Here is a 144179-nt window from a genome sequence, read left to right on the forward strand (position 1 = left end):
AAGAAAGACAGGGGTCCATTGATGGGGATTAATAATTTTCAGTTGTGATCGGTGCTGCCCAATTTTCAGTTTTCAATATTATTTTATTTTCAATAAATAAGAATTGTGGAAATCCCTGTGTATCCTTTATACAGAATCTGGAGACAAATATGTGAAATCTCTGGTTGTCATATTAGTGGTATGGTCTGCAATCTAAACTAGCCTATACTTCAGACCACAGGTGAACTCAGCTCTGGAAAGGATGAGATCACAGCAACATCCTGGTTTACTATGTTTGGTTTACTATTCATAGATGTTTTTGAGTAAGTGCACTTTCTATATACTACTTTTCCCCAAAATTTAGAATGTCATACATTATTTGCAGAAAATGACAAGAGGACAAACAGGTTCATACGGCCAGCTTGTGCAGTTTTTATGGGCTTGTTTTAATAAACTGTATAGCAACTTTCAACACAAAACGAATTGCAGCCCAAAGTGCTTCATAACAGTGAAGATGAAATGAGCATAAAATCAGGACAAACAAAATCAGGCCTGCTTTGTTTTAATGCAAATAAAAACAAAAATACAAACAAAGAATACACTATTTGCCTACAAATAATCGTGCTGAAGCAGCAGCGGTGGAAAAATGACAATTATTTTATTGACAATAGTCCTAATAATAATAATAATGAAATAGGGTAACGGTGAAATGAATAGGTAAGAGTTCTTAAAATGATATATAAATATAATTGAATGCCTTGGCCATATTGTAATTGGGTTATTTCCACTTAGGACCTAGGTAGGCTATCTGATATAGGCAACCCTCATAAGCTGTAACAAGGAAGATACGAACGATGCCTCTGCCGCTGCAAAGTGCTGTTGACGCGAAACCATGGTAACCGTTGTGGTTTGTGTTTCCTGTTTCTGCTGGAGTGAGGGGAGTGCGTCCCTAAGGTTTTTATACCCTACACCCTAATCAAGGGAACTACATTCAGCTGTGAGGGGACTACAAAACAGAGTGCACTCGGTGACTGAGTGCGAGTGGGGAGGGACTGGACATTCTGGTATAGCACCCATCCAGAGACTTCTGCAGGGTGGGCTTCAGGGTCAAAGTTTCACAGCCCTATAGGACAGACTCCACGGTCGTATGGAAGAAGCTCAGTTTGATGTGTCAAGGGAGATTGGAGTTCCACACACTATTCATGCCATTCAGGGCCTTCCATGCCAGCGCTTTTCTCACCTTAAGGTCCTGTTCTGATGAGTTGACCCAGGAACCCAGGTATTTGAAGTCGCTAACTTCTGCTAGAGCATTGCCCCCTACCGTCTGGAGAGGTGGGTGGTCCAGGGGGGTGTTGTAAGTGATTGCCTCGGTCTTCTTTGTATTCAACCTGAGGCCACATTCTGCCTCTACTCTGTTCAAGAGCTCCTGTGCCAGCTCCACACGGTTGGACATCAGACGGATGTCATCTGCATAGTCCAGGTCTGCCAGGACTACACCGGGGTTTCTTCTAGACTTCCTAGGTGTTATTATGAAGCCAATCTCCTGCTCCTGCCCACTGATGGCTTTCCTAAGCGCGTAGTCCAGGGCTACAATGAAGAGGAAGGGGGCAAGAGTGTCCCCCTGTAGCACTCCTGCTAGGATGTCGAACTCCTCACTGTTCAAAAGAAAGTAAGAGTGCACACTGTAGCTCCCATTCAGATCATTTTATGGACAAAAAAAATAAATGTGACGTTTCGAGCGACAACTGAATAAACATAGCCACACCAACTTTTAAATATGGTATCTGAGGGTCACATGACCCTAACGGGATAGACAATTAACCATTTATTTTATTTTTTTTCAAACAGGTGAAACCCATTGTGCTAAGTATCAGGGTCACCTGACTCCTGGTACAATTCACTCAGTGCATTAAAAAACCTATGGTGCATATATCTTTTTTAGTCCAGCACCTGCCTTATAAATTGTTTTGGTATGTGCTTCACTTCTGATTTGGGAACTCCTCACTGTTGCCATCCGGGGTTACCACTCTGGCTCTTGTGCCCCTGTACATGGCCTCTATGGCCCGGAGTAGGTTAGGAGGGACCCCGTAGGCCTTAAGGATTTTCACCATCACGCCTCTGTGTATTGAGTCGAATGCTTTTTTGAAATCAATAAAATACAGGACTGCTGTTAGGTTGTTCTTTTTCACCTCCTCGATGATCCTCCTTAAGGCCAGGATGTGGGCTACGGTGGTCCTTCCTTTTCTGAAGCCATTTTGGTTGTCCCTCAGGTGAGGGTCAATGGCATCTCGAATCTGGTTTATCATGCGTTGTACATTTTCGCTATGAAACATTTCAGGCTAATGCCATGATAGTTGTCTGGCTTAGACAGATCTCCAGATTTCAGCACCGGGATGATGTTGGAGAGGGACCATATATCAGGCTTGATGTTTTCTATCAGAGCTTGGTTGCATCATCTCCAATATGATGTTGTCGAGATCACAGTTCTTAGGGACCTCTGGGGGGATGCCATCCGGCCCAGCGCTTTTCCCTTGCTTCAGAGCGGATTTTTCTGTCGCAAACTCCGTAGCTGTAAAGGGGCCATCGTCAATCACAAGATTTGTGAGGACTGCAGGTATTTCTTCCTCAGCTCCTTCCACTGTCGGGTGTGTGCCTAGGAGATCCCGGAAGTGGGTGAACCAGGAGGCCACTCTCTCCTCTGGGCTGCAGCCTGCTAGTTGTCCCTCCCTCGACCTCTTGCGCCCACTCATCTTGTTTATGACCCTCTATGCCTCCTTGTACTGTTGTTCACCATGCACCGCCTCCACCTTCCTCACCTTCTCCATCAGCTCCTCCCCTTTGATCCTGTCGTAGGTGTTGAACAGCTGCTGTTTCAACACCTCCCGACTCTCTGTGGTCCCCTCTTCCTCAAAGCTTCTACGCGCCTCTTCCATCCGTGCCCACGCCCTCATGACCTCCGGGTGCTTAGATCTGCGGGAGGCTCTGAGTCTCCCCTTTGTCGGCACGCACCTCCTTGTTGCCTCATCGTTAGCAGCGAGAAACTGCCCATATGTTGTCCGAGGTTTTTCCTCTTCGACCGTCGACCTGCGGTTGTAAGCGTCTTCTCACCTCCGGCGTGTAGCTGGCCTGGAGGTCGGGGCTTCTTGCGAAGGCCTCCCAGTCGGGCCGGGGCCTCGGGATGTTCTTGGGGACCTTCAGGCTCAGACGCAGCCTCCCAGAGACCACACGGTGGTCGGAGCCTACAGAGTCGAACGTACTGTACGACTCTGCGTTGAGGATTTCCTTCTTACCAGTATGTAGTCCAGCTGACATAGCATACCTGTAGCTCAGTCCTGGAATGTCCATCTCTTGCCCATTCTCTTACGGAACAAGGTGTTGGCGGCCAGGAGCTCATGTTCCGTGAGCAGAGCAGTTAGATGTTCTCCGTTGCGATTGGTGGTGTTGTGGTATGTGAAGGGTGCATCTTCTGGTCCGAGCCTCGCATTGAAGTCCCCCAGGATTACCAGGAAGTTGTGAGCCGGCACATGGTGGATCGCTGTGCTTAGGTCCTCGTAGAACTTCTCCACTTCCTCAACTCGTGCTGCGTTGGTGGGAGAGTATACACTCATGACAGTTGTTACCGGGTTCCCCTCGAAGTCAGCGATAAGGATCCTGTCGGTGTGTTGCTGCACCCTACGAAGAGCTTTTTGTGCTTGAGGGCTCACCATTAGCCCCACGCCACCAGTGACGGCCTGGGCATCATTCCACCATGCAGATGAGGTGATGAACGAACATTCCCCCACTCTGCGGTATACAATTGGCTGGTCAGTGTGCACTCTCCTGTGCTCCTGGACTCCCAGGATCTCCAATCCCCTCTCACCAACACAGTGCGCTAGTTTCTTTAGCCGTGTCTCCTCCCTTACTGTGTTTGCGTTGAAGGTTCCCATAATAAATGGTCTCCTACAGCGCAATAGTGCATTGGACAGTGGGCTGTGTTCAGACTGAACCCTTCTTCTCCAATGGAGAGGGTTTGGGGTCTAGTCCATAGTGTCCCCCCGAGGGAGGACCAGCACCACTGTCCGCTGCTTGGTTCCTACGGACTCCCGCCGCTGGAAGTATAGGATTATTCATGATCGGTGTCTCCATTGTCAGGCTTTACAATGATAGTTAAGGACTGTGGGGCCCAACTCCTCCTACTCTGGCCGTTTTGGGCTTAAAGCCTTCATCCGCCCTTGCTCCACACCTCCAGATGGTATATGGTGCAGAGCCAGGCGCAAGCAGCACCTGTGTTTTTTGTTCGGAGTGACCTTCTCCTAGATGGGTTGCCTACTATGGCTATGAGCCCCACCTGCCCATGCTATTTGCCCATAGCTGGGACAGTGGTTGGCAGGAGCCAGGGCATGTCCACACACGGGTGGGCCTGCGCGCCTTGCCTCTGGGGCCCACTGTTGCTCCGAGATCCCCTACAGTTTAGCCTGGGACCGCGATGTAACCAGTTACCATGTGTGGCCGTGGGAGGCACTGTAGGAGTCTTGGCGGTGGAGTGGCATTGTACCGGCAGAAGGAGGCTTACGCACTCAGCTCCTCTTTTCACCCTAATGAGGGCTAGCCAGCGGCGGTAGCTGAAAGCAGAGTAGCAAGCAGAAGCGGCATGCAGCATGCACTATACACTATATACTATACACTTAAGAAATTATTCTTAGTAAGATGCTATCAGGGCAACATAATGTACCGTATATCAAATTCCAATAACAGGCACACAATCAGAATAGGCTATAGCACGTTATCATCAGCTGACACCCAAGAGAATAATATCTGACTCTAAAAAGTAGAATGTTTGAAGTATCCACAGTAGTAATATCTACGTTTAAGGTATATTCGGCGGTATTCAGCGTTCTTTTCGGGCAGGGCGGTCGTTTTTTGGCACAATACCTGTTGTCTTCTAACCAATCAAATGAGACACGTTTTTAATGACATTTTCAATATATAAATAAGAAAGGCAACAATAAGTGGACAACAGCCTAGGCTATATCAACATCTGACAGATGTTAAGGCCGTGCCCATTCATTTCCTGCTCCTGAACTTGTAGGTTATCTTTCAAATGTTTGTTACCGTCAGAGCTCAGAAAAGAGGTGGGAAAAGACAAGTGCACGAAGAAGACTCAGCCCGCTTCCTCACAGCTATACATTATAGAGTGTTATAAAGTATTACGCAAAATTGATGCATTTGATTTGAGTATTTTGCAAGGGGGGGGGGCGACAGGGTGGCCTGCAGGAGACAGTGGCTGTCCATAGGACCTGTTTAGAGTAGAAGAGGGAGAGACACTAGGGAGAAGGACAGGGTTACTGGCTGTACTGGACATCCACAGCAGACACAGGGTGTAGTCTATCTATCGGACTCAGGGTGGTCTGTGGGTGACAGTGGGGTATCCACTGCACCTGGTTAGAAGGTAGGAGGGAGAGAGAGAGGCACTAGGGAGAGGGGAGGCAGAAAAGGGTTCGTAACACGCAGAGCCATAAAAGCAACACAGATATTAAAACAGAACGTGCCAGTTGAAGGGCAACCAGCATCTGTATACACATCTAAATATACACACAGTAACAGGATTGTGCAGATGACCCACAAAACAATTCTGGTTATGCCCCACATTTGAATGGTAAAATAACCTATTTGCAAATGTACGGATGAGCCACAAAACAATTCTGGTTATGCCCTACATTTACTAGTAAGAACTCAGAAAAGAGGTGGGAACAGGCATTTAAAGTGCACGAAGAAGACTCGGACAGCTTTGTCAGCCCTATAGGCTACATTGGGCTATTGTTATTGGGTTTCAGGGCATTTTTGGTTTTGATATGTTTTTATCAAAATAATTGGCTTATTATCAATAATGATGATAATGATCAATAATAATAATAATTAGCTGAACATCAAAAACAGAGGGAGAGTTTTGACATAGCCTATTTGCACTTGTGTAGCAAATTGATGACTGAATTGATTTGATAGAAGCCATTTTTAATTAGAAAATAGTCCATTCTGTCCTCCATAAATAAATAAATCGAACGTCATCATATCTCAAAGGTGGAGGAAGAAATTTAAACCAATCCAACTGGGTCAGCTGAGGTACTGTAGCCATGGGGATATGAGTGGTACTGTAGGTTACAGTATAGCTTGTGGGCTCTGTGACCTACCATTTCCTTGTGCGTGGCTGATTTGTTTCTGTTCAGGACTGGTAGAACGGAAGCTAGTCATGACTCATGCCACTGAAATAGCTGTAAATTGAAATGACATGAAATAATGTCTGATAAATTAAGATAGGTCTTGTCGTCTGGACACATCAGTTCCAATACTTCCAATGCTAATCCAGCACAATAAGAGCGGTATAGCCAGTTAGCTCATGAGCTCACAACAACTAGCAGCAGCTTCCATAACATTAATGGTAGCAGTCAGTGGCTAAAGCAGTTACACTGATGATTCCTGTAACGTTAGCTATTTTCCTGCAATTGGTTCAACTTCTGTTTCTGGACAAAGGTAAGGGATAAAAAGATTGGCGTGAAAGGATGATCGTGTGGAGGTTTGGGGTATAGTCCCATAAGGTCATCCCTGCCGGGTCTTGAACTTGGTTTTCCCAGGTGGGAGTCCAATGCTCTCACCACTACTCTACTTCTGCAGTGGAGAGCAACAGGCTGGTTTTGGTGTCCTTCTTCCAGTCCCTAGTGTGGGTTGGGGTTAGAATAAGGGTTGGGGTTGGGACTGAATCTGACCTATAAGGCAAGGGGTAAAGGTTGGAGTGAAAGGATGAACATGTGGAGGTTTGGGGTATAGTCCCATAAAATCATCCCCCCCAGGACCTTGAACCCCGATCTCCCGCATGGGAGTCCATTGCTTTCACCGCTACTCTACTTGTGCAGTGGGGATCGGAAAATTTGATTTTGGTATCCTTCTTTATTTTGGTGTGCTGGGACTACTGTCTCTTGTGGTGCCAACAGAGAAATGCAGGTCAACATTCAACGGAGGGAGGGAGTGATAACCGGACAAACGCTATCCTAGGTGCGCTGGCTTACAGCCATACACAAAAGGATTTAGGCAACGATCAGGCGCATGCGAGGTGAAGGTAGAGGACGAGTGAGTCAGGACATGAGTGCCACACTGCCTAATAACGTTACAAGCTCAGGTTGGTGAAGATCTCTGTAGCTAGCCAGTCTAGCTCAGTGGTTCTCAAACATTTTTGTCACAAGGCACACCATTTATGACAAGTATCCAATTGGAGCCTCTTTACATAATAGCTGTCGTAACCAGACTGTTTACCGCCTCAAGTGAATTAGCTAACATAACAGATCCATATTTAGAGGTGAGTTAGTTGGCTAGCTAATGTTAACGATAGTTGTCTGTGTCTCACATCTTCGTAATCATTTTACTCTGAAATAATTAACTTGGCCTATTTAGGGCCCGAGCACTGGCGGTGCAAGGCCCTATTGTATTTCGAAGGATTATTATTCTACCTCCTTCTTCTTCTTCTTCTTCTCCACAAACAAATGCCTTTTTGGCGGCCTAAACATCGATGAAAACGGATGAAACTTTGCAGATACGTCAGTCCCGGTGAAAAATTTGATAATTCATGGGTGATGGAAATGGGCGTGGCAAAACGGCTCAAGAGCGCCCCCTGGAAAATTTTAAATGGCGAGCCCCACCTCTCAGTTTGATGTAGGCGAACGAAATTCGGTGGGCATATGTAGTTCATCGAGACACACTAAAATGTGTCTTGGAGCTATACCCAACATGCAACAGGAAGTCCGCCATTTTGCTCTTAATGTGCCATTTTCCCCTCGTTTTTAACATTTCCATGCCTCGTACTTTAACAAACTCCTACAGATTTCTTCCGATCAACTTCAAATTCGGTCAGCTTCATCTTAAGACCTTTGTGATCAAAAGTTATCAAAAAAAAATAGTTTTCACCAAACACCCTTGCCGTGGCGCCCCGCCAAAGTTTGACATTTCGCCATAAAACACGAAGTCCTCATAACTCCTCCATACATTATCCAATTTGTCCGATAAATCTCACGCTTCATGACGGTTCTGTCCTGAACACATCTAGGTGTCAGTATTGCGTCATACTTATAGCGCCACCTATTGGTGAAACAGGAAGTCCTCATAACTCCTGCATACATCATTCGATTTGCACCAAATTGCTTACGCTTCATGAAGGTCACCTTCTGAACACAGCTATGCGTCGGTATTGAGTCACTTACAGCGCCACCTACTGGTGAAACAGGAAGTACTCATAACTCCTACATATGTTATCCGATTTACTCCAAATTGCTCAGGGTTGATGAAGGTCACATCCTGAACACATCTGTAGGTCAGTATTGAGTCATACTTATAGCGCCGCCTACAGGTCAAGCAGGAAGTCATCATAACTCCTACATACATTGTCCTATTTACTCAACATTTCTCAGGCTTCATCAAGGTACCGTCCTGAACACATCTATGCATCGGTATTGAGTCACGCTTAGAGCACCACCTACTGGTGACAGGAAGTTTCTCTCAGTACTGGACACCGAAATAGCACAGCCTTTAACGGCGCCGCACCCCCGACGCGCGTGGGGTGCGAGGGCCCGCTCACTGCTGCTCGCAGCCCTAGTTTTGTTATTTATAATTTATATTAATTTTTATTAATTTTTTTAAATAAAGTTTATAAGCAAAATTTGGGGGCACTCTTTTCACCCCCTTCCAGGCTAAGTCCCTGATGAACCCTAGAAACGCCCTGGTTGATGTAAAATAATGTTGCCTGGATAGGGACCGTTCAATATTTATGGGAGGGAGGTCACTGGAGGAAGCAAAAGTGGTTGTCTGGCATTTGAAAGCAAGTCACTAGCTAGCTACTATATCAGCCCTGTCAAGGACTACATCCGTTTCCAACTGCCCAGCACACTAGACCCTCTAGTTTGCCTACAGAGGATGCCATTGCCCACGTCCTCTACACTGGACTACTAACAGACACAGTGGTGAAGAAAAAATCAAGACAGAGGCTGCTAGTCCGCTTTTTGGTTTGCACCAGGTGCAAGAATGATGTATTGTTTCATTTTTCAGCTGGTTCAGTTGCTTTCACACCTATTTGTTTGCTTTGGTCTTAATCAGTTGAGTTGGTGAAGCGAAACAAAATGCAGCACCACAAGCCACTTGAGAACATTCCCTTCCGTAGGACTGGCCTGTGTAATGCTTGTAGGAAATGGTATCAATGGGTATCAATAAAATCTTAGAAATTGTCATCCCTACTGGTGATCAGTCCTGGGTGTCCTAGTGATCAGATCAGGCGGGGGTTGAGAGACAGAATAAGGAGGATAAGGTGATCTCTCACCCCTCAGCATCAGCCAACGAGGGAGTTGGTGGTGGAGTGTTTGGTGCCACCATATAAGGGGATGAGGTAGGTGTTGAGGCATTGAGGCAGATGTTGAGGCAGATATTGAGAGACCAGTAGTCTCTGTGAAATGGACAGTCCCCAGCCGGGCTGATGTAAAAAAACAAAAACAACAACTACAGTAATCACTAATGACTAAAAACGAATCACTTTCATACAAAAAACATTGGTTTATCTTTATTTGACTCTTCTACTGAGAGAGCCATGCACACAATATAATTCACATCTGGTTCAGAAAATGTGTAAAAAATCTTGATTTTGATCAAATCAATAATCTTCACATCCACCACATTCTCAGTATTTCTCTGAGGGTGCAGTGGGTCCCTCAGCTGAGGGGTTGGTATGCCTCTCTGTAGCAGTGTCCGTGGGCTCTTTGGGAGGATCCTCTGCAGGCTTCTCTATGGGTTCTTCAGTGGGCTCCATGGTGAAGTAGCTGACCTGCTGAAGCTTCAGCACCTCGTTGCCCCAGCTGGTCCAGCCTGGCTGAAGGCTCCGGGCAAACAGCTCCAGGCAACTGGCGTCAGCTCCAACGTACGGCTTCAGCACCTCTGTTGAAGCAGAGGGACACAGAGAGAGGAGACTGGGGAGTTCAATGAAAGGACGCTTTCATATGGATTCTTAGCTCAGTCCTCAGAGGGCATATGAAAAAAGGAGAAGTTTGAGGGGGGGGAAAAAAAAAGCTCATTAACGAAGCAAGTAATAGAACGCCTGACCTTGGCTGTTGATGTAATAGTGAGGAGACGAAGACAAAATGTCCATCTCCTACAATAACGCTGTATTGTATTGTATTGTATTGTATTGTGCTGCACTAGAGAAGTTGGCGCCAACTTTGAGTCTATAGGAACAATGACGTTCTGGAAACTGCACACCTGACAGTCCCTTTCATTTCTCCTCTTTTCGGCCCTGCACCACTCGGCCTGCTCTCTCTCTCTCTCTCACACACGCACGCACCCCCTGAGGCCCCCTGCCCCCCAAAACCCCTCTAACCTACACATGCAAGTCTCCATCCCGCCTGCTGGGAATGGGGAGTTCCACACATCACAGAGACTGCAGTCAGGCAGAGATAAGGCCATCAGAGAAACACAGCCCTAGCCTCTTCAGGTGACTCAGGCCTTGCTGTTGGAGACGTAATAAATGTCTAATTATGCTTTTAACTCCCCAGAAGAACAGACTGAACAGACAGAACAGACTCCCCAGAAGAACAGACTGAACAGACAGAACAGACTGAACAGACTCCCCAGAATAACAGACAGAACAGACTCCCCAGAAGAACAGACAGAACAGACTCCCCAGAAGAACAGACTGAACAGACTCCCCAGAAGAACAGACTGAACAGACAGAACAGACTCCCCAGAAGAACAGACTGTACAGACAGAACAGACTGAACAGACAGAACAGACTCCCCAGAAGAACAGACTGAACAGACTCCCCAGAAGAACACAGAACAGACTCCCCAGAAGAACAGACAGAACAGACTCCCCAGAAGAACAGACTGAACAGACTCCCCAGAAGAACAGACTGAACAGACTCCCCAGAAGAACAGACAGAACAGACTCCCCAGAAGAACAGACAGAACAGACTCCCCAGAAGGACAGACAGAACAGACTCCCCAGAAGGACAGAACCGACTCCCCAGAAGAACAGACTGAACAGACAGAACAGACTCCCCAGAAGAAGACAGAACAGACTCCCCAGAAGAACAGACAGAACAGACTCCCCAGAAGAACAGACAGAACAGACTCCCCAGAAGAACAGACTGAACAGACAGAACACACTCCCCAGAAGAACAGACAGAACAGACTCCCCAGAACAGACAGAACAGACTCCCCAGAAGAACAGACTGAACAGACTCCCCAGAAGAACAGACTGAACAGACAGAACTGACTCCCCAGAAGAACAGACTGAACAGACAGAACTGACTCCCCAGAAGAAGGTGCTCAACTTGAGCACAATTACAGGGAATGTTTAAGTTTCATATTCCTCTCGTAAGTATTCATGGATCAAACAGTTCCTCTGTGCTCTGTCAGAGTGTTTGTGGTGATGTCAGCCATGTGAAAGACTGAGAAGGCGCACATCGCTGTTCAGGTAGTTATAGTTCTGATGACGACACCCCTGCAAAAATGGCCTGCTTCCTGATCTATTCTCAATCCACTGAATCTATTTTGAATGAAGCCTCTGAAAATGTCATGAACATGAAGGTTAAAGGAGTAGTAAAGGGAAAATGCATGTTTAGCCCTGTTTTAAGGTTACTTATGATCATATACAATGGTTCAGATCAAAACGTTGACAAAACTAGCACTTTTGAGAAAGTCTGATAATTGCTCTACCACCGTTTTGGTCATACAATGGATGTGGGTGGGCATCTTGAAAAATCTTTGAAATCGAGAGTTTAACATGTTTTTGAAAGATTTTTCAATATGCCCATCCACATCCATTGTACAGTAGGACCCCACTTATACGAACCCAACGGGACCGAAGGTCGTTCGTATCTCTGAAATGTCCGGATGACTGAAACTTATGTTAAAATGCACCAAATTCAATAAGTGGTACTTGTTTCATATAGACTCATAATAGACTAATAAATACCCTTAATTACTTGTGAAAATGCATCAAAATTACAATCAAATAGCCAACTAAACTCATATAGCCTAGCCCAGGGGTGGCCAACCCGCGGCTCGCGAGCCGCATGCGGCTCTTTGCCCGTCAATGTGCGGCTCTTCCATCCATTCCCAAAAAAAGTTGGCTTACGGCTCTTCCATCCTTTCATTAAAAAATAAATTCATTCATTCCATAAGAACGTTTCTCTCTCTCTAGTTTCGCTGTGCATTTCTTCCCGCCCATTTTAGTTTATTGCAGATTTGTCATAAAATCATGATTCGTTTCGCTAGTGAGGAAGTCGCGTGAGAACCACTTCAAACCAATCATATAGGTAGCAAATCACCTTGGTAACAAAATTATTAGGTGCGTTTAGATGGACAGTTTGAATCGGTTTCAAATAGGTTTGGAAGACCAAACCGATTGAAAATATGTCATATAAACACCTCAATCCGACTGAAATGCCCCAACCCGATTGAAATCCCAATCGCTTTCAAGGAGGTAGTTTAAACCTTTTCGAAACCGTTTGGTCCGTCATGTATACTACCTTGAAACGGATTGATGCTGCGTTCTGCGTTCATTCTGCGCATGTTCAAGACTTGACTAATCAAGGCACGCTCGACAGTTCCGTAGTCAGCTGTTTGTAACCATCGTAACGCAATCACTCACGGCTGCGTGCGCGTTCGAAACATTTGTTTCGTTGTCGCATGTAAACATCCAACCAGTTTACTTTGTATCCCATGTATATGCTCAAGCTGAAATCAGCTTGAAATCAACCAGATTGAAAAATATTTGTCATGTAAACGCACCTATTGTAAACAAAATAATTTGCTTTGCGTGGGTCATTCTCTTTTACGACAAAAGCTAACGTAGCCTAGGCTACTGTACACAACCAAAGAATGGCTGGAAAGAAATGCGCAGCTAAAAGAAAATATGAAGACGAACACAGGACATTTTTTACCCGAGTGGGGAGAGTAATTTTTTCTTCATAGAACGTAATGGTAAGCCATTCTGTCTGATATGCCAGACATCATTGGGACATTTCGAAGCCTCATCTCGAGCCCAGTCCAGCCCAACCCAGCCCAGTCCAGCCTAACCCAGCCCAGTCCAGCCCAGCCTAACCCAGCCCAGTTCAGCCTAACCCAGCCCAGTCCAGCCTAACCCAGCCCAGTCCAGCCTAACCCAGCCCAGTCCAAAATATATTATGTCAGAAAATATCTTGTATGTATTAATTTTAAATAAATTAACTTTAAATGTATATTTAATGGACAATAATGTTTTTCTTCTTATTTTAGACTGGGGTGCCTTGGGATTTTAAGTACTTATGAAGGGTGCGGTGACTGAAAAAAAGGTTGAGAAACGCTGGTATATATGGTGTGGCTCTGGGTGGTACCACAGTAATTTTTGTGGCTCTTAGTCTCTGACTGGTTGGCCACCCCTGGCCTAGCCTATAATAGACCTACAGTAGCCTATAATAAAATAACCGAATTTCCACTTGAGTGCGTGCTTTGATCAAATACAGTACTTTATTCTCAAATGAGGCCTACGCTGCATCGATAGGCTACTGTATTCGCAGAACAAAATGGTATAGCCTAAAAACAACCCAACATTAGAACAATTAGAGCAAATGATAATAAATAAATAAATAAATGAAATGACAGACAAGTTGTAGTGTCTTAGGCTATTAGCCTTAAAGAAAGTCTCTAAAACAACCGATGTAGGCTATAACGTGGCCTAGGCTGTAGGCTATTATTTAACAAATACAGTAGGTCTAGTAGGCTAATCTACATGCCCACAACACGTCTGTGTTCCTAAAGTCCATTAACTGGGAACGAAAAATCACTCGATGCTCCTCTGATTCAGGTTGCTGATGCGCTTTCTGGCTACCAAGGAATGCAGCTCTCGCGAAGCACTCATTTGCGTTTTGCGCTCGACATTAGAGTAACAAAGAAATGAAACGTGACAGTAGGCTACAGCCTACAGGAAACATGTAGGTCTACATACAGTTCTGTTTTTATTCACAGTAGGATACAGTACTGTAATGAAAATCCCACCAGTAACCAGATAGCAGGCTAAAAAAAAAGAAAAGGTTTTTTAAGCCTGTCCAGTAGACCGGGAGGTTCGGATCTCTGAAGTTCGGATGAGTGGGGTCCTACTGTATGACCAAAACGGTGGTAGAGCAATTATCAGACTTTCCCAAAAGTGCTAGTTTTGTCAACGTTTTGATCTGAACAATTGTATATGATCATAAGTAACCTTAAAACAGGGCTAAACATGCATTTTCCCTTTACTACTCCTTTAACAACACAACACACAAACTAATGAGAGCACGTACATGTCTGACTCCATATAGTGGGCTATATTTAGGGATGAGACGGTATACCGTAAAAACGTGAACCGCGGTATAAAATGTCCATGGTATTACGCACACTAATGTTCCGCACACTAATGTTCAATAAAGCTGTTTTCCTTCAAAGTAAAATACTTGTTTTTTTATGTGTTGGGGAGGTGAAATGCCGTATACCGTGAAATACTGTAAACCGTACTGTGTAACTAGATACCGTACCGTACTGTAATGCAAAAATCCATACGTCTCAACCCTAGCTATATTACCCATAAATCCATACGTCTCATCCCTAGCTATATTAACCACATAATAATGTCTGCCTCAATCAGTCAGCACACACCAATCACATACAACTGGCAGGGTGCCAGTGTATTGGGCAGGCATTAGGGGGGCCCCCTTGCACCCCACAGGGAGGCTTTAACCATAATGACTAACTTCACAATATCCTGCCATTTTCACCGAGTGGCATCTTTTATATTTAACTGAAAGGGCACTGACAAACCTCTTCCATCATTAGTGTGCCCTCTAGTAGTAAAATGTTTCCAACACTGTATGTACTTACTACTTCTACCATCTCTTCACGTGTTATTTACTTGCGCTATGCCCCTCCTGTAAAGAACCAGAACATGGTGGGTGTATTTACCAGAGAGTGAGGGCTTCTGGGAATGCAGGAGTGACGGGACACTGACGATCACACGCTGATCCACCACAGTGATTTCTGACTCTCCCAAAGAGCTGAGACAAAAGTCAGATGTTTCATCAGTTCATCAGTACTAATAAGAAACATAAACACATTGAATGAACAGCGTGGAAGTGGGGGGAAAAACGTGTTGAATCGTTGTCTCACCTGGGGGAATCAGCGGTGCTCCTACGATATTGTCCGAGCACTAGCAGCTCATAAGGCTTCTTATGCTGAGAGTCCAGGGGAAACACAAACTCGCCTGACCTGGTAACCTAAGGCACAACAAGTACAACATGTGACGTTATCATTCACACAGACACGTGTTAATGTAATACCCATGTTTTCTACTGTCCACCGAATGTTTTTTTTACCTTGACCCACAGCCACTCTGCCAGTACCTCCACTCCCCAGTGTGGGTAGAGCTCGTCCCTGACAAAGCGCAGGTGGCTGGGCCTGTTGGTGACCCAGGTGACCACCATGCACCCTGGGGAGGCCAGCAGAGGCACTGGGAGCCGTTTGAGCTGGGTGGAGGACAGAAAGTTATACCTATAGCAGAACAAGACAGATGGTCAAATCAGAATGACAGGGTTGCAGCAGTCGTGATGTCATACATTTAACAGCATCGACTCTAAAGAAGTGTGTGATTTATGATCCACAAACATTTCCCCTTCCTCTTTGAATACGGGTCACCCTCTAACCTGCCACTCCTTTTCACAGACTTGTTTTCCCACGGTGGATCCAGGACAATCAGCTCATATTTTCTTCCACCTGCATAGAAGTCAATGAAAAACATTAAACATTTCTTTGTTATGTTCTTCATACAAGGGAGTAAAATGCTTGGGTTGTGGCTCCTCAGCCTTGCAGCAACAACAGAATAATAATTTACAAGATGGTAATAATGAAAAAAGAACAGTGCAAGTATGGTGTGTGTGTTAAGTGTAAGGGTGTGAAAAGTGGAACTGTGCATTGTTTTCAGTTGTGTGTGAGACAAACAAAAGTCATATGGGTAAGGGGCCAGACGCTAATCCCCCACTCTGTATCAGACCTGTCTGTGCTGCTGTACCATCTCAGTCATGTGGCCTGTACAGTCTGCACTCACAGTCAACTAAGGGCTGCATTCTGGTGAAATCAGAGAGCAGGAAGGAACACTGTGGCGGTATTATGTATTTTTCCCCCATCAGTGTCAGCTCCACGGCACAGTTCATACAGTTCTTTGTGATCCGTGTGAACAGGTCCAGGTGTTCTGTACAGCCACCCACAGCATCAATAAGCTGAACTGGGTTTTCCTCAGTGGCAGCCAGCAGAGGGAGCTGTTTGGCCATGTCACAAAGGGCTGCCAGGTTGCACTCCTGAGAGGGAGGGGTCTCCTGTGGCTGGTCCTCTTCAATCAGGTGTCCACAGGACAGCCCCGCATCCACCAGGGATTTGCTGCCCTCCACGATGGCAGATCTGACCTGTAACAGTCACACAAATTATGTTAGGAAGAGGTCCACAACTGAAAACATGAGAAAGGTCCATGGCATACTTAATCGACATCATACCTTATCATGGTAGGCCATAGATTCAATTTCTCCTCTGTTCAGATTGCATTTTCGTTTTCTTTTCTATGGAATTTGTAAAATCACAACAATTACAACTAATTAGTGGTATACAGGTAATTGGGACACCTTCTGCGACAAACATGTTGTAGGCTACATCAGTAAAATAGCTGTAGTCAGAGCAGCCACCAGAGTTAGCTGTTTGTCTGTCTTTTGCCGAAAAAAAAACATTCGTTGCTTGGCTAGTCTCAACGCCAGACCCAATAGAGTTCTTTCGAAAAGCAAACAGCGAACATACATAACACACACAGCTGAAAGCGTTTAGAAAATGCATGCCTTGCTCAAGGACCCAGCTGTAGAGTGTTTACCTTCGACGGTACGCAACTCGTGCACTTGACGGTGTCTGAGATTGCACTGGCTTTAGTCCCAGCATCACTGGGTTTCACACTAAAATGAGACTTTAAAATACGAAAATATTGCTGTTTGAAACAACATGTGAAATACCACGTCCGCGCTGCTTTTCCCTCTAAAATGCATCTTGCATATCCCTGGTCTACAAGTGAACAGGCGTCCAAAAGCCATCCTTTATCATTTTTAAAAACGATCGACATTGTAAAAAAGGGACAGCAGAATTTTATCCTTAAGGAAAGGTCTCATCAGCCACAGCCACCGGCGCGAGTTTACATTAAGTGCTAGTTAGGTAGTTGTCGATTACTTCCTCTAGTCCTGCTTCCATACTGGTGTGCACCGTGTTTGCTGGAGCTACTCAGCGTCTCAACGGTTCTGGGTCTACTCGTCGATGGTACACAGGACGCACCCAAACACCACAAAGCTTCAAACCATGCAGTTAAGGTAATTGTTTAACACCAATGGCCACATTGTTTGTAGATCGGTGAAAATCGCTGCAGCACTTTTCAGTGCGCGTGACGAGTAAACTTTGGCCCTTATGGCTTACCATACCAGCTCCAGCAGAGGCAGGACCAGATCGTTTTTAAAAGGAAGCGCAAATAATTCTTCTGTTTGGTGTAATAACAAAATGCTCAGCGTGGAGGCGTTTGTAAACACCGGAGAAAGAATTCCAAACAATGCTGCTGGCATTCGATAGCTAAATTCGGCTTCATACATCGTTTTACGTTTTTTACAAACTGTGCATGAATGACGCAATTGGAAATGTCGGAGGCAAAGAGGAACTTGAAGACAATAAAAAAGCCAGATGCTGCGCGTAGAAACGTCCTTATATTAGACTGTCGTATTGAAAGTGAAAAAGCCACGGAGAGAGTTCTGGGCATAAATGGCTTGGACTTAAGTGGCTTTTTACAACTTGTCTCTAAGGTAAGATGGCGTTTAGCTAACTGAGCACTGGTCCATAGGCTAGTTCAACATTATTGACACCCTGGTCCACCTATACTTGTACCTAACCATCTTGATAATGATCATTATCATCGCCTTAAATGATGCGCCCAGCTGCAGAGTGGGCCACCGTCTGGTAGCTACAACCACCACGTTTTACACAGAAACGGGTGACCCACAGAATTGTGTGACCGTAGAGCGGTCAGTAAAACTGACCATGGCGAAGGAGTTTTTTCTTCTTTCAGATTATAATCAAATCAAACTTTAATTGTATAGCGCATTTCATACACAGAGGCAACACAAAGCGCTTTACATGGAGCAATGGGGTGGGAGTGGGGTGGGGGGGGGGTGGCATAGGTCTCACCCCTACACATTCCAGAGGGAAGTAAAAAAAAAAAAAAGAAGCTAAAATATATAAATAAAACTGTTTCACCCGGGGTCCAGACACGTGCATTTACAATTAACGTAGTGCTACGATGCCTCTGGGAAGCTCAGCCCAGTACTTCTGTTTTGTCTTGGTTTAGCTGGAAGCAATTATGTGACATACCAGTGTTGCCTTTGTTCTGCATTTTTCTGCTGATATTGTTGCTTTTCTTCCGTAAGAAACTGAGCAGTGGCTCCTGGATACTTTAAATCACGATAACGTGAGCACGGCAGCAAGATGCCCCCTTTCACTGCAGATGACTTCCAATAACTTCAGCAGAAGATTACAGTGCTGGAAACAAAAATGAACCGGTTAGAGATGAGTGTGGAAGTCAATGGACTAACTGGGAATGACACCACCTTACCATGGATTCAAAACAGTGGACAAGAGCATGCTAACACACTGCTAATTAGCACTAAGGAGACTACCAAGAAACAGGAGAGACGTGTACTGGGTACTAAACCTACAAGTCCTCCCTGGAACTCTCTTGGTGCAAAGCCTAAGAGAAAATCACTTCCCAGGGAAATGGGAGAACAAGGCAGAGCCCCGTGCCCGGAGAACTATGCGACTGACTGGCCTGCATTATCATCCAGGCAGAGTGCCTCTTCAACCCCTGTCCCTAGAAGGACACCGCCGTGGACAACCGCAAAAGGGAGAACCAGAAACGGATCTCCCCGACAATCAACCATACAACTGGAGAACAAATTTGCCCCACTGCTGCAGGATCCTGCATCTCCGTCTGATGACTTGGATGTCTGATGACTTGGATCACATCTCCTCACACAGCAGGGTAAGGACCGAGAGTAAATCAGAAAGTAAAAGGCTACAGGGAAAGCTACCGACTGGGCCTCAAACTCTGATTGTGGGTGACTTTACTGTAAAAGATGTGAGAAGCATGTGCAGTGAAAGCACCAAAATACTCTGCTTTCCCAAGGATATGGTTGCTGACATGACAGAAAAAATCTTGCATATCGGGGCTACACATCCAACTGTGGAAAACATTGTGCACGTGGGGACAAATGACGTTGCGCAACAGCAGTCGGAAGTTCTTAAACGAGACTTTATTGATCTGCTGAACACAGTCAGTTCTCTGAAAGCAGAGGTGTTTATCAGCGGCCCTCTACCACCAGTCAGAAGAGGGGTTGAGAGATTCAGCAGACTGTTGACACTGAACACATGGCTCTCAACTACCTGTACCACTCACTCAGTGCGCTACATTGACAATTTTCAAAATTTTTGGCGATGATACCATCTTTTTCAGAGAAATGGACTCTGCCTTAACAGGTCAGGAGTAAAACTATTTATCTCCAATCTGTTATATTCTCTGCGTCATCCATCTGCTCCCTCGACCATGTTCAAGGACAAGAGACAAAAAAACAAAAAACAGAAGGAAGACATATCACAACATGGCAGAAACCTTGAAGAGCTGCCGCTTCAACAAAGCTCTGATTATGGGAGACAACTGCGACAGGAAGAAGAATCTTCACACCTCACCGACAACAACCCAACGATGCCCCTCCCCTACCTCCACCACGCTCACCAATCAAGGGCCTCATCAAAGCTGCCACACTGAAGCTCAGCCAAATTGATGAGCTACTGCAAGAGAGGAAGTCTCTCACTCCCCCCCTCCCACTAGCACTCACCAGCAAGGATCCACCCCCCCAAGAGGGGGAGTCTCTCACTCCCCCCCTCCCACTAGCACTCACCAGCGAGGATCCACCCCCCCAAGAGGGGGAGGCTCTCACTCGCTTCCTCTCACTGGAACCACCAGCAAGCACCTTCACGCGCTGTATTACGCGCTCCCAACCACCCTTACCCCCTGCACTACTTCTTTTCTCTTCCCCCAACTCCCATGAGAAACGCTGGGCCCAGCCTGATAAAGGCACAGCACATTCAGTTACTTGTTTACAAAATCCAGCAAGCTCTAACTGATATGTACTGGGTCCAGGCTACAAGGCTAATGACACTCATGACCCCTTCCAGGACAAGCCAGGACACAAAGGTGATGGTATCCCCCTCAATTCCTGTCTTGATAGGTAATAGAAAAACAATGGTGAATCTGCTAAGTAACAGGAAACACTCAACCGGCTCTACAAATTTATCAAATTTAGTATCTAGTCCAGGGGTGGCCAACCAGTCAGAGACTAAGAGCCACAAAAATTACTGTGGTACAACCAGCATTTCCGCTGGTAAGGTTTTGCCGCGGCGCACCACCACGGCAAGATCCTTGCCGCCACACCAAACATTTGATACAAAAAACAATCATACAAATTAGGCTATATATATAAAAGTCTTAAATTAAAAATCTTAAACTTTTTAAATATTTCTGCCTAAATGCGCTTTCAAAAACACTGTCGCGCCCACATTAGGACTATTTATTTTCATAAGAGCCTATAGGCCGCGCGCTCTGTGCCGCTCCATGCTGCTCCTAGGTGATCAGAAGACTCGGCTCGTGAAGGGATTTTTTCTTCAGTGAGCGGCATGAGGTTACAACGAAAGATAGGTAGGCTATTGACGCTCACATATTACCATAGTGTTAACCAGTGTTTGAATTGGCCCAAACACTGGTGCTGGCACCTAAACCTTTGGTTTTATAATTCCCTGATGACAACTAGCGGATCCTATAACCTAATATATCAATACAATTTTCCAGATGGGCATACGACAATTTTTTGAAGAGGAAGAGAGAGGAGAATGATGAGACCAGTCAGGTAGGCTAGGTTATTGCCGGCTAGCCATGATTCACATCAGGGGGATTCAGGGACAAGACAAGCTACCTGTAGGGTAACAGTTTTGCCCGCTTCCCAGGGACCAGTAAACTCTGTTTGGTCAAGAGGAATGCCTCATGCAGGTGTCTGATCGGACAAGTAAAAAAATGAATATGATAAATTGGCCTTGTGTTGCTAAAGTAACGTAACATTATCTGAAAATACAGTTTGAGCCGAAGCGGAGCCTGCTCCATTTGAGCTACGCGCTGCTGTCGGTCAGCCCTTAAAGCGAGCGTTGTCAAGGAGACATAAACCACAAGCGCGAGTAGGTTCTGCAACTTTCGTGCGAGTCAGGCGCAGCGCTGCCTGATGGATTGTCTTTTTGGCTGGCTGAACTAACACTAGCTTGCGTTAATGTTCCTCCAGCCACCTAAAATGTGCCAATCAAAATAACAGAAAAAGCAATAAATTATTTAGGCATGTTTAAAGACTATCTTACCTTTTTATTTATTTATCTACAACTGCTGTTATAATGGTAACCTACAATACATTTGATTAAAATATGTCTATAAACCATATGATTTATTAAGTGCTTGTTTGTTTACTGTTTTATCCCGTCCAGTTACATGTAATTAATTACATTTTAAGCTCTAGGACTTTACCAGCCTTACGAGATAAGTTAGGCCATCTTTATAGACCTACTCTTCAGTTAATTGTTTTTTAGGCAGAGGCAGGGATTGTGGTAGGAGAGGACAGGACTGTGGCACAGGCACAGAGTGGAGGCACTGGTGAGAGAGAAGAGGAGAGAGAGGTTGTTGAGAGGAGCGCTCTCAACAACCGTCGGAGTCGGAGTCGGAGGACTCTTTTTTTCACACACCACCACACCAAGAGATCAGTTCCACAGGAAACACTGGGTACCACCCAGAGCCACACCATATATACCAGCGTTTCTCAACCTTTTTTTCAGTCACCGCACCCTTCATAAGTACTTAAAATCCCAAGGCACCGCAGTCTAAAATAAGAAGAAAAACGTTATTGTCCATTAAATATACATTTAAAGTTTATTTATTTAAAAGTAATACATACAACAAGATATTTTCTGACATAATATATTTTGGACTGGGTTGGGTTAGGCTAGGCTGGACTGGGCTGGGCTGGGTTAGGCTGAACTGGGCTGGGCTGGGTTAGTCTGGACTGGCCTGGGTTAGGCTGGGCTGGACTGGGCTGAGTTAGGCTGGACTGGGCTGGGCTGGGTTAAGCTGGACTGGACTAGGCTGGGTTAGGATGGGCTGGGCTGGGTTAGGCTGGACTGGGCTGGGTTAGGCTGGACTGGCTTGGGTTAGGCTGGGCTGGGTTGGGCTGGACTGGAGATTTGAGTCTTTGAAATGTCCCAATGATGTCTGGCATATCAGACAGAATGGCTTACCATTACGTTTTATGAAGAAAAAATGACTCCCACTCGGGTAAAAAATGTCCTGTGTTCATCTTCATTTTTTTTTTTCGCTGCGCATTTCTTTCCAGCCATTCTTTGGTTGTGTACAGTAGCCTAGGCTACATTAGCTTTTGTCGTAAAAGAGAATGACCCACGGAAAGCAAATTATTTTGTTTACAATTATTTTGTTACCAAGGTGATTTGCTACCTATATGATTGGTTTGAAGTGGTTCTCACGTGACTTCCTCACGACCTAGCAAAACAAATCATATGATTTTATGACAAATCTGCAATAAACTAAAATGTGCGGGAAGAAATGCACAGCGAAACTAGAGAGAGAGAGAGAGAGAGAGAGAAACGTTCTTATGGAATGAATTAATAAATTTTTTTAATGAAAGGATGGAAGAGCCGCAAGCCAACTTTTTTTAAATGAATGGATGGAGGAGCCGCACATTGACGGGCAAAGAGCCGCATGCGGCTCGGCCACCCCTGATCTATTCCTTGTCAGCCACAAACTATCGCAGAGAAATGTGCAGATAATACCCTCAGCACACTAAACTTAGCTTTATTAAATGTCAGATCTTTAGCAGGAAAGACATTTTTAATCAATGATTTTATTACCAAAAACAATCTTGATTTTATGTTTTTTAACTGAAACTTGGCTAGACCAAGGTAACAGTGCAGCTGTTCTTATTGAGTCAACTCCTCCCAACTTCAGCTTTATGAGTGAGGCTAGAGTACATAAGAAAGGAGGTGTAGTAGCCATCTTGTTTAATGACTCCCTCCAATGTAAGCAGATGCGTTATGGAAATTTTGGTGCCTCTGAATATGTGGCTCTTCAGTTGAATTCCTCTTCTCGAGCCATATTTCTAAACATCTACAGGCCACTCAAATACTGTCCAAACTTCTTTTGTTGACTTTGCTGAACTGTTGTCTACTGTCTGCATTGACTTTGAGATATGCAAGGCAGACCTTCTTTTCTGATATCATCACCAAAAACCATAACAATGCGCATGCCTTGTTTGCCACTGTTGATAGGCTGACAAACTCTCCTGTGTCAGTAGCCTCTGAACTTCTTTCCACCAGGGCCTGTAACGAGTTTGCCTCATTCTTCACTGACAAAATTCAGAAAATTAGACAAGCAGTTAGTGCCTCCATTCCAGGTACAGGACATGTGTCATCACAGTGTCCACTTACACAATTTAATCCGATCAACCCTAAAACCCTGGGGGACACTATACAATATCTGAAATCCTCCACCTGTTGCCTTGATGTTCTACCTACAGACTTCTTCAAAACTGTATCCAACTGCATGGCCTCTGATTTATTACAAATTGTAAACAAATCTCTTCTTTCAGGTGTGTTCCGCAAACCCTGAAAACTGCAGTCATCAAGCCACTTTTAAAAAATAATAATCTAGACACCTCACAATCTAGACACCTCACAAATGAACAATTATAGGCCCATATCAAACCTCCCATTTCTAAGCAAAATAATTGAAAAGGTTGTTTTCCAACAACTGAATAACTTCCTGGCACTAAGTAATGGCTTTGATGTCTTCCAGTCAGGATTTTGACCACACCACAGCACTGAGACTGCTCTGATTAAGGTATTTAATGACATTCATTTAAACACAGATAATGGCAAAAATCTCAGTCTTTGTACTACTGGATCTCAGCGCTGCGTTCGACACGGTAGACCACAACATACTACTAGGCCGACTGGAAAATTGGCTGGGAATTTCTGGTACAGTGTTAGATTGGTTTGAATCCTACTTAAAGGACGGACTATTTTGTGTCTATAGGCAATTACAAATCTGAGCTGACAAAAATGACCTGTGGAGTTCCCCAAGGCTCCGTCCTGGGGCCTATTCTGTTAAACATTTACATGCTCCCATTAACACAAATTATGGAAAACAACTAAATATGTTACCATAGCTATGCAGACGACACACAGATTTATATCACCATATCACCAGGAGACTATAATCCTATACAAGTGCTGAGTAAGTGCATTCAACAAATCAATGTTTGGATGTGCCAGAACTTTCTCCAACTAAACAAAAATAAAACTGAAGTAATTGTTTTTGGAGCCAAAGAAGAACGATTTAAAAGTCAGTGCTCAACTTCATTCAGTAATGCTAAAAACCACAAACGAAGCCAGAAATCTTGGTGTAGTCATGGACTCTGACCTGAATTTCAACAGCCACATTAAGTCAATTACAAAGTCAGCCTACTATCACCTGAAGAATATATCAAGGATCAAAGGATTTATGTCTCAGCAGGATCTGGAAAAACTTGTCCATGCATTTATCTTCAGTGGACTTGACAACTAACAGCATGTTTACAGGTCTCTCTAAAAAATCGATTAGACAGCTGCAGCTGATTCAGAACGCTGCTGCTCGAGTCCTCACTAAGACTAAGAAAGTGGATCACATCACACCAGTTCTAAGGTCTTTACAATGGCTTCCTGTCTGTCAAAGAATTTACTTTAAAATACTGCTGTTGGTTTACAAAGCGCTGAATGGTCTAGGGCCAAAATATATTTCTGATCTGCTCATACGCTATGAACCATCCAGACCCCTCAGGTCGTCTGGCACAGGTCTGCTTTCTTTCCCCAGAGTTAAAACAAAACATGGAGAAGCCGCGTTCAGTTTTTATGCCCCACATATGGAACAAACTTCCAGAAAACTGCAGGTCTGCTGCAACTCTTGGTTCTTTTAAAACAAGCCTGAAGACTTATTTTTGCTTTCTAAGAGGAGTTATGTTTATCTGTATACTGCACTGTAACTTTTATTCCTGTATTCTATTTGTCCTGCTTTTTGTTTTAAATGTCTATAATGTATTGCATTTTGTTTTAATGCTTTTAATGTCTCATGTAAAGCACCTTGAATTGCCCTGTGGCTGAAATGTGCTATACAAATAAACTTGCCTTGCCTTGCCTTACATAAGCCTAAGGCCAATGGGCCTAGGATATAGACAATAAACTACCGATGGAATGGTGGTGGAGCAATAGCGGGAGCATTTCGTATTACTAGCGGACCGCTGTCCCTGATGCCAATAATCCGCCAGAGGTCCGCTTGCCATTCGATGTGCAAATGGCCAGGAACCCACCAGCGGATTCGGCCGTAGGTCCGCCAGCTCGTCCATCGGGGACCCGCTGTAGGTCCGCTAGCCTTGGGCTATCTGGGTTTATCCCTTACCTTTGTCCAGAAACAGAAGTTGAACCAATTGCAGCAAAATAGCATAATAACGTTACAGTGTAACTGCTTTAGCCACTGACCGCTACCATTAATGTTATGGAAGCTGCTGCTAGTTGTTGTGAGCTCATGAGCTAACTGGCTATCCTGCTCTTATTGTGCTGGATTAGCATTGGAAGCATTGGAACTGATGTGTCCAGGCGACCAGACCTATTTTAATTTATCAGACATTATTTCATGTCATTTCAATTCACAGTTTTTTCAGTGGCATGAGCTTCCGTCCTACCAGTCCTGAACAGAAACAAGCCAGCCACGCACATAAGCCAGGCTGGACCAGGCCTGGTTTATATCTGCCTCGTGAGCACAGAGATCGGCCTAACTTTGTTTTATCAAGCTTTCTTTGTAGAAAGGCCCTACCCTAAGTTCCTATCTATCAGTAATACAGTGGCATTTCTGAAGGTTTTAATGAAAAAATACCATGAAATCAAAATAACCCTTTGCCCATGATTTTGGGGCCCACTTGCAATACCCGCCCACAGGCTGGGAATCGCTGGCATAGAGCAAGGATATAGGGGACAACAGGGGAGAGTTTAGAGCTCCGGAGGTTAAATACTATGCACATAAAATGAATAACACTTAAAACATCCATAATATTACATTTTCACTCATTCCTTACCACAAAGGAACATGCATCATGGGTGGGGGTCAGCATGTTTACATCTGTCTGTTTTCTTCGCAGGAGTTCTCCATCCCCTCCAATGAAACATTTGTCTTGACAACAGCTGATAGGACACTGATAGATTCTGGCCGATATGGTAAGTAATATTAACATTGTGCTATAGCAAATAGCAATGTCCAGCATACGACTGAATACTGCCAGTGACTTAGCCACTATGGCCTACATGACTTATGAGTATGACATTCCTTTCATTGCAAAACTTATATAGCCTTATTTATCTATTGCTTTGCAGTCACTCAGGATGTCCTGATGGCACATTCAGAAAGATGGTGTCCCAGGGAAAGAAATTAGGGTTGATTTTTATCTTTTTCAGATGAGCTTCAAGATGGAAACATTCTCCACCTGTGGCAAACACAACCAGTGGCACAGGAACGTATTGACTTCCAGCCTCATTACAATACCATTGTCGAGGGTGGCTTATATGAATACTACGCCAGTGCGGGCCAGAACTCGCTTCGTGAGTCATGACCCAACCCAACAAAAATGCTGCATGTATACAATCCAGTGCTTATATTGAATGAAAAGGTGGACCGCGTACACACTGAAATCTCATGAATGTCATGTTTGTTTATTTCCACAGCATATGCTTTCGCAGAACTAATCGACAATTCATTAAGCGCAACATCTTGTGTCAAAGGAGTGAGGACAATAGACATCCGATTGGTCAGTCATGACTCGACACATCTAAAACATTGCTTTGTTTACTAGTGAATCATATATTCAAGTCATAGTTTCATCAGTAGTGACATTGTGTCCTGTCTCCATAGTTTTTTGAAGGTTAATATTATTGATGCGCCTTTATTGTGTTTAACATTAGGACAATGTTATTGTGTTTTAAAGGACAATGTTATTGTGTTTTAAAGGACAATGCTATTGTGTTTTAAGGGACAATGTTATTGTGTTTTGTCTTTAATGTTATGCTCACCAATAGTATTAGGTTGTTCGAGCCAAATAACAATAGCCAAAACCTACTCTACTTTCAAACCCACTTTTCCCAGGTGTTCGATGAGTCCCTGGGGAAACCAGGAGTGGTTGTCCTCGACAACGGCTGTGGAATGACCTCCAAGCAGCTCAATAACTGGGCAGTGTACAGGCTGTCTAAATTCACCAGGGACAACAGCACCTTCTCAAGGTCGGTTTACCTCAGGAGATATGGCCTAAATAACATGACACACTCAAGATGGACCGGAAGTTTGTATTGCAAGTTTTAATTTTCCTTTTTTTACTCTATTTAGTGATGAGTCCGGGTATGTACGTCCAGACCCAGTCCCTCACAGTCTCAACAGCGATATATCCTTCTTTGGAGTGGGAGGAAAACAAGCCGCATTCTACATCGGACAGTCAACCAGGGTAGGTGTTACCAGAACATCGAGGCTAATGTGGTAACAATCACTGCATGGCTTTGGTTACCTTACGGGCTGTGAATTGTGTGATGAAGATGATGTATCTGTCTCTTTTACAGATGATCACTAAACCAGTGGGCTCCCCCGATGTTCATGAGCTGGTCATTTCCAAAGAGGACTTTGAGAAGAAGGCACAAAACAAGGAAGAGATTTACAGTGGATTCATCCGAAACAGGAAGGTAAGGGGTTGGCTTCAAACATGATCGTCCAGACCGCCCCCCAAACTGTTGCTTGCTTCCTCCTAGAGAATTCAAGGTTATATATTTTATTGATCCCCAGGAGTAAATTGCTGAATTGTTCTGTGTGTAATGTTGCCTGTCTCGCCTCTGTCCTACAGGTGGGAGACTCTACACATATCCAGGACGAGGAGGAGCGCTTCCTCCATGGGCTGATCGCTGAGGAGGTGGGGAAGGAGAGCTTTACAGCCGTGGTGGTGACCGGACTCCAGCCTGAGCACATCACCCTCCTCAAGCAGGATTTCCAGCTGTGGACCAGAGAGCTGGCGTGAGTTCACTGCCCTGTCTCATCCCCCACACACACACCACCTTCCAATCTGATTAGCTCTGAAATGTCTGGTGTCAGTCAAGTTTCTTTGTCTTGTTTAATAAAGCTGTGATTACTTTTTCAGCCACCTGTATCACTATTACATTCACGGCATCGATGGTAACAACATAATATCTTCCAATCGAAACAAAGACAATGTCTCCAACATTGACATTCAGGTAAGAGGGTTTACCAGTGTCAAATTCCATTACACGTCTTCATTGATGTAGTGTGCTTCTAACACTGTAAAAATAAATGCTGCTGAAAATCTGAATACCAAAACATACAGGGCTCCATCTTTCAATACACTGTTTTGTGCAGTAGGTTTTATATATCATGTGGTTGGTTGTTAGTGATTATTGATCCTCCTCATATCTTTGGTCTTTGCATCAGATCTTCCTGCTGGAGAGGTCCCCCAAGATCCCTCGGGTGATGAACCTCCGAGAGATCCATAACGACATGCAGAGCCTCTACATCAACTCAGTGGCCGACACGTTCGAGTTCAAGGCTCACGCAGACCATGACGGGATGGTGGAGGGCATTTTGAGATACCACCCCTTCCTCTACGATAGGGAGACGTACCCTGAGGACCCCTACGCCACAGGTAACATGACCACAGCAGGAGGTCCCATCAATTCCTCCATAGATCTTATGTTCCATTAAGTAGATGGTGCAGATCTCACTCTTTAATGAAGAATCAGGCGGACGAGGGGAATGCTGTTACGAGACTTAGTGTTTTATTGACAAACCATCAAACGAAACTTCGTTCTGGGTTGGTTTTAATTAAAGATGCACTGATCCACTTTTTTTCAATTCCGATCGAATTCCCGAATTTGGATATCTGCCGATACCGATCCGATACCAGCGGTATTTTTTCTTGAATATTTATTTATTATTAACTTAATTAATTATTATCAGTAACATCAATCAATCATTATCAGTAACATCAATCAATCAATCAGTCAAAGCTTTATTTGTATAGCACATTTCATACCAGATGCAACACAATGCACTTTACAGAGAACAAGTGAAGTGGGCATACGTCCCACCCCTACATATTCCAGAGTGAAGAAAAAAAACAGTATCACCTAGGGGCCAGAAAAGTGAGCTGTAATTTTTTTTTTTGCTTTATAAAGTAACATACATTTTATATACTTTGCACACACCGTATTCTTACTGTATTGCTACTGTACTGAATCAGAATTTGTTTATTGCCATTGTTCTTTTACATACATAGGAATTTTTTTGACACTGTGGTGCTTACAACAAAACAACAATGGACAAGTGCAAGGACAGGACAGTGCATGACAGGACTCATAAAGTGCAGTGATACAAATATGTACAGTAGGACCCCACTTATCCGAACCCAACCGGACCAAAGGTCGTTCGTATCTCTGAAATGTCCGGATGACTGAAACTTATGTTAAAATGCACCAAATTCAATAAGTGGTATACTTGTTTCATATAGACTCATAATAGACCGATAAATACCCTTAATTACTTGTGAAAATGCATCAACATTGCAATCAAATAGCCAACTAAACTCATATAGCCTAGCCTATAATAGACCTACAGTAGCCTATAATAAAATAACCGAATTTCCACATGAGTGTGTGCTTTGATCAAATACAGTACTTTATTCTCAAATGAGGCGTACGCTGCATCGATAGGCTACTGTATTCGCAGAACAACATGGTATAGCCTAAAAACAACCCAACATTAGAACAATTAGAGCAAATGATAATCAATAAATAAATAAATGAAATGACAGACAAGTTGTCGTGTCTTAGGCTATTGTAGCCTGTAGTATTGTGGCCTAGGCTGTAGGCTATTATTTAACAAATACAGTAGGTCTAGTAGGCTAATCGACATGCTCACAACACGTCTGTGTTCCTGAAGTCCATTAACTGGGAACGGAAAATGACTCGATGCTCCTCTGCTTCAGGTTGCTGACGCGCTTTCTGGCTACCAAAGAATGCAGCTCTCGCGCAGCAGACTCGTTTGCGCTCGACATTAGAGTAACAAAGAAATGAAACGTGACAGTAGGCTACAGCCTACAGGCAACATGTAGGTCTACATACAGTTCTGTTTTTATTCACAGTAGGGTACAGTACTGTAATGAAAATCCCACCAGTAACCAGATAGCAGGCAAAAAAAAGTTTTTTAAGCCTGTCCGGTAGACCGGGAGGTTCGGATCTCTGAAGTTCGGATGAGTGGGGTCCTACTGTAGTGCAAAAAGTAGCAGTGCAATTGGACTACAAAAAGTCAGTGCAGAGTCAGTTTAGTGCAAAAGTTACAGGGGGCAGGGGAGAGAGTCAGAGGGGAGCCATGTTTATAAGACTGATGGCCGTGGGGGAAACAACTGTTTCTATGTCAAACAGTTTTAATCTTTAACGACTCCAGCCTCCTGCCAGAGGGGAGCAGTGTGAAGAGGCCGTAGCCTGGGTGGGAGGGGTTGGCTATGATCTTTCTGGCCCGCTTCAGCACCCTGTAGTCGTGCAGGGCCTGGAGGGAGGGCAGGGCGCAGCCGATCACCCTCTGCGCCGAGCGCATCATTCCTTGACTGAAGTGGCAGGAGACCAGGTGGCGATGGAGAAGGTGTGGATGGACTCGATGATGGAGGTGTAGAATTGTACCATCATGGTCCGTGGCAGGTTGAATTTCTTTAGCTACCGCAGAAAGTACATCCTCTGCTGAGCCTTCACCAGGGAGCTGACGTTTAGTTCCCACTTGAGGTCCCGGGACATGACAGTACCCAGGAAGCGGAAGGAGAGGGTTGCTGCTGAGAGGGGTGATGGGGGAGATCCATTGCTTCTCAAAACGACGATAGAATTCGTTCCGGTCACTGGCAAGGCGTGAGTCGTCAGTCGACTGGGGGGAATTTAGTTTATCTGTCTGAGGCCTTTCCAGACAGCGGACATATTCCCCTCTGAGAACTGGTGTTGGAGTTTCTCAGAGTAGCGTTGTTTGGCTTCCCGGACCGCCTTTCTGAATCTGTACTTGGCCTCTTTAAACCGGTCCTTGTTTGAACCGGTGTCCTCTCCTTGTTGTTGTGCTGGGTGACTTCAACTTGGGGACTTCAACAGAGCTAATCACAATCACATTGATGTTACTGCTCTGTCCAATGAACTTAGTAATCTCTCCTGTATTGACAATATATCAACTTGTAATGAACTGGTCTCAATGTACAATGATGGACTCCATAGCCTCTTAGGACGTATTCACATATGTTGGTGCGCATCATTGATGAACACCAAAAGCAAAAGTGATACATTGTTTCATTTCTCAGCTACTGCGGTTCGCTTTCACACAGCACTTTCTTTACTCTGGTCCAAATGCAGCACCACAAGTCACATGAAAAGGCTCAGTGCTGTCATTGGTCAATATCTTTCTGGGGGCGGGTGCAAGAGCGTCATGAAAAACTTCCAGGAAGAACTAATTTATAATGGTTTATAAGGTAGTTGCATCGGTCCGAGGTTGTGCGCTTTCACACCATAACTGGTGCGCACAAGAATTCAGTTGAAGCCGCTCCGAGACCACCCCTTCTGGAGGGTGTCGGTGCGGCTGTTTTGGTGCGCACCTGAGTGCGATTGCTGTGTTCAGACTAGCCTAAATGAAGCACTCTCGGGCCCAAAGCTCATTTGATGCGCACTAACTAGTGTCTGTGTGAATACACCCTTAGACACCTTTGCTCCACTTAAAACATGGTCTGTTTCCTTTACTCGTTCTGCACCATGGTTTACACCTGAGCTGCGCCTACTCAAAGCTAAAGGTCGCCGCCTAGAGCGCCCTCATGCCAAGACTGGTCTTACTGTTGTTGACTCGGCCCATCATTGACTGGTGTTCTATTTCCTCCTTCCTAAGCTGCTCTCCCTCTCTCGCTTGGTCTTACTGTAGTTTTGACTCTGGTGCAGCTTTAGGCTGTAGGGGAGGGGCTGAGTCGGGGAGTGAGAGAGAGAACGGCCACAGCACTCTCAAAAAATCTCTCCAACATGGGATTTGAGCGACAATTAAAAGCTGTTTATTACAGGAGGTTTATAGCATCCAAAGACGATGGTATCTAGTCTAATGTCAGCTTGCCTGCCTGTGGCTGTCTGGCTCCAATTCAAAGCATCTGAGCTCGAGCAAAGTTCTTATGGTTTGGGGGCGTTCCACCCCCCCCCCTCCCCCACCTTTCCCCAATCAGACTGGTCTGGACTGGTCTGGTCTCTCCTGCGGCTTATGGTCTTGAAGACGAGATAACCGGCCAATGGTTCGGCGCCCAGGTCTCTATCTCTAACCACAACAATTACTGTTGTCCACAGAATGTACCAACCATGGAATGTCACCCTTCTCTCCGATGGGATGTGTGTATTGTATGCAAAGGGAGACACTTTTCTTACAGAAAACTCCGGCCGACAGCTACATTCAGGGGTCAACATCATAATTAGAAACAGCTAACAGCATCAGGTTAAACCACGACATTTCTCTAAAAAGGCCATTTCATCACTGTTCATAAAGAAATTATTTATTTATATACTTCATTATAAGGATGCTCTTTCCACAGTGAAAAGTACTTACTATGCAAATGTAATTAGCTCAGGCGAAGGAAACAAAAGAGCCCTGTTTTCCACTGTAAAGACAATCTTACAGTCATACCCTCACTCCACAAATGTACTCTTTCTCAATGTAATACTTTCATGGACTTTTTTAATGCTAAAATTGAAAATATACATCAGCAACTGGTTTCCTCAACTAATGTTGAAGAATGTCACAGTTCACCATGTCCATTTCCTGTTACTCCCTTTCTTTCTCCCAGGTTTTCTACTCCCAACTGTGAGTGATATATCAGACCTCATGCGTAAATCTAAACCTTCTACATGTACATGTCAGTTAGACCCTCTCCCCACCCACTTAGTTAAAGCCTGCCTACCCTCCTTGTCCTCCTTCATAACTGCCATTATACATTCCTCCCTTACCTCTGGTCTTGTCCCATCTTCCCTCAAAACTGCCGCTATAACCCCTATTCTTAAAAAACCTGGTGCAGACTCCAGTAATCTGAACAATTTCTGGCCTATTTCTAATCTTCCATTTCTTGCCAAGATACTGGAAAAAAAAAACAGTGGCAACCCAGGTTCACACTCACCTCTTCAACAATAATTTGAGCAATATCAATCTGGTTTACGATCTCTCCACAGCACCGAAACAGTCCTAGTCAAAATCACTAATGATTTACTGGTGGTTACCGATTCTGGTCTTCTTACCATTCCCGTACTTCTGGATCTCTCTGCAGCATTTGATACCATCTCAGACTAGCCTCCATTGGTATCACTGGCACCCCTCTTCACTGGGTCCACTCATACCTCTCAGGCCGCACTCATTATGTACAACTCAAAGATGTCAGATCACACTCCCCTCCTGTCACCACCGGTGTCCCCCAGGGCTCTGTTCTGGGCCCTCTCCTTTTCCTAATCTGTCTTCTACCCCTTGGCAATATTTTCAGGAAATTTGGTTTGCAGTTTCATTGCTACGCAGTTGACACCCAGCTTTATCTCTCCACCAAACCAAATTCTGCCCCCCCCCCCTCCCTTCCCTTACGGAATGTTTACTTGAAATCAAATCCTGGTTCACAGCCAACTTCTTAAAACTAAGTAGTGATAAAACAGAGGTACTCCTCATTGGTTCCAAATCCACCCTAGCCAAACCAGACAGTTTCTCCCTTACCATTGACAACTCCACAGTCTCCCCTTCCCCTCAGGTTAAGAGTCTGGGTGTCATCCTCAATAGCACACTGTCATTCAAATCTCACATCAATAATATCACACAGTCTACATACTTCCACCTACGTAACATCAATCGTCTCCGCCCCTCACTCACACCTACCAGCACCGCTACTCTTGTTCACGCCCTGGTCACATCCCGCTGTTGACTTTTGTTGTCTTTTATTCTTATGTCCTTATTCAGCTCTGCATTGTGTTTTGGTTTCAATAAAAGACAGCACCCAATCTCTCACTATACCACACAGTCCAGTGTCCCTTTTCCAGGTATATTTCAAATGAATCTCTCCAACACGGGATTTGAGTGACAATCAAAAGCTGTTTATTACAGGAGGTTTATAGCATACAAAAGACGATGGCATCTAGTCTAATGTCAGCTTGCCTGCCTGTGGCTGTCTGGCTCCAAATCAAAGCATTGGTCTCGTTGCAACGTTCTTATGTGGTTCGAGTGTCCCCCCCCCCCCCCCCATCTCTTCTCCGATAAGACTTTAGACTCTTTCTGGTCTCTTCTGTGGCTTATGGCCTTGTGTGATCAAGATAACCTATGCCGCCTCGGCGCCCAGGTCTCTTATCTCTACCCACAACAATTAGTGTTTGTCCACAGAATGTACCAACCATGGAATGTCACCCTTCTCTCCAATGGGATGTTTGTCTATCGAAGGGAGAAACTTCTCTTCCCAGAACCCCCAGCCGACAGCCACACTCAGGAGTCAACATCATAATTAGAAACAGCAAACAGGATCAGGTTAAACCGAGACATTTCTCTGAAAACAACCATTTTCCTCACCGCTTAGATTACTGCAACTCCCTCCTCATTGGTCTTTCACATAAGTATCTCCATAAACTTCAACTGGTTCAGAACTCAGCTGCTCGCATCATTACTAGAACCCCCTCCATCAACCACATCACTCCTGTTCTCTGCCAACTTCACTGGCGGCCTGTTAAGTCACGCATTGACTACAAGGTACTACTACTCACCTTCAAGGCCGTTCATAACCGAGCCAATTCATATTTCACTGAACTTCTCCAGTCTTACGCTCCCTCTCGGTCACTCAGATCCTCCTCTTCCTCCCAACTTGTCACTCCCCCTGTTCGCCTGACTACCATGGGATCCAGAGCCTTCAGCCGCTGTGCCCCCCACCTCTGGAATGCCCTACTACAAGACATCCGCACACTAGACCATCTCCCCACCATCTCAAAACACACCTCTTCATACAGGCATACTCTCTATAATTTTTTTTTTTTAGACTGATATTTATAATTGTTTTGTTATTGTTTTACCTTTGTAATTGTTTTACCTTTGTAAATGTTGTATCTGTTTACTTGTTTTAACCATGTACGGGTGACCTTGGGTGTTTTGAAAGGCGCTTTGAAATAAAATGCATTCATCTGAGCCAAATTCTTCCGAAATACCGGCAGCCCACTCGAGAGGAGCTCACCCTCGACCATTGCTGTCTCCCACACGCCACTGGGTCATTCGGACCACAACATTGTCCACTTGATTCCTACCTATAGGCAGAAACTGAAACTGCATTGAACTGTTTTGATTATTAGTATCTTGTATCTTGTTGTTGCTGCAAGGTTGAGGAGCCAAAACATAATAATTTTACTAATCAATTTTACCCAACATATGGCTACTTGTATGTAGAATGTAGGCCTAACAATGAAAGAATCTTTGAATCCTACTATATATTCATTTTCACGTATCAGTGCCCACTTTCATCAAATAAGAACGAATTTGAAGAAGGCCAGGTCCAGACTGGCTAATGTGCGTGGCTGGCTTGTTTCTGTTCAGGACTGGTAGGACGGAAGCTAGTCATGCCACTGAAATAGCTGTGAATTGAAATGACATGAAATAATGTCTGATAAACTAAGATAGGTCTTGTCGCCTGGACACATCAGTTCCAGTGCTTCCAATGCTAATTCCAGCACAATAAGAGCGGGATAGCCAGTTAGCTCATGAGCTCACAACAGCTAGCAGCAGCTTCCATAACATTAATGGTAGCGGTCAATGGCTAAAGCAGTTACACTGATGATTCCTGTAACGTTAGCTATTTTGCTGCAATTGGTTCAACTTCTGTTGCTGGACAAAGTTAAGCGATAAACCCAGAAAACACAAGGCTAGCGGACCTACAGTGGGTCCTCAATGGACGAGATGGCGGACCTCCGGCCGAATCTGCTGGCGGGTTCCTGGCCATGCGCAGCAGACTCGTTTGCGTTTTGCGCTCGACATTAGATTAGCAAAGAAATTAAACGTGACAGTAGGCTACAGCCTACAGGCAACATGTAGGTCTACATACAGTTCTGTTTTTATTCACAGTAGGGTACAGGTTATTGAACAGGTTTATGTCAGTAATGACGCAGAAGTTTGTACTTAACAATAAAGATTAGGGTGTGCAAATGTTTTTTTGAGACTACGCCGACGTCTGCCCATGTCTCGCATGTTGTCACTCAACCTTCAACAGATGAATAGGCCTACTATTTTAAACCTCGCCGCAGATATGGGCAATATAAGCATATTAATTCATTACAAACGTTCGTTTAAAACTCACTGAGGGACACCCTCAATTTATCCGTAGCCTAAATCGACGCAAGCCCTTAGCCCTATTTAACATAGCCTTCTGAGACCAGTAGATGATGTAGCCTATGCTATGGAAAGAAAAGGCCTACTGTAGCCTTATGTCACTCTGCTGCTGTAACACCCCAAATCACCAGTGGCGATTGGTAGTTATGTTATCTTAATATAGCAAAGACAAATACATAAGTAAAACTTATGATCAGGCTAGCCAACGTTAACCCACACCCTAACACTGGCATTCATTGACGTCACCATGACCTAGTTGCATTTGATTAGCACATTATGGTCGATTAGGCTACATTAGGCTACATAAGCAAATACGTCGATGTTGCATTTACAGGACAATACAGGCTAATCGATTGGGCCTATACAATTTTCACAATGAATGGAGGCCAAGCAATTTGTTTTCCATGGAATGGAAGCTAAAGACAATGCAAGAGCCATGAGCCGTTTTATGAAGTATAAATTGGGCTTTATAGCGCCCATATTATGACGAGACTTGAATATAACGAGACAGGCTATTGAACAGGTTTATGTCAGTAATGACGCAGAAGTTTGTACTTAACAATAAAGATTAGGGTGTGCAAATGTTTTTTTGAGACTACGCCGACGTCTGCCCATGTCTCGCATGTTGTCACTCAACCTTCAACAGATGAATAGGCCTACTATTTTAAACCTCGCCGCAGATATGGGCAATATAAGCATATTAATTCATTACAAACGTTCGTTTAAAACTCACTGAGGGACACCCTCAATTTATCCGTAGCCTAAATCGACGCAAGCCCTTAGCCCTATTTAACATAGCCTTCTGAGACCAGTAGATGATGTAGCCTATGCTATGGAAAGAAAAGGCCTACTGTAGCCTTATGTCACTCTGCTGCTGTAACACCCCAAATCACCAGTGGCGATTGGTAGTTATGTTATCTTAATATAGCAAAGACAAATACATAAGTAAAACTTATGATCGTTCGTCGTTAGAGCCAGTCGGCTCGTCACTCCATGTAATTTGTCAGTGGGGACCTAGCTTTTGTCCATATACCGATTCGGACAGTTGAAGGGATCTAGGCTCTGCAGTAGCCTACAGTGACATCAGGGGCAGTGTAAGAATTACTTTAACACGCCCAGTCCCCAGTCGTGATCAAGGTAATTTGCTCTTAGAATTTCTGTGGCCACCTCGTCTCAACAAAATAACGCCCCCTAAGGGTAAAAAACGAAAATTCCGGGTAAAAGTCAGGGTAAAACAGAGATGGGGGAAAAAATGCATCACTCAAATAAAATAACACTAAAATGAAACCTCTTCATTTACAATTAACAAAATATCAATTATCTAAAACTTCCCTCTTCTGCATTTGAGGACAGAGTATTGGGCACGCTTAGGACGAAATGGTCTCTTCCCTATGTCAAACTTATCTGTCGCTCACGGTGAGTCGGTGACATGGCGTTGGCCTTGCATTCCACGAACCACAGGTGTCGCCCATCTGTACGGAAACAGGCCGGTAACCTCCATCTCCACCTCCGGTCCCGTGCCCGTCTCCTGGTTCGGCATTCATCCATCACTCCCGGAATGACAGTTGTCTGTAAAAACACTCAGAAAACACTCAGACCCGATGATTGTGCCTCCAGCAACTATAAACATGAGATATTTAACATAAACATTAAAAAATATGTATAATTGGGTTGTTAGGCAGTGCTGTATGCAGATTAAGACACTGGCAAACATTATCTATCCTCCCACCATCATGTACAAACCTTACGTCCTCAGCTACATCTGTCTTGTCCTGTTTATTTACCTTAAAAAAATGGGTCTATATTGGCTAGTTAAAATCTACCTTGTTGGTTGTTCAAGGGAACCCCAGCAGGTGGCGCTGGACCCCAAATCTGAGGCTCCTCCCTTTCATTCAGCTTGCGGTAACTGTGGCACTGTGCCATCCAGTGACCATATTGTCCACAATGGAAACATGCTTCATCCTTCCCACTCTGTCTGTACCGATGAATATGCTTAGACCTACTACTACGTTGTCTATTCTCCCTTTGTCGTCCTCCCCGTTTTTGTTTCACCCCGGCAGAGTTGGGAGGCGGGGCGGCAGCTACAACAGCAGGTGAAGCAGTCATAGTTTGGGAAGGATGTGTGAGCTCTGAGTGCCGAGTCGGCGTGATAGAGTTCAAAACGGAATGACTAGGAGGGGGAAGGGACTTTGAATATTCATCTCTCTGATTAACTTCCTTAGCTACGCTTCTTTCTGACTTGAAAAAACACTTGTGCGTTTTTTACCACTTCCTGAATGCATTCCAATCTATCGCATTTCCAGGCTCCCTTCCTAATCTAGTCATCTCAGACGCCTGTAACTGAGCTCTAACAGTCGCTAACTCAAGAATCGAGAGTGTACCGGACAGGGGAAAATCAGAATATCTCGCCCATAGCGAAAACTGTACACAAGCATCATCCCAAAACCTTGCGCAACAATCTTAGCTGGGCCAGACAGCGAACTAGTATTGGTATTCATAATTAACACAATAGCCTACAGCCTATAATTCAAAGCCAACGATGAAAGGAAACGTATAGTTAAAACGCACGGCGGGAAATAAACAAAATAATAAAATTTCGAAAGAAACAAAGACACATTAAACCGCTACGTAACTCAACCAGCAACTGGTCCTTTGTTGTCCCTCTGCATCGGGCCGGAAAACCAGAGCTGGGAGGCAGGGCGGCAGCCAGCAACTGGTCCTTTGTTCTCCCTCTGGCTCGATCACCGGGAGAGCGGAGTAGGCTAGTTGTTGTTGCTTCCCTTTTCTCCCAGACGACCAGCTACCGGAAACCTAGCAGTTACGATTTATGGCAGTCGAAATAGTGTCGAAAATGTAAACAATACTTACCTGGATAATACTGCCCTACAAAGCCAGAAGACCGTAACTTAATTTTTGTCGAAAATGAGTTTTTGTCATTTTTGGGACATTAAGCATATACTTTATCATGTGGACAAGTATCTTGAGTCAATTGTGTTGTTTTTTCGAGAAAATAGTGGGTTGACTTTACCTTAACTTCCAAAAGCGCTACAGAAGCCAAGGCAGAAGAACGTAACTTCAGTTACGGTTCTTTGCCATGGCTTCTCGGCACTCTTCAACGTTCGATTTGAGATATGGTAGGCTCTGCCTTTGTTTTGCTGTGCATCAACGTGGAGTTAGCCTACTGTTTACTGCGCTCAAGTTACGGTTCTATATTTGTATAATAGTCAACGTTCGATTTGAGATACGGTAGGCTCTGCCTTTGTTTTGCTGTGCATCAACGTGGAGTTAGCCTACTGTTTACTGCGCTCAAGTTACGGTTCTATATTTGTATAATAGTCTATCTGTCACCGAAGCATTTCTGACACACACCTTAGTTATAACTTGAGAATCAACACTGCTCCCATATGCAATCAGAACAATGCAAACAACGCATTGGAAAGAAGCAATGCTTGCCAGCTATAAGTTATCGTAAATCATAAGCAATTCATTATTATTTTTTCCTGTCAGCCTTTGACAGCTCGACAGCGAAACAAACTTGGCGGACTGTGATAGCCCAACAGTGTGAGACACTTTCTAGGACAGGCGCGAGTGCGAGTGAGACACAACTCCTAGCCTAATCATATACACGCACGCACGCAATATGTTCAGCACTAATGATTCACAATTAGGCCTATAAAGATAAACATTGCCTACCTTTTCTTTAACCTGATCAAATCTATTGCAAACGCCGACAAATTATATCCACAGCTGTTTTGAGTACGCTGCATTCAAAACGTTAAATCCATTATTCTTTCTTGACATGCTGACAGGTTATCCTACTGACATAATCCAATTCAATACAAAACGCGAGTCTGAGTCCACTATCCTTGCGTTGGTTGTAACCCTTGCATTCAACATTGTCTAACATTGTTTGCAAAAAGTTATCCTCCACATGCAAGAACGTGTGTTTGTTGACTGAACGGATGTTGACGTTTGTGATGTAAAAAAACAACAACATCCAATCACGTTCGCTATGAATTGATATCTGTTTTTTTTCTTTCGATCTTCATAATGCTGTGGTCACAGCCATTATCTGGAATGGTTTACACAAGGTATTTAACCACCTATAGGTTAAATAATTATATATATAATTATAATTCATCCAGTGAGTAGATCTCCACGACAGTGTGGGCACCCCTGTCATAATCATAATGTAATAAATAGGGCCTAATGATGTGCGAGTTTGTAATGCCTTCAAATACACATTAATTCATACTTATTTACATTATATTATATATTACATCAAGCCTAATTGTGCCATGATCAGTAGATTGTATGCAGATGGTATCATTATTATCATATACTGATTTTGTATAGTGACCATAAACCAATTGATTGATCAAATGGAAGTCACTGCCTTTTGCCTTGGCATGACTCTGTATTATTTACAGGCAATGCAAAGGCAGAGTACAGTAACTTCCAAATAAGGGTCAAAGGTCAAGTTTGAACTAAATATTTTTATGTAGATAAATTACTTCATAGAAAAACAAATAATTGCCAAATTTTCAATATCCTACCTACAATAGATTTGGCTGGACAACAAAAAAACTTAAGTAATTTTTCTCAGTTCTGCACTCTGGCGAGTTAAGGTCTTTTGCCTTTGTAGGGCAGAATAGGCGCGCTCAACCAAACATACAAGACAAGAGTCGAAGCTCAAACAGTAAACAACAAAACTTTGTGATCCGTGCAGGGACACGGATCACAAAGGACAAACAAAGGCCTACGTTAAAGACAAACAAAAAAGCATATGCCTGCCCCGCTGAACACCAGCCCCTTGGTTGGAAGCTAACTCCTAGTTACTACACCAACCACCCGGGATAAATTGGGTAAGGACGCTTCTCCAAGAAAGACGGATTGGACAACACCAAATCACTCCCAGTAGCTACCTTCGTTGAGAAACACCCAACGGAGTGCGGTTTGAATTACACCCGCGACCGGCCAAAGGGGAAGCCCGTTTTCTGTGCTAACTTTGGCGCATTGACTCAACACCAACTCAACCGTTCTAAACTGCAGCCGATAAACAATCTAAACTGTACATCAACTGCAAGGGAACAAATGAGTCACAAGACCAAAATCACACTTCTACTGAAAAGCAAAACCCCTAGTAACGAAACAAGGACGAAGTCAAAGAACAATACAATATCATCATCATATATTGTTATTGTTGAGTTACAACTCCTTAGATCGATACCACCTACTCCCCCCCCCCCCCCCCCCCCCCCCCCGGGGAGCTTGCTTTCAACAATACGCCAGACCAACAACACAATCCGAAACGAAAACAAAGCAAATACAACTCAAAACCATAAGAGGGTTCGTTCAAAACGTACCTGTGAGTTCAGGAAGCCAGTGAAAGAACTGGGGAAATAATCTCAGCGTGCGCTCTGGCACAAGAGAGAAAATTGATTTTCCAAAAACCCACTATGGAACGACACGTCTGCCGACCAGTTCATTCACTGGAATCCCGAATCAACACAGGCAGTCCTCCCTTTTCGTCATCCCCGTCGCCAATTGTAATGGATTTTAACTGATCTAGTCAAAAAGGATTTACCAAGATTCCCTCAAACAGGTTAAGTCTGGTTTATTGAGAAAACATACGAGCGCAAGGACTTCCGGACAACGCACATGAGTGGTATCCCAAAGAAGTGGCCGCAGTCTGATCTTGTGCAGCCTTATATTCAAGCAAACACAGGTATGGCGCTTTGAGGATGTCATTGGCTAACCCATTGTATGTCATATGAAATGGCAGGCGTGGTCGAGAATACAGACACGTGATGTGAGAAAAGGCGGTAATTTCTTGGAGACAAAGGGACATGGGGACAAAGGATGGTTATTCTGGAGTAGACAGATATCTAGGTGTGTGGACATCCTGGAGGTCATCCTGTCATGAATTAGGTTAGCACAAGTCAAGTCAAAGTGCGGGGAAGGGGGCACACACCTCACCACAACCAATGGTGAGGATGATGCTAACTAGCGTGTTAGGCAGTAAAGTTGACTAGTGTGCACTTAAGCTCACAGCATGGTGAAGGAGAGGGTAGTGAGGGAGGCAAGTGCAGAGTATGTCCCCGACTCCCCGGACCTTGAGTTAGCTAGCTAACACTAGCTAGCGTGCTACCTAGCACTAGCTAACATTAGTTAGCTATCATTAGCTTAGCATGCAGGTACTGGGTTACTTCTCTGTTTACTTCAGATATTACTGTACATTTCAACCAGACATTCCAGTGAAACCAGATAGTCAAAATAACTTGCCAGATATAAAATGGACACTGCAAACGCGGGCATTTCTGATGATGTCCTCAGTCCAGTCAGTACGCTTAATGGCTTGTAGCCACAGGCGCCTCTGGTTCCTCTGAAAAGGCTGGTTTCCTCTTGGAATCGAATAAAGTTTGAATCCACTAGAGCGCCAATTTGTACACCCGTAGATGCAACAGCCACACATCTTGATTGTATATAAAATACTACTCTTTGCACTAAAATACTGCTTTTTATTTTTCTTGCTCTGAATTCCACTGTCTCCCCCTGCTACTGTTTCAAGAATGCGTGCTCATACTTGTGCTGACATAGGCTGTAAAAGGGTCTATAGTAAACAAAGATGACCCACGCTCGTTTATTTATGGCTGGTGGCTCTACCATATAAATTCTCTAACTGACATAGCACCACCAGGTAACCACTTTTTTACACAGCTTCTATAACATCCAGTGACAACCCTGGTCCACACCGAGGCTTGAACTTGCAACCTTCGGCATGGGAGGCAGACGCCCTATCCACTTGGCCACCGAGGATTTAGAAAACCCGCAGTGTCATAGTGTTTTGTTTGTTTTGATGTTCTGAGATCGTGTGGTGGCACAATCAGTTTGACACAGTTAATTAATCTGCAAAACAGACTGTACATTTCCTTAAAGATAAAAAAAAAAACAATGTTTTGTTCCCATGGGGTCTCTCCCGTCCGTCTGAAAAAACTAAACATTTACCTGTTCATTTAAATTTAAAATCCAGCGTGAGCCAAGTATATCCATGTAATGGCGGCGGACGGGGCACCAAGAATGCAGCTTCTAAAAAATTTATTTTCTGCCACGAAACGGTTGTTTTCATCAATCTTTTCTTATGAATTGCTAGTTGTGCTTCCATAGAGCGAGGGCTTGTTGTGGTTTTCACATGCCTCTGTAATATGATCTTTAAAAACATCTTTAGAAACTAAATAAAGCTTCCCCACTTGCTCCAGCACGCATGCGCACAGCGCGCAGACTGGCTATTCTCCGTCTGTAGGCTACACTCACGGCTCACATTCTCTACGATACGATCGGCTTCCATCATATTCTAAGTCATCTTCAATATCCTCAAAATCTGATAAATATTCAGCCATATTGCACACAATATTCCAGGCACCAACAAGCCGATTGTAGCGTAGAGACTCTGGAGCGTAGGAACATGTAACTGTGCCATTTGACGGCTGCTACTCACAGCATCTTTTGTTTTCGCGATTTTCACTCCCTTTCATAGCTCCTCTTCCACGATCTGAAGTCTGGCTTGGCACTTCATGGCTTGTTGATATATTCCGGGGCATGGGCTTGTCGGCGTGCCGGGAGGAGGGTAGGCTGGCCTTGCTCCACAGGCAGCAGTGGCAACACCACCTAGTTGGATCTGTACACCTGATGTAGGACAGTGTAGGGGGGGTGAGCATTGCGTGGGAGAACAATCCTCCTTGCTGGTAGGACAGGAAGGGGGCCAGCTAAGACCCAGCTGCACTTTTGACTGTTCCCTCTCATTTCCACCCATACTTTGTTGTGCACACTCCCTAATTTGCATACTGTCTACCTTACCTTCACTGAAACGCCCATCCTCAAGTGAACCTAGTTCTTTACTAGCGGCACATTGCTGTCCCAAACCTTCATCACTCCATGATCCCACCATGTCCTTGTAGGGATACAATAAGATCAGATTAATTCAATTTAGTGTCATTAGTTGGCGCCTGTGGAGCCAAATAATAAATACAAGCTGTTCCTGAAACCATCCATCGCACAGTCAGTGTAGTTACTCCACCTGCTCAGAGGGCATGTGAGATGGAAGTAACACTGTACAGGAGATACCTAAAAAATAGACCAGAGGAGAATAGAAGTAAATACAAGAGATATATGGATATGTAGGTAAATATTACAGATCAGTCCTTTTACTTCCCCAACTTTCAAAGATATTAGAACATTTTTGTACAAAGACTTAATCTCCTCAGTCACTGTTTGGTGACTATCGGTGTAGTCAATCTCCAAGCCAATCTATCACACTCAGTATTGGAACCTGTAGAGAATATATCACACTGTAGTAGCCAATAAAGACGACTCAGTTGGAGTATTAGTCAATCTGAAAAGGCATTTGCACTTGCTCAGAATATTGCTGCAAATGTTATAGAAATATGGTATTAGAGTTGCAGCATTCTCCTGGGTGAGAGGCTATCTTGAGAACAGATACCAATAGGTCAATGTGAACAATGATGACTCAGAACCAGTCCCAAGATTGCTTCTCCTGTTATTTTTTTGTTTGATGCTTTGCTTCAGGCTAATTATTGCTACATATTTAGGTTTCTCTTCATGCCATTACGAGAAGATACAACTAGACTAGTTTATAAAGGGTGGGCGTATCTCGCTCAGGCTTCAGTAAATACAAAATAATAGTGTGATTATTGTTTTTAGGGGCCAAGCACCGAAGGTGCGGAGCCCCTATTGTAATTGTTAGTTTTATAATTATTATTCTGCTTCTGCCATGGAAGTCAATGGCTAGCCCTAGAACCGACTGGTCAATTTTAACAAAAAAATTGTACAGTTGTAGAGGGTAATGCGAAGATGCCACGGACAGGCTTTTACATCGATTGGCCAAACCCCCTTTGTTATAGCGTTATAGCAGCCGACTGAAGTTGTGAACTTTGAACAGCATGCCCAGTTTGACTTAGTCATGAAACTTTGCACACATATGCCTCTCCTCATCCATCTTCATCCGCTTATCCGGGGTCGGGTCGCAGAGGCAGCAGTTCCAGCAGGGGGCCCCAGACATCCCTTTCACTGGCAGCATCAACCAGCTCTGCCTGGGGAATATTTAGCCGCTCCCAGGCCAGTGCGGAGATGTAGTCCCGCCACCTAGTCCTGGGTCTACCCCACGGCCTCCTCACAGCCGGACATGCCTGGAACACCTCCCTAGGGAGGCGCCCAGGAGGCATCCTCACTAGATGCCCGAACCACCTCAACTGGATCATTTCGAAGCAAAGGAGCAGCGGCTCTACTCCGAGTCTCTCCCGGATGACTGAACTTCTCACCCGATCTCTCAGGGAGACCCCAGCCACCCACTCATTTCGGCCGCTTGTATCCGTGATCTCATTCTTTCGGTCATGACCCATCCTTCATGACCATTGGTGAGGGTGGGGACGAAGATAGACCAGTAGATCGAGAGCTTTGCCTTTTGGCTCAGCTCTCTTTTCGTCACAACAGTGCGGTAAAGCGACTGCAGAACCGCACCAGCTGCTCCGATTCTCCGGCCAAGCTCCCTCTCCATGGTTCCCTCACTCGTGAACAAGCCCCAGATACTTGAACTCCTTCACTTGGGGTAAGGACTCATTTCCTACTCGGAGCGGACAGACCACTGGTTTCCTGCTGAGAACCATGGCCTCAGACTTAGAAGTGATGATTCTCATCCCAGCCGCTTCACACTCGGTTGTGAACCTATCCAGAGAGTGCTGAGGGTCGCAGGAGGATGATGCCATCAGGATCACATCATCTGCAAATAGCAGCGATGTGATCCCCAGCTCACCAAACTGCAAACCCACCTCCGCACGACTACGCCTCGGTATCCTGTCCATGAAAATCACAAACAGGATTGGTGACAAAGCGCAGCCATAGCGGAGGCCAACCCCCACCGGAAAGGAAGACGACTTACTGCCGAGGACACAGACACAGCTCTCGCTCTGGGTGTACAGGGATTGGATGGCCCTAAGTAGGTATCCCCTCACCCCATACTCCCGCATAACCCCCCACAAGACCTCTTGAGGGACCTGGTCGTAAGCCTTCTCCAAGTCCACAAAACACATGTAGACAGGTTGGGCAACCTCCCAAGCCCCCTCCTTGAGAGAGTGAAGAGCTGGTCGGTGGTTCCACGACCAGGACGAAATCCGCATTGTTCCTCTTCGATCTGAGGTTTGACTATCGGCCGGACCCTCCTTTCCAGCACCTTGGAGTACACTTTCCCTGAGAGGCTGAGTAATGTGATGCCTCTATAGTTGGCACACACCCTCTGGTCCCCTTTTTTAAATATTGGGACCACCACCCCAGTCTGCCACTCCTTTGGCACTGACCTGGACTTCCACGGAATGTTACAGAGGCGTGTCAACCAAGACACACCCAGCGCCTTCAGCATTTTTGGACGGATCTCATCAGTCCCTGGGGCTTGTGGAGTTGTTTGACTACCTCAGTGACCTCCTCCAGGGAAATTGACGATGACCCCCCATCATCTTCCGGCTCTGCCTCGATCGTAGAGGGTGGATTAGTCGGGTTCAGGAGTTCCTCAAAGTGCTCCTTCCAACGCTCAACAACCTCCTCAGTTGAGTTCAGCAATGTCCCTTCCTTGCTGTATACAGCTTGGATGGCCCCCCGCTTTCCCTTCCTGAGGTGTCTGATGGTCTTCCAGAAACACTTTGGTGCCGACCAAAAGTCCTTCTCCATGGTTTCTCCAAACTCCTCCCACACCCGCTGCTTTGCCTTAGTCACGGCCGAAGCCGCAGCCCTCCGGGCCAGTCGATACCCTGCAACTGCTTCTGGAGTCCCCCGGGCTAACATATCCTGGAAGGCCTCCTTCTTCAGTCAGACGGCTTCCCTGACCACCGCTGTCCACCACGGTGTCCTAGGGTTACCGCCCCTTGAGGTACCTATGGCCCTCAGGGCGCAGCTCCCAGCCGTAGCTTCAGCAATGGAGGCTTTGAACACCGACCACTCATGCTCGATGTCCCCAACTTCCACAGGGTTGCCAGAGAAGCTCCGCCAGAGGTGGCAATTGAAATCTCTCCGGACAGGCTCTTCCTCCAGACATTCCCAGTTCACCCTCACTACATGCTTGGGTTTTCCAGGTCTGTCCAGAGGTTTCCCCCACATCGAAACCAGTCACCACCAGATGGTGATCAGTGGACAGCTCTGCCCCTCTCTTTACCCAAATGTGTCCAAAACACATGGCCTCAGATCGGATGATACGATAACAAAATCTATCATCGATCTTCGGCCTAAGGTGTTCTGATGCCAGGTGTACTTGTGGGCATCCTTGTGTTCGAACATGGTGTTTATTATGGACAAACCGTGACTAGCAAAGAAGTCCAACAACAAAACACCACTCGGGTTCAGATCGTGGTGGCCATTCCTCCCAATCATGCCCCTTCAAGTTTCTCCATCATTGCCCATGTGTGCATTGAAGTCCCCCAATAGGACAGTGGAGTCCCCTGCAGGAGCCCCAAATAGGACTCCACTTAGGGTCTGCAGGAAGGCCGAGTACTCCGAACTACTGTTCGGTGCATAACCACAGTCAGAGTCCCCCCCCCCCCCACAGTCCTAAGGCGCAGGGAGGCGCCCCTCTCGTCAACTGGGGTGAACTCCAGCACAGAGGCGCTCAGCTGGGGGCTAGCTAGTATAGCCACACCTGCCTTATGCCTCATACCGTGAGCAACTCCGGAGAAGAACAGGGTCCAACCCCTATCCAGGAGTTTGGTTCCGGCGCCGGTGCTGTGCGTGGAGGTTAGCCCCACCAGGTGTAATTGGTATCGCTCCACCTCCCTCACAAGCTCAGGCTCCTTCCCCCCCAGCGAGGTCACGTTCCATGTCCCCAGAGCCAGCCTCTGCCGCTCGGGTCCGGTCCGTCGGTGCCCCCAGCTTTCACTGCCACCTAGTTGGCAGCGCACCCGAACCCGACAGTTCCTCCCGCGAGTGGTGGGTCCACAGGATGCCTCTCCTCATGCTGAACAAATTTGCCTCAAGGACCCATAACCTCCGGTTATATAGATTTTCCGCCATTTTGAATTTTTTGAAAAATGCTTAAAATCTATCTCCTTCTAGAAGATTTGGCCAATCTGCATGAAACCCGGTGCACACAATCTAAGGACAAATATCTAATATTCCATCTCGGCAAAAGTTGGAAAAGTTGAATTAAACAGCCAGTATGAGCCAATTAAAATTGGTTGGAAAATTAATAATTTCTGAAGGGTTTTACAGAACACCACGGAACTTTGTAGGCATGTCCCGAGATATAACCTGAGGCTAAACTTGCATTAGTGGCCAGATCAAACCTAATGGGGGCGCTAGAGAGCACATTTCCGGTTCAGACCTAACCGCCAGGCTGATTTTTCCAAAACCTGGTACAGTGGTGCCATAGCCTGTCTAATGGTCACATGACAAAGTTGAACCTGATGGGCCACAGGGTGGTGCTATAACAAGCCAAAATGCTTAAAAGGGGCTAAAATGCTAACTTTTTACAGTCATATCTCATGCCCTGTTTGAATTAGAGGCATGACACTTTGAACACATTTGTGTGTAATCACTATAAATTAATTTGCCTCAAGAACCCATAACTTTAGGTTATGTAGATAAGTCATTTTGAATTTGTTGTAAAACGCTTAAAATCTATCTCCTCCTAGGAAGTTTTGTCAGTCTACATGAATCTCGGTAGATATAATCAAGCAATGAATATCTAATATTCCATCTTGGCAAAAGTTGGAAAAAATGAATTTCACAGCCACTAAGAGCCAATGAATATCGCAGAGGGCATGGCTTTTCACATAAAGGGATATCATTTCTGAAGGGTTGTACAGAACACCACGAAACGTTGTAGGCAGGTCCCTATATAGACCCAGAGGCTAGTTCTGCATTATTGGCCCGATCAAACCAAAGGGAGGCGCTAGAGAGCTCACTTCCGGTTAAGGCCTAACCGCCAAGCCGATTTTTCCAAAACCTGGTCCAGTGGTACCAGACCATATTCTCAGGTAATTGGTTAGGATAGGCCTCAGGGTGGCGCAATAACAGGCCAACATGCTTTAAAATGGCTGAAATGCAATCAATTGCTGCAGCACCCCCCGTGGCCAGATGGGGTTCATATGGTATGAATAGCATATGATGGCATGCATTCTGATGGCATGCTCTACAATTTACTAATCGCTTTTATTGTATTTTCATTGAGATCAATGGCTGCGTAGCTTAAATGTGGCTAGGGTCAGTGGCGGCTGGTGACTCAAAAAACTGAGGAGGACAGGAGGAAGAGAGGCGAACCGCCCATGGGCGCCGGGGGGCACTTTCCCATAGTCAGTTATTATTTTAAATATCATCTTTAAAGTGGATTTAGTCAATTTTAGCATATGAAAAACTGAATAACACTTTCTTTAACTACATGCAGCATTTATTTATCATATTCATGATAAAATATTACAAAACAACAATAAAACATTGTAAGCAATAGTTGTTGTAATGGATTGTACTCTTCTCTAAAGAGAGAAAAGAATTGATATTGGTGAGGTGCTGGAGAGGTTGGGTGATATATGAAAAAATGTTTTTGATTAAGGGACACAGGTGTGCTGGCTCTCAAACAGTTTGTTGGCAAATAGATTTGACAACTGGACAATGGAATATGTTGCACAGCAAATGCAGTATCCAACAGTTCGCTCATGGCTAGCTAGCAATGGTACAGCTCTGGGATTAGCATTAGCTCATTTGGGTTGCTGTCAAAGCTGCCACTCTTATGTTGCTATAGCCTACAATTAACAGAACAATATGAACATTCAGTTGAAAGTTTTCCATCCACCCATCCATCACTGGATGAGGAATAAGCACCGAAAAGCGATCAATTCTCACGCAAGCAGGAGCCAGGCTGTGGATTTCTCCGATCCGGTGAAATGTTTTGGACAAGTTGCCGACAGTTTGCGCCTTCAGCCAATCTGCATGCCTGCCTATGCCGTAGCCTGACGTGCACCTCGTAGCTAACGTTACCGGCTATAGCCAGCCAGTGGAACTGTCGTGTTCAGACGGCTCTAGCTCAAAAAGTATTTATGTCAGCTTAGATATTTAGATGGCTAGAATCAAGACAAATAGACGAACAGTTTGATGTATAATATGTCCCATAATACTTTCGGATGTATTATATTATGGAGCTACGAACACACAAAAAGTCTCCAATGGCACAGGGAAGAGAAACACAGACATCAATGCCGACCCAATCTGCCTTCACTGGGGTAAATCTGGAATCTGGAATGTGATTGGACTAACAAAATGTCAATATCTGAATCCTGTTCAGACAGGGCCGGAGTACTGTCCTCCCTTGCGGTAATTTTTCAGCCTTTTGGCCAATCACAAATTAGCAAGAAAAAAGGCATTACATTGATTTAAGAGAAAAGAACCCGCCCTAAGGGAGGCTAGCCTCCCTTCCATAGATATCTATGGGTCCTCCAGCTGCATGTTATAGATGTCACTGTTGGAGCTTTAGAATTTCAATAATGGGTTTTTATCCATAGGGAAAACCTGCTTTATGAACAAAACTGAGATAATATTAATTATGAATAAATAAATTCATATATTTATATTTTAATCCCTCTCTTCTCTCCAAAAACTGAGGAGGACTGTCCTCCCCTGCCTCAATGGACGAGCCTCCACTGGCTAGGGTGTATTTTGCCTTGTTGCGTTTGGTGCTTGGCCCCGTTATTGCTGCTTGCAGCTATATTTTCATTTGACTTTTCTTTAGTACACCAATAATCATATTAACTATTGTCACAGAAAGATACTGATGACCAGAAGTGAAAACTGACCCTATCTATCTATCTCTATCTCTATCTCTCTCTCTTTCTCTCTCTCTTTCTCTCTCTCTTTCTCTCTCTCTCTCTCTCTCTCTCTGTCTGTCTGTCTGTCTGTCTGTCTGTCTGTCTGTCTGTCTGTCTGTCTGTCTGTCTGTCTGTCTGTCTCTGTCTGTCTGTCTGTCTGTGTCCGTCTTTGTCTTTCTATCTGTCTATCTATCTGCTTATTTTTTCTCTTCTTTCTACTTTCTCTCTTCCTCTGCACTTCTCGAAAATCTTCATCCCACATTCCTAAATGTGGAAAATGGGGTTCAGGACAGCTTGATTCCCTTCAATAATGTTTATTGTGGATGCATTTTAGGCCCACGATAAAGATGATTATGATCAAATTAAATTATGTAATACCAGTGCATTAAATTAAATTAAATCATTGGGATAGATGGGAGGGATGGGATAAATGGGAGGCTTCAAGTCCAGAGGGGGGGGGGGGAGTGCCTGATTAAAAAGTGCCCAAAATAATTTGGTCGCTCTGGTGTTATTTTTGTGACAAAATTCTGTGCTGAGCACATGGAGGTATGGTTGAGCAAGCACAGAGACAAGCTTTGAGCGCACACAGACCAAGGAAGGAAGTGATCACAGCCATTGTGAGTGTATATATGGACTTTAGCAGGCATGCTGATAAACTGTTGTTGAGTACAATATAGCATAGATATTCCTTGGCTCAAAAGTGATAATTATCTTATCTTATCTTATTAATTTTATTGAGTACAATATAGCCTAGATTTTCCTTTGCTCAAAATCAATAATTATTTGCATGTGTGTGCGAAACATCTTTGTGTATTCATATCCCTTCAAGGGCATGGCAATTTGGTACAAAAATAACACCATAAACACCAAAAATAACCTGACGGTACTCCATAATCTGGGCTACCATACAGTAGGCTATGGTATCCAGGTACCATATTGGTAGGTAAATTGTGCGAATTGGTTGCCTTTTACCCACCAATTGTATGACCAATAATCCAACGGCATTTCCATCCACATGGCTTTTGTTTACAATTTCTGGACCGTTTGAGTATTGGTCTTTATGAACGCAAAGTGGACCAGTTGGAAAATTAAAACAATATATAATCCTTACATTCATTCGAATCAGAAAATGGACCTTTAGGTGTGAACGCAACCTAAGATTAGAACGTTCAAGTCTGTTCTTTCTTCCTGTTCCCTCTCTTGTGATCAGCACCCTTGGATGAAGATGATGATGAGGACTGTGTGGTCCTTAACCAGGCCAGGGGGAAGAGGCCCATATTTGAGTGTTTCTGGAATGGGAGACTCATTCCATACACAACAGTATCAGAGTAAGGACTTAAAACAGAACCTGTTTTTACACCCATTTTGCTTTTTTGGGAGTAATGACTGGATCGTGTCTGTGTGTGTTTTAGGTTTGACTGGTGCTCTCGGCCCAAGAACAAGAAGGTGGCGCCGGTTCCTGATGAGTGCTACAGCAGGTTATCAGGGGTTCTGTTCACCAATGACCGGTTCCGGGTGAGTCAAAATAAACTCACCTTCATGGACCTGCAGCTGAGGCTTCAAGAGAAGACCACCTTCTTCACACGCATCGTCCAAGGCCAGGTAGACTTCATGTTTAGTTTTTATTTCTGTTGTAAGAAATCATACAATTCAATAATGTTTTATTATCGTATTCATTTTATTTAATTATTTAATAATTTCATTTATTTTAATTTTAGATAAATCTTAACCATATGTGTTAATCCTATGACCACAATGATTCTGAATATCTTGTATTAAAGCTGCATGAGAACTCAGCACTTTGGCGGCCCCTCTGGTCATGATAAAAACTGCAGTATACTAGAAGCACACTAGCATTATATTAGCAGTACAGTGTACTAGCTAGTATGCCAAAATTATGAAATAAAATAATGAATCCACAGGGTCTCATGCGGTCTCATGTCCTGAAAATAATTTTTTAGGGTGTTGTTAAGGCCAATTCATAAACTATTAGTAGAAAACCCTGAATATTAGCAGAAAACCCTATAAAAAAAGTTATCTTATGCAGCTTTAAAGGTGCAGTGTGGAGAATTGCGTGGTAAAATTTTGCATAGACTTGGCAGAAATGGAATATAATATTCATAAGTATGTTTTAATTAGTATAATCCTATGAAAATAAGAATAAGAATTTTCCGTTACCCTAGAATGAGCCCCTTAATACAGATGCATGTCACTACCCCCCCCCCCCCCACCACCACCACCCAGGAACAAAGAGGAAAGATCGAGAGGGAGTTTAACCAGTGGCTAAAGAACTGTCATGAGAAATGGGACAAGCAGGTGAAGTTCATGGGGTTCAAAGGCTCGACCACACGCACAGACGTGGCCACTAAGAAGATGCAGTCTCCCTGGGCAACCTTCTCCTCCATCGAGTGGGATGGCAGAACATACAACGCAGGCCAATACGTGAGTGTCATCCGTTTACTGTTTATGTCCTGTTGCCGGGGACCATTTTATGTTGTTCATCTTAGGATCTCTATTTCATGACCAAGAAGATGTATGGGCCATACAAACATTTTGACTTTAAAGGAGTAGTAAAGGTAAAAATCATGTTTAGCCCTGTTTTAAGGTTGCTTATGATCATATACAATGGTTCAGATCAAAAAGTTTGAGAAAGTTGATAATTGCTCTACCACCGTTTAGGTCATACAATGGATGTGGGTGGGAACCGTGAAAAATCATTCAAAAACATGTTAAACTCTCGATTTCAAAGACAAGAAGCTCACAGAGGGGGTAATTGGTGTCCGTTGGTGTTCTGACATCAAATTCGCCGCAAAGTATGAATCCTGTATGGTCTTATTGATCATTTTATGAAATCCATTGACTTGTATTGACGCGACCGTTGTACAGATGTGGGAAGTTAGAAATGTCACATGCTGCAGCATTTCACCTTCGCGGTATTTGGCAGGGAAATCACGTTGGAAATCTCGTGGGATTTCAGACGGGTGTTATTTCGTTTTAGTGATGCACCACCGCCAGGTGGCGTCTTTGAGTAGATTTAGCAGGCTGGGCTCAGTGTTTTTCTCCTATAGTCTACGAATGAAGCATCATTAAGTTTCACATTCTTTAATTTAAATGCTCTGTTGTAAAGCACTTTGAGCTGAATTTATCTGTATGAAAGGTGCTATACAAATAACGTTTAATTGTTATTATTACCTTGTTCTCAAACACATGTTTTCGCCATCTGGATGTAATTTAATTATTACGAACACCTATATCTAGGCCTACAGTAGCCTATCTATCTCGGTAACTGACGTCGGGTCAAGACGTGGTGGCTGTTAGGTCAAATGCGCAAAATAACAGTATTGTAAATATATTTGTTAGTAAAGATGTGGTGAACGTGGGGGTTTTGCGTTTTGTTTCTGGAAAGCATTCAACTGGTATGCTACTCGTAAACCCCGGAAGTAAATTTGAAGACGGGGCACCAGCTAATGTAGCCAAGTCTGAGCGCAGTAGGCTATATGGCTTCAGCATGATACAAAGAAAAAATAAGCTTGATCGACTTGTGGATCAATACAAAATTGACATAGTCGCCATGAGTAAAGATCACTCATTGCCAATCATATCCGGACATTAACTATCTTGTGCATAGATAGCGGCAGGTTTGACAGTGAGTGCGTTCACATGCACAATATACACAATATTTTGTTATTTGAATGATCTTGAATATATATATATTCAAGATCATTCAAATAAGAAAATATCGTGTATGTTTTTATTTATTTATACTGGCCGCCAGCCGTTCCATGAACGGCTATAGGGAATGCGCAGTTTCGCGCTGGCTACAGCCTATTATATGCATAGTTTCACGCTACGTAGGCTATTATAAATAAGTATTATTCATTGGGGGAGCTTGGACTCGCTGGGGACTGGTGGAGAGACGCAGAGCCTCCCCAGACGCAACATCCTCCAGTTGGCTGAAGAGCTGCGCGCTCTGGCGTCAGAACAGCCACTGGCGGCGCCCCTCGCAGTGTCCACAGAAGAATACCCCCACCAAAATACCTGCATGGTGAAGACAAGCTGCAGCAAGAACAGAACTGTCTACCAATGCATGAAGTGCACTATAGCTGTCTGTGAGGGGCTATAGCAGAGGATATGTGCGAAGTGTATTTGAGCTGCCGCCTCAACCGTGCGTAAGAGCAGAGCGCATCAACTCGTGTATAGCTACAACTAGTAGCCCATAGCCATTAAAACGGCTTATTGTTTTATTCATATATCAACTAGATAATTCGATAATAATGAGTAGCCTAGTAGGCTATAAAAGGAATTCAATAGGGCCTAATAAGCCTTAAGTAGTAGCCTAGGCTACAGTACAATCACAAGACGCATAGGCCTAGCCTATCGTAAAAAGCGTTGCGTTCTCATAGGTCTATATTAACTTAGAAAATTATTAGTTATGCTCAGGTCATAATGTCCGTTGAAAATAATTCCCTCTAAGCAGAATTTGAATTGTATTAAAATAGGCTAAAATTAAATTTCCACATTCTGATTCCTTCTAGGCCTATATAATTTTTTTTATTTTTTTTATGTGTAGCCTAGGCTAAAGGCTTCTGCGATGAACAAAACAGCCACAATGTAGCCTGCTTAGCGAGCGAGAGGGCAGTCTACCATAAAGTGTAGGCTATAGCCTAACCATAATGTAATATATCTAGACTACCTGCATTGTGGTATTTCTTTATATAGCCCAGCCTGCAATTGTTTCTCAATAAACAGTTATGTCATCCTCTGAGTCCGAATGTAGGCTAATAGACCGGCAGCTCTAAATGCCTTCCCAATCAATGAGACATGGTTGTAAAAATTGTTTTATTGATGAAAAGGGTAAAACTGAAAAACATGGAGAGTCCTTGCATTGATCGATGCAGTCCGTTCAAATAGGCATCAAAAGATAAAGTAGGCCCATTTAAAATGACCAATTACATCTTCAAATCCCTTCTAATCTTGGCCTTTGATAGGGTTTTTTCCCGCCCTACTGCCAATTATATCCGAACATTAACTATCTTGTGCATACAGAGCACAAACAATGAAACAATGAAACGAATAGATTTCCTCCCTGTCTGTCTGTGGCATTCGCTACCAGCAAACACTGAAAATACAGGTCCTCAATTTATTTAGATTAGACTAGCCTATCCAACTGGACCACTCCAATGAATGTTGAACGTAGCCTACTTTTATTCTTTAGGTTTTACAGAATCGGCCTACAATGTCCACACATGCATGCGCCATCTGACTAGCTCGTCACTCGCCAGCGAACCTGGACTAGACTATTGTAACCCCCCCCCCCAAATTCTTTTATATTCAAATAAACTGGATGAACCGGTTTCCTAGCCCTGGATCGTGGGGAGGGGGGTAGCCTGCGTTAGCGGGTGCTTTGCCATGACCGGCCATTCCACAAGTGTTGGATTGAATTCGCTAGTATGATTGATAGATGGATGGATTTAATGTCCAAAGTAGATTGTGCAAGTATTGTATAGGCCCATGTGTAAGAGATGAATGGTTGTAACCATGAACTCAGCCAGAGGTAGGCCCTACTGTAGATTATCAGCATTATCACCAGTCTCAATTTATGTTTTCCTCTAGGCTACGTGTTGCCATTCATTTAAACCACCATCTCATCTAGACTACTTCTGTTGCTGCATTTTTACATTTATGCTTTCATGATTTTAGAGCGCAATAAACATTTTCCAGGATTCCAATAAGTCCATCCATTCATCCAACTTTGTGCTGAGCGCAGCGCAGGCTGGTAGCCTACTGTCAAGGCTCACGACTGATGCACTCCCTTAACACGTCTCGCAACTCCCCAGACCATCAAGATAATTTCAATATGAAAGACCTTGGGATTCCAGGAGTCAAGGCCGTTTCAGACGGGGAGCGATATTCCGCCTGCGTTCTCGCTTGGATCAGCGGGGGACGCACGCATCCTGCGCGCAGCGGGGAAAGCTGACTACAATTCAGCTCTTGTCGCGGGCGGGCATGTGCACGAAACGAGCACGCGTGCGGCAATTTCACGGGGTCGCGCCCGCTTGCCGCTCCGCCCCAGATTGTCCGCGGCTCCCAAATTGTCCGCTCGCCGCTCTCATTGGGAATGATTTACAATGCGCGGATATCGCTCCTCATCTGAAACGGCCTTTAATGTAGCAAGCCGTCGGTCTTCATGACGCACTGTTATGCTTGTTTGCTGTAGATCCAGTCATAGAAGCGGGCATCTCGTCCGGCGATTTGAAACAACTGGTCAATTCACCCCAACAAGAATAGCCAAGAGAAGGACAAAAATTAAACCACAAACGTTACTACTGGTCTTGAAACAACTGTGTTAGCCTAGTTCCATATGAGAACACTCCTCGGTCCAATTCCGTATAGTAGATCAGCCTGTGTCCACGTAGTTGCTAGCTTACTGGTGTATAGGGGAAAACCGGGTCAAAAGTCGCACTTTTTAGTTAGATTCCATTTACTCCGAAATTAATAGAGATAGAGATTCCACATTTTATGACAAACAACTTGCACATGTCCTTCACTATTATCAACTGTAATGTTCGTGCTAGGATATAAGAGTTTAACATAAATATGGCGAGAACGGAGTGCAATGCGACTTGTCCCTGCCGAGCGGGACAAAAGTCTCATAGGAGAGGGGCAAAAGTCGCACTGCTGCAAAGTGTGTCCTATCTGATTTTTTTGGCATGTAATTCTCTTTACTTTCAACGAATGTATTATTAGACATAATATCATAATAATATATATAGCCTTCAACGACCTCCTGAGCTGCCTGCCTGATGGTCTCAGGGCTAAAGAGACCGCGTGTCATTTTCCTCACCCTAACTATTGGCATACTATCAATGAAAGAAAATACATTGTAAATAAACATGGTTTTAGGCTATTGTTTTTATGTAGGCCTATAGGTCAAGCTATTTGTGTTCATAAGGTAACGTCATTGTAAACGAAAGTAGCCTATCGCCTATAATCCAATTGACTGGAACCAGGGGGTTTGACAAAAGTTAAGAGGCAAAATAATTTGTCTTGACTGCATTCAAGATGTATCTTTCACATTAAAACTACATACAAAGCTGACCAATAGCATTAGAAAGATCTCTTCGAGAGCTTTCATTTCACCTGTTCATTCTGCCCAAATGTCACTCGCGCACCCCTCTGGTTCTAAGCCCCGCCACGGTCTCCTGTCATTTCTCCCTGGCTTGCAGGCACGACTTGCTCGCACGAAACTTGAAACCTATGTTATCATGTAGCCAGTAGATATGCTAAGAAAATTGCATATGTTTGCAAACTAAAACAAGTGAACACAATTTTACAATCGAAAAATGCTTATGAGACCATTATTTTACTTATATGGGGCAAAAGTTGTTTCTCTTCCTGCTTCTGCCTAAGCCCTCCACAATACCACAACACAACGGTGTCATGTTTTACCGAAGGAGAAGTGAAGAAGACGGTAGCTATCAGTAGCTAAAGCAGTTAGCTAATGTTAAGATCATTCCTCTAGCTGCTTTGCTGCTAATGCAAGTTCGTCTCCGTTCCTGCCCGAGAAACAGAAGTTGAACTAATAGCATCAAAATCAAAATAGCTACAGGAATCATCGTTGTAAAGTTAGCTATCTGCTTTTTAGCCACCGACAGCTACCGTTAATATTATGAAGCTGCTGTCGTGAGCTAACTTGCTATCACGGTCTTATCATGCAGCTTCACAGCCTGCTATTAGCAGACAGAACTTAAGTTGACAAAATCACACTTGCACATCATTAGAATTCCAACCATTTATATGGGATTTATCATTCAACTAAACATGGAACCTGAATACTACCTGATATTTCAACCTGCTGCCATCAGTGATCGGCGCGTCTGCTTGTTTGAGTCATGAATATCTTACGCAGTTACATTCCATGTAGTGTCCCAAAACTGTTAAATCATTCCCCATGTAGTTCACTATGAGTCGCACTCAATACATCCATGGCAATAGGGAATAGGGAGTGAGTGAACCATTTCAAACACATCTCTGGTCATCTCCGTTAGCCATCTTACTCGTCCTGATGCCATGTTCCATATGAGAACACTCAGTTAGCCTAATGTATTAAACTTCTACTTGTCCCGACAGTTAACAGATATAGACCCGGCGACAGTTACAGAGATAGAAACTATAAATAGATAGGCTTTGTTCGTAATAATTAAATTACAACCAGACAGAGAACAAGGAGTTTGAGAACGGTAGGCTCATCTAATGTGCAAGATGAGCTACAGCAATGGGTCACTGAGTGGTATTACTGTGCCCCTATGGGCAGGCGAGCGGTGGTGCGCGGAATGCCGTAAAGCGCCTGTTAGAATACCGCGGGTCAAGTTACATTCTTATGTTCCCACATCTGTAGATGTGTAGATCAATCCGCAGAGGGGATTCAGGAAGCGGAACTACTTCAAGGCATTGTGCGAGATCGGAATCAGTTCAAGCGGAAGTTTACATACGTATGTGCTGCGACTAAATAGTTTTATGCTAAATATTTTAAAAAGCCTTTCCAGATGAACTAGAATCTTACTTTATGGCAAATTATATGTCAGAACGCCAACTAACACCTCGGTGAGTTTCTTGTCTTTGAAATTGAGAGTTTATCATGTTTTTTGAATGATTTTCACTGTGCCCACCCACATCCATTGTATGACCAAAACAGTGGTAGAGCAATTATCAGACTTTCCTAAACGTGCTAGTTTTGTAAACGTTTTGATCTGAACCATTGTATATGATCATAAGTAACCTTAAAACAGGGCTAAACATGATTTTTCCCTTTACTACTCCTTTAAGTCTTTCTAATCCAACAGCATAATTATTTTATTTCAGTCAGATGCTGAATCAGGTCTGTGTCGTGTGATCTAATAGTGACTTTCTCTCTGTCTCTCCTTTCCAGGTGAAGTCTCAGAAAACGCTGCCCATCTTCTACGGCTCTGTGGTCCAGTTCATGCTGTACGGAGATCATGAAGGAGACATCTATGCCACAGGGGGGCAGGTGCAGGTTACCATGGTGAGACACATGGAAGAAATCAAGTGCACAGTGAACCCCTATGTTGGCTCACTAATTCATGTTCGACAGGTGGTCATCAAGACCACACTTATGCTGGACTGGGCTTTTACCTAGGCCCTTTGAGGAGAGTAACTCCCTAGTTTCTGTGAAAATACCTTTCCTTGCTGGGGCACTCGAGTGACCCTTCAGCCCCCCCGCAACCTGCACCCGAAGCTCCACGAAACGACTTTCCAATTATTTAGCTCCCATTGTTTCCTATGGAAGCCCGCACACTGGCGTTGTTCCGCCAGCAGCCGACAATGTCGCCCCGCTATTGATTTAGACTCGGCTCTATTATTATGGCATATGGCAGCCGACACGTGGCAATCCAACCTAAACTTGGAGTTGTGCATGGGATTTCCTGCACTGACATGCCTGTCTATTAAATCTATCTAAAAGTAGGATAGTAATAACTTAAAGGGGAACGCCGCTGTCATATCAAGTTTAGCTCAAATGTCGCTTTGTCCTCAATGAAACCGATCCGTACAAACCAACATTTAACCGATCCGTGCAGTAGTAAGCTAGCTCATTTTTCCTCTGTGCGCGCACCTCCTTTGTAATGGAGGTCTATGGGCCTCTGCTAAAAACTATGATAAACATGCATTTTCAAGGCAGGAAGCGTCAGGAAGCCCCTTACTGGTCTCAGTAGAATGTTGTCTTGTGAAATGAATCGCCATCCCCATGTGTTGACGTGTTAGGTATGGCTAGGAGGATGTAAACAAAACCGCGCACGCACATTCTCGCACGCTCTGCAACGTGCGGCGGAAGTTTACAGTGTGAAAGGTATGGTGTAGTGCGTTCGGCAAAATAGTTCTGGCTCAAATGGAGCTTTTGTTTCAATATTCGGTTTGAGAATGCGATATATTTCACATGACAGCATAATGACACCGGTAAGATCACACCTTGCGCTTCCTGAGTTGAAAATACATGTTTATCATAGTTTTTAGCAGAGGCCCATAGACCTCCATTATAAAGGGGGTGCGCGCACAGAGGAAAAAGGAGCTAGCTTACTACTGCACGGATTGGTTAAATGTTGGTGTGTACGGATCGGTTTCATTGAGGACAAAGCGACATTTGAGCTAAACTTGCCATGTCCTTCTCGTGTTTCATTTGTCGTTTGTTTTGCTAAAATTTACATCTAACGTTGGATGTTCCTTGAAGTAGGGCCTAGCCTATTATCATGTAGGCTAGCACCACAGATCCAGGAGGATATTTAATTTAGCTATTCAACGCTGTGTTTGAACATAATCTCATGGGAAGCCTTTAGAGTTTTGGGTAGCCTAAAATAACCGTTTTTATTTAAACAGTTATAGGGTAGGCTACCCAGCTCTAACGTCAAAACGTAGGCTATAGCTAGGCTACTAATGTTAAAATGGAAGAGAAATTAATTGCTGAAGTGCAGAAATATCCGATGATCTATGATCCCCAGTCAGATTCAAATATTATAAGGACAATGTGAGAAGAGAGCTGCTGGTGTGCGATTGGTGAAGTTGTGGGATTATCAGGTAAAGTAGCCTACTCACTGTGTTGGGCAGTCTTGACCTTGAATTTGAACTTGAAAAATAGCTTTAGCTACGATCATCTTACAGGCCTACATTCATCATTCATATACCAGAATAAATTTACTGCATGGAGGTAATAGAAACAACAATCTATAACACCGGTCACCAGAAGGCTCTGTCTTATACCAGACTGCCCTCTATTTATTTATTTTTTAAGGGCACTAGAGTACGTCACACATAGCATCCTATGTGCTGGGCTAACCAAACACAGCGCCATGCGCCGTCTTGCACTGTCGTTTCGGCTGCAATTTGCGGGGTGCTTTACAGCACTCAAGAGTGACCCTCACTGACCCTTTCCAGGCCCCTGCAGCACACACAGGCAGCCATCTAATCTCTCTAGCTCACAGTGTCTCTTGTACAAGGCAACATGTATGATTAGATGTTACAGCATATTTCTCTTAAAATTCATCAGCCTGCTCCGGACGTTTCACTTTCAACAGGTGTTTCACGAAGTTCAATGTATCCCCCCCCCCCTTGGTTAATATGGGTTTTAAACACTTTCTGCAAATGGGTTTGCAGTCGTCAACAGGTTTGTTTTCTTCATCGGCCAAAAACACAAAATAAGTCCAAATTGCACTTTTGGAATTTGGTTTCTTAAGTAATGTGGGTGGTGCGGCAGCACCAGATGTAGCATGTCCCCTGCCTAGAACCATCCCTTTTCCAGGAACCCTCGGACAGCCACGCACACACATAATTAGAAACAGCTTACACAGTATTCAGGTTTACATGTCTCTGATAACAGCCAGTTTCATCAGAGTGAATTTAACCATTTCAACTCGGTTACATGAACAAAATGCATTCATGGGCGGAGGCCTCTGCTCTCTGAGCTTTTCTAGTTCTAAATGTTTTCTGTCCTTGATTTGTGTGATAGCTTACAATCTCAGCATTTGTGTATGACATGCATTCGTCTCTACAGGAACCGAAGGAGCTTTATGATGAGATGAAAATCATACCCATCTCCAAAATTGACAAGACTGTTACCAAAGCCGCCATCAAGAAAAGCATAGATGACGAACTGGCCAAGTGAGTATATTCTCATTCCCTATGCGCCTGTACATTAATTTTCAGTCCCTTTAGAGTTATGATGTAATGCCATGCTGTCTGTTTGACGCCCAGACTCCCAGACAAGCTGAAGGTGATGTGGCCAGAGGCGAACCCATGGTTCCAGAACGATGTCCGCCCAGCAGGGACTCCTTTAGGTACACAACACTACACACCACCTACACTACACATCACCTACACTACACACCACCTACACACCACCTACACTACACACCACCTACACTACACACCACCTACACTACACACCACCTACACTACACACCAGCTACACACCACCTACACACCATCTACACTACACACCACCTACACTACATACCACCCACACTACACACCACCTACACACCACCTACACTACACACCACCTACACCTCACACAGCTGCTTTTATTCCCCCAAACCACAGTTCATATTCATATAACCTTTATTTAAGCAGGAAAAATTTTGTTTTTGAACCAGCTTTTGTGTAGTCACACATTTAATTTTACTGCAAACTATTTTAATTTTGTACAGAACAAACATTCAAATTATTATATGAAAGCGCATCTCAAAATTGTCATCAAAGTAATTTAATCCTATCCACAAGTACTCGTCCGGCTGGCCTCTGTAGTGCATGTCGGTCTTCATTTAGATATTCCAAATAGTCCGTGCTTCCTCACAAACAGTACTGAGCAGAAGTTAAACGTGCCTCTTTGAAGGATTAGTGTAAACTTCAGTTTAGTCCTTGAGTAACTCTAATCCTCTCCTTTGCTTTGTTTAGTCCAGAACAGGCTAAATCTATGATTATTTTAAGCTGTGTGCAAGTCGTCTTGAGTTAAGACAGCTCAAACTGGCATTGTAGTCTGTGACTAGACTTAAGCCTTTTCTGTGAAATCGGCCCAGTGAGTTCACTTTCATTCCAGGGCCTCTGAAGGTGGAAATACTGAACAAGAAGGGGGAGTCGATATCCAGGATGCCCTCAACCTATCACAGTGCTATTAAGAAACTCCTGGTAGAGCTGAAGGTGGTTTGGCATGGTGAGTTTTTCATGGGAGTTGTCTTAAATGGGTTTTACCAAGCTGATTGTTGCTGAGAATCTGGATCCCTGTGACTTGGAAGGTGACTTGTTCCTCCTCTTCCTCTGCAGGCCCTAATGGAGATGTAGAGACCAACTCTCACATCGCCCAACATGCCAAGTGGTCCTTCTGGTTTAAAACAATGGGTACGATTCTGTTCATTCAATCTTCTTTGAACGTCCACTAATTCCCACTGCATGCGGACTAACTTAGTTTTAACTGAATTTAATCTGAGTAGTATTTCATTAAAATACTTGACACCCCCCCTCCCCGGTGTAGAGAACCTGAACAAGCTGGGGAAGTACACTCTGCACCTGAACACTGTTCTCAATGAGAGCAACGCTACTGTCTTTGCTGGGAAGCAGCTGCCCAGCCATGAACTCCACTTCTCCATCAGAGGTAACGTAAAACTGGGATCAAACATTGACTGTCGTCCATACATACAGAATACAGCTGTCTCCTTAGTAGTAATGAATCATCAACTCCTCTTTATCTCAGAGGGCAGTGCGGAGAGGTTTGTGGTGGGTGCAGTGAGCACTCCTCTCCACGTGGGGGTGCCATTTGACATTCCTCTGGAGCTGGTGGATGAGTATGGACACCCAGCTCAGCCCCCTCCTGACCTCAAACCCCTCCTGGAATGTAGGTGGGTGAAACACCAAACAATGATGTCTATTGATAGTGGTTCACTATTAACCTGTCATGCCAGATGGTTTGTTTCAAACAACCATATGGTAAAGCTCTGTTGGAAACTGTTTGAAAAAGGGCAGACACATTCAAAAAAATACAGGCAGGTGATTGGATGAACTATTTGTCTGGGCTTCTCGCTGTCGTCATATCTAAACCACGCCTAGAGCTGCTAGTACTGTAGTTCCCAAATTCTGTTTGGGCCCAAAGAGATATCTATGGAGCTTTTCCAGACTCGTCTGCTGATAATGTGAGCTCGAGAGATCACGAGGCTAGTTCAGGAGGGGCGGCTGTAGCTCAGTTGGTAGAGTGGGTCGTTCAGTGATCGAAGGGTCAGTGGTTCGAATCCCAGCTCCGACTGTCAACATGTCGAAGTGTCCTTGAGCAAGACACCTAACCCCAAATTGCTCCCAATGAGCAATGAGCATGGCAGTTCCGCCATTGGTGTATGAATGTGTGTGTGAATGGGTGAATGAGAGGCCATTGTAAAGCGCTTTGAGTGCCGCTAAGGTGGAAAAGCGCTATATAAGTGCAGTCCATTTACCAATTTACCATTCACTATAACGCATAATTATCATGTTGTACCAGATGGTTAGCCCTCCTTTCAGCTGCTGGCTACTGTGTTTTAGTGGCCTGGAGGTGAGTTATGAGGGGACGGAAGTCAGTGGGACAACTTTCACCATCAAAGGTGTCAGAGTCAAGGGGACTGTGGGAAGGCAGAACTACCAGTGCAAGGTCAGAGACACTCTGTGTGTGTCAAAGTCAACTTTATTTATATAACACTGTTCATAGAAGTAAATGTAGCACACAGTGCGGTACAGAATAAATAAAAGTTTAAATTGTGTGTGTGTGTGTGTGTGTGTGTGTGTGTGTGTGTGTGTGTGTGTGTGTGTGTGCGCGCGCGCGCGATCACATATAAACCACAAAAAGGTGATTGCACTGTCAAGTACCCTAAAACAATGCACATTTTCTAATATTGTGTATGATATTTCCATTTTCAGATGTATGACATGAAAGTGGTCTTGTCTGGCCTAAAGCAAGACTCTCAGACTGTCAAAATCAGTCTCCTACCGGGTAAGACTTCAGTTTCCTCTGAATGCTCAGGATCTCACACTGAGCCCCAGACTCCTAGGTCCATCAGCATTGAGTTATAGGTGCCTTCCAGTATAATAAACACTGAGCGCCCCCAGCTGATTTACGACAGCAGCCTCAGCCTGGGGGGTCTGTGATGAGGACAAACATCCCTGTGGCTGGGGGAGAGGGCCTGACATGGCTCTTTAACAAAGTGTCGCCTTGGTGACAAAACTAGAAGATGCTGTCCAGCTGGGGTGTGAAGTAGTAGGTCGGGTACAACATGGGGATGGGGGAAAAAACACCATCAGTGACCCCAACCTAAACAGTGTTTTACAAACCGCATTGATCGCATGTTGTTTCATCTGGCTGACGGTATGTACTCCATTGTGCATGGGTCTCGTCTTGTCTCAACTGGGCTGTGTGTATATGCCTTTTCCAGGTAACCCACATTCCGTCAGGGTTAAACCAGAGGATCAGTCAATCACCGTGGAGAATGGGACATCTGTCAGCTTTGATGTCAAAATCCTTGACGAAGCCGGGAACGTCACTGTTCACCCCAAACTTATTGTTCACTGCCAGGTATGATCTAACATCTCACTGCTAGTCTAGTCCCTGGACCGACTTAGCGTCTTGATTACAAAAGCTTCACAAGATCACAATTTGTCAGAATGAAGGCACTTTTATCTCTCTGCAGAGGGAACATGTTTCTGTTCTGAAGATCAAATGTGTTTCAGATGTATAAAGGATTTTATGTTACTTATCAGGGAGGCTGTTTGGGCTGCTGGTGGTTCCCAGGTACCCATGTCTCTAGCCCTTTCCTTCCTCTCTGAGACTAATGTTTGCAATCAGTGCCCACTGGGTGAGAGAGAATGCTCACCTCAGACTCCCCTCCAGATTCAATGTTGCTTAATAAGATTAATGTAAATTGCTTAATCATATCTCGACTGATTTGTGTTTTTGCTTGGTTTCTCAGCTGCAAGGGATTCCTGGCCCCTCACTGACGACCATTGACTGCAGTAACACAGGAGCCGGGCTGCTGGTGACCAAGACCATAAACCTGAAGGCCATCAAGGGAGAGGAGACAGTCAAAGCCAGATTTGACGTGCCTGTAAGTCATCAGTCTCACCTCTTTACTTAGTTAAGGTTAGGGTTAGTCACACCCCCTTAGTTAGTAACTCTACCCTGAAAGAACAAGACAGTTTATCTGGCATTTTTGGAGCAATTTATTCCGCCCCATTTAGCTACTATGTATATTTTCATTTCGTTCCTTCCTCCCTCTCTCAATTCTGTGTGTGTGTGTGTGTGTGTGTGTGTGTGTGTGTGTGTGTGTGTGTGTGTGTGTGTGTGTGTGTGTGTGTGTGTGTGTGTGTGTGTGTGTGTGTGTGTGTGTGTGTGTGTGTGTGTGTGCGTGTGCGTGTGTGTCTATGTGTGTTTGTGCGCGTTTGTGTGTGCGTGCACATGTGTGTGTGCTGTCCTGCCAGAGTCAGAAGAGCATGGTAGTGGTGCAGCGGGAGCTGGTGGTGGTGCCAAGCAGGCGTGTGTCGAGGCTGGAGGTGTTCAGCCAGGAGGAGGGGGGTGACACCACAGGGCTGAAGGACAAGGAGAAGGTGGCCTGGGCCGCCGGAGACGTCCTGGGGAACCTCTGCTACAGACTGTATGACGAGGGTGGCAGGGAGGTCCCTCTCTCAGAGGAACTGGCCCCTAGGATCAAGGTCAGGACAACCATAGAGATATACAGTAATTATTATGTACCTTGCACCTTTCAAGGTACTCAAGCACGCTAACAGAGTTACTTGTCAAACAGTATATCTGTATGGGGACAGTGTTGTCCTGGCTAACTAGCAGCATGTTATCGGAGCAGCTAGAACGTGTAGCATGGCAGGACTAACTATGTATGAGAGGTAGGAATTTTGTTTTATGTCATGTTGTTGTTTACTTCTCGCTGGTTGTGCCTGTGTGTCAGGTTAACTGGACGGCTGATATGAATCTTGAGGAGTTGGCCCAGGGGAAACTGCCCAACATTCAGGTGCCCACGCTGGTGCAGGAGGAGCACTTCTACCAGGTCTCCTACCAGGACCAGAACCTGTCTGTGAACACCACCTTCACCATAGTGTGAGCTGGTCAATCAATGATTTAATTTATTATTTAACATCATGGCAGTTCATACATTGAAGGAAATTGATGTTGCCTTGTTCGTATCTGACCATGACTGTACTGTACACATGTTGCTGTACTGCTGCCAGCAGTTTCCAGTGACTGTCGGTGTGTTTTGTAGGCCCCACCCTGATGAGCCCAAACACATGAAGGCCACGCTGAACGGCGCCTCCGTGAGGATGGGAGAGGTCCTATCAGGAAAGATCTGTAAGTCCGGTCCCCTTTCTCAGCAGCTACTGTAACGACACAGCAGTTTACTGTCCCCTTGTCAGGATACTGCCTGTCTGACTGTTACCACATAGATGAGGTTAGCCTCCAGATGAGAAACCGCCTGTTCCTCCCCAAGACTTACAGCTGACGGATCAGTACGGGAATAAAATTCAGACGCTGACCTCGACCTGCGTGGACTCGCTCACCGCTGACGCCGAGGGCCTGGATACGTCATCGCTGGCTTTCATCTGGGAGGTAGGAAAACTGGGGGAATGTAATCCTGTCATGTTCACTTTTGATTACTAAAGCCTGGGGCATACAGACAGTCAGAGAAGATCTGGGCTGCGTTCCGAATCGCATACTTCTGCTACTTACTACCAGTACCTACTACAGCTGCCCTTAGAAAGTACGTACTTTGCAAGCAGTAGGCATCCAATTCGGACATACAACCTTGTCATAACATTGCGCCTTGAAATTTGCCCACATCCGTCGCTGTCCATAACGAGACATTTGTCTACAGCTGTCACGACTCGCACATGTGACGCACATTTCCGCTGCACACAGGATTGTGGGTCAGAATAGCCAGAAAAGCCTGCTGGCTTGCATACTGCAAAATACGACCGGATATAGTAGGACATCCTGGTATTTTTGGCATACTGCATGTGTCATACTATATATTGGGACATACTACATCCTGTTTTGGCATACTATATAGTAGGGTAGTATGCGATTCGGAACGCAACCCTGGACTCCTCTCAACTTCTGAGTCTGAGTCTCGAGTCTGGCTGTGATTGGGGTGAGATGATCCAGATCTTCTCAGACTGTGGCCCCAGACTTAACACAAAGTGTCATAGCAGTGTTGAACCAGAGAAGTATAAACTAGTGTAGCTCATTTTCCTTCATAATGCCCCCCCCCACTTGCTCTGTGTTCTGTCCAGGAGAGCAGCCACTTCATGGTGGTGAGGGGGGTGCGCTTCCTCCCTGGTCTCCCAGGCACCAGGGAGATCAGCTTCACCTGGAGGGACTTTGTGTGTGATGTGAGGATCAGAGTGACCGCAGGACTCCCTGCTCAGTTCAAACTGGTGGACGGCCCCGAGGAGGTGAGCGTGGGGCGACCGTGCCCCCTAATTCTCACCCGTTTGCAGTGTGTGTCGTGTAGCTTTGTGGGGCTGTAAGCTTATGACAAACCTATTAGGTTTAGGTCATTTTATAGGCTTGTCCTTACTTGTATGCATGTGTTATGTTTGTACACTGCAGCCAATGCAGGTGTTGAATGAGCAGGGCATAGCCAAGCCCTTCGTCGTGCAGCTGTGTGACGAGTGGGGGAACCCCTCCCCAGACCAGAGGGTGGTCGTACGTCTGACCACCTCCAGCTGCCTGAAGGTCAGTTACGCTCACTTTGCTAGATTTACATAATACAGACCCTAAGAGATGAAGATTGTCATGATCACGGTTCATTTCTTTTTCAGATGGGGCTGGCTGTTCACTCCCAGCCTGTAGACGCAGAGGGCAAAGCAAGTTTTGTAGTGGGCAGCATTTCTGGGCCAAAGTGAGTCAAACCTTGCTCTCCGCTCCTAACCCAGTACTGACCCTCTAACCATGTACCTCTGTACAGCTGTATTCACCCCCTGTCCTTCCTACAGAGGAGAGTATAAGCTGGAGTTCAGAGGGTCCTTCAACACGAAGCCCATCCCAGGTCCATCTGTGAAAGTCTCCATCATCCCTGACCCCAGCAGACCTGTCAGACTGGCCGTGGAGTACAACACCAACGCTGTTTTTCCTGCAGGGGGCACACTCACAGGTCTGTAGCTGTCTGTATCATTATGTCTACCTCAGTCCACCTGTGTCGGTGCTACATCTGATGGTAGGCCATCTGTGCCTCCAGTCTTTACAGTGTCAGTGATGTCAGAGGAGGGCAGTCCAATCAGGAACCTGAACCCTGCTGCCATGTCCATGCTGATGTGGAATGGCGAGGCCTCGAGCAGCAGGCTCCCTCCAACAGAGGTAAGGGGCACATTCAATACTATACTGTACCGTGCTATAAGCAATTTTGGAGAAACCAGGAAGTGTAAGCAGGGCTGTAACCAGGACCTAAAACATACAGAGGTCAAGACAGTCTCGGGGCCGGAGGGTTAGGTCGCCCCCCCTTCCCCTTTAAATTGGTAACATTCATTTAATTGAGGATGCATTTTAGGGTTATAGGATTGTGGGTAGTGTATTTTTTTCTGTATGAACAGCAGTAGTTTGAGGGGACAAAATGAGGACACTTCAAAATACTATCAAAAATTCAGTTTTTGAGATAAAATTCTGAAAGATTTCACACTACATCTACCATGAAAATTCTCTTTTTTCATGAACATTGGAGATATATTGAGCGAGAATTTGCAGTAGCTGCAAACAGTACTGTTTACAGTAAAACATTTTGATGAGCTGTGGGCTCAATTTTTGATATTTCAAAAGATTGTTTGTGGAGGGCAGTCTGAAGATGTAGTGTAACAATTGGGGTGTCAATTGACCAAAAATGTAGGAAGAGTAGGGCTTGATAGGTTTTACAGTTTTTGAGAAAAACAGAGTGATGGACTTCATAATTCCTGCCAGCTCAAAGCATATGGAAGTTGACATGGTCAATGTCTACTTAGTGGTGGTACCTTGAAATGATTGGATGAAAAATCACCTACCCTATCTTAGTTATATGTACTGTACTTTATCATACTGCAGCCTGTGTCGTGGACAACTCTTCTTACATCTATTTGCATGTGGCTGGAGCAGTAATTGGTGATAAGAATGAAGGGTGTTTTAATGTGATGTATCTATCTAGCCAGTCATCTTGTTTTCTTTTGCTTCCTTGAAGGCCTCTCAGCTCAAGTGCAGCAAACCCATGGAAAACGAAAAGGATGACTGTTTTTACTTCAGGTCAGCAGTAGTGTTCAAATGTACTGTAATCCTCTCTGAACCTGGCCTATCATGCCGCGTTTGTCATGCTGTGTTTGTTTGAGTTGTGTATTATGGTGTGGTGGCCTTGTACTGGTTATTATTGTTTAATTTCCATCTAACAGAGACAAAGTCATCCCAGAGCGTGTGGGGACTTACACTATTCAGTTTTCTCTGTGTGTGGCGACCAAAACCAAGAGGCTGTGGAGCCAGCAGGTAGTGTATTTACAACAGCTCAACCTAATCCACTCAGAACTCCACATTTCACTGTCGGGCTGTTTCCCAATCCCACACGCCCTCAACTCAGCCCTTATTGAAACACTAACCCCCACCAAATGGACGTGGCCCTCAAATTGGTTCCTTTCGTCTTGTCCAGAGGGAGTTTGTACGCTCTCAAGTCCGCAGGATGATGAATATATTGCAGATTATAGTTCCAGTTGTTGATCACATTTTCTCTTTTTGTCCTCTGGCAGTATGTCATTAACGTGGTGGCCAATGAGCCGGTCAAACTGTCCCCAGACACTCCGCCTCCAACCCCGGTCGTCTCCAACAATGACATCGTCGCCAGTCGGACTCTGGTGGAGGATATGACTCTGAGGATAATGGTGTGATGACATCCTGTGGGAAGGGAGGCTGAATCACTCACCACTAACATTTATGCTACGTCATTACATAGAAAGAGATCCACTAGCCCATTACTTACTGTAGAAACAGTTCCCCTACCCCATTACATACTGTAGAAACAGTTCCCCTACCCCATTACATGCTGTAGAAACAGTTCCCCTACCCCATTACATACTGTAGAAACAGTTCCACTACCCCATTACATACAGTAGAAACAGTTCCCCTACCCCATTACATACTGTAGAAACAGTTCCACTACCCCATTACATACTGTAGAAACAGTTCCCCTACCCCATTACATACTGTAGAAACAGTTCCACTACCCCATTACATACTGTAGAAACAGCAAGCATGTAGACCCTGGGGGTTGAAATCTTATTGTATAATTCACGCTTACATTTTCGCACATATATGATTATTTGTCTATAGCCTCAATTGTAAACATAATAGAGACGTAATATCATTCTGCTCAGGGATTCACATTAGACACGTTTCAGTAAATTAACATTAACGTGTGTGTGTGTGCGTGCGTGTGCATGTTTGTGTTTGTGTGTGTGTGTGTGTGTGTGTGTGTGTGTGTGTGTGTGTGTGTGTGTGTGTGTGTGTGTCGCCTCCCTGCAGGATGCGTACAATAACCCAGCAGGTCTGGATCTGCAGGGGAAGGTGGTGGTGACTATACGGAGCTCCAGTAAAAGCAGTGACAAAAACCTGCCTCTGTTTAGAGACAAAGTCAAGAGCCTCCAGTTCTCCCTGTCTGAGGGACAGGCCCCCCTAACTGTGAGTCGCTCTCCACATGTTTGTGTACTGTAGATGCAGGGTCTGTGTATATACTATATGTACAAGGACGTGTGGTACAAGGATGTGTTTGACTTAACTTTGTGTGCATAGTGAGTGTGCTTTTAGTGTCGACAAATAAATATATTTTCAAATAATCTTAAACCTTTTATTTGCTGTAGAACCTGGCCATCATGGAGAACAGTCCTGGAGAGGACGGACATGAGTACATCCTGGTTTTCAGCCCTGTCATCCCAGGGTTCTGTCCCAAGAAACCCCTGACTGCCTTCCAGCTGCCCTTCCGCTTTTACAATGGTGAGTAAAACAGGGACAGTTGGTGTATCAGTAACTCCCACTGACTGCATTAATACAGCTTTTGCATTCATATGGTTATAGATGACGCATAAACCAGCCATATCTGAATATTTATGGAAGCTCCATACCAGCTGTGCTCTTGACCTCTGCCCACCCCTCTAGATGTGGAGAACCAGAAGCAAATGTCTGAACTGACCAAGAAGAAAGACCAGCTCTCCACAACCATTGAAATGTACAAGAGTCTGTTTGATACTAACAAGCAGCTCATCGCTGAGCTCAACCGTAAGACTGGCCTTCACGTGACATTGAGAAGGTTCCAATATTTTCTTCTAAAACAAGAGAGATTCTGATGTGGTACTCTCTTTCTGTAACTTAGACGCCAGTAGAGACGCCAGCAACAAAGAGACCCAGCTGAACTCTGAGCTTCGGAGAAAAAGTCTGAACACAACACAGCTGTTGTCTGTGAGTAAATATGCATAATAGCTTCTGTCCATAGATGCACAGACCCACTGTAATGTGTGATTCACAGATTTATTCCATTGTCTATAGACACTCTCTGTAGGCACTGGCACATGACCTGAATGTTCTGTATAGGACGCACCGCACTTACATGTCATGCCACACACGCATATACACATGCACACACATGTACATGACCTGATTGTATGTATAGGACCGCACCACACTCACACATCACGCCACAGACACATACACACACTCACTTAGACACTACACTGCATACTCACTGTATATACACTGACTGCACTGCTTTTTTATATTGTTCTTCTCTCTTATCCTTATTTTTTGCACTAGCATTTTGCACTCGCATTTTGCACTGTCCTGTCTCGTCCCCGCATCCTGTCCAACGTTGTCTCAATGTCATGCACCTTGTCCGAAAGCAAATTCCTACTATGTTGAAAAACTACAATGGCAATAAACGGATTCTGATTCTGATGTATCGGTAGATTCCAGCGATCGACGCGGCCATCCATGGGAAGACAGCTGAGGCGGAGTGGATTGAACAGCAGCCCAGGAGAAGGTGCTCCATGCCAGATCCCTTCAGGGGCAGTCCGGGCGTCCTGGGAAAAGTAGGATCACAGTAACATCCCGCTCGCCTTCTGCTACTTTCATGTACTTCCGCTGGGAAAGAACTGTTAATAGTACAGTGCCATAGAATACAAAACAATGCAGTACGATAGAATACAGTAGAGTGCATTTGCTTCTGGGAGAATATTCTACTCTAACCCCCTCGCATTGGGAGTGAGTTCATGCCAGCCCTCTGCCCTGCAGGTCGCCCACCTGGCGCTGGTGCAAGACGACGACGCTGCCGTGGTCATCTCCTGGCATCTCCTGGGTGACATGGACTGCGTCGTCACCACGACAACGGCCGCGGCGCGGAAGATCTATGACGACACCCAAGGGAGACAGCAGGTCATGCCTCTAGATACGGTGTTCTGTCGGAAAGGCGACCGGTAAATACCTTTTATATATGGCGTGGCTTTTCCTGGGCCCGGTTCAAAGGTGTTTGTAATTGATGTGAATGTCCTGGTGAGCTACAATGTCTGTCCTTTCCTTGCAGACCTTTGCCGCATGTCAAAAATGGTCGGAACAGCTTAATTCCCACCGGGAACCCAGTGTTTGTCCGAGACCTGTTCATTTATCCCCTCAAGGACTACAAAGAAAGCTGCCAAATGGGTGAGTCCACTGTGGACTTTAGATTTTACCAGTACTACTACTCTTACCCATACTGCCTGGTTTCCTCCAAACGTGACGCTTTGTATGCAGGCCAAAAGGTTACATTTTGGCTTCATCAGACTAGAGAATCTTGATTCTCATGGTTTGAGTCCTCTAGGTGCCTTTTGGCAAACTCCAAGTGGGCTGTCATGTGTCTATTACTAAGGAATGGCTTCCGTCTGGCCACTCTACCATAAAGACCTGATTGGTGGAGTGCTGCCTGGATGGTTGATCTTCTGAAAGGTTCTCCCATCTCCACAAGAATACGCTGGAGCTCTGTCAGAGTGACCCTCGGGTTCTTGCTCACCTCCCTGGCCAAGGCCCGTCTTCCCCAATTGCTCAGTTTGGCCGGGCGCCCAGGTCTAGGAAGATTGGTGGTGGTTCCAAACTTCTTCCATTTACAAATGATGGTGGCCACTGTGCTCTTTGGGACCTGTAAAGCTGCAGACATTTCATTTTTTGGTACCCTTATCCAGATCCATGCCTTGACACAATCCTATTTCTGAGGTCTGCAGATAATAGACCTTTCTGACCTCTTCACGCAGAGAATAATAATCAATAAGGTTGCTTGATTTCTTAAGACCACGCCTCTGATGTCCCACAAACAAAGCTTGTCCTGCGTTGTGTTCATAGATTGGACATTAGTTTGAAGAAAATGGTTCTTAAAACATACAGAAAACCAGCCTGCAGGTTGCTGTAATGTTATAAGAATACGATACTCCACACCTCCCTCCATCACTTTATAGCAGCACCGACACAAAAAGCTAGTAACGTTAAGTGCTTGATGTACAGTAGCTATTTAACTCGTAGCTAGTAGTTAACAGATCATTCTCACAGGCTTATTTTCTAAGAATGGATGCCACTAACTTACTGCACTCACCCTTCTTTACATGTGCAGTTGAACTGAATTTCAATCTGGTGTTTGTGAGTCAAATATATGTACACAAGTGTGCACACCCTTTGACCCCGTTTATATCTTGCATTAAAATGCGTCTTGTATCGAGATTGTATCTAGATAATGATTTAGCCTGATTACATTTATACCTGGCATTAATATGCGTTTCGAGTATCTTCAACCCAATCCGCTTGAGATACGATCGACTCTGTCCAGCTGACAATCGAACGTCACATCCTGTTTGTGCTTGAATATTTTCGTCCGACCAAATTCAGAGTAGACACTTTGTCTCGTCTGGACTCCAGCCTTGACCAGGATCCATTTTAATGCTTCCCTGCCAAAGCTGCCATGGAAGCCTGCTCCTTGCTGGTTTGGAACCGGCGCGTGCCAACGGCTACGTATTTCCGCCCACGTTGTTGATATGTGGATTACGCATTCCCATTTACACTTTTATTAAATGTGGTCGAAATGCGTCTTGTATCGAGATTGTTCATCTGTTGTTTCCATCTTGCAGGCTTCCACTCATGAGAGGTTTTGTTGGGGCATGATGACATAAAATACATAAATGGTTAGGACCTTCAGAGAATGGACTCTGAGCTGAATAGCTACTTAGTTTTAGAAGTAACTTGAGTCACGAAAAGTAAGAGTTGTAAAGTCAGTGATCGGTTGAAGGTCTGGTATTGATTTGGTGAGTATGTACAGTACAATACCCCTTTGATGGCGGCTGTAGCTCAGTTGGTAGAGCGGGTCATTCAATGATCGAAGGGTCAGTTGTTCGAATCCCAGCTCCGTCTGTCCACATGTCGAAGTGTCCTTGAGCAAGACACCTAACCCCAAATTGCTCCCATTGAGCAGGTTAGCGCCTTGCATGGTAGCTGCCGCCATTGGTGTGTGAATGTGTGTGTGAATGGGTGAATGAGAGGCCATTGTAAAGCGCTTTGAGTGCCGCTAAGGTGGAAAAGCGCTATATAAGTGCAGTCCATTTACCCTTTACCATTTGATAACCCTCCCTCTCTCTTTCAGTGTTTGGCAACTTCCTGGGAGATACCATTTTGATAGATGACCTGGACTCTGCTAACCACTACAGGAAAGGGGTGAGTCAGGTTTGCTGTTCGTATGGCCTCAAGCCACCTGCAATACCTGAATGTTCCTAGTTCAAAACTATTGCCTGTGAGTTTCATTGGTAATGATCATATGAATTATCAAATGAATCGCAGGTGTCTCATTTTCAAACTGTTTGCGTGGTCTGCAGGTGGTCCAGAGCCAGGTCCCATGTCCCACAATCCTGACCAGGAAGGGAGAACGGATACGTGCAAATGGGAAGTTCGGGGGCTTGCAGAACAAAGCCCCTGCCATCGAGCAGTTGCGTGGCCAAGTGTTTGGCGCTCCCCTGCCTCAGCAGTACCACATCCTGATGGACCAGATAGGTCAGTGAGCTTGATTAAAGGTCGACTTCGGAATGTGACGTTGTCATGGAATTTAACTGATCTAGTCAAAAAGGATTTACCAAGATTCGCTCAAAAGGTTAAGTCTGGTTTATTGTGAAAACATACGAGCGCAAGGACTTCCTTGACAACGCAACAAGAGTGGTTTATCCAGCGAAGCGCCGCCCCTGGGTCTTGCTCTGCCTTATATTCAAGCAAAACACAGGTACGGTGCTTCCAGGATGTGATTGGCTACTCCATTGTACGTCATATGAAATGGCAGGCGTGGCCAAGAGTACAGACATGTGACATTAGAAAAAGGCGGCAATTGGGGACAAAGGATGGTTATTCTGGTATAGACAGATTCTAGGTGTGTGGACCTCCTGGAGGTTACCATCTATGTGAAACGGTTGAGGGAGGTGGTGAATTACAAAAGAGAGAGAGGAACAAAGGTTTAAGGTGTTTGGATGTAAATTCTATAACAGTCCCCCATTTGTGCCTGAACAGGTACACAAAAATAAAATATAAAATCCAAACACAAAGTGTAAACATTCAGCTATGCTATACATGTGGAAAGGAAGTTATCTCTCCACTAGGTGGAGCAAAAAAAAAAGAAAAAGTATTTGACAATATTTAACAAAATAATTGATTATTTTCTTTCCACGTGCAAAATCACGCACCAAAACCCCTTGTTTCAGACATATGACAGGAAACAAGGTAAAAAAGATGATTGTTGATGATTATAAGTCTAAAAGTGGACAACCATTCACAAAAAACCTTGATTTAAAATTTGAAACAAGGTAAAAAGATGAATGGTTACCAGTGTAAGAAGGGCAAAAAACCTCTTGGTCAATTTAGAGGAAAAACCCAAACTTATTTATCAACTCATGTTTCAACCATTGTAACTCTTGTAAACAAATATGATATTTTTTCAAGATAATTTCAAAGTTCATTCACTCCTGTTGTGAATAATCGCATGTAATTTCTTCTGGATCGTAGCTTCCATGTTTGTGTCTCTGAATGTTCAATGTAGGTTCCAGTGTGTGCGGTTAGAGGTGCAGTAATTGCTGTTGAGCTTGTCCACGTTGTCATAACAACAACCACGAGAAGGAGGTGACCGGCAAGGTCAGTCTCCGATTGCTCATCAGAGGAGAGGACAGTGTCGCGGCCCACTGCTTTGCCTTTGAGATCTCTGGTTCGGCTGCATGGACCGTCCTCTCAGCTACTTTTGACAGCTATTCCACACAGGCCAGAATGCCATGGTCCTGATTGTTCCATCTTTGACGGGTAGGTTCACCCCGCTACATCTCTTTGACGGGTAGGTTCACCCCGCTACATCTCTTTGACGGGTAGGTTCACCCCGCTACATCTACTTCTCTTCCATGTTTTCTGGCCTGTTCTCAGGCTGCTCATCTGCTCCTTGGTTTGGGACGCAACGGCGTTGAAGTTCTCTCAGCTACTCTGGCAGCCGTCTGCGTGGTGAGTTGAATCTGGTACGGCCCCAGGTCGCGGATCAGGACCCAACGGCCTGGTTGGAGATGATAAGAAGAAGCCCTCTCTGGCGTCCGGAATGGTCACCTTTCCTTAGTGGGGACTTCATACGGGGCAGGTCGGCAATGTCTGAGAGACATGGGAGGAGAGACCTGTGAATCCACAGATGAGAGAGACAGCAGAGACAAAACAGAAGAGCAAAAGGAGAGTCCTCTGGTCTGGTCTGGTCTCCCTGTTCCCCTCTTTGGTCAGGAACCCCCTCTTTGGTCAGGAACGGTTATCAGCAGTCTGTTGAAGATACTCAGAAACATCGTTAAGTGCAAGCCACATTCTATCATCCCCTCTTCCTGGCAGGAGATGATCCTGCTTTGGGGAAAAATGGTGTTAGTCAGTCAGGAAAACTTAAACAGGGTGTCTGTTCAAGTGTTGTTAGAGCCAGTCGGGCTCGTCAGTCTATGTAGTTTGTCAGTGGGGAACTAGCTTTTGTCCATTTACCGAATCGGACAGTAGCAGGGATCTAGGCTCTGCAGTAGCCTACAGTGACATCAGGGGCAGTGTAAGAATTACTTTAACACGCCCAGTCCCCAGTCGTGATCAAGGCAATTGGATTTTGCTCTTAGAATTTCTCTCGCGATTTTATGAAATAAAATAAAAACATTCTTGTCTCAACAAAATAACACTAAAATGAACTTGCTTCATTTGCAATTAACAAAATATCAATTATCTAACAGAGTATTTGGCACGCTTCGGAAAAAATGGTCTCTTCCCTATGTCATACTTATCTGTCGTTCATGGTGAGTCGGTGACCTGGCGTTGGCCCTGCATCCCATGAACAGGCCGGTAACCTCCATCTCCACCTCCGGTCCTGTGCCCGTCTCCTGGTTCGGCATTCACCCATCACTCCCGGAACGACAGGTGTCTGTAAAAACACTCAGAAAAACACTCAGACCCGATGAATGTGCCTCAAACCAGCAACTGGTCCTTTGTTCTCCCTCTGGCTCGATGGCGGATCACGGGAGAGCGGAGTGGTGTTTTCTGCGTCTCCCAGACGACCAGCAACTAGATCTAGCAGTTAGAATTTAACAGTCTAAACAGTGTACAAATTGTAAACAATACCAACCTGGATAATAGGCGCGCTTAACAAAACAACAAAACGAACAACCCCGTGTAGGGACACGGAACACAAAGGACGAACAAAGGCCCACGTTACAACAAGCAAAAAAACATATGCCTGCCTGGCTGACCACCAGCCCTTTGGTTGCTACACCAACCACCCGGGATAAAAAGGGAAAACGTTTCTCCAAGAAAACGCGGATTGGACACACCAATCACTCCCGTAGCTACATTAGTTGGTAATCGTTCTAAAACGAAACATCAACAATCACTTCGAAGCTAGTTGGCAATCGTGCTAACACGAAACATCAACAATGAGGCTTAAGCTAGTTGGTAATCGTTCTAAAACGAAACATCAACAATGAGGCTTAAGCTAGTTGGTAATCGTTCTAAAAACGAAGCATCAACAACACCGAGCGCCCTACCCTCGGTAGGAAACACCCAACTCCCCCCCCCCGCGGGGCTTTGTTTTCAGAACATGCCAGACCAACAACACAATCCGAAATGAAAATAAGGCAAATACAACTCAAAACCATAAAAGGGTTCGTTCAAACGTACCTGTGAGTTCAAGAAGCCAGTGGAAGAACTGAGGAAATAATCTCAGCGTGCGCTCTGGCGCAAGAGAGAAGATTGACTTTCCGAGCCCACTATAATGGACCGACACGTCTGTCGACCAATTCATCCACTGGAATCCCGAAGCCACACACAGGTAGTCCTCCCTTTACATCCGCGTCGCCAACTTGCGCGCGCCGCCCCTGGGTCTTGCTCTGCCTTATATTCAAGCAAAACACAGGTACGGTGCTTCCAGGATGTGATTGGCTACTCCATTGTACGTCATATGAAATGGCAGGCGTGGCCAAGAGTACAGACATGTGACATGAGAAAAAGGCGGCAATTGGGGACAAAGGATGGTTATTCTGGTGTAGACAGATTCTAGGTGTGTGGACCTCCTGGAGGTTACCGTCTATGTGAAACGGTTGAGGGAGGTGGTGAATTACAAAAGAGAGAGAGGAACAAAGGTTTAAGGTGTTTGGATGTAAATTCTATAACAACGTCCATCTCTTAAACGAGGGGGGCCGACACTCGCCAGAGGTGATCAGATAAGGAGCGACTTTATTCTATTTTTTGTTTTGTTATTTATTTAATTTCTGCCTGTGCCCTGGAAATGTTTGTGGGGGGTTGGGGGGTTGTTTATACTGTACATGTTTAGTGTATAACTATGTTTAATGCAAATGGAAGAAAATTCAATAAATATGTTGGATGCCAGTGACTGCAGGCATAATGTAAAAGCTACACATGTGTGATAGGCCTGTAGACACTGAGAGCAGGGGAATATCTCCCTTTTGTAGAGGCAGCAGAACCCAGCCTCTGTCTAGCCAGGCGCTACTGCATGGAGGTTTGAAAGCATTTTTAACAGAAACTTCCAGACGGTATCTTTGGGTGGAGTTCCCATTTTTAGTGCAGACCTGCAAACTTGTCACCTTTTGGCTACAGTCACCTTTTTTATGTTAACCATGGTAGTTTCAGTGAATCTAGAGGGTTTTAGTTTTATATGTCGTCACCTTTTTCACTACTCCAGAGTTTGCAGGTCTGTAGTGAACACAAGTTGACAGTACAGTAGTTAACTTTGAGTGGTGCATGTGGCCCGGCGAGCATTTGTTGTAGACTACTGTAGTTGCAGTAAAAATGTGACTCTCTCCTCCATGCATAATCCCACTTCCCCAGACCTGTGATTACATGCACCTACCCTAACCCACCTGAGCCAGTGGAAAGAAAGGTGCAGCCCAAATACAATGCACAACCCTAATACAATGAGCAGTAACCAAATGGCCCCAGCACCCTTTCTTACAACATCTCAACATGGTGGGTGAATACCGTGTTTTCTGAGTATGACGTCACAACCTGAAGTCTACCTTTTAAAATATTGTCTGCAACGTCAAATCTTGTGTGTGTGTGTGTCTATGTAATTGTTCCCTGTTAATGGCTTTGCCTCTGTCAATAGATCTTCTGCAGCAGAAAGGATTGGCCATGCAGAAGACCATGCAAGTGAAGAGAGACTTTGAAAGTCACATGCAGTACCTGAAGTCTCCTGAGATGGTCCAGAAGGAAGAAGAGCTGGAGCAGCAGGAGAAGCAGCTCAGAGAGATAGAGAGGACGCTCGGTGTGTTCTGTAGTGCCATTTAATTGTTAGGTAATACTTACAACCTCTCTGTGTATTTCGACTTGCGTGAACTAATCAGGTTTTCCCTTTCCGTACCTTCCTTCACAGAAAGTACCCCAGCCAGGACTGGAAAAAGGAGTCTTGAGGTGGCTGGAGAGCCCAGTACCCCAGTCAGGAGACTAAAAAGGGGTCCTGAGGTGGCTGGAGAGATCAGTGTCAAGCGAGCAAGGGGGAAGAGTAGGAGAAATATTGATGTCCTTTGATATCTATTTTATACAGGTTTATATTGTTTTTATAACTTTTTAGTTTATAGGGATTGTGTTGAGGATAACTCCCTGCCCAGTACTCATTTATAATGTTGTACTCATGTTATTCTGAGACACTGCTGATTCTTCACTGAGCCATGTATCACTCTTCTTTTCAAATAAACGGTTATCTACTCTATAATGACAGATTAGGAGGAGGTGTCTGATGTCCACAATTATCTCGACAACAAGCCAATGTATGAAGTTGACATTCGGTAGGTATATTCCTCAGCACCCCCGAAGGTGCACTGTGTGTGAAGTTGTTTGGATCAGTGGTTCTGGATAGTTCCGTGTGCACGGCACGATATGCTCCTGTACAGTGCTACGGTTAATCCAAGATCCATGATACCAAGGGGCAGATTACAATCATACCAGCTAGCTAGCTACAAATATCCTGCCATTAGCATTCTATCTTACTGTAGGAATAAAGGAAGGTCAAAGTAATGTTACAGCAGTAGCTCAGGCCTGGGAATTGGAAGGTTTCCGGTTTGATTCCAGCTCCTTCCGGTGGTGTGTCAAAGTGTCCTTGGGCAAGACACGCTGCCATTGGTGCGTGAATGAGAGAGGACATGGTAAAGCATTTCGGATAAAAGTGCACTCCATTTAACATTTTATATACATTTGTGTTTCCCTCATCTCTGTGTACTTCCTGCTGTTAACAGGCCGGGGGGGGGGGTAGTGAAGGGGTGTCAGATAGACCCTTCTCTGCTGGCTTCCATACTGTGAAAAGCGATTGGATGCAGTAGGCAGACATCCTTGTATTTTTGGCATACTGCATTAGACATGCTAAATAGTATGGAACTATGCAATTTGGAAGCAGGGTGGGACACCAGAATGAACTGCTTATAATTTGGTTGTCAAGGTCACTGTGACCTAAAAAAAAAAAGAATTGGCCATAACTCAAGAATCCCTATGCTAATTTTTACAATTTTCTTGATGAAGACATTTTATATTGGTAGTGGCTAGTTCCCATCAACACAGACTGGTCAAACCCCAACCCTAATCCCCCCTTAACCCAACCATGTACCTAAACTTAAAGAGGTAGTAAAGGGAAAATCATGTTTAGCCCTGTTTTAAGGTTACTTATGATAATATACAATGGATCATTCAATACATACAATCAATCATATACAATTCAGATCAAAAGGTTGACAAAACTAGCACTTTTGAGAAAGTCTGATAATTGCTCTACCACCGTTTTTGTTATACAATGGATGTGGGTGGGAACTGTGAAAAATCATTCAAAAAACATGAGATTATTTTAGATGAGGTTAATGATTTACATACATATGCAAATTAATTTAAAAAAATGTTTTCATTAAAAAAATGTATTAGCCAATTTTGCCCACCGGACACGTAGGCTACAGAGAGCATGCAGCACGTGAGTAGGCTGTGTCTACCACAGACAAGTTGACAAACTCACAAAATGAATTGCTATGGACTGCAGCAGATCAATTGCTATGGTAGAAAACAAGGGCTTAATGGAAGCATTGCAAATTACGTCCTTCAATGTAGTTACAAGCCGGCATCAAGAGGCTTCAATAGTTTTGAAAATTCCTGGACATATTGTAGCAAATATGATTGATAGCCTTACACATAACAAATATCTTCATTTGGAGGCTTTTCCCAGCAAAAAAATATTATTGTGATTAATTAAATTAATTAATTACAGATCATGTAATTCATTAGATGAATTGTTTTAATCGATTGACAACCCTAATTCATGGGTTTCAAATGTAGTCCTAGACCTGCCATATTGGGGACCAACACAGGTGTTTCAATTTATCTGATTGGCTCTACTGCATAGAATCATATGCAGTAGAACTAATTCATTCATTTGAAACGTGTTGGTCCCCAACATGGCAGGTCTAGCACTACATTTGAAACCCATGAATACATGTAATACATTAAAAAACAAAAATTAGGCAAAATGCACCAAAACGATGTCTGTCGTCTGGGTTGCCAGATACTACTTAGTCAAAACTGTACAGGCTATCCATGAGGGTAAAGGTGAAAACCAAGTGTCAAGCCTTTTTTAGATGAAAGAACACACCAAAACGAATATTATTGTCCATTTATTCCGGAGTAATATCAACCTGGACGCCAGAGCAACGGTTCCCGCGGTCGCTGCAAAGCCCTCTCTGAGACCAGAAGAAGAGACCTTCGATAGGGGATTATAGAACGCATACTTGGCAACCTGGCCTGTAGCAAAGTGACAATGTTGTCGTCGGGTTAGCTGAGCTGACTTAGCTAGGTAGTTAATTCGCCTGTCTAGTTGATTTCATAGTAAGAGACCGGGCCTGTCTATCAGATAGTTAGCTAGGTACTGTTAGAAGGGTCAGTGCAAAGCTTCACCAACCCGACATAATACTAAGACCGCGATTTCGCGAAACCAAGCAGATGCTGGTGTTCTAAGTGGACACCATTTTATGTTCGTCAATGTGTCCGACCCCCAACGAGGATATTCCGATCTACCCAGCTAGCTGGTTTGGTCAACGTTAGCTAGCTAAGCTAGCTAGCAAACTAGCTAAAGCGTCGCCATTCGTGTCTTGGATGGGTTTGCGATAGCTTTCTAGAAAACTACTGCGTAGAAGAGGAGGGCAGTGCGATACTGTTTAAGATGGATACAGCCGAAGAAGGTAATCGTTATCACACTTAAAGCGTTTAATGACAGTCAAGTTTGTTGACAAGCTAATACGATAGCTAACGTTAGCTACTGATGGCTAGATGTGTCTGTCCTGGCCTGGCTGTGCCATATGGTTGTGTTGCCTCAATGGGCTGCTAATGTCATCATAAGTATGCTAGCTAGCTATGTCAGATGGATTCCGATAGCATAATAGTATTATTAATACCAGGAACTGTAGCCTGGACTCGGCGCCGCACCAAACCCTCCTCAGACAACATTTGTATAGCTTGCTAGCTAGTAATGTTAGTTAACGACCGGCGCAGATACTACGTTGTGGGATAGTGCATATGTAGCCACCACGACACTCCAGTTGGGTACCCCACTCCTCTTAACATCAGTTCGTCTTCTTCCCCTTCGACAGCGGATATATGTCGTGTCTGCCGCTCCGAGGGAACCCCAGACAAGCCCCTCTACCATCCGTGTGTCTGCACCGGGAGTATTAAATTCATCCACCAGGAATGGTGAGTGGTTGTGTCTAGATGGACCATAGAAGCATCCAGTCATCAGACGACAACATACTTTTATCCTTTATTCATGCATGGTAGTAAACCTATTCGCTGCTTTGGTCTGGCATGTGGATGGATAGCAGAAATCCGGCCAGGTAATTTTAGGTAACGAGAAAAGGGTTGCATTTTGAAAAGTGTCCGAACAGGTCATTTTAAAAACGTTTTACTCACATTTACAATGTAAACAATGATGAGAATGTCTGTGCATGTGATGGTGTACATTCACATATAATATGGGCTCACGCTTTTAAATGACAGAAACGTATAGGCCCATATAAAATTAAAAACTATAAGCAGTCTGAACTGTATTAAATACTTTTGGCTTGGTAACTGGCCTAGCCTGACCTGAATCAGGAAATAATCCAGCTCCCTGCTAGATGCAGTTGGAGTCTGACAGCTCATCAGGTCATCAGGTATGTCAACATCATTGGGTACCAGAGAGAGAGGCGTAGAGTGACATATAGTCAGGGAAAGATGACCCCTACTCATCTGTTTGGTTGTTCTGTCACGGCTGCAGCTAATTCATCAATTACACAGCAACGGGACATTTAGGTGGTCTCTTGGCATAACACAGCATTGTTCACAACTATTGCAGTGCCTGTTTGGGGCCTGTGCCGATCACCAGTGTTAACTAATTAATACTCACTAGTCACTACTGTAGTGTTATGTTTTAATAACATTAGAACTCCAGTACCTAGTATGGATTGTGAGTCGCACATCCGCAGTAGTTTATATACAGTATACGTGACATTGTTTTGAGTAGAGGCCGACATGTCTTGCTAGCTACAGATGGCCTGTTTGACATCAACAGAATCTCTTTAGATTAACAGATTGTGCCCAGGCCAAGTACTAATGCGTTCCCTGCAATCATTTGGCTAATAGGATAAACTGTCATAAGAGCCTGATATGGCCAGATGTTGTAAATAACATAATGAACTTATTATTTAGTGGTTAAGCTAAACTAGCTTGCTAGCAGCTACAGATAGCCTCTTGCTTATTGAAGGCTTTATAAACATATGCCTGTTTGTTATCCAGTGGAAGGACAAAGATAACTACGCTTGCTGTAGTACAATGACATCGGCAAGTCCCACTAGGGGAGAAGGGTCTGTGTTCCAAGATGGTGCATTGCAATCACTGAATCACGTTTTACAAGTCTATCGACTTCATCGTGGCATTAGTCTTTCTTTTCAGTTAGTCAGAGAGCATGCATACACTCTAGTGTAGTCAGTGTTTGGAAACAGCCAGGCTAATCATTCTCTTACATAACTGAGCTGTTAATTCTATACGTGCAGAAAACCAACCCTGTTGCCTGCAGTGTTATTGTGGGTTTGTGCTGGTGGCAGACTTGCTGATAGGGGTGGGGATTGGTAGTGATCTCACGATTCGATTTCAAATCGAGTTATTATTGCTGATTATCAATGTGATAGATTATGACTTTTCTACCATTTGGGACAGTAAGCTAGTAACCCATTAAATACATCCCAAGCACAGTCATTACACAACAAAATGTCAATAATGTTACAAAAGATGGACTGAGAGGGATCAATTTTGGGGAATTTGAGAGCCGATTGACAATCCTAGAGAAACAAATCGAAATTTTTCCCACCACCTCAAGTGCTCTAGCAGAGAACTAGAGACATGGTGATAGGCTGACCTGTGTTAAACTCCTGACTCCTGTATTTTATGACTGATAAGTCATGAGGTTCCTCTGAAGTCCAGAAGTGCAGCAGATGTCATTTAAGAGTTGTACATCATCATCACCCCACATTTATGCTCTCATAGCTTTACTATCTAATGCTTCCTGTTGGCTCAGCTGGAATGGGGCACGGGTTGCACAGATAGCGTTGAGCAACAACAGCACATAAAACCTCACTGAGTCATTACACAAAACTACACTGTTAACCACCTGGCCTTTTATAAGGTGGAATCGGTCTCAATTACGCTCACACGCATACATGTAAATGTAATAAAAATGAAGCTGATTCTGATTCTAATATGGTTTTGTGCTTCTCTTTGTGAGTTACTGTGTTGCAACTCCTAAAACACATAACCGGGCCTTGTTTTTGTTCCCCAGCTTAGTCCAGTGGCTGAAACACAGCAGGAAGGAGTACTGTGAATTATGCAAGCACCGATTTGCTTTCACACCAAGTAAGTTCACCTTTTTCCATGGAGCGGTCGCCTCAGTGGATTCAGTTACATCAAGTCTCCCTACTATGAATCACTGTCAGTATCTGGCTGTTCAGTAATCTCTCATCTATCACTCTCTCTCTCCCCATCTCTCTCTCTCCCTTCTCTCTCTCTCCCCTTCTCTCTCTCTTTCCCCTTCTCTCTCACTCTCCCCTTCTCTCTCTCTCCCCTTCTCTCTCTCTCTCCCCTTCTCTCTCTTTCTCTCCCCTTGTCGCTCTCTCTCCCCTTCTCTCTCTGTCCCTTCTCTCTCTCCCCTTCTCTCTCTCTCTCCTTCTCTCTCTCTCACTCTCTCTCCCTCTCTCCAGTCTATTCCCCAGACATGCCATCCCGCCTGCCTATCCAGGACATCTGTGCGGGGCTGCTGACCAGTGTGGGCACCGCCATCCGCTACTGGTTCCACTACACACTGGTGGCCTTTGCTTGGCTGGGGGTGGTCCCTCTCACCGCATGTGAGTACAGTCTCTCATACAAAGACCGATGCACTAACACACAGACACATACACACGCTACTACATGCATACTTTATGGTTTTACAGGATTACAGTAATCAAAGTGTCTTACATAATAGCCAATGTTGTGATTTCCCTGTCAGCCTAATCCAAGACTTTATAGGGAATGTGATTGCATGAGCACACACGCACGCGCGCACACACAAACACACACACACACACACATACTCAGTTGAAAATGTCCTCTCTACAGATTGATGTTTCTTGGCGTGCTGGATTTGAGCCATACATTTTCGGCTCATAAGCAGTTGATCTGATCTCGCATACTCCTTGTGTTGAACCTCTGAGGGACATGATACCCCTCCCCCCCCCCTCTCATCCCTGGGCCCCAGTTATTACTCTGTCACAGACTGTGCATATGGCCGTTACTGTATCTCTCCTGTGTTCCGTTTTGTCTCTCCTGTCCAGGTCGCATCTACAAGTGTCTGTTTACCGGCTCTGTGAGCTCGCTCCTGACGCTACCTCTGGACATGCTCTCCACGTGAGTGTTCATGATGTCATCCACCAACCTCAGTCAAACCTCAACAGCAGTCAGTGTGATTCCAGTGGTCAGAAGGGGCCTAGCCCTCAGACGCAGACCTAGGACGCTCTGCCAAATTGTAATCTTACCGCTGTGTCCCCCCCCCCTCCAGAGAGAACCTGCTGGCGGACTGTCTCCAGGGTTGTTTTGTGGTGACCTGCACCCTGTGTGCATTTATTAGCCTGGTGTGGCTGAGGGAGCAGATCGTCCACGGCGGCGCCCCCCAGTGGCTGGAACAGCACCAGCAGCAGCAGCCGCCGCCCAACGCCGCTGGACAGCCCGAGGTAGCACACCCACGATACTACTGAACTCTCTCTCTCACACACACACACACACACACACACACACAGGTAGCACACCCACGATACTACTGAACTCTCTCTCACACACACACACACACACACACACACACACACACACACACACACACACACACAGGTAGCACACCCACGATACTACTGAACTCTCACACACACACACACACAGGTAGCACACCCACGATACTACTGAACTCTCACACACACACACACGCACAGGCCAATGCCATGCACCGCTCCTCTTCCTGTCTGTATTCTGATTGTAGGTCTGTTGTCCGTGGCCCCCCTCCCTCCCTCCCCTCCCCAGGCGCAGGGAGCAGGTCAGGGAGCAGCTGACGAGCCTCCGGCCGCTCAGCCCGCCCCTGCCGACCCCCCCGCCCAGAATGAGGCAGAGCCAGAGCCCCCCGATGCCCCACCAGATCAGGGGGAGGATCCCGAGCTGGACAACGAGGAGGATGAGGGCGTGGCCGCAGAGGAGGCGGACGCCAACAACGGAGCGCAAGGTAGGAGGCGCTAGTACAGTACATTAGTCAGTTATCTGATGCTTTTATCCAAAGCCACTTACAATAATTGCATTTAATGTAGGAAAAGCCAATGTACTACTACTTGGCAGAACTCACAAGTGCATCTCCTTTCTAAAACAAGTGACTAAGAGCATAATCTAGTGCTGAAGGCAAAGTGCAAGAATAGCAAACTAAAAATACGATAGATGCTTAAGACGGAGGATCGTGGTAGTACTCTTGAAGAGGTGAGTTTTGAACCTGCGGCGAAAGATGGGCAGCGACTAGTAATCACCTGACCTCCGAGATATGGAATTGACAGCCATTTGTGATGTAGGCTATAGCACTATGTTTTCGATGATACTTTTTGGGCTTTCAACAGGTCAAAAAACTGAATGTTGGTGATGGTTGGTAGTCTGTAGATATTGGTGTTGATGGCAGATGATCTGAGGTTTCCTCATGTGTCCCGTTTGTCTCAGATGATATGAACTGGAATGCTCTGGAGTGGGACCGGGCAGCCGAGGAGCTCACCTGGGAGAGGGTGAGTCAGTCTGACCTCTGACCTCATACACACCCTCTTTCATGACCTCCACATGCTACAGCCACCCTTTATCAACCTGACGCGCTGGATGGTTTGTTACACAGAACCATCTGGTTCGTCGTAGGGAAACTGTTTGGAAAAGGGCAGGCACTTTTCAAAAATACTTTGTCTGTCAAGAGCTGTCGTTACACCTAAACCACGCCCATTGTTCCTCATGCCAATTGGCCCAAGTAAATTTTGATCGGAGCATTAGCTGATTTGTGTTGAGCCTGGCCAAACTTCTTCTTCGTCATTTGGGTACGGTTGGTTCGTCCTCTCCTCCCCAGGCTCGAGGCCAGGGGCTATCCTTTTATCACCCTGAGCCTGAGTGAGGGGGTCACCCGGGCTATATATTCGGGCACACCTCCAGGAGCCATGTCACAGTTTCACCATCCATGACCGTCAGGCCACGCATTCCGTTGGGTGTCGGGTATATCGGACAGTCCTGGATGACGTGGTCTGCGGTTTGTTCCTCGGCGCCATACTCACACGCCTCGCTGGATGCCAAGCCCCATCTGTGCATCGATGAGCGGAAGCATCCGACGCTGGTCCGGAGGCGGTTAAGCCTCACCCACGCCGGTCGGGGTAAGTCCATCCTGGGAGGGGAAGGACCGGCGTCCGGGATGAAATCACAGAGTCTGGAGGTGTTCGCCTCCCACTCCGCATGCCAGGTGTAATCCGCCCATCCTGCCTCACTGATGTTGAGATCTCTGCATTGCTGCAGGAGATCCCGTGCGGCAGGCACAAAAGGGTGTCTCGACTTGAGTCCCCGGGGAGGCTCCGCTGTTGCAGCGAGACTGTCGTGGAGCAGATGGTTAGACTCCATGGCCCGGCAGGCGAGATGTGCTGTGGTTCCTGTGCGGCGGAGGCCAGCAGGCTGGATGCCTGCAAGGATGGGAAGGTTGTTCACAGGAGTGGGACGCAGGCATCCTGTCACGATGTGCAAGGCTTCGTTGATAGGCGGGTGTGAGCGCTGCAGCGCCAGACCGGTGCTCAGTATTCACTGGTGGAGAAGACCAGGGCAAGGGCTGCAGTATTCACTGGTGGAGAAGACCAGGGCAAGGGCTGCAGTATTCACTGGTGGAGAAGACCAGGGCAAGGGCTGCAGTATTCACTGGTGGAGAAGACCAGGGCAAGGGCTGCAGTATTCACTGGTGGAGAAGACCAGGGCAAGGGCTGCAGTATTCACTGGTGGAGAAGAGCAGGGCAAGGGCTGCAGTATTCACTGGTGGAGAAGACCAGGGCAAGGGCTGCAGTATTCACTGGTGGAGAAGACCAGGGCAAGGGCTGCAGTATTCACTGGTGGAGAAGAACAGGGCAAGGGCTGCAGTATTCACTGGTGGAGTAGACCATGGCTGAGTTTCCCAGAGGCATCGTAGCGCTACGTTCATCGTAAGCTATGGCGTTCATCATAGCGCTACGATGCCTCTGGGGAAACTCAGCCCAGGGCAAGGGCTGCCGGAGCCTCAGCATGATCAGACCAGTCGCCTCTCATCAACGCCACACGAGCTGTAACTTCTTCCGCAGTGACTCGCGGTGTCGGCGGAACGTGAGCGATCTGTCCGATGTCATGCCGAGATAGGTTTGTTCGGCGCAGCATGGCAGGGGTGTTCCATCGATGTGAATTCGGAGCTCGCGTTTTGCTTACTTGTTGTTAAGGTGGAAGGCCGCCGACACCGTCTTTGCCTTCCTGGAGACTGTTCGGCAGATTGCAGGTGTAGATGTTATAATGAAGGGGGGCCAAGACAGAGCCCAGGGGGATGCCGTTCTTAAGGCGTTGCAACCTGCTTTGCTGTCCGCTACTGGTGGTGAGGGTAAAGCTGCGATTTCGGACAAGCTCCATGATCATGCTGACCATGTGCCTGTCCGGCAGCAGGCGGAGCAGCTTGCAGGTGAGGCCGCAATGCCATACGGTGTCGTAGGCAGCCATCAGGTCTATAAAGACGGCTCCAGACTTCTTTTTGTCTGAAAAGCTGTCCTCAATGTCTTAATGACTGGCCAGACAGACCCTTGTTGAGAAACCGAATAGGAGCTCACGAGATCAGGATGTTCTCATGAGGTTAATCCCATATAGCCACTTCCACTCATATCACAATTTATGTCTCATAATTGTATTATATCACATATTATATATATATGTGATATATTATATTCCTAACTAGTCAATTCAAGGGTCAAGACCTTGTTTTTTGTGTACTGACCGGCTGGACTACTGAACATTTGTGTGTAATACTGTATGAGGTGATGATCAGATCTCCAAGACTTCTGTTAATGACTTATTCAGCTGACTGCTTCATCCATGACTCCCTATCAATAGATTCCTTTTTAAATGTCTCTCTGTACTTCACAGATGCTTGGCCTGGACGGATCCCTGGTATTCCTGGTAAGTTAACCTAGAGACATTTCACATCTGACTGTTTTTGTCATGGTGGTGTTGGCGTGTTTGTATTATTCAGAAGGAAATTGCGATGCTTGTATGTGTGCAGCGTGAGTTGAACTTTCCTGTGCCTCCTCTCTTCCAGGAACACGTGTTCTGGGTGGTGTCCCTCAACACACTCTTCATCCTGGTCTTCGGTGAGTAGAAGAACTTTTTCTCCTCCTGAAACAGCCTTGTGACAATTTTGAATTTTAGGCTTGGAACAAACACAGTATGATGTACAGTATTATGTACAGTATGATGACACCAGTATGATGTCACTGGTGTGATCATCTTTGTTTTATTTCAGCGTTCTGCCCCTACCACATTGGACACTTCTCTGTTGTAGGACTTGGCTTTGAGGAATATGTAAGGAACATTATTATTATTATTATTGTTATATATCAGTCCTGTGTATCAATATAGCAGTTCAACAATATAATATTAATTTATTTTAGGTAAATTGTAGATTGATAAATGTTTCAGCTAAGTTATTCAAACTTCCGTAAGTATTATTTATATACTTTAATACCAACTAATTTATTATTAGTTGGTATTAGCCCACTAAGCTGCAATGCATGGGTTCCTGTCTGAATGTTGAATACATTGAGGTTGGTCCTCTTCCACATGACATCACATACACCATTATTAGATTGTAACAAGTTTCTCTTCCCTAGGTCCAAGCCTCCCACTTTGAGGGCCTGATCACGACCATCGTGGGCTACATTCTTCTGGCCATGACACTCATCCTCTGCCATGTATCCTTCCGCCCACCGTACCGCTATCACCTCTGGTGGTCGTGCGTTGTTGCCATGAAGATCATTAATGACAGATGAGCTCTTGTTGTAATCTACTGATCTAGACATAGTCTTCTTGGAGTACTATTTTGCTGTTGCAGAGCAATGAGCAATCTCTCCAAAAAGCCTTGATGCCTAGACTATAGGCGAAAGTGCCTTAAGAAAATTGTGAGGGCATGATTTGGTGCAGATTACATAACAATTTCCCCTATAGGAAAATCATTACATAATTTTTCGGATATCTTTTTGATAATTTCATACCATAGAGTACAGTAGCAAAAAAAATCCATAGTATAGACTAGCATAGTATTACCACCTGGGGAGTCTTCCACAGAGCCATCACGTGGGGGGATATGGTGAGCCTGTATACCATGGGGCCATCTCATTGGTGAGGTGCAGTGTGCGACTGTTCCTTAATATGGGGGTCTCAGGGTCTGGCGGCTCTGGTCCGGTTCCAACGCTCCCGCCGGCTGCTGGGGGTCTGCTACATCGTCGTCAAGGTAACTGCTAGGGGACCCTTTTTTTTTTTTAGTTGGCTTGACTCAATGGAATTACAACATAAACAAGACGGGACCGCGACAGGGGAACATGTCTTCTATTCATGGTTAAGTTAAGGGGTTTTGATTTGGCCCTGTGTTCCAGTCTGGTTAGTGGGTTGTGGATATGCTTGTGTTCCAGGTCTCTCTGCTGGTTGTCGTGGAGATTGGCGTTTTCCCGCTCATCTGTGGCTGGTGGCTCGACATCTGCTCTTTAGTAAGTCCTACTTCTGTTTCCTTCTTTCTCTGTCTCTCTGTCCCTCTCTCTGTCTCTGTCCCTCTCTCTGTCCCTCTCTCTGTCTCTCCTAATCCATCGCATTTTGGGGCTCTGTCAGAAAATGTTCTCCCTCCCTCTGTAGGAGATGTTTGACGCATCACTCAAGGACAGAGAGCTGAGTTTCAAATCTGCCCCCGGGACCACCATGTTCCTGCACTGGCTTGTGGGAATGGTCTACGTCTTCTACTTTGCCTCCTTCATCCTCTTGCTCAGAGAGGTAGGTGGCAGGCCGAGCCTTCATCATCATCATCATCCCTGGCTGTCGCAAACTTGACGTCTCGTTTGAAGAGTTAGTCCAGGAGACAAGCCCAGTTATTATTCTCTTTTCAATAGGAACTTGAAATGTGACCTACTCAGCCCTCAGCAGACTTGGCAGTAGTATGCGATATATTGATATACACTATATGGAAAAAGTATTGAGACACCAATACATTACACCTACAGGAGCTTTTATGACATCCCATTCTAAATTCATAGGCGTTAATATGGAGTTGGTCCCCCCCTTTGTTATAACAGCTTCCACTCTTCTGGGAAGGCTTTCTACAAGATTTTGAAGTGAGAATTCTTGCCCATTCATCCAGAAGAGCATTTTGAGGTCAGACGCTAATGTTGGACGAGAGGGCCTTACAACACCAAGCGCAGTGCCAAGCGTCAGATGGAGTGGTGGTAGTGGAAATGTGTTCTGTGGAGTGACGAATCACGCTTCTCTATCTGGCAGTCTGATGGACGAGTCTGGGTTTGGCGAATGCCAGGAGAACGTTACCTGCCTGACTACATTGTGCCAACTGTGAAGTTTGGAGGAGGAGGGATAATGGTCGGGAGCTGTTTTGGCCTAGGCCCCTTAGTTCCACTGAAGGGAAATGTTAATGCTTCATCTTACAAAGACATTTTGGACAATTATATGCTTGAAACTTTGTGGGAACAGTTTGTGGAAGGCCCTTTTCTGTTTCATTAGGACTGTGCCCCAGTGCACTAAGCAAGATCCATAAAGGCATGGTTGGGTATGGTTGGGTAAGGTTGGTGTGGAAGAACTTGACTGGCCTGCACAGAGCCTCATGACCTCAACCCCATCAAACACCTTTGGGATGAACTAGAATTGAGAAATTGAGAGCTCCCCTCTCGTCCAACATCAGTGTCTGACCTCACAAATTATGTTCTGGATGAATGGACAAAAATTCCCACAGACACACTCCAAAATCTTGTAGAAAGCCTTCCCAGAAGAATGGAAGCTGTTATAGCTGCAACGGAGGGACCAACTCCATATTAATGCCTATGAATTTACAATGGGATGTCATAAAAGCTCCTGTAGGTGTAATGTGTATGTGTCACAATACTTTTGTCTATATAGTGTATATGTTATATTGCCTTTATATAAATAAAGATGAAATGAAAATAATTGTGAATTGTCACTTTATTTTCCTGCCCATGACTGATGATGTCACCTGTTGTGCCCCAGGTGCTGAGGCCTGGAGTCCTGTGGTTTCTGAGAAACCTCAACGATCCCGATTTTAACCCGGTCCAGGAGATGATCCACCTGCCCATCTACAGACACCTGCGCAGGTTCATCCTCTCAGTGGTGCGTCTCTCCCCAGACCTCTCTTGAGACGGCAGTCAACCAGACCCTGGAGCTATCACTCACTCAGTAGACGTGGACACACGGGTGCCGGGATGCGCAGGGAGGGTAGGGTTTCTCGGAGTTATGAAAGGCATTTTTCCTCAGTCTCGATCTCTCCCCGTCTCCAAGGTGGTGTTCGGCTCCATCGTGCTCCTCATGCTCTGGCTGCCCATCAGGACGATCAAGCTCCTGCTGCCCGCCTTCCTCCCCTATAACGTCATGCTGTACAGGTGACCTCCCTGCATCCCTCGCGGGAATCCCGACCCGGTCTGTCTCTGAACTGTCCTCCTCTCTCTCCTTCCTCTCCCTTCCTTTCACTCTGGCTCTCTGTTCTTCTCTCTCCCTCCGTCCTACCCGCCCCTCACCCCAGCGACGCCCCGGTCAGCGAGCTGTCTCTGGAGCTGCTGCTGCTGCAGGTGGTTCTACCGGCGCTCCTGGAGCAGGGTCACACCCGCCAGTGGCTCAAAGGCCTGGTCCGCGCCTGGACCGTCAGCGCCGGCTACCTGCTGTGAGTCGCCGCCGCCGTTCCCACTGTACATACTTGCCACGAACTAGTGCTAGTGTATCAAATTCAGGGGGAAATCCGGCACACTCCCCTCTCTGTTAGCTGTGACTTTCATCCTCGGTTTACACAGGGCGTGCGCACAGCTCAGATCAAACAGAATTCTATTTAAAGTGCATTTAGTGAGAGGAGCACCACGTCTCGACGACGACGGGTTAAGATCTCCAACCTGCAGCGTTGACATGTTCCTCATTTGTTATCGCCGATGTACAAGTCTTGAACCTGGATTTTGTCTCTTAGAGACCTCCACTCCTACCTGCTAGGGGAACAGGAGGACAACGAGGCCAACCAGCCTGTCAACAACAACAACAACAACCCCCCGGGGCAACATAACAACAACAACCCTGTCCCGGCGGTGGGGGAGGGGCTCCACGCGGCCCACCAGGCCATCCTACAGCAAGGGGGTCCGGTGGGCTTCCAGCCCTATCACCGCCCCCTGCGCTTTCCCTTCAGGGTGAGTCACTCAATCATTTGTGGTCGGTGAAATGAGTAACGTCTCAGGATAAAAATGACATCGGTAAGACACTTTTGATGTTGGGATTTGGGGTCGCGGACACTATAAATATAAATGTTTCACTCTGCGGTGGAAAAAAAAAAAAAAAAAGCTGTTGACAACCTCCGTCCCCACTGTGACACATCTAACGTCGACTCCTCCCTCGTCCCGCCCACAGATCGTACTGCTGATAGCGTTCATGTGCGTCACTCTGTTGGTGGCCAGTCTGGTGTGTCTGACGCTGCCAGGTAAGAGGACATGAACGCACACGCTAAACATCCGAACCAGCCTTAGCGGTCGAGAAGACTTCCAGCCGTTGTTCTTAGGTGCCACAAGTAAGTTTTTGCTTGCGCGTGTGCGTGCGCATCTCTCTCAGTGTTTGCCGGCCGCTGGCTGATGTCCTTCTGGACGGGAAGCTCCAAGATCCACGAGCTGTACACGGCGGCGTGCGGCCTGTACGTGTGCTGGCTGTCCATCCGCGCCGTGACCGTGCTGCTGGCCTGGATGCCACAGGGACGCACCATCATCCTGCTCAAAGTCCAGGAGTGGACCCTCATGGTAGGGGCGAGCCCGCCGTCCCATCTGCCCACGCTGAAACTCTGCATGATCCGCTTCGCGTCTGATCAACTCCGACTCGTGCGTGTGTGTAGATCCTGAAGACCGTGGTGGTGGCATTGCTGGTGGCCGGGGTCATCCCGCTCCTGCTGGGCCTGCTGTTCGAGCTGGTCATCGTGGCGCCGCTGCGCGTTCCTCTGGACCAGACGCCACTCTTCTACCCCTGGCAGGTGTGTACGGTACTGCCCTCCCTCCCTCCCGCGTGGACGACGGCATGGATCTGTGTAGTCCTCGTGGGTACTCTGTGGTTTGTGTGTGTGTGTGTGTGAGTGTCACTTTTCAATCCCCTTATCAAACTTACCCGTTACATCCCCCCACCCCATCTCTCTCCCTGCAGGACTGGGCTCTTGGAGTGCTCCACGCCAAAATCATCGCTGCCATCACCCTCATGGGCCCCCAGTGGTGGCTGAAGACCGTCATCGAGCAGGTGGGTCAGCAGGCTTCCATCGAAGCCCGGGATCATTATTTAAGGGCATACTGGTACAAAGTCAAACGCGCTCGACAGGGCCCGGCAACACTGATCTCCCCACCCCCCCTCAGGTGTACGCAAACGGCATCCGCAACATCGACCTGCATTTCATCATCCGCAAGCTGGCGGCCCCCGTCATCTCCGTGCTGCTGCTGTCCCTGTGCGTGCCCTACGTCATCGCCGCTGGGGTGGTGCCCTCCGTGGGTGAGTCTCACCTGCCTGTCTATAAGAGTGTGTGTGTGTGTGTGTGTGTGTGTGAGTCTTTCTGTCTGAGGGGTACTGTCGCCATGTTTGTGTCTCATCATGTGTATCCCTGTGTCAGGCGTGACTCCAGAGATGGAGATCTTGATGCAGAGGAGAATCTACCCGTTCCTACTGATGGTGGTGTCACTCATCGGCATCCTCTCCTTCCAAATCCGCCAGTTCAAACGCCTTTACGAACACATCAAGAACGACAAGTAAGAATCCCCCTCTGTCCACCTGCCTGGCTCATGTGAAAAGCTCAGTGAAATCTGAGACTATTGTATTTCATAAAGTTTGTTGTGGTTCTCCCTTGAACTTGGGCGAGTCGATACTGTGGGGGTTCATGTGTGATGATGCATGGCCAAACCATGTTGCTCTCCCTGCTGCTCTCTCCTGCAGGTACCTGGTTGGTCAGAGGCTCGTCAACTACGAACGCAAAGCTGGGAGAGCGAGCTCAATCCCGCCCCCGAACCCTGTCCCTGAGTAGCAGAGTTTGTTTGAGAGATCAACACATTGGCAAACCCTGCCCCTTTCACTCGTTCTGAATTACAAATCATCCTATCCCTGACCCTCTTTAGGTCTGAGTGGATTTGATAGATGTAGGTAGTAACAGACCCATCTTGCTCTGATTTGCTGGATAGATATTTTACGTTATTGTATTCCTCCAATCATCTCAGACTGGCAAGTGTTGGCAGAGGGTAGGGGCTAGCAGCCGATATGGAATTCAGCCAGAGGACTCGTTTATGCCTTGCTTTGTAAAGTGCTGCCTCAGAATTGTACATGTGTAAATACTTTGGATGCAGACTTTGTCGTCTCAAATCGGACAGATTTGGATTAATGCAATGACCATTGTACATCTTAAAAAAGTGTATGTATATTAATTTATTAAATCAACTTACAATTTATCCTTCTATGTCTGTCTTTTTTGTTACACTGCAGAGATGTCATTATTGATAGCCTATGATATAATTGAAAACGGTGCACATTTCAGTACAGGGGGTGGTGTGATGTCTTCATCCTTTGGGATAAGGGGAGATTCCAGCACTACTCCAAACTCTTCCTTCAGGATCTCTGGAATCTCCTCATCTTTCAGCTCTCTGGTAGTCTTTATTACGTTCTCTACATCCTTGGAAGGGAACTGGGTGGTGATCAATTTGTGTCCCATATACGTTACCCTGCCAGTTGGCTTCAGAATGGAACATAACGACTTGCAGAAGAAAATAGAGCTTGGAGAAGTCTGGTGGTAGTCACACATCGCAGTGAAGTCTTCTCGAGTTCGTGCGTCAAGCGTGAACTTGTAAAGCTCAGTCCACTTTTCATTTGGCCCTAAATCTTCCTCCTCTTGCCACTTGAGAAAGTGCATATTTTGGTCTTCCATGATTCGATACACTCGATGTCCTTGCTTTTGGGACCCACTGGCCTCCAATGAAAGCGGTAGCTCGAACCCTGCCGCGCCAAAACCGACATCGCACAACCATCGCTGCCCGTCGAGGAGCACCATGGAGATGAAGTGGTCGAACGGTGGTCCGTAGCGGCAGGTGGTGGAGTTCATGACCTGCCCTGAGAGCAGAGTGACCTCGAAGCCCATTTCCGAAAGCAGCCAGGAGAAAAGCCCGTTGTTTTCAAAGCAGAATCCACCGCGGCACTGATTGACAATCTTGTGGTAGAGGTGCGGAAGTTCGAGCCGCACTCGCCCGCCGCTGTGCACGGTGAGATTCTCGAACGGTACCGTCAGCAGGTGACAACGGTGAACGGACCTGAGAGCGTCCAGGGTTAATTCGAGTGGCTTCTCGTAACCAATGCGTCGCAAATATGTGTGAAGGTCCATCTCTCTACAGGACATAAAATGAAAGCATTTATTAGAACGATATTGATCACATCATAAACCACATTAAAATGCATAATGCCCTTCTATGCTAAGCCATATGGACTTATTTTTAAGGATTAGGCTATCGATTGTGAATACTTACTGTCCCTTAATTACCCTCGTGATCAGAAACCTGTGGTGCTTGAGCCTAAACAGCGGTTTACAAGCCTATAACATGAGACACTTTATGAATAGCCTACATGCAGCAGCAATATTCCAGTCTCGTGATGCCACGTGTCGTGAGTCTAGACATTCACTTTTACTTCCTCTTTTTCATTATTTCGCCTCCTGGTGGGCACTGCTTTCCACAGACGAATAGGCCTACATTCCCTGCCTATGTCTGCTCTCTCGAAGTTGTCACCAGAAACCAGAAGCCTGCAAAATATTTAGGCCTAAATACAAATAAATCATTACAATAGGGAAATGTCCTGATGCTCATCCAAGCCCCGAACCTAGATGTTGCCCTGCCGTCCTGCCACACTGACTTTTGTTCTCGAAGAAGACGGTCTCATCATAATCAATTAGGCTGTCGATACTATTCACTTTGGGTCATCTGATTGTATTCTACAGTTCCTTAAAGTCAAAAATAATGTCACTAGACCTACTGTACTTTCTAATTTTATACACTCACAAATGCTCTTCTGGATAAATTAGCAGAAATTCCCACAGCACACTCCGAAAACGTGTAGAAAGCCTTCCCAAAAGAGTTGAAGCTGTTATAGCTGCAAAGGAGGGACCAACTCCATATTAATGCCTATGAATTTATGTAGACTACACCTCCTGTAGGTGTAGATAATGTGTTAGTGTCCCAATACTGCATGAGTTTATCTGTAGCATAATCTTGGAGCCGGCAGCAACATTTCACCGTACACCGTACATTAGGTACATGTGACGAATAAAATAATCTTGAATCTAGTGTAGGCTATATAGTCAGGCATACATACATGCATACATACAGGCTGTATAGCCTAGATATAGTTAAAATAATTTATGCAAAGTATGCAAATGAGGAAAGGTTGCATATTTAGTTATGGCAAGAGATTAATTTCTGGACATCAAAGGTGATCTTAGACTAAGATCACCATTGGACGTGGGTCAATATCACCTTCCTAAATTGACTAGCAAAATATAGCTATTTCCTGATATTGACCAAATTTGTACACATATTTATGCAAATTATGCCAATAAGGAAAGGTTGCATGACTGCACCACGGTAATAGATGCATTTCTTGACATATAGACTTAGACTGAGACATTACTTTTCTAAATTAAGCCGTTTCTATTTTTCAGCGATTAAATAGATGATTATGCTAACTACTCAAATTGTCCAGCATGCAACTCTTAGCAACCAAGCTTAATCTCATATTTTAGATGGCATTTTGATCATAAAAGTTCATATGAGTTTGCTGAGTTTCATATAGCCCTAGGCCATAGGGTTTCCAGTAAGGTTTGGAACTGGATGGGTGGTGCACAAGTTCTCCCCCTGACGTCACATCAACACTCCCCTTGCTTCGGTGTGAAAGTAAAGATGGCGCCCACCCATGTACTGAGATGCTGTCAACGAGGTTTAGCCTGGATACCTGTGATTTTCATCGCCCTGGTCGTCTGCTGGTCCTACTATGCATATGTGGTGGAACTTTGCATTCGTGAGTATCTTGCCTCCGGTTCACATAAGTGGAATTTTTAGTGTCGAAGCCAGCTTGTTATGTTTAGGATCGTTTAGTACCCAGCCAGCTGCTAGACGGGAAGTATGAAGGAAATAATTGTTGCTAGCTGGCTAACGTTAGCCTACTAAACAATGGACTGACAAATTAGCATATTATTTCATTGCTGTTTATCTTTAATTGTATTATTGCGAATGTAATATGTTTCTCTGAGCGTTTCACTAACAGTGCAGTTGCCACTACACCCAGAATGTGGTCGTTGTTTTCGGGAAGGACTACAGATAAAATATTGTAGCCTACCTGTAGCTACTGTTTGCTTGACAACACCTGGTTGCGGTAGATCCCTGGCTCCAGCAGGCACCCCGACCCCTCTCAGAACGAAACCTGCATATCAAATGTTTAAATGGGCGTGGTATCAGCCTTTCTGAGTCATTTCGTGCATACAGTACCACTGACAAATGGAACAAACTAGGTAGCTACAAAAGAGAAAGAATGTTTTCCTAAAATTGGTCAGATTTATAATTTGGGGGGGGGGGGCAGCTGTTTAGTAAGTGTTGTTTGACAGTATAGACAACAAGTCATCCATATGTGAAGCCAAATGTGCATGTTTCTAACATTCTCTTTCTACTCCCCCACCCCCCCACCCTTGTCTCTTGCAGTCACCATCCACAGCATCGGAGAGAAGAGTAAGTGGAGAGGGGATTGGATGGGATTGATTTTACACAGATGGGCAGCTTTTACTGAAATTAGCCCATTTGTTGCTCATTGGGTGTGTGATCTGGGCCAGGGCTGCTTCAGTCCACTGAAATGTATAGTCTTATTTTCTCTGGCAGGACAGAAGTCAGATTGGCACAGGCACAGCTCGTTTAGCGTTTGGCTGGCCCACTAGAGACTGGACATTCAAATGAGAGTGGAAACACACACACACACACACACACACACACACACACACACACACACACACACACACACACACACACACACACACACACACACACACAGTGGCTCAGCTCAGTGTTAGTGACTGGGCTGCAGCTCTGTTCTATTCCTCTCCAAGGCATCAGCTAAGGTTCCAGCTGATGAATAGATATTACAGGACCTCTGCCTTCTCCCATGCTGTGTGTGGACATATTGACATGACATTCAGTCCAAGTTAAAGCTGGAAGTTCTTCCTTCCCTAAAGGAATTTAAATGCCTGATTTCATTTCTTTATGATACATGTTGTAACTGTTTTTGACTAAGTGCACTGTACATTGTTTTGTTGTTCTATTTTGTTGTACACTCAGCAGCTCTGCAAATGAGGTGGCCTCACCTCAGAGCTCACCTGAGTATAAATAAAGGTTTCAATTCAATTCAATATGTATGGCGGTTGGTGAGTGGCTAGTTGCTGTCTGACTGGGCGTCTTTCTCTCCATGCAGTAATCTACCTGCTGGTGTTCCACCTGTCCTTCCTCATGTTTGTGTGGTCCTATTGGATGACCATCTTCACCAGACCAGCCAACCCCTCCAAAGAGGTAAACTGACACAACACATTGTGTGTGTTTCTTCTCTGGTTGTGTGTGTGACTGTGTCTCCGTCCTCACGGTGCCTCATGTCTCTCTGTCCTCCCGGTCAGTTCTGTCTGTCCAAAGCAGAGAAGGAGCAGTATGAGAAGGAGGAGAGGCCCGAGTCCCAGCAGGAGATCCTGTGGCGGGCCGCCGCCAGCCTGCCGCTCTACACCCGCACTGGAGCCGGAGGTGCGTCCGAGCGCACGTGTGCGCGTCTGTGTGTGCGCGTCTGTGTGTGCGCGTCCGTGTGTGGAGATTCTCCTCAACGAAACACAATCATTCATAGAGGAAATGAATAGTGAAGGAAATGTGCACTGTTTGAGATGCAGGCCTAATGGGTGACTGAGGGTGTGTGCAGGTAGTAGAGGCTTAAACGCCTTAAACAAGAAACATGACACGTACGTAGGCCAGATCCCGAGTTTTCATTATTCTTTGCTTTTGATGATCCAGAATGATTTGTTTAGGTATATATATATATATATATATATGATTTGTTTAGGTATATATATATATATATATATATATATATATACATATATATACCTAAACAAATCATATATATATATATATATATATATGTTACGGTCAATGTGAGAAAACGGGGAATGTGAGCTTTTCCCGGTTAATGTGCACATTCCCCGACCTTGCGGGAGATGTGAGAAATTGGTTAGTATTTCTCACATCTCCCGTACGGTCGGAGATTGTGCACATTAACCGGGAAATGCTTACAATTCCCGACCTTGCGGTAAATCTAGCAAAGTCCAACCGTATGCAAAACCTCTGCGCAGCCGGGTGGTGGGAGAGGGCTCGTGCGCTTAGAACCAGAGGCGCTTGACATTTTGCCCATGGTTTTCGAATACATAGCATCAGTTGCATTAATGGAAACATTAAATTGGGTCTAATTATACATGTGTTGAAAGTTAAGATAATTAGCCTACAAGCCGCGAGGCTACGCAACACAATAAGCAAAACAATCTCACTGTTTCACTCGTCCCACTCATCTGTTTCACTCGCCCCGCACGGCAGGGACAAGAGAAACAATGCACATCTTCTGTTCTCGGCCGTCTTGAATTGAACTGTTACACCACAGAACGAAACTTACAACTAATAGGTTAGTAAAGGACATGTACAAGTTGTTTGTCATCAAAAAATGTAATCTCCATCTTTATTAATTTCAGTGTAAATCTGATCCAACCAAAAAGTATTTCATTCCTCCCGGTCCTCCCCTACAGTTAATAACAGTCTGTGGTCTACCTTGAACAGTAATATAGCCTATGCTGCACACAGTGTAAGTAGTATTAGGAGGATAGGCCTACACTGGTGATCAAGTTAACAAACGCAAAAGGAACATTGCAACAACAGGAAGGTGGGAACCTCCAAAGGAACCCTACACGTTAGCTAGCCGAAAGACAGACGAAAAGACGAAAAATCTCTCACAGGTGTGCGCCAGTAACGTTAGCCCAACTACCGTGGGTGCCTCTTATGGTGCACGCCATCTGAGGCGTCACATAAGCCGTCTCCCACCACCCGGCTGCGCAGAAGTTTTGCATACGGTTGCGCTTTCCTAGATTTACCACAAGGTCGGGAATTGTAATCATTTCCCGGTTAATGTGCACAATCTCCGACCGTACGGGAGATGTGAGAAAAACTAAACAATTTCTCACATCTCCCGCAAGGTCGGGGAATGTGCACATTAACCGGGAGATGTGAGAAATGCACATGTTTCTCCTACATTACCCGCGAGGTCGGGGAATGTGCGCAATAACCGGGAAAAGCTCACATTCCCCGTTTTCTCACATTGACCGTAACATATATACAGTAGGACCCCACTCATCCGAACTTCAGAGATCCGAACCTCCCGGTCTACCGGACAGGCTTAAAAAACGTTTTTTGTTTTTTTTTGCCTGCTGGTTACTGGTGGGATTTTCATTACAGTACTGTACACTACTGTGAATAAAAACAGAACTGTATGTAGACCTACATGTTGCCTGTAGGCTGTAGCCTACTGTCACGTTTCATTTCTTTGTTACTCTAATGTCGAGCGCAAAACGCAAACGAGTCTGCATTATTTGGTAGCCAGAAAGCGCGTCAGCAACCTGAAGCAGAGGAGCATCGTCATTTTTCGTTCCAGTTAATGGACTTCAGGAACACAGATGTGTTGTGAGCATGTAGATTACTAGACCTACTGTATTTGTTAAATAATAGCCTACAGCCTAGGCCACGTTAGCCTACATCTGTTGTTTTAGAGACTTTCTTTTAGGCTACAATAGCCTAAGACACTACAACTTGTCTGTCATTTCATTTATTTATTTATTGATTATCATTTGCTCTAATTGTTCTAATGTTGGGTTGTTTTTAGGCTATACCATGTTGTTCTGCGAATACAGTAGCCTATCGATGCTGCGTAAGCCTCATTTGAGAATAAAGTACTGTATTTGATCAAAGCACGCACTCAAGTGGAAATGTGGTTATTTTATTAGAGGCTACTGTAGGTCTATTATAGGCTAGGCTATATGACTTTAGTTGGCTATTTGATTGCAATTTTGATGCATTTTCACAAGTACTTAAGGGTATTTATTGGTCTATTATGAGTCTATATGAAACAAGTATACCACTTATTGAATTTGGTGCATTTTAACATAAGTTTCAGTCATCCGGACATTTCAGAGATACGAACGACCTGCGGTCCCGTTGGGTATATATATATATATATATATATATATATATATATATATATATATATATATAAATTGTGTTGCTATTGTCCATTTAATCAGCTTTTTCCTGCTCACAACTATCGTTATTATATCGGCCTTTAAAAATCCACTATCGGTCGACCACTAGTGGGTGTGTTGATGTGTTGGTGTGTGGGTGTGTTGGTGTGTTGGTGTGTGGGTGTGTTGGTGTGTTGATATGTGGGTGTGTGGATGTGTTGATATGGGGATGTGTGGGTGTGTTGATGTGTGGGTGTGTGGGTGTGTTGATGTGTGGGTGTATGGATGTGTTGATGTGTTATGTGGGTGTGTTGATGTGTTATGCGGATGTGTTGATGTGTTGATGTTGATGTGTTGTGTCACAGCTATCCGCTACTGCGATCGCTGTCAGGTGATCAAGCCGGACCGGTGCCACCACTGCTCCGCCTGCGACATGTGAGTGACTGCCGCTCCGCTGCGCTCTCATTCCCTCTCTGCTCTGATGTCACAGACCTCAGTACGACTAACCTCCTCCTCTTTCTCTCACTTCCTTGTTTATCCTCTCTCCTTTTACAACTCTTTTCTTCACTTGTTGTCGTTCCTCCTCTCTCCCTCCCTCTCTCCTGCTCTCCTGTTCCATGTACCAGGTGTGTGTTGAAGATGGATCACCACTGCCCCTGGTATGTAGTCTCTGTCTCCCTAGGCTAATGCTGAGAAATGAATGTTTTGTGGTTTAATACAGTATGTGGCACTTCAGTGGTAGTAAAGAAACTGAACTGAACTTCCTGTGTGTGTGTGTGTGTGTGTGTGTGTGTGTGTGTGTGTGTGTGTGTGTGTGTGTGCGCGTGTGTGTGTGCGCGTCGCAGGGTGAATAACTGCGTGGGATTCTCCAACTATAAGTTCTTCATCCTCTTCCTTGCCTACTCGCTGGTATACTGTCTGTTCATCGCGGCGACTGTGCTGCAGTACTTCATCAAGTTCTGGACCGTGAGTCACTCCGCTGCCCTGTGCTAACCCCGGTCCCACTAACACACCCCTTAGCCTGGCTCCACCCTAGCGTCAGCTCACTTCACTTTGGTACATGTCACCAAGGTGCGCGCGTGTGTGTGTGCGTGTGTGTGCGCGTGTGTGTGTGCGTGGGGGCGGAGGGATGAGTTGCAGAGTGGTACAGGCCGTGTGTCCACTTTGCCTCGTCCGCAATTAGCTGAACACTTGTCCCCTCCCAGCTGTGCTGCTCCACTGCTTTTGCAGACCCCTCCCTCTACCCCCACCCCTCCCTCTCCCCTCACCCTTCCCTCTCCCCTCACCCCTCCATCCCTCCACTGATTTCTTTAGCCCCTCCTCCTCTCACTCCTCTTTCACACACAAACAGGGTCCTTGTCCTCTCTTTCTCTCTCTCTCTCTCTCTCTCTGTTCCCTTCTTTAAACAACCTGCTCCACTCTCTGTGCCAGCCGTCACACCACACGGCCACTATCATCCTCTTGCCTCCTCCTCTCACTTTGTCCCCTTTTCACTGAAGAGCCCTTGTCCCTCCACCTATATCTCCATCTCTCTACATGTCTCTCTCTCTCTCACTCTCCATCTCTCTCTCTCTCTCTCTCTCTCTCTCTCTCTCTCTCTCTCTCTCTCTCTCTCTCCCTCCTTCCCTCCCCCTCGCCCCATCTTGACTTGACCCAGTGTTCCCTGTGTCCCCCCCCCCCCTCCCGGTGTCTAACCAGTCTGTCTCTGTTTGTACTAAAGCTTTGCCGGAGGAAATCGGCAGAGAACTGCCCCAAGGTAACCGCTCCCTCCGAAGCGCTCACCGCGCTCGCGTGCTTGTGGGTGATGTCATAATACATGTGCAGTGATGTGTGTCGTCCTGTCGTGGTTGCTGTGATGCCCGTCTCTCTCTCTCTCTCTCTCTCATCTTTTCTTCCCTGTGTGGTTTTTACGTTGACAACAACTCTCTCTCTCTCCTCTCTTCTCCCGTCTCCTCCCCAGAATGAGCTGCCAGACTCTCACGCCAAATTCCATGTCTTGTTTCTCTTTTTTGTGGCGGCCATGTTCTGCATCAGCATTCTCTCCCTCTTCAGTTACCACCTGTGGCTCGTAGGGAAGAACAGGTCCACTATAGGTAACACACACACTATCCCTACCCCCACGCACTGCCACACTCTCTCCCATGTACACTCACTCACATTCCTCATCTCTGCTCCCCTAACTCTGACACCCCCCCACCTCCTCTGGCTGCAGCAAACAGGTGACTCAGGGCCTTGTTGAGATTATTGACAATCTCTCTCTCTCTCTCTCTCTCTCTCTCTCTCTCTCCTATCCATCTCTTTTTCCCTCTCTATCATCTCTTTCTTTCTCTGTCCCTCTCTCTCTCTCTCTCTCTCTCTCTCTCTCTCTCAGAGGCGTTCAGGGCTCCTGTGTTCAGGACGGGCTCTGATAAGAACGGGTTCTCGCTGGGTTTCCGTAAGAACATCGCGCAGGTGTTTGGAGATCAGAAGAAATATTGGCTGCTGCCCATCTGCACCAGGTAACAGAGACCCCCCCCCCCCCCCCACACACACACACACACAGCCAGGATCAGTATTCAGCGCATAGGCCTTGTCCTTTTCATTCTCTACGATTATCTGAAAACTGTAAACAGGGCTAAAGCGTCTCACCCTTAGTTTGTGCTCCACCTCTCCAGTCAGGGGGATGGGCTGACGTTCCCCACTAGACTGGTCAGCGTTGACCCAGAGCAGGCCACGGTCACTCTGCAGCCACCAGAGGCCAACAGAAGGTGAGCATCATTTTGATCGCACAGTGTTCTCCTGAGCTTTTAGCAAATCCACATTCCGTACTGTCTGGATGTAAAGTGGATGTCCCAGGAGAGTGAGCTGAGGTGTGTTAAAGCCGTCCTGTGTTGGGTGTGCACAGTGCCAAGGAGGTCCCAGCCAGTCCCATCAGTGACTCCCAGAACCGTCTCCTTGACAACGACCAGCACACCAACATCATCGCAGAGCATCTGGAGAATGATGCCCTGAAATCTGGTACGCTCTCCCATTGATTTGAGCTTGCTGTGTGTAGGGCTACACCATACACTGAAACTATGATGCCATCGCAATACCAAAACATGACCATTCTTTTGATGTAATATTTTTTATAAAATGTATATTTTTCTATTTTAAGTACCAAAATTATTGATGCAATGTCAGTGTGGTAGACAGCATGAACGCTATCGCAGACAGACATTTACTACCAGTGTTGTTGTATACAGGTGACTTGACTGACAAATCAGCATGAAGGTATTTGGGTAAACTGCTTGTGATTGCGTTGAAAGCGGGGCAGGCAAATTCAGTGAGCTAGCGTTGCGCTAGCCATTTTAATGCTGAAATGCTAACAAACTGTTTTTTTTCATCAACTGTTAACACAACAATATAGTAATATAGTTACTTCACATAGTTAACTAGAGATATTGGCCCACTAATCATTTTACAACACGTTACGTTTATGATGAACAAGCAGAGCCACAGACTAAGAGTGCAGCAGCAGAGTGCATCAAAGGTGCCACGTTCAGTTTTTGGAAGCATTGTAGCAAGGGTCATCCTAGAATGCCAACACAAGACGTGTGCCCTGTATTAGATGAGTTTGCCTCTCCAGAAAATGCAGTTTGTTCAGATAATTTTATGGGTTTTGCTTTGGATATCGAGAATTGTGATACTGAGCTGGTATGAGAGTCCAAGTTGAAAATGGTGTGTGTGTGGTGTGTGTGGTGTGTGTGGTGTGTGTGGTGTGTGTGGTGTGTGTGGTGTGTGTGGTGTGTGTGGTGTGTGTGGTGTGTGTGTGTGTGTGTGTGTGTGTGTGTGTGTGTGTGTGTGTGTGTGTGTGTGATTGCAGAATGAATGTGTTCACCAGTGAGCTAACCTTCCTTTGTTCCCCCCTTCCTTCCTGTCCTCGTCTCTGACTTCTGATCCAGCTGGGAGTGACACCATCACAGTCTCCATGGAGAGCGAGTCATAACTTGGTGAGCCAATCAGACTGCTGGTTTTGAAGAGTACCGTTGTCTCTTTCCCCTTTCCCACTTAACATCTTAATCGAGGAACTGGAAACCCAGGGACACGGTAACTTAGATAAGATTAGATAAGAGTTACCCTTGTGAAAAGAACAAACAACAAACTACTGTACTTCTACGTTTTCTAACAGTCAATTTAATACAGAAGAATAGAATTACAGTAGGACCCCACTCATCCGAACTTCAGAGATCCGAACCTCCCGGTCTACCGGACATGCTTAAAATATGTTTCTTTTTTTTGAGCCTGCTATCTGGTTACTGGTGGGATTTTCATTACAGTACTGTATCCTACTGTGAATAAAAACAGAACTGTATGTAGACCTACATGTTGCCTGTAGGCTGTAGCCTACTGTCACGTTTCATTTCTTTGTTACTCTAATGTCGAGCGCAAAACGCAAACGAGTCTTCTGCGCGAGACTGCATTCCTTGGTAGCCAGAAAGCGCGTCACCAACCTGAAGCAGAGGAGCATCGAGTCATTTTTCGTTCCCAGTTAATGGACTTCAGGAACACAGACGTGTTGTGAGCATGTAGATTAGCCTACTAGGCCTACTGTATTTGTTAAATAATAGCCTACAGCCTAGGCCATGTTAGCCTACATCGGTTGTTTTAGAGACTTTATTTTAGGCTACGATAGCCTAAGACACGACAACTTGTCTGTCATTTAATTTACTTATTTCTTGATTATCATTTGCTCATTTGGGTTGTTTTTAGGCTATACCATTTTGTTCTGCGAATACAGTAGCCTATCGATACAGCGTGGGCCTCATTTGAGAATAAAGTACTGTATTTGATCAAAGCCCGCATTCAAGTGGAAATTAGTTTATTTTATTATAGGTTACTATATACCTATTATAGGCTAGGCTATATGAGTTTAGTTGGCTATTTGATTGCAATTTTGATGCATTTTCACAAGTAATTAAGGGTATTAATCGGTGTATTATGAGTCTATATGAAACAAGTACCACTTATTGAATTTGGTGCATTTTAACATATGTTTCAGTCATCCGGACATTTCAGAGATACGAACGACCTTCGGTCCCGTTGGGTTCGGATAAGTGGGGTCCTACTGTACTACTATTTATCACAACTGTATTAGAAGATGACAGACTAAACATTCAAGTAATGACCAGTCTTTGTAATACAGGACATCAGTTTACAAGAAGCATTTAATACATTTATTTTACAAGCTCAGTAGTTGTCATTCCACGTCGAAAGAGGACAAGAGGGCCAAAGCCACAGCGTTTTTCTCTCCTTTACCTCCTCCTTTCTCAGTGAAAAGAGTTCTTACAGTACATTGCATTTACATTACAGTCATGTAGCAGACGCTTTTATCCAAAGCGACTAACAATAATTGCATTTAACGTAGGAAAAGCCAATGTACTACTATTCCCAGAACTCACAAGTGCATCTCATTTCTAAAACAAGTGACTAAGAGCATAATCTAGTGCTGAAGGCAAAGTGCAAGAATAGCAATCTAAAATACAATAGGTGCTTAAGAGAGTGGATCGTTGTAGTACTTCTTGCTGGTATTTGCTGGTAGTGCCAGAATAGAACATCCACCTTCTGCCACTTTTTTTAAGGTTAAAACTACTGTAACAACCAAGGCTCGAACTTGCATAACTGGTCATCTCTAATTGTCCAGTTGTCACGTCCGTTTGTCCAGCAAGTGGGCCTTACTACAAAAGGAATCTATTTGTACTCATCCACCACATACCATAGTTTCAAAACCAGTCTGAAAGGTGACATAAGTGAGTTCTCGGCTACTAGATTCAAGATTTCACGTGATGTACGGTGCACATGAAATGTTGCTCTCTCATTACATTCTACACACCAGGGCCTGTGTTCTAGAATGCTAGCCAGATAACTCTGAAAACCAATTGTATATAGAGTATGCTCGATATAGATAAACTCTAATACTCAATTTCCAAATTACGATTTTACAAGTTAGAAATTTACTAATTACAAAATTTACAAATTGACACAAGTACCAAGTATAAGATTAAGCTAGAAGGAGATAGATAAAGGTCTGGATGGATTATGTACATGCTATATGTGGATATGAATAAATACATAAGTAACCAGTAACCATTAGGTGAGTTATGTATGTGCTTTAGCTTTAATAAATAAATAATGGGTGGGTACTACAGTTAGAAGTACTCTTCACTTAAAAGTACTCTTCCCTCCAAATCAAACTCATGTATAATTAATTAATAATCAACTAATTACTCATCAGAACCACACCCACTTTTATGTGTGCGTTACTTTAATATTTTTAAAGCTTGTATCTTAGCTTATCTTTCTTTCTCTCTATATGTCCCTCTCTCGTTACCTTATGCTCCTCAGGACAAAACCCCAGCAATTTAACAGATGCCTTAACATTCTACACTTTGGTTCCGTCTCCATCGAAACAGCCTCCTGACGCTCTCCGCATCGCTACACACGACCCACTCAGTGTAGCCATGGAAACGCATTCCTTTCCCCCATCCCCATGGAGACTACGGACAGCCTCATCATTTCAGCATCAGCTGCCCGCTTGTTCAGTAGCACGTTTCACAACTCACCCACTGCACATGAACCCATGCAACACACACACACACACACACACAAACACACACACACTCCTATTCATACACTATAAATCATGCACGAGGAAATTATTTTTCTTTTTTGTTTTGTTTACCTTGGTCATCAGAAATTCTTGCAGCTCCTGTTGAACCAGGACTGTGAATGGATGCATGGGATGCACAAGATGATGGCAGGAATAGTAATCAATCCTCGCACTATGCGAGGAGACTGTGCCAAAAGCTGACTCGGAGCCACACAGACCGGACAGGCCGAGCAACCAGTCTGTACTGGGAGAGGGCTGTGGATCACTCGCAGGTGGATACTGGGACAGCTGGTTTTTGTACAGATTTTACACTGGTTCCAATGGTTAGGAAACAGTAATGTGGAAACAAGCAGATACCAACAATACTGAATGAATGACATAGAAGATGCCATTCTTGGTCAACGTATCTTTTTGCAAGGTTATGGACTACACCATAGATGGATGTCACAAGGGTTGCCTAGGAACCAAACCTGGCCTGTACCACAGAAGACGCCTTCCGAATGAGATGCTGGAGTGAACCATTGCTGAAGTGATTTTTGTTTATTGTTTATCAGAGCACAGGATGGCGCATTTGCACTTTCTAGATTAAGTTTTGATGTCCCATCAGACAATGTGCTGCTTTTGATCATGTCCAAAAAGGTTAGGGACGGTTGGTTGTCTGTACTGTGAGCACAGGGGGACAATGTGTGTGCCTGTATTAGTGGTTGTCGGTTGGATGTGTGTAGTATGTGTGTGTGACTGTGTGTAGAGTACATGTCTGTTTGGGGCAGGAACTAGAATGAACAGCGATATGTATTCATTGGTTTGCTGGGTTCACATGCATTCACATGCTGCTTCTTCAACCCACTCAATCCTCCCAAGGTGCTGGTAAACCGCAGGAATAAACAACATTCATAGAGAATACGTATGCCGCACTTCTTGCAAAAAAACATTTAAAAAGTCAGTGAAGTCTTGTTAGTGTGCGGTGTCTGTGTTATCCATCTACAGTTTATCATTATATACGTTCATAATGATTGTTTTTAAGAATCAGGCGATAATGTCCTCACCTTTGACATGGTCCACCATTGGTTGCCAAATAGAGAGCTGACCTTTCAGGAGCTCTGACCTCTGATCAGGAAGTGTTTACAACATGTGAGCGACGATGCCTCTCTGCTCTCGACTCATTGACCAGTGTCACAGAAACCAAATGAAATGGCTCATCGATGTTTTTTTTAAATTTATTTTATAAAGGTTTGCCTGAGTCCACATGTGGTTGTGGCTGGCTGGGCATCCTGCAGTAGGCCTACCAGTGCGAGCCAGCAGGGGGAGACATCACACTTCTGGCTGTTCTCTCCAGTTACATGTCATGTGCCATCTCAGTGGTCTGTTGTTCTACCAAAAAGTGGTGCCTCACTGCTCATGGACCTCTCTCTCTGTTGAAGTCTATACCAGTGTGTACATGGAGATTAATTCAGTATCTGTGAAGCTCGGCTTGTGTAAACGGTTCTGGTAGATGAGTTGTATTAATGTTTAACATCTGTGATTGAGATACATGTTATTTGGCTTGTGGGGCCTGACAGAATCTTTGAAGGAAGAATCTTGTCATAGAATGGATTAGGCTAGATTTACTATACCAATGAAATTCAATATAATATATACCAATCCAAATTCTGCCATTGCACACAGCGTCTTAGGTTAGTGTCAGGGCAACATTTTGAAAATTATTGTCAAAGACCTTTCTGGATTCCGTTTGGCCCCTCATCCTGTTTCTGTGGTGTGGAGTGAGTTAGTGGTGTGTGGGTATTGTGACTTATCGTACTGAATTTACTACAGAGAGGAATAGTGAGGGTATCTTATAAAGTGACAGAGGTCTTTAGTGGCCAGCCTTTTGCATTCTTTCTTGTCTTCAATTTCATCTAAATATGACCTTATGACACCAACAGTGGTCCGTGTTTGTCCAGCCCCTCCCAGTTTAGCGTGCAATGCTCCAATGGTTTTAGAATCACTAACCTGAGACTCTCTCACTGCATTCTACACACCAGGGGCTGTGTTCCAGAATGCTAGCCATATAACTCTGAAAAACAATTGGATATCGCTGTTGATTTTCTGGAATAATAAGAAAGCTATATTTGAAGGTGACAGTGTTTAGTTGTTTACTATACTAATTATCTCTCAGTTTGAGAAAATTGATAATTCTTCTTTGATAATGTTTTGGAAAAGATAACCTCCTCCTTACATCAACCAACTTGTACCATCATGGCTAGTGATTATGTTTTTTACCTGTCTATTTTGCTACCCATCTCCTTGGGCCAGAGGCTGTGTTTGTTAAATGATAACTTGAGTGCCCTTTTGTAATGTTTTTCCTCTTAGGAGAAATGCCTCATATCTGGCCATGAGATTTTTTTAACGCATCATTCATTATGTACATACATCTCCCTAATGCTTAAAAGCATGGAGCTTAGCTGTAAAATGTGCTTCTGCTGATAGATTGGGGAAGGCGGGGTAAATGTGTTTTAAAACCGCCATATTTTGTGGAACCTCAACTCTAAACTCATCCAGTTTGAATCAGACTCATTCATGTGTTCCAGACAACTATAGACCTGAAGCCATAGTGACTCCTGAGACAGAGGCGGAAGATTCCCATCATGTTGGATTTGTTTTGGTGATGGTTTGACTAACCCACAACCTTGGACTCTGCATGTACAGTGCAGATGTATGTAATCGCTTATCGCAAGCTTAAGATTTTCTTTTGTTACTCTGTCACGTTTTACAATGTGTATATATATATTGATAATGTAAAAAAGTCACTGCATATATTTTTCTTGTCCGATTAATTTTACTGTTCCTATTTTGTGAATGAAGTCCTATAAACTATTATTAATGTGGGGAAATAACAAATAAATGTTTTTTTAAACCTCCTGCCTGGGTTCTCCATTGGTTCATTTGGGTAATTCCCGTTTTAACATCATAACAGCCACAGACACACTTCAGTTTCTATATAATGTAAACCAGAGCTGTAGCTGTTATCATTAGCATGGGACTGGTGAAGAGGAATAATTGTAGCCAGTTAAGTAGTCATTTTCCAGGTAAACTCCAGCGGTACCGGTGTAACCTTCACTGTGCTCCCTCAGGAGAGCCTAGAGAGGACCCTGACGACCTGAATCCCTCGGCCCCTGACATCTGTTGATGAGATGGTGTGTCTCTGTTATAGCAGCTCCTGATCAATCAATCAATCAAAGCTTTATTTATAAAGCGCATTTCATACCCAGAGGCAACACAATGCGCTTTACAGAGAACAAGGGAGGTGGGCAGACATCCCACCCCTACATATTCCAGAGGGAAGCAAAAAAACAGTAATCACCCGGGGGCCAGATAAGTGAGCTGTAAAAATTCTACCCTGACCCCTCTCAACGAGGCGATCGAGCAAGCTCCTGGAGTATGTTTGTCTACCGGCTAAGAACATTTACAGAGCAATAAATAACATTAAATTACATTTTCAGAGTAAGAGAGGCTAAGAACATCATAGGAGAGGCATGGCAAACATTGGTGTATGTCTGTGTGTGCATAAATGTGCCTGGGCCCAGATAGAGGCAGGGTCAGGGGTAGGATCGGGTAGGAAAAGGATACGGACCCGGGTTAGGGTGAGGGGAAGGGGATCTGAGCCCAGGACTGGTGTCTGTCAGTGTGTGTGTGAGTGTGCCTGTGTCCAGGTAGAGGCAGGGGTCAGGGGTAGGGTGGGGGTAGGAAGAGGATACGCACCCGGGGTAGGGTGAGGGGAAGGGGAAAGGGGTACTGGACCCAGGCCGAAGGCCGGAAGTGGACTGTTGTATGTCTGTGTGTGTGTGTGTTAACTAATTTGCTACGACATCTGCAGCAGACACAGGGGTATCTATCGGACTCAGGGTGGTCTACTGGTGACAGTGGGGCATCCACTGGACCTGGTTAGAAGATAGGAGGGAGAGAGAGAGGCACTAGGGAGAGGGGAGGCAGAACAGGGTTAGTAGCACACGGAGCCATATATAGAGCAATACATTACGTCAAACTACATTTTCAGAGCAAGAAAGGCTAAGAGCATCATGGGAGAGGTGTGGCAAACACTAATGTGTGTCTGTGTGTGTGTGCGTGCCTGGGCCCCGATAGAGGCAGGGGTTGGGGTAGGGTGGGGGGTAGGAAAAGGATACGGACCCGGGTTAGGGTGAGGGGAAGGGGATCTGAGCCCAGGACTGGTGTATGTCAGTGTGTGTGTGAGTGTGCCTGGGTCCAGGTAGAGGCAGGGGTCAGGGGTAGGGTGGGGGTAGGAAGAGGATACGGACCCGGGTTAGGGTGAGGGGTAGGGGGTACTGGGCCCAGGCCTAAAGCCGGAAGTGGACTGTTGTATGTCTGTGTGTGCGTGTGTGTGTGTTAACTAATTTGCTACGACATCTGCAGTAGACACAGGGGTATCTATCGGTCTCAGGGTGGTCTGCTGGTGACAGTGGGGAATCCACTGGACCTGGTTAGAAGATAGGAGGGAGAGAGAGAGGCACTAGGGAGAGGGGAGGCAGAACAGGGTTAGTAGCACACAGAGCCATATATAGAGCAATACATTACGTCAAACTACATTTTCAGAGCAAGAAAGGCTAAGAGCATCATGGGAGAGGTGTGGCAAACACTAATGTGTGTCTGTGTGTGTGTGCGTGCCTGGGCCCCGATAGAGGCAGGGGTTGGGGTAGGGTGGGGGGTAGGAAAAGGATACGGACCCGGGTTAGGGTGAGGGGAAGGGGATCTGAGCCCAGGACTGGTGTATGTCAGTGTGTGTGTGAGTGTGCCTGGGTCCAGGTAGAGGCAGGGGTCAGGGGTAGGGTGGGGGTAGGAAGAGGATACGGACCCGGGTTAGGGTGAGGGGTAGGGGGTACTGGGCCCAGGCCTAAAGCCGGAAGTGGACTGTTGTATGTCTGTGTGTGCGTGTGTGTGTGTTAACTAATTTGCTACGACATCTGCAGTAGACACAGGGGTATCTATCGGACTCAGGGTGGTCTACTGGTGACAGTGGGGCATCCACTGGACCTGGTTAGAAGATAGGAGGGAGAGAGAGAGGCACTAGGGAGAGGGGAGGCAGAACAGGGTTAGTAGCACACGGAGCCATATATAGAGCAATACAGTACGTCAAACTACATTTTCAGAGCAAGAAAGGCTAAGAGCATCATGGGAGAGGTGTGGCAAACACTAATGTGTGTCTGTGTGTGTGTGCGTGCCTGGGCCCCGATAGAGGCAGGGGTTGGGGTAGGGTGGGGGGTAGGAAAAGGATACGGACCCGGGTTAGGGTGAGGGGAAGGGGATCTGAGCCCAGGACTGGTGTATGTCAGTGTGTGTGTGAGTGTGCCTGGGTCCAGGTAGAGGCAGGGGTTGGGGTAGGGTCGGGGGTAGGAAAAGGATACGGACCCGGGTTAGGGTGAGGGGGAGGGGATCTGAGCCCAGGACTGGTGTATGTCTGTATGTGTGTGAGCGTGAGTGTAGGTGTGCCTGGGTCCAGTTAGAGGCAGGGGTCGGGGGTAGGGTTGGGGGGGGGAAAAGGATACGGACCCGGGGTAGGGTGAGGGGAAAGGGAACTGGGCCCAGGTCCAGGCCTAAGCTGGATGTGGACTGGTGTGTGTCTGTGTGTACGTGTGTGTGTTAACTAAGTACTACAACATCCACAACTGACACGGGGGTATCTATTGTCTGCGGGCGACAGTGGGGCATCTACTGGACCAATGTATACAGAGGATTCACAGGTAGGTTTGAGGCTGCCTTTCTGTGTCTCAAGTTCCTAGCTAGTGATTGTAGGCTAGGTCGAAAAGGTATGTCTTGAGGTCTTGCTTGAAGACCTCCGTTGTTTCGGCCCTTCTTAGGCACTCCGGTAGGGTGTTCCAGAGGTTGGGGGCATAGAAACTAAAAGCTGCCTCTCCGTGTTTCTTGGTCCTGGCTTTTGGAACTGTTAAAAGTTCAGTACCTGAGGATCTGAGTGGTCTGTTGGGCATGTACTTAACAAGCATGTTTGAAATATATTCTGGTGAGTGATTGTGGAGAGATTTATAGACTAGTAGTAGTATTTTAAAGTCTATTCTAGAGTTGACTGGTAACCAGTGTAGTGATTTTAAGGCTGGTGTGATGTGTGCCCTTCGTCTAGTCTTAGTGAGGACTCGTGCTGCAGCATTCTGTATCATTTGTAGCTTAGAGATTGCTTTCTTTGGTAGGCCTGATAGTAGAGCATTGCAGTAGTCCAGCCTGCTTGTGATGAAAGCATGCATTAATCTTTCGGTGTCAGCCTGAGAGAGAAAGGGTTGCACCTTGGCAATGTTCCTTAGGTGGTAGAAAGAAGTCTTTGTAATATTCTTTATGTGGTTTTCGAAATTAAGATCTGAGTCAAGTATGACACCTAGGTTTTTAGCCTGGCAATTGGTGTCAATTTCCAGAGTTTTTAAGTGTGCAGCTAGTTTCTCTCTTTCAGCTTTTTCTCCAATGATCAGTACTTCTGTTTTGTCCTGGTTTAGTTGGAGGAAATTATGTGACATCCATACATTTATATCTGTAGTACACTTGACAAGGCAGTCAACCAAGCTGTAGTTACTGGGTGTTACAGAAATATAGAGTTGGGTATCATCTGCGTAGCTATGGTAGCTAATGTTGTGCCTCCTGATGACACTGCCAAGGGGCAGCATGTACAGGCTGAAGAGTAGAGGTCCTAGGATCGATCCTTGGGGCACCCCACAGGTCATTGGGATCTTTCCTGAGCTATAATCACCGAGGGCGACGAAGAAATCCCGACCGGTTAGATAGGTCTTAAGCCAATTTAGGACTGGACCAGAGAGGCCAACCCACTTTTCCAGTCTTTCGATGAGGATTGCATGATCTATAGTATCAAAGGCTGCACTCAGGTCCAGGAGGACGAGAACAGAAAGCTCTTTGGAGTCAGCATTAATTCTGAGGTCATTTACAACTTTGACTAATGCCGTCTCTGTGCTATGGTGGGCGCGAAAGCCGGACTGGAAAAGGTCAAGGGTACAACTTGTAGCTAGGAAATCATTAATCTGTTTGAAAACTATTTTTTCCAGAATTTTACTCAAAAAGGGAAGGTTGGAGATTGGTCTAAAATTGCTAAAAACTGAAGTATCTAAGTTGTTTTTCTTCAGTACGGGTCTCACCAGAGCAGTTTTAAGTATTGGTGGGAAGATACCTGTAGATAGGGAGTCATTAACAATGGATAAAATGTCATAGGATACAGAGTCAAAAATTGTTTTGAAAAAATCGGTGGGGATGGGATCCAGCAGGCATGTGGAGGTTTTGAGTTTGGATACTACTTTCCTCAACATTTCTGTGTCAATCAGTGTAAACAGGCTCATATGTCCATTGCATGGAGGGAGAGGATCTGTAAACGGGATGCATGGCCTTTCCTGGGTGATATTTCTCCTAATATTCATAATCTTATCTCTGAAGTAAGCTGCAAATTCCTCACATTTGGAGGTAGAGAGCAGGTTATCAGGTGTTTTTACGGCAGGGTTTATTAGGCTATCAATTGTTGAGAAGAGCACTCTTGAATTATTTCGATTGATAGATATCAATTTTGAGAAGTGGTCTTTCCTTGCATTTCTTATTGCTTTATTAAAAGCAGAGAGATGTTCTTTTAGAATATTATGGTGGACCTGTAGCTTGGTTTTTCGCCATATACGCTCAGAGCTTCTGCAGGTTCTCTTTAGTTGATATGTTTCCTTATTTCGCCATGGAGCTTTATTATTGGTTGTGATCCTTTTCAGTTTAATAGGTGCTTCAGAATCCAAGGCTGCCCTTACTCTGGTGTTAAAGGTGGTTGCCAAGTCTTCAATATTTCCTAAGGGCCCCACTTCTGGAGTTGATAAATTGTTTGTGGTCATTATTTCTCTAAAGCTATCGGCTACTGCGGAGGTAAGATAACGTTTCTTGATAAAGCGCTCAGTACTACTTTTGACTTTAGGAACCAATGCAGTGAAGAAGATACAGAAATGGTCGGAGAGAGCGAGGTCACTAATAGAGGAAACAGTGATAGTCAGGCCCTTAGTAATAACTAGATCAAGGGTGTGGCCGCGGTTGTGGGTTGGCTCAGAGATATGTTGGGTAAAATCCATGGAGTTTTATGAGGTTGATAAAGTCCCTAGCTTTCGAGTCCGCCTCAGTGTCTACGTGTATGTTGAAATCTCCAGTGATGATAATCTTATCATAATTTGTATGGATGATGGACAGGAGTTCTGAAAATTCTGTAGAGAAGGCAGAGCATTGTTTGGGAGGCCTATACACGGTTACTGCCAGAACTGGGGGCTGGCATTTTAGGACAATAGCGTGGTATTCAAAAGAGGCGAAATCATCAAAGGAGATGGTCCTGCAGCTGAGGGCATCTGTAGCTATGGTGGCTGTACCTCCACCTTTTTCCCACTTCTGATAGATTGAAAAAAGCTATAGTTAGGAGGAGTTATATTTAGCCAGGTTTCAGTTAGGAACATACAGTCTAATTTACGTTCACATATAAGATCATTAATGAGAAAGGTTTTGCTTGGTAGGGACCTGACATTTAGAATCGCCATTGAAATAGCTTCCGGAGAAAAGGGCTGGTTCGCCTGGCTAGTAGGCCTGGATGGTATATTCACTGGAACGGATATCAGGTTTTTTATATTAGATCCACCTGACTTTCATTATGGTAATAGGGGTGCGGTGGGAGATAATTCGCTGAATGGCATATTCAGGTGGGCAGAATTTGTTTATAGAAATATAAACGTCACTATGCCAGGTCTCAGTGAGGGGCAGGGAATCAAGGTCTATGGTGGGGCGCTGGTGAGATGGAGCTGGTGTAGCCCGACCCGCGGGTACAGGAGGTTTATGTTTGGCAGTAGGGTGGTTGAGACGGGTCAGGCTAACCCCACATCAGACGCTGGAAGATCTCAGCGTCAGGTCCATATTCATACTGAGCAGAGGGGCACCTGACCTACTAGGATGGAGGCCGTCCCTGGCGAAGAGGTCCGAGTGGTTCAAAAACGTGGTAAAATTATCTACGAAGGGAAGCTTCAACTGGCAGCAGTAGCCTTTCAGCCAGATGTGGAGCTGACGGATCCTACTATATTTGGCATCACCATACTGGGGGGAGGAGAAAGGGCCAGAGATGATGCAGGTCTTTCCTGATGCCTGAGCAGTGGAGATCAGGTCCTTGAAATCCTCCTTCAGCCGCTCAGACTGCTGGAGCTTGATGTCATTTGTTCCGACATGGATGATAATGGATGAGGCCAGGGGATAATCTGCGAGGAGTGATGGCAGAACAGTCCTGATGTCCGAGACCTTAGCTCCTGGGAAGCAGCACGTCCGGGCTTTCGGGACCACTACATGGCGCACCATGGATGATCCGATGACGAGCACAGATGGGGGGGCGGGCTCAGTGGCGGGCCCACTGGGCTTAGGGGACTTCCTTTGCTGCCTCACACCTGAAGGCCAAGTGGTAGAGGGTGGGGGCCGGGGGGCCCCTCGGTGGACAGGGCTATGCTTAGGCCGGGGAGCAGGCTTATTAGCTTGGCTATAATGCCGCTCACTAACCGGAGAGGTGTGGGTGGGCTGCGGAGTATGGGTATGGTACTGAGGAGGGCTGGGTGTGAAATGAGCCTCAGTAGCAGGGAGCCAGGACGAGGAGCTGATGCTAGTATCCTTGGACCTCTTGGATTCAGGCTCGGCCAGTAAAGTAAAGCTATTCCTCAGTTGGAGGGTGTCGTCGTCGGAGTGTTGGGAGGGGACCCTGGAGGTTTCCCTTCCTCGTTTCCTCTTAACAGTGGCCCAAGGGGTGGAGCTTAAATGCTTGGGTTTTGCTCCGAGTCTGGGCCAGGATTTCTCACTCAGGGGGAGATCAAAATCCACATTCCCACCCTCGGATGCCGCCGACGGTGGAGCAGTGGGAGGCTGGACGTCGACATCTGGGTCGGGTAGCATTGAGTCCAGGTAATGTTCGACTTGACCTGATGGCACCCATACACACATCTTAGAGGAAATGGATATCTGGATTATTGCACCCTGTACTTTATTCAACAATGAGCAACGTTTGGACCCAGCTCATTGCTCAGCACTGGGAGTTATAATCCATGTGTGCAGATCTCCTTTTCCTCTTAAGATTCAAGATTATTATTTTATCCCGCGCCTGGCCCAGAGACAGATTGGATGTGCACCCAGGTACACACACACTTTATTGTGATTATCTGTGGCCTACATATGTGTTATCGAGTAAAATGTGTAGCTGATGAAACTCACTCAAAGGAGCACTGGCAGTCCCTTAAAGAGGGACGTCCCTTTTGGCGCAACTGTCGGTGCATCCGTCTCCCAAGCGGGAGGCCTGGTTTATACCCCCACCCTGGGCCTGCCCAATCAAATGGGATACACATTGTTGGCATCAACCTCTCCTGCTGACTCAGTAGACCCATCACTGATGATGTCAGCACCACGTGTCACCTCCGGGAAAAGACTGGAAGAAATTATAGGTATTTTCAGTAAGAAGTGGGTGTAATTGGACACGTTTCCTGTGTAGTAACGCCGATTGCACAACAGATTAGACAACTGGGGGTGCTGTGGTCAGTGTGTGTGCATGAGAAGGAGAGTGATGTGTACTCTCAGGGTGAACAACCCCTGTGTCTTTGATCTGCGCTGCCTTCACACACCGCTTCTGAAGAGAACAAACACCACTCCACCGTCCTGCAGTAGAACACCAGGTCCACTGAAACCCAACAAGGCCATCGAAACCAGCCTTCACCAGTACAATGGATATCAAAGGACCCATAAACCCCAAATAAGTCTGTTTTCATAACACTGCTTCATCGTGTGTGTGTGTGTACAAGCAAATGTAGCACACAGAATAAATGAAAACAGTTAAAATAGTAGATAAAAATAAGAAAAAACGGGACAGATCATATAGGCCTATGGTAAACGAGAATAGAAAGTAAGAAATAGTAAAAAGATTAAAAGTGAGTATAAACAAATAAAGTGTGTGTGTGTGTGTGTGCGTGTGTGCGAGAGAGAGAGTGATTTAGATTTGCTTAAACATAACTCTGGAAAGTAAATCCATGTTTGTGTTAGGTATTGTAATCCCTATTGTAATCCCTCAGGCTATGAGAATACAGCCCTGGGAAGTGGCAAACTGTGATGATCAAATATGGACGGAGGCCCACACACATCTGTATGGACATGAATTGATGACTCAAAAATTCTGATCATAGAGCCATTGTGTGTGTGTGTGTGTGTGTGTGTGTGTGTGCGTGTGTGTGTGTGCGCGCGCACGTGGACTCGCGCTGTATTTGAGAGTTTTCTCAGCTCAGTTTCTTGTTCACTGTGTTTGGACATGCTTGAGAGAACGATTTTGATTCTGTCCTCAAGTGAAACAATCTCATCTATCCAAGGCTGCAATTGTATAAATATTTGGCCAAGTAGGCTACTGTAGGCCTGTGAGTGGAGGATAGGGCAAACCACAGGGCGATCAACAACACAAATCTAGACATAGCACAAACAGAACGGGTATGCGGGCAGAAAAAATAATATGAACACACCCCTCTTTATTGCTCTCTTACAGTCATACCTCATGACGACAGAGCTGAATGTTGCCTTTGAGTTGCGAGAACAGGGAGCTAGAGGCAATTCGTATCAGGACAAGGAGACTTCCTTTCGGGTTCAATCCGGGGGACTAGAACTTCTTCTCCTTTGGAAGCCTGACTCATACGTAGGCTACTGTAGATCCAATGTAGGCTATCATATTCGAGAGGCTATCAGACATCCACTATTACACTCATAATTTATTGTTTATCTGCTGTTTGAGTTGACAGCAAGGCTACTGTACGTGAACAGCCGAGACTTGCCAGTGCCTCACATGACGACGCCTCAGCCCCGGTTGCCATGGCAGTGCGGGGCATGTGATGGGGAACGCTTATGTCCCGAGGAATGCCCCCCTACAGCCCCCACCCACCAGGCAACCCCCCCTCCCTATCCACCCTCTATCCTATTATATATGTCTCTATATAACAAATGTAGGCAATACGGCGCCGTTATTTTCCAACAAAGAAACGTTATTTTCCAACAAATAACTTTTCTGTCATCAAGGCGATAGGCTATCGTGGAAACAGCAGTAGGCTCTCACTTTTTGAAAAAAGAAACAATTAATAGCCCCGGGGCACGCACTGGTTAGACCTCATAAGAACACAGTGGGTGTATGGATTGAGTAACGGCGCTTGGGCAGTTGGCATGATTGCACGTTGCCCCTTACGTGGGTCCCTCTACGTAGGCTGGAAACACAACCGTGATTTGTCAGGTTGCGACCGTCCGGTGAGACGGAAGGCGGGTTCAACTATTTCAACAAGTGTCTGGGAACCGGTAACTTTCCTCTTGCGCAGCCTTCGGTCGTCCAGAGGGGAAGGGGACGCATCAAAGGGAGGTTGATGCCCATCACCTTTTCCGTAGCCTACATATTCGAAGCCGCTGAATTATTGTCACTCCCTCGAAACTTGCCAGGATGGACGGTTCCAACCGAACCATAGACCCCAGCTGCAGGGACAGACCTCCACTCGCAATCGACATCATTCTCAGTGAGTGAGCATCTACTTACAACCTTAATTCGTGACAATTACCGTTAAGTAATTAATGATCGATTCAACCGACTTGCTACTCCAAAACATTTCCCAGTCGCCGTAGGCTATAAGGTTCTATAGCCTAGCCTATAACTTTTCAGGGTGAGAAAGAACCCTTTAAACAGCACCTTGTGGACCTGAAAATGATTCTGTTTGAAACCTTAGGGTTCTACAGGGAACCTTTTTCGGGGGGGTTCTTCCATTGCTAGGAAATTGTTCTATATAGCCTACACTTTTTAGTGTTTGGATCTGAACATAGATGTGCTTCAGACACAATACACACCCACATAACGCATAGGACTTTAGAGCGATTTATAGAGATACAAGCCTACTCAGCCTTTCACTTTCAACTATGTTGAATAAGCCTGGGAGTTTCAACTTTCTAATGTTTAATACGGTTGATTTTCATAACCCAGTTATTGGATGATGGATAATCCCAGCTAGCAATCATTTGTTCTAAGAATGTTCTAAGAATGTGAAATGTTGTGGGAACATTCCCTGCTAGCTTGGATGTCTGATCTGGGTGTAATTCCCAGAGCAGACATTAGGTAGGCCTAGGTAGCCTATTCATACATCCATTTGGTATTTTCACGCATTACATTAGCGGTCTCCACTGCTTCCTTATTGCTTGCGATAGCTTACTTATCTTAGAGCTACTCTGGTGAACCAAATGCATTTCTTCAAATCAGAAGAGGAAATGGAATGGAAGTAGTCTTGCCTATGAAATCCTTTGGGAATTCATTCAATAGTGTTTGTTGAAGTTGGAGGCTGTAGAATGGATTTTTGATACGCTCAGGTGTCCTGTCCTGAACCCAGTGAGTGCTATAAGCAGAATGGGCTGAGAGCAGGTTTAGTGGTCAGGGGGTAACCAGCATTGAGGTGGTGTGTGCGTGCGTGGGTGTACTGTACCTCACAGAAGCTAGTTAGCATAGAATAAATGATTAGTCAGCACAGTGCTGTCTACTCAGTAGGCCTACTGATTCACACCTGTGTTCTGGTGTGGGAGGTACACTTTTGTGGAGGAAGCTACTGTACAGGATGTTATATACTGGAACACAGGCAGTACCCTAGGTTCTTCAGAGAGGACCACCCCTTTCTTCTAGCTCCAGACAACTAGCCTGTAATCACGATGACTCTCCTGAGATCCTCTGTCTGATGTGGATAATTGTCCTTTGCAATGTGTTGGATTCTCTCAATAAAGATTCAACCAAATTGTTACACAAAATTAAGGCTTCATCGTCCCCTTGATGTTCTTTCATTTCTGTTTACACTGTAAATGTTTTTAATTCAATTGGCCCTTTTATCTTGTCCATGATCAACCTTTCCCTTCAACTGGCCCTGTCCCCAGCCAGCTTAAACATGCTATAGTTCAGCCTCTGCTGACAAAAACAAATCTGGACCCCTCCCGCCCAAAGAATGACAGCCTGAATTTGCACCTATCTGCAGCCAAGACAGAAGCTCTCATAATTACTCCTGAACATTTTATCCCAAACATCAAAGCAGTGTATTTGGCTATTTTGGTCTGTCTACCATGAACCTGACACGTCGAGACCATACTTTTACTGATTGTTCCAGTATTGAGCATCAGATAAGTGGTTTCACATGCTTCCACTGTGTGTGTGCGTGCGCGACTGCGTGGTACGTATATGAGGACAGTTTTTGACATGCAGTGTCATGCTGTTTTTAATTTCCTGTTTGCAACCATTTTCCCTGCCTCTGCGTGCAGGTTTCCCAGAACACACCATTCCTCTGGCACACAACCTATTTCCGGTTAATCACTGCACTCCCTCCTGACTAATCTCCAGGTGGAGTTTTTGGTGGACAGACAGAATGATTTTCAAATTGTCGGATTCACATGTAATCAATTGGGTGCGCCAAACAAAACTGTTTTTCTGGGCATCCTGCAACCCCTGTCACCCAGACATCCTCCAAGCTCAGTAGAGCAAAGAATGAAAGTCATTTCAACTCCACGTATAGTTCATGGCTGTGTGGGTCAGGTAGACTGTTGAAAGTCACCCTATATCTTCACATCAGTGTGTGTGTATCTTCCCTTCCAGAGATGGACATCTTTGGGATCATCCTGTACTCGGTGTTGACCTTCATGACTGCTGTCTCCATGCTGGTCTACTTGGAGGAGTGTGTTTACATCTACAAGAAGGTGCCATCCAATAAGAAGAGCATCATCATCTGGATCAATGGGGCAGCGCCGGTAAGACGATGAGTCTCCTGGACCAAGAATCTCACTCTGGCTGGAATACTCAGTCCAGAGATCCCAGAATCTTTATTTTTGCTGCTGAAAGTAAAAAGAAAGTGAAAAGCCTTTGTTTCTCTCTCTCTCTCTCTCTCTCTCTCTCTCTCTCTCTCTCCCTCCCTCTCTCTCTCTCTCTCTCTCTCTCTCTCTCTCAGATCATCGCGACCATGTCATGTCTGGGGATGTGGATTCCCAGGGCCACAATGTTCACTGACATGACTTCTGCAACGTAAGTCACTGTCTTTTTTTGTCTTTTTGATCACTCCTCTCCTCCTCCCGTTCCTCCCTGGGCTCAGTGTTGTGTCAGTCAAGAAACCCTGTAGAGAGAAAGGTGAGAAAGTAGGAAAACCTACACTGTGTCAGCAAAACATGCAGAGACATCCTGAAAACAGTGTATCACAGTACTGTCTCTGTCAGCCCCTTCTGTATATCCTCTCTCTCTCACTTTGAGGTTTGTTTCAAATGTAGTGTATTATTATCATTATTATTATTATCATTATTACAGACAGGAGGGTGACTGACAGACAGGGGGGTGACTGACAGACAGGGGGGTGACTGACAGACAGGAGGGTGACTGACAGGGGGGTGACTGACAGACAGGAGGGTGACTGACAGACAGGAGGGTGACTGACAGGGGGGTGACTCACAGACAGGGGGGTGACTGACAGACAGGGAGGTGACAGACAGACAGACAGACAGGGAGGTGACAGACAGACAGGGAGGTGACAGACAGACAGGGGGGTGACCGACAGACAGGGGGGTGACCGACAGACAGGGGGGTGACCGACAGCCAGGAGGGTGACTGACAGACAGGGGGGGTGACTGACAGACAGGGGGGTGACTGACAGACAGGAGGGTGACTGACAGACAGGAGGGTGACTGACAGACAGGGGGGTGACTGACAGACAGGGGGGTGACTGGACAGGGGGGTGACTAACAGACAGGGGGGTGACTGACAGACAGGAGGGTGACTGACAGACAGAGGGGTAGACTGACGGACTAATTTTTTTTCTTATTTATGCTAGTTTCTCCACCATCTTGGATTGGATTTCTTAGCTGTGAAAACTCTATAGGGACACATGCACCCTAAACATACTTGTGAACTTTCAGACCGAGTGGACTTGCGGTTTATGAGGAGAGATCTTTTATAGGTTCTGCAAAATTTTCAACCTGCAATCAAATCCATCAGGGCAGAGACTATAGGACCAAATGGCAAATCTGTTCCCCATGAGGAATGACATAAGTGCGGCAACAGGGTGGAAATGCCAGCCTTGTTTGCTAAATTGCTTATTATAGCACCACCTAGGGTCCAATCATGGTGCCTCTTTGTGGCCTGTTTACTCACTCTTGCAGATTCCTGCTCTGCTCAGGAGGACTCGCCCTTTCCTTACTGACAAAACAGCACAGATGCTCATCCAGGCTCTTGTCATCTCCCACCTGGACTGCTACAACGCCCTTCTTGCTTGTCCAGAAAGTTGCTGCCTGCCTGGTGTTCAACCACCCCAAGCACTACACTGGCTCCCAGTAACGGCTCACATCCAGTTTAAAGCGCTAGTACTAGCCCACAGGGCAATGAAAGGAAAAGCTCCCTCCTACCTCCAGGCCATGGTCAAGCCCTACACTCCCTCCTGACCACTATGCTCTGCTACCTTGGGGCGACTAGTCACTGAGGCCCCTGCGGTCAATCGATGCGGTCATGGCTCTTTTCTGTCCTGACCCTGCTGGGGTGGAATGAACTTCCCATCTGTTCTGTTTGTATATACAGTGTGTCTATGGACAGAGATCAACAGAGTGCAGATAGTGTGTAAATATACAAAGTCAAAGCCAAGTCTATTTATATATATATATATATATATATATATATATATATGTTCATACAGGCAAATTTAACAGTTCTTACTGAATGAAAAGAACTATAATTTAAAAACAGTACAGTATCATCATCTATCTGCTCCTTGTGTGACACACTGGCTGGGGTTTGAAAGGTTTTTTGGCTTGTCTTGCTAAAAAAAAAAAAGGATACATGTCACAGAGGAATCCTGGATAAACATTTTAGTAGGCCTACTGTATATACTGTATTGGGAATGAGTTGAGGGACTCTGGACTGACTCTGGATTCACTGATTGACTGAATTGATTGGTTGAATACAAGTGGGACTGATTGAGATATAAGCAGACAAAATACTGGTCAGATGAAGAGATGCAAACAAGAAGAAACGGTAACAGTAACTGCTAGAAATTAGGAACATGTTGGTCTGATCTAGCTTGAAGCTATACTAAGCATTCTCTCAAGAGGGAGACAAACAACACCTAGAAAATATATACTAGAATATCAGTAAAAAAGAGACAGACAAGACAGACAAGACTGACAAGACTGACAAGACTGACAAGACTGACAAGACTGACAAGACAGACAAGACAGACAAGACAGACAAGACAGACAAGACAGACAGACCGACAGACCAACAGACAGACAGGCACAAATCAGTGCTTTGATACTCTCACCTGTCATCTGGACGAACTCTGAGCGTTAACCCTCCCAATTTCTCTTCTGTTCATTCACAGCACAGCTGTTTACACACATACTTTAAAGTCCAGGTTAACCCAGTTCAATTTTTTGTTATGAGCTTCACACACCACAGGAAAACATGTCATTAACCACCCAGCCAAATCTGAGTGATTAAAAATGTCGCTAAGTATATAAAATAAGGCTTCAAAATCGGTTAAAAATCAGCAGCATTCTCTGGTCTGAGACCGTGGGGGCGTGTCTGCTGAAGGCACCGAAGCCACACCCAATTGCGTGGGGAGGGGGTGTGGAGGGAAGAACCTGTCAAATAGTACCGTTCTCTGGTCTGCATATTGTCACACTGGCACGCCGTCTCTTTTGTGGTAGGAAGGCACAGCTTTGTGAAAACAGGAGAGAGGAGTTGAAATTACACTTGTCTAATGAATCAAACGCACAGATGCTTCCTCCTAACCTACCTCCTGACAAACACAGGTAAAACTGTAGCTACTCTATACCAACGCGCCAGTGTTACTGCCCTTAGATGCAAAATACAAAAACAGGCAACGAGGAATGTATGAGTCTGTCCCTATTTTCTCCCTGCCACCTCCGGACCTATTCCTATCCCTCCCAGGCGATCCTGTCGTCCCTTGGGATCAATGGAAAAAGTTGTTTAAAATGTACCTTTTAGTCACTGGCTTGAACAGCGCTGATAGCGCGAAGAAGCGTACTACCGGAGTTGATAATCGGGACAGACTCACACATTCTCACACATAACATTGCCAACGAGAGTGGATGAGTCTGTCCCGACGAGCACTCGGCTTCAACTTTCCCTCTCATATCCAACAGAACTGGAATGTTCAGCCAGTAGCCGCCGAGCACCGCTTCACTGGGAGAGGGTGCGTCTTTCTCCAGCTGCAGCTGGTCTACCTAACCATCCCCCTCGCTCCCACCTCCCGGTCTCCCGCTGGAGAAATATACTGTAACCATTACCGGTGAACCCATACGCCCATCAGGTGCCACAAATATGGCAGGCAGTTTCTGTATAGTTAACGCTTATAGTCATAATATATCATCCGTAACGTTATTTGGTGGGTGGTCGCCTGGTCGGTGCTGCTAGCTGTTAGCTAGACTAAGGTTATATACACACTCCCATCTGCAACAAGCTACATAGCTAATGTTAGCTATAATTCCTCCTAAGATTACATAATTCATCATAGCTGACATTACCACATACATGTCAAGACATATTTTGTATATTAATAGCAGTGTATTTTCCTATTGCTTACGTTACCTAGCTAACGTTATAACGTTAATAAGCTATAAGCACACAAGGCAGCGGTGTCGGCACCAAAGGTTGATGCGACAGGAGAATGGAGGCCGGGGAGGGAGATGGTTGGCTCCGCCGAATTCACCAGGACCAGTCGTGAGTCCGTGAAACCCAAAAGCCTCATATTATAATTGCAGAAGCTTTCGGGAGTGAAATGTTTGCTGCAGAGGCGGGCGCTAGCGGTGACAGACTCTGTAACACCATGGCTCTTCAAAAATGCTAACCATTTGCTTCTCATTTCAGCTTTACTCGGGAGTGAAAGAAGCAGACCTTATCATCCCATTCCTGCTGGCATCCAGGAAGGATGCATTTTCGTTTAGATTTATGCATAGGCATTGCTAACTAAGAAAAACTAGCTAATTCTAGACTGTTGGTTAAAACTAGCTAATTCTAGACTCAAGATTGAGCAGGAAAACCGGAGATTCAAATCCGTTCTAGCTTTATATAGTGTTAGGGCGGGGATATGCTAAGAACACCGCTCTACGTCATCCGGTACCCGTTTTAAGCCCGCCCAGAAAATCCGGAAATCAAAACTGGTTAAAAACACAAAACTGGTCTAACTTCACAATTCAGTACTACACATGGTTCATCCCATTTTTACATGTTATCAGCAATGCATCACTAACACACAGAATGTGTTTTCAAGCAAATCTCTGATTTTGGTTAACTGGGACTTTAAACAACAGCACAATCGGTCAGTTTAGTTAAGGATAATCAAAGCCTCTCCACCTCTAGGTCACAAACTCAGGTGTCTGATTTGGGGGTCAGATTTTTTTGCATGGGCAAATTTTGAACCCATTCAATTTTGGAGCGGATCCGAATTACTGGGCAGATCCACAAATTAAGACAAAACTAAGACAAAAGCTCTCCGTGTGGGGGCTCTAGAGACACAGGGTTTGGACTGGGGGGTGTGAGGGGAGAGCTCGGACTGCACCCAACTGCCCGCCGCTGGCTCCAACCGAAGGCGGCCGCCACAGAGCCATCCACATATGGCCACCCATTCACCTCCATTCATCTGGACTTATTTAATCATTCATAAACTGCTCAGAGAGACGCGCTGAAGAGCTCCTGTTCAACTGACCCCAAACCCAGCTGTTCATAAACTGCTCAGAGAGACGCACTGAAGAGCACATGTTCAGCCGACCCAAAACCCAGCTGTTCATAAACTGCTCAGAGAGACGCGCTGAAGAGCACCTGTTCAGCCGACCCCAAACCCAGCTGCTCATAAACTGCTCAGAGAGACGCGCTGAAGAGCTCCTGTTCAGCTGACCCCAAACCCTGCTCATAAACTGCAGTGGTGATGCACCACCAGTTTACTTTTTGACATTTGTCTCCTCTAAGTATCTGCTCTACTGAATTTCTTCAACTGCCTCAGGAAGTAAATCCTTTGCTGTTTTTTTTGCTGAGGGAGCTGGTGTTTAGTTCCCATTTCAGATCCCGGGAGATGACGGTGCCCAGGAAGTGGAAGGAGTTCACAGTGGTGACCGGGGAGCCATTCAGGGTGATGGGGGGGCTGCTCATTTCTTCCTGAAGTCCACAACCATCTCCACTGTCTCAAGAGCATATATACATACACATACTCACATACACATTACACTCTGCACACTATACATTGACCGCATATAGATTATACAACATACATTGTTGTAAGCGCCACGGTGTCGGTGCTTACAACTGATTCTGATATATATGTATAAAATCTTATCCTATGAATGAACTAGCATTTTGTACTTGCTCTTTGCACTGTCCTGTCTCATCCCTGCCCCCTGTCCAATGTTGTCTCTATGTTATGCACCATGCCCGAAAGCAAATTCCTAGTATGTTCAAAAACGACAATGGCAATAAAACATTCTGATGATCTACAGTGTCAAACGCTGCGCTCAGGTCCAGAAAGACAAGGACAGAGAGATTTTTGGAGTCAGCGTTGATTAAGAGGTCTTTGACAAGCTTGACCAACATTGCTGTCTCTGTGCTATGAAGAGGGCGAAAACCAGACTGAGATACTTCTTGTATCTCAGTAAATTGTATTCAAATAACTTTTTAGATGCTGATTGTATCCTTGATACTTCAAGGATACAATCAGCATCTAAAAAGTAATTTGAATACAATCTATACAAAACTATTTCAATACAATATGAATTTTACTAAAAAAGGGAAGGTTGGAAATTGGTCTAAAATTTCTGAGGACTGAAGAGTGTCATTTTCTTCAGAAGTGGATTTATACCAGGGCTGTTTTAAGTGCCGATAGGAAAAAAAACTGCACTCAGAGAACAGCTTACAGCTAAAGTGTCCTCAAACACAGTTAAAAATAGCCTTAAAAACCTGGTGGGAATAGGATTGAGAGAGCATGTAGGCTACTGAAGTTTTGATACCACTTTGGTGAACGCATCTCTGTGTCAGCCGGTGTAAACAACAAGTCCGTCCGTCCATACGATGTTTGTTAATGCAGTATCTCGAGAACGCATTGACAGAATTTCTTGATGAACTGCTTAGATCATGGTGGTCAAAGGTCAAGGGTAACTGTGACCTTACAAAAGGCGTTTTTGGCCTAGTGAACACGACATCTCAGGAATGGTTTGACAGAATGTGTTCATATTTGGACAAAATGTCCAGTTGGACTTAATTAGATTAATTGGATTAGATTTTGGTATTCCAATGTCAAAGGTCAAGGTCACCGTGACATCACAAAAGGCACTTTTGAACGCTAACGCTAGCTAGCTAACGATAATGCTAACGCTAGCTAGCTAACGATAGTTCTCACACTAATGCTAGCTTTAGCGTTAGCTAGCTAGCATTATCTCTCTGGTTGCATGTATCCATGTGCCTCCCTCTCTCAAGACCAACTGAATGTTAACTGCAACTTGCATTGTTGGGTGGAGGCATTTAGCCGCTACCTGGTTTTTCTAGTTTGTTATTATTTTGTCTCTCTGTAGGTGAGGGTTTTATTATGGAGTGTGTCCCGGTCACTTCCTTTCAGGTGATTATAAAATGTAAATGCTCTCTCTCTCTGCAGGTACTTTGCAATCGTGGTGTTCAAGTTCCTGATCCTGATGATTGAGGAGGTTGGGGGTGACGACGCGTTTCTACGACGATCGAAGAAGACGACCCTCAGGATCAGTACGGGTCCCTGCTGCTGCTGCTGCCCCTGTCTGCCCCGCGTAGCCATCACACGGTAACCACGGCAACCAGGGGAGGCGGGGGGAATCGGTGTCTGGATATGGTTCAGTTGACAGATAAAGCTGAACGACGTGTCTCAATTTACTGCAAATTATTGTGAAAGGGGACATTTGAGAGAAATAAAGCTCAAAGATCTGGGTGTAGTTAATAACGTTGACTCATATGTTAGTGTCAGAGTCAAGAGTGTGTGAACTATAATCATCAACTCCACAAATTAATGTAGATACAGTTGTGTACATAGAAAGGATGTAGCATTCCTATCATCTTCATGGTGCCAGCATAGACCATTCGACCGTGGAGACTTCTCCCAGCACAGCCATAAAGAAGGCTCAGAGTAGCCTTGTGAGACCATGTTGATCTCCAAAGATCACATTCTGTTTCTCTCACAGATCTACTAGGCACAAAGTATAGATATCCCAACAGTGTGTGGAAAGAAGCATTAGTGATCAGAGAACAAAAAGGGCTGTTGGGTTGTTTGTTCAAGTTAAATTTTAGGCGAGTATGAGTATGAGTTTTTCATTGCATTTTAACTTCGATGGCTGTGTTGCATAATGTGATCACTCCTATGAGCGTTTGTTACACAGAAGCTTGTAGGTTGAATGCACCCCAGGCCAGTCACCCTCTCTCACTGTGCAGGCCAGTGACCCCCAGTTCATTGCTCAGCAGACAGCATTTAGTCTCCCTCTACACCCCCTCTACTGGTGATGGGCGAGTAGTGCAGTTGAACTGAGGGGTCATCCGTTCCAAATGAAATGGTGTGTTTTTGGTACGGTAGTTACTTAAATATACTGAGCTGTAAAATGCTGAGCTGTAAAATGCTGTATCATACACTATAACCAGGCAATATTTGAGTAGTCTATGCAGCTTTTAATGACTTGATGTATGGCAGAGCGGTCTCGGCAGAGTATCCTGTTGAAAGTTGAAAGAGTTTCCTCATTTCCTCAGACGCACTCTGTTCTTGCTCAAGCTGGGCTCCTTCCAGTTCGCTGTGCTGAAGGTGGTCTTCACTGTCCTGTCAGTTGTCCTCTGGACCAATGGGAACTATGACGTTGCAGATGTGAGTTGGAAGCATGGACATCACTCACTCTCTTACACGCACACACACACACGCACATTCTCTTAACTCTGGTTGTTGTGTGTGTGTTCCAGATGGAGATAACAGGCGCTTCTATCTGGATTAACCCTTTTGTGGGCGTTCTGACCATCATTGCCCTGTGGCCTGTGGCCATCATGTTCATGCACCTCAAGACCACCCTACGCAGCCTCAAGATCGTCCCCAAGTATGCTATGTACCAGGTCAGTACTGCCCTTTCCTCCTCATCCAGTTAGATCAAATACCGTTCTACGTATCAATGTAGTGTGTAGCTGCAGTTGTGTACAGAATGCTAACGCGTCTGTGTGTAGCTGCAGTACACCTCCTACTGTCTTGCCTTGGCTTTCTCTGTCTCTCACTGTCTCTCTCTATCAAGTTCATGTTAAATGCCTTTATTGACATGTCAAAAAAGAAAAACAGTGAGTGAACATGTAAAGCGCGTGTGTGTGTGTGTAGCTGCAGTGGCGTACAGTATGCTACATGTAATGTGTGTGTGTGTGTGTGTGTGTGTGTGTGTGTGTGTGTGTGTGTGTGTGTGTGTGTGTGTGTGTGTGTGGCTGCTGCAGTGGCGTACAGTATGCTAACACGTGTTTATGTGTGTATGTAGCTGGTGCTGATCCTGAGCCAGCTACAGTCAGCCATCATCAACATCCTGGGCATGAATGGGACCATCGCTTGTGCCCCACCCTACTCCTCCCAGGCCCGGGGATACTGTGAGTGAACCAACCCACCCCCCCCCCTCCCCTCTGCAAGAGCACCTGGTACACCCACCCACCCCTCTCTCTGCCAGAGCACCTGGTCCACCCACCCACCCCTCCCCTCTGCCAGAGTACCTGGTACACCCACCCACCCCTCCCCTCTGCCAGAGTACCTGGTACACCCACCCACCCCTCCCCTCTGCCAGAGCACCTGGTACACCCACCCACCCCTCACTCTGCCAGAGCATCTGGTACACCTCCTACTGTCTTGCCTTGACTTTCTCTGTCTCTCTCTATCAAGTTCATGTTAAAATGCCTTTATTGACATGTCAAAAATGAAAAACGGTGTTTCTCTCTCTCCCTCTCTCTCTGTAGTGATGAGTCAGCAGTTGTTGATCCTGGAGATGTTCATCATTACCTTGGTAACTCGGCTGCTGTACCGTCGGCAGTACGATCCACTACCTGGCGACGATCAGGAGGACATTGAACATCTAGATGGTCCTACTGGCCGCCAGCTCTGACAACCTGGCATGATCCTGCCATACGATTTGTTTGATTGTCATACAAGATGTGTGTGGTTGTGTGTGTGTGTTGTGTGTGTGCGTGCGTGCATGTGTGGCTGAAAAGCAATTGCACCCTATGGAATACATTAGTCTCACCCTACCTTGTCTTTGGATGGCATGTTTTGATGAGTTACCCCATTATATAACTTATATCTTGTATAATATAACAATGGTTGAATGGCTGTTCTGATGCTGCTGGTTCTATTTGACTTTGTACGTGTCTCCATAAACATGATGTGATCAGTCAGTGTGTAATATACCAAACTTTTAAACATCAACTGGATGAATTTGAGATTTTGTCCTTCTAGTCTTTCTTGTCATGTTATGCATGTTCTTTCTCTCTCACACATTCCTGAATGAGACAGGGAACGATTCAGACACAAACACAGATGTTCTCACACTAACCTTATCTACAACCTCTGCCCATAATGCATGGTGTTAGCATGTGCAGTGACATTAGGGTATACCGATACTTGGAGGCGACAAATGTTGCCGATGTGTCTTGATCACTGTCAAGATAACGCAGAACCAATAGCAGAAAGTGGTCTGCTACACCATGATTAAGCTTGAATGCATATTTATTGGAGAAAATGTGAGGTGTGCTAGCTGCCGCAGCTGGACGTATTATATCAACTATTACTAGTACTACTACAGACCTGCCAACATGTACGCATTTTGCATAACAGGTACTCATTTTGACATCAAAGTAGAGTACGCTGGTATGATTTCTCACTCAAAAGTATGCAAAAAGACCAATCATAGCACTGGATTCGTTCCACCTTCCTTCACCCACCTCGCTGACCAAACATATTCGCAAGTGGGGATGATTGATATGCTGCGTTATTTCAAGAGACAGTTCCCGCTCAGCAGATCGGCAGTAACGAAAGAGACAGCAGCTCCTGAAATTGACAGTACTCTAGGAACCCACTTGATCGCCAGCACCTCTTTTTCACTGCGGTCAAGCCAGCCTTCAATTTGGAAATACAAGTCATGTGGGCCACAGCCAATTCCCCTTTGCGCAAACATTAGCGTCATTACGGTAAATCGTTTTTCCTCTTGGAAGGACTTACCACCGTCGCGTTCACCGACAAGTAGTGAAGTCAAATAACTATGGTTTGATTAAAGAAGTGAAAGGCGGTTGTGGTGTGGCATTTCAAAATAAAGGACCTCTAAATTTTAATAACTATATTTCCTTAATATTCCGATTAGAAATTGCCCATAATGCCGCACCTACTCCAATCCAGAGAGCTAGAAGACCACCCCTGGCTCTGGGTATATCCCAGTGATTTTCAGGACATTCTGATGTCGCATTTCAAAATAAAGGCTCTCTAAACTGTCCTATACAACCTACTGTTTCCTGCAATTTCAGATTAGGATTAAAAGGAGACTGCCCATAATGCATCAACACTTCCACTTCAGAGTACTAGTAGACCACTTGAGGGTGTCACCCAGTGATTTTCAGGACATTCTGATGTGGCATTTCAAAATAAAGGCCCTCTAAACTGTCCTATACGACCTACTGTTTCCTGAAATGTCAGATTAGGATTAAAAGGAGACTGCCCATAATGCATCAACACTTCCACTTCAGAGTACTAGTAGACCACCTGAGGGTGTCACCCAGTGATTTTCAGTACATTCTGATGTGGCATTTAAAAAAAAAAGGCCCTCTAAACTGTCCTATACGACCTACTGTTTCCTGCAATTTCAGATTAGGATTAAAAGGAGACCGCCCATAATGCATCAACACTTCCACTTCAGAGTACTAGTAGACCACCTGAGGGTGTCACCCAGTGAATTTCAGGACATTCTGATGTAGCATTTCAAAATAAAGGCCCTCTTAACTGTGCTATACGACCTACTGTTTCCTGCAATTTCAGATTAGGATTAAAAGGAAACCGCCCATAATGCATCAACAATTCCACATCAGAGTACTAGTAGACCAGCTCAGGGATTCACCCAGTGATTTTCAGGACATTCTGATGTGGCATTTAAAAATAAAGGCCCTCTTAACTGTGCTATATGACCTACTGTTTCCTGCAAATTAAAATTAGGATTAAAAGGAGACCACCCATAATGCCCCAACACTTCCACTTCCGAGTACTAGTAGACCACCTCGTGGTGTCACCCAGTGATTTTCAAGACATTCTGATGTGACATTTAAAAATAAAGGCCCTCTAAACTGTGCTATACGACCTACTCTTTCCTGAAATTTCAGATTAGGATTAAAAAGAGACCGCCCATAATGCATCAACACTTCCACTTCACAGTACTAGTAGACCACCTCAGGGTGTCACCCAGTGACTTTCAGGACATTCTGATGTGGCCTTTCAAAATAAAGGCCCTCTAAACTGTCCTATACGATGTACTGTTTCCTGCAATTTCAGATTTGGATTAAAAGGAGACCGCCCATGATGCATCAACATTTCAACTTCACAGTACTAGTAGACCACCTCAGGGTGTCACCCAGTTATTTCCAGGACATTCTGATGTGGCATTTCAAAATAAAGGCCCTCTAAACTGTCCTATACGACCTACTGTTTCCTGAAATTTCAGATTAGGATTAAAAGGAGACTGCCCATAATGCATCAACACTTCCACTTCAGAGTACTAGTAGACCACCTGAGGGTGTCACCCAGTGATTTTCAGTACATTCTGATGTGGCATTTAAAAAAAAAGGCCCTCTAAACTGTCCTATACGACCTACTGTTTCCTGCAATTTCAGATTAGGATTAAAAGGAGACCGCCCATAATGCATCAACACTTCCACTTCAGAGTACTAGTAGACCACCTGAGGGTGTCACCCAGTGAATTTCAGGACATTCTGATGTGGCATTTCAAAATAAAGGCCCTCTTAACTGTGCTATACGACCTACTGTTTCCTGCAATTTCAGATTAGGATTAAAAGGAAACCGCCCATAATGCATCAACAATTCCACATCAGAGTACTAGTAGACCAGCTCAGGGATTCACCCAGTGATTTTCAGGACATTCTGATGTGGCATTTAAAAATAAAGGCCCTCTTAACTGTGCTATATGACCTACTGTTTACTGCAAATTAAAATTAGGATTAAAAGGAGACCACCCATAATGCCCCAACACTTCCACTTCCGAGTACTAGTAGACCATCTCGCGGTGTCACCCAGTGATTTTCAAGACATTCTGATGTGACATTTAAAAATAAAGGCCCTCTAAACTGTGCTATACGACCTACTCTTTCCTGAAATTTCAGATTAGGATTAAAAAGAGACCGCCCATAATGCATCAACACTTCCACTTCACAGTACTAGTAGACCACCTCAGGGTGTCACCCAGTGACTTTCAGGACATTCTGATGTGGCCTTTCAAAATAAAGGCCCTCTAAACTGTCCTATACGACGTACTGTTTCCTGCAATTTCAGATTTGGATTAAAAGGAGACCGCCCATGATGCATCAACATTTCAACTTCACAGTACTAGTAGACCACCTCAGGGTGTCACCCAGTTATTTCCAGGACATTCTGATGTGGCATTTCAAAATAAAGGCCCTCTAAACTGTGCTATATGACCTACTGTTTCCTGCAATTTCAGATGAGGATTAAAAGGAGACCGCCCATAATGCCTCAACACTTCCATGTCAGAGTACTAGTAGACCACCTCAAGGTGTCACACTGTGATTTTCACGACATTTTGATGTGGCATTTCAAAATAAAAGCCCTCTGAACTGTTTTATACAACCTACTGTTTCCTGCAATTTCAGATTAGGATTAAAAGGAGACCGGCCATAATGCCTCAACACTTCCACTTCAAAGCACTAGTAGACCACCTCAGGGTGTCACCCAGTTATTTCCAGGACATTCTGATGTGGCATTTCAAAATAAAGGCCCTCTAAACTGTCCTATATGACCTACTGTTTCCTGCAATTTCAGATTAGGATTAAAAGGAGACTGCCCATAATGCCTTAACACTTCCACTTCAGAGTACAGTAGGACCCCACTCATCCGAACTTCAGAGATCCGAACCTCCCGGTCTACCGGACAGGCTTAAAAAAACGTTGATTCTTTTTGCCTGCTATCTGGTTACTGGTGGGATTTTCATTACAGTACTGTATCCTACTGTGGAAAAAAAACAGAACTGTATGTAGACCTACATGTTGCCTGTAGGCTGTAGCCTACTGTCACGTTTCATTTCTTTGTTACTCTAATGTCGAGCGCAAAACGCAAACGAGTCTGCTGCGCGAGAGCTGCATTCCTTGGTAGGCAGAAAGCGCGTCAGCAACCTGAAGCAGCATCGAGTCATTTTTCGTTTCCAGTTAATGGACTTCAGGAACACAGACGTGTTGTGGGCATGTAGATTAGCCTACTAGACCTACTGTATTTGTTAAATAATAGCCTACAGCCCACGTTAGCCTACATCGGTTGACTTAGAGACACGACAACTTGTCTGTCATTTCATTTATTTATTTATTGATTATCATTTGCTCTAATTGTTCTAATGTTGGGTTGTTTTTAGGCTATACCATTTTGTTCTGCGAATACAGTAGCCTATCGATGCATCGTAGGCCTCATTTGAGAATAAAGTACTGTATTTGATCAAAGCACGCACTCAAGTGGAAATTCGGTTATTTTATTATAGGCTACTGTAGGTCTATTATAGGCTAAGCTATATGAGTTTAGTTGGCTATTTTATTGCAATTTTGATGCATTTTCACAAGTTATTAAGGGTATTTATTGGTCTATTATGAGTCTATATGAAACAAGTACAGTAGGACCCCACTCATCCGAACTCCCGGTCTACCGGACAGGCTTAAAAAAACGTTTTTTTTTGGCTGCTATCTGGTTACTGGTGGGATTTTCATTACAGTACTGTATCCTACTGTGAAAAAAAACAGAACTGTATGTAGACCTACATGTTGCCTGTAGGCTGTAGCCTACTGTCACATTTAATTTCAATTACTTTAAAAAGTAATTAAGGGTATTTATTGGTCTATTATGAGTCTATATGAAACAAGTATACCACTTATTGAATTTGGTGCATTTTAACATACGTTTCAGTCATCCGGACATTTCAGAGATACGAACGACCTTCGGTCCCGTTGGGTTCGGATAAGTGGGGTCCTACTGTACTAGTAGACCAACTCACGGTGTCACCCAGTGATCTTCAGGACATTCTGATGCAGGATCTCAAAATAAAAGCCTTTTAAAGTGTCAAAAACTGCTTAAATCAGGGTTAAATCAGGATTAAAAGAAAAACACCCATAATGCAACGGCAAAGGCGTAATGCCTTTGAATTTGCCCACTCTTTGTATACTTTTTGTTATGTTATTAGGTTGTGATAACTTGTTAACTTGTGATATTCCCACTATTTCTTTCTTTCTTTCTTTCTTTCTTTCTTTCTTTCTTTCTTTCTTTCTTTCTTTCTTTCTTTCTTTCTTTCTTTCTTTCTTTCTTATTATTCTCCTCAGTGTTTTGGCCCTTAAAGGAGAATGCACAGCGTGCTGGAGCAACGCTTGCACGCTGTGCGCATGCGTGCTGGAGCAAGTGGGGAAGCAATTTCGTTTCTAAAGACGTTTCTGAAGATCATATTACAGAGGCATATGAAAAAACAAGGCAAGGGTTTTATGCAGAAAAAATTGAAATTTATTTCAATATAACGACGTTTCGACCCTTGGGTCTTTGTCAAGTGAATCATTGTAGCAAACAAATGCTCATATATACACACAGACAAGTAATCAGTCTTGCAATTACCCACAGCTGGGTTGAAAAAAGAAAGAATGAAAAATAATAAATCTCTGCTGCCATCTCGTGGCGGCAATATGGGACTACAGGTCAAATCAATTTTCAAGGTTTTAGTCCTCTAAAAAGATCCTTAGAAAAATACAAATACACACAAATATATCAATAATAACGCAAAATGGTGGCCACCATTGTCATCACCCAAAAGCACACAACCAGGGGAAAGAGCAACAAATAAATAATTACAGTCAAAAATTACAGTCAAGAATTATGAAGAGTGCCATTCTGAGGCAGCCACTTCATAGATATGGCTGAATGCTGAAGTCTTCATTCAGACCATTTGGGGACAGAGAATCTAGTTCATAAATCCAAAACAGCTCACGACGGAGTAGGAGTTGTCTTATATCTCCTCCTCTCCGTGGTGGGCTGACTTGTTCTATGCCAAAAAATCTAAGCGTAGACACGTTGTGGTTGAGTAATCTAAAGTGCACAGCCACGGGGCTTTTTTCGTTGCCATGGCGAATCGAGCTACGATGTTCAGAGATCCTAGTTTTTAGGGCTCGCTCGGTTTTTCCCACATATAATAAAGAACAGGGACATTTTAATGCATAAATAATGTTCGTGGAGGAGCATGTTATGTGTTGCTTGATCTGGTATGGACGACCTGTACGTGGGTGCTTAAACTCTGTGCATCTGGTATTAAAATTACATTGTGCGCAGTTGTTGCAGGGTCTGTTGCATGGTCTTATCTCGTCTAGGAACGTGGGTCTTGGGACCGGAGGAAGGTCCGAGTGTACCATCATCTGGCGTATGTTCGGTGGTCTTTTGAAGATCAGCTTGGGTGGTTGCTTGAAGAGGAGTTTGAGCTTCGGATCGGAGTCGATTATGTGCCAATGTTTCTGTATGGTGTTCGCCAGCTCCTTTCCTACAGGGGAATACTGGGTTAGGCATTTCACACTTGAGTCTTCAGTTTTCTTTTTTACAGTGTTTAAACATTCCAGCTGTGTCATGTTTTCGAACCGCTTGATGGCTGGGTCTACCCATTCTCTGGGGTAGCCTCTTTGTTGGAATCTGTTCTGTAGGTCTGTAGTTTGTGTGTCGTAGTCTGTTTTTCTGCTACATATTCTCCTCACCCTGTTAAACTGACTAATGGGCAGGCTCTTTTTTAATGGGATGGGGTGGTATGAGTCTGCTTTTAGAAGCGTGTTCCTGTGTGTGGGTTTTCTGTAAAGGTTGGTGTGGAAGATGCCATCCTCAATGGTAATAGATACATCCAAAAAATCAACGGTGTGTTTACTGTATGTGTGGGTGAATTTCAAGTTGTCATTCGCTTGGTTTAACCAACTGAGGAACTCAACCAATTGTTGTTCTGTGCCTGTCCATACTAAAAAAATGTCATCTACAAACCTCTTCCACAGTCCGATGTGCTCCAGTAGAGGGTTGTGGTTTTTGTTGAAAATGGAGTGTTTCTCAAAGAAACCCATGTAGAGGGCGGCGAAGTTACATGACATCTTTGAGCCCATGGAGACTCCTCCCGTTTGTAGATACCGGTCATTCTGGAAGAGGAACATGTTTTTTGTGAGAACCAGTTCTGCCAAAGTCCTGATGCAATCTGTACTGGGTTTGCTGTCTACTGGGCGCTGGTCCATGTAAAAAGACAGGGCCTCTAGGCCTCCTGATTGTGGTACATTGGTGTACAGGGCTACCACATCTATACATGCTAGGATGACCTGGCCATCAGTGAATTGGGAAGATTTTAAGGTCTGTATGAGGTCAATGGAGTCCCTTACATACGAGGGCAGTGTTGTGACAAACGGTTTTAAGA

General features: G+C 45.2%; 6 protein-coding genes across 7 annotated transcripts; 4 read left to right on the forward strand and 2 right to left on the reverse strand.

The window, feature by feature from the left end:
- Positions 1–9667: 9667 nt before the first annotated feature.
- Positions 9668–17145, reverse strand: LOC311321552 (N(6)-adenine-specific methyltransferase METTL4-like; the record flags this gene model as incomplete). The annotated part of the gene is made up of 8 exons (XM_084453547.1): positions 9668–9921; positions 14958–15049; positions 15162–15268; positions 15368–15542; positions 15695–15764; positions 16096–16450; positions 16538–16600; positions 16903–17145. The coding sequence occupies 8 exons, from the start codon at positions 17143–17145 to the stop codon at positions 9668–9670; spliced, it is 1359 nt and encodes a 452-aa protein (XP_084309673.1).
- Positions 17146–17611: 466 nt separating this feature from the next.
- LOC311319100 (structural maintenance of chromosomes flexible hinge domain-containing protein 1-like) lies at positions 17612–82249 on the forward strand. The gene is made up of 47 exons (XM_084450555.1): positions 17612–17866; positions 26387–26462; positions 26700–26843; positions 26967–27049; positions 27385–27518; positions 27622–27736; positions 27849–27968; positions 28127–28293; positions 28418–28511; positions 28726–28936; positions 52738–52855; positions 52940–53129; positions 53772–53969; positions 60457–60570; positions 63088–63194; positions 63288–63370; positions 64132–64245; positions 64356–64430; positions 64564–64683; positions 64783–64927; positions 65598–65703; positions 65970–66042; positions 66482–66621; positions 67016–67150; positions 67524–67754; positions 68006–68154; positions 68318–68403; positions 68543–68661; positions 69345–69506; positions 69664–69789; positions 69876–69955; positions 70050–70207; positions 70292–70410; positions 71258–71319; positions 71463–71553; positions 71811–71942; positions 72583–72738; positions 72918–73050; positions 73213–73332; positions 73427–73512; positions 74016–74138; positions 74341–74522; positions 74630–74745; positions 76703–76773; positions 76932–77106; positions 81710–81868; positions 81977–82249. Exons 1-47 carry the CDS (start codon positions 17690–17692, stop codon positions 82129–82131), a joined length of 6030 nt encoding a protein of 2009 aa, XP_084306681.1. The 5' UTR covers positions 17612–17689; the 3' UTR covers positions 82132–82249.
- A 2151-nt stretch (positions 82250–84400) lies between these two features.
- LOC311319234 (E3 ubiquitin-protein ligase MARCHF6-like) lies at positions 84401–98841 on the forward strand. The gene is made up of 26 exons (XM_084450728.1): positions 84401–84812; positions 85221–85320; positions 87440–87513; positions 87858–88001; positions 88470–88542; positions 88694–88865; positions 89206–89401; positions 89878–89939; positions 92329–92361; positions 92501–92552; positions 92705–92763; positions 93072–93152; positions 93623–93691; positions 93870–93944; positions 94087–94221; positions 95461–95580; positions 95749–95849; positions 95990–96127; positions 96422–96635; positions 96853–96922; positions 97051–97232; positions 97325–97459; positions 97627–97716; positions 97830–97962; positions 98081–98216; positions 98401–98841. The coding sequence occupies exons 1-26, from the start codon at positions 84794–84796 to the stop codon at positions 98486–98488; spliced, it is 2751 nt and encodes a 916-aa protein (XP_084306854.1). The 5' UTR covers positions 84401–84793; the 3' UTR covers positions 98489–98841.
- A 58-nt stretch (positions 98842–98899) lies between these two features.
- LOC311319245 (arylamine N-acetyltransferase 2-like) lies at positions 98900–99829 on the reverse strand (the record flags this gene model as incomplete). Its single annotated transcript, XM_084450738.1, has 1 exon — positions 98900–99829. One exon carries the CDS (start codon positions 99827–99829, stop codon positions 98960–98962), a length of 870 nt encoding a protein of 289 aa, XP_084306864.1. The 3' UTR covers positions 98900–98959.
- Positions 99830–101396: 1567 nt separating this feature from the next.
- Positions 101397–115282, forward strand: LOC311318049 (palmitoyltransferase ZDHHC20-B-like; the record flags this gene model as incomplete). Of its 2 annotated transcripts, none has more annotated exons than XM_084449237.1 (13): positions 101397–101514; positions 102192–102218; positions 102952–103046; positions 103148–103268; positions 106159–106228; positions 106420–106452; positions 106639–106759; positions 107754–107886; positions 108165–108291; positions 108448–108540; positions 108678–108790; positions 109717–109764; positions 112157–115282. In XM_084449237.1, 12 exons carry the CDS (start codon positions 101397–101399, stop codon positions 109758–109760), a joined length of 1095 nt encoding a protein of 364 aa, XP_084305363.1. In that variant the 3' UTR covers positions 109761–109764; positions 112157–115282. The 2 variants fall into 2 exon arrangements, with proteins under 2 accessions (XP_084305363.1, XP_084305364.1); XM_084449238.1 differs by having other exon boundaries at positions 112506–115282.
- A 9464-nt stretch (positions 115283–124746) lies between these two features.
- Positions 124747–136935, forward strand: slc51a (solute carrier family 51 member A). Its single transcript, XM_084456039.1, has 8 exons — positions 124747–124987; positions 127087–127238; positions 127436–127509; positions 134126–134284; positions 135235–135346; positions 135439–135585; positions 135990–136095; positions 136456–136935. Exons 1-8 carry the CDS (start codon positions 124915–124917, stop codon positions 136599–136601), a joined length of 969 nt encoding a protein of 322 aa, XP_084312165.1. The 5' UTR covers positions 124747–124914; the 3' UTR covers positions 136602–136935.
- Positions 136936–144179: the final 7244 nt, after the last annotated feature.

Source organism: Borostomias antarcticus (genome assembly GCF_949987555.1).
Source record: "Borostomias antarcticus genome assembly, chromosome: 2".
NCBI classification, from domain to species: Eukaryota; Metazoa; Chordata; class Actinopteri; order Stomiiformes; family Stomiidae; genus Borostomias; species Borostomias antarcticus.

Excerpts from the sequence above, each read along its gene's own strand:
- LOC311319234 (XM_084450728.1), top strand. Across the intron at positions 92,362-92,500 it reads ACGGATCCCTGGTATTCCTG|GAACACGTGTTCTGGGTGGT; the intron begins GTAAGTTAACCT and ends CCTCTCTTCCAG. Across the intron at positions 97,233-97,324 it reads TCCAGGAGTGGACCCTCATG|ATCCTGAAGACCGTGGTGGT; the intron begins GTAGGGGCGAGC and ends GCGTGTGTGTAG.
- slc51a (XM_084456039.1), top strand. The coding sequence starts at position 124,915 with ATGGACGGTTCCAACCGAACCATAGACCCCAGCTGCAGGGACAGACCT. Across the intron at positions 124,988-127,086 it reads CGCAATCGACATCATTCTCA|AGATGGACATCTTTGGGATC; the intron begins GTGAGTGAGCAT and ends CTTCCCTTCCAG. Across the intron at positions 136,096-136,455 it reads CTCCCAGGCCCGGGGATACT|TGATGAGTCAGCAGTTGTTG; the intron begins GTGAGTGAACCA and ends CTCTCTCTGTAG.
- LOC311319100 (XM_084450555.1), top strand. The coding sequence starts at position 17,690 with ATGACGCAATTGGAAATGTCGGAGGCAAAGAGGAACTTGAAGACAATA. Across the intron at positions 74,523-74,629 it reads TTCTGTCGGAAAGGCGACCG|ACCTTTGCCGCATGTCAAAA; the intron begins GTAAATACCTTT and ends CTTTCCTTGCAG. Across the intron at positions 81,869-81,976 it reads AGAGATAGAGAGGACGCTCG|AAAGTACCCCAGCCAGGACT; the intron begins GTGTGTTCTGTA and ends CTTCCTTCACAG.